Below are 144,179 nucleotides of genomic sequence, written 5' to 3'. Positions count from 1 at the left end.
GAAAGCAGGTAGCTTATTTATCATGGAGGATTATTATAAGTACTGATGGAGGTAGTTATATTCAGGTCTATAGCTGCTAGCAAAAGATTTACTAATTGTGGTAGGGGGTAAACAGATCTGTCTCTATTTTCAGGAGCGTGGTGGATGTTAATGAGCTTAAGTACTGGGTTTTTTGGGTTGGCTCAAACTCTAGTGAAATAGGAAGAGAGTAAAAGCTAACGTCGTATGAAAAGAGGAGGTTCCAAAGCTTTAACGCACATGCTTTCGGCGGGGCTAGATCGAAATGCACCTAGACATATACGTAAGGAGGTCGTTTGTATTGAATTTGGGGATTTAAGATAAGTATTACAGGCGGTCATGTAGAGCATGCATCCATACTCTAATCTAGAGCGAATAAGAGCTGTATAGATTTTCAATAACATATTTTCTTTAGCTCCCCATTGATGATGTGCAAGTGTTTTCAATATATTTAGTTTTCCAGCACAGTTGTCCTTTTAGGAGATTTTATGATTATTTACTGTAAATAGAGCAACATCGTTTAGATATATTTCCGGGTTTTGAACGCTTTGCTTTTTGGTAAATCTTAGTAACCTACATTTTGAGCTGGAAAGATTGATGCCGTGTTGTGTGGACCAAGAATATACGTTGTTTACAGCATTTTGAATCAGATTTGATGTACTGGATATGCTTGCTCCACTACAGTAAATAAGTAGATCATCAGCCTACAGCAGAGCTTTTACCGGTTGGCGAACTTCTTTTGAGATGTCATTAATTGTTAGACAGTTTAAAAGTTAAACAGAATTGGACTTAAACAGAGCCTTGGGGTACACCATTGAGCTGTTCAAGAACATTTGACTTATTACCGTTTATTGCAACTTTAAATTTATGGTGATTTAAGAAGTTATCTATGAACGTGTAAATATTGCCTGTAATATTATTATCGATAAGTTTCTGTAATATTACATTCTTTGGAATAGTATTGAAGGCGTTTTCAATATCGAAGGCTGCCACAACTGTATTATGTTGCTTATTGAAATTCTCGGTTATATGGTTTTGTAGTAATACTAAATTGTTCATTGCGCTTCGATGTGGTCTGAATCCCGATTGAACGAAGCTAATTATATTGTGCTTTTCAGAAAACCAGTTAAGTCTATTATTGATTAGTTTTTCCTTTAATTTGCACATTCAACATGTTAATGAAATCGGTCTATAAGAGGATGGCTCTATTAAAGGTTTGTCGGGTTTTTTTATTGGAAGAATGATGGATTGTCTCCACAGGTTGGGAAACTTTTCGTTGATCCAAAGAAGATTATAAAATGAAAGTAATTTTGTAAGTCCATTGATGGCTAAATTTTTGAGGAATATGGAGGGTATATTGTCAATTCCTGCTGCAGAATTTTTTAAGGTAGATACAGCAAAGGAAAGCTCTTAAAAAGTAAAAGGTACGTTTAAAGCGAGAAATTCATCTGAGAGATCTGTAGTAGAAGGAAGCTCTTTATGTTGCGTCAGAGTATTTGTGTAGTTGTCGTTTTTGCTTTTATTATGAAAATGAGTTGCTATAATTTTAGCAATTTGATCATCTTCAGTTACTACTGAATTATGTTAACTGAGCGCTGAAATTGACAAGTGTGTTGTTTTCCCGTGCATTTGTTTAATTTTCTTCCAAACTTGACTGGAAGGGGTGTCAATAGATATGGAAGATATGTATTTATTCCAACAGTCTTTTTTGCTTTGTTTTATCACTCTCCGCGCTATAGCTTTTGGTTGTTTGAATTTAATCAGGTTTGACTCAGTTCTGATTCTACGATATTTACTTAATGCGGTTTTGCTTTCTCGGATAGCTTTCTTACATTCAGTATTCCACCAGGGTACAGTTTTATGAGAAGGCGATATTGTGCATGTTCCAATGTGCGTTTGAGCCAGGGTGATTAAACTTACTAGGGAGTCTAGTGCTATATCAGGATCCTTTGGTAGTTGTAGCTGGTTGATCTTGTTTTCAATGAAGTCTGAAAAGTTCTTCCAGTTAGCGTGAGATAATTTCCATTTTAAAATTTTTGCTCTGGGTTTGCTGATATAATTAGAAATCAAGATAGGAAAGTGACTACTGTCATAAAGGCAGTCCATTGTAGTCCAAGTAAGAAGTGGTGTTAACCTTGGGTCACATAAGCTAAGATCAATTGAGAAGAAAGTGCTACTAGAAATGTTGAAGTATGTTTTGGATCCGGTATTCAATATACAGATGTTAGAGGAGTTTAAAACATTTTCAACGACCTTTCTTCTATCAAATATTTTTTCCGATCACCAAAGTGAATTATGGGCATTAAAATCGCCTATTAAAATAAAGAGGACTAGAAGTTGATAAATTAAGTTTATTAGCTTAACACATTCCGTGCGGACGGCATACATGTGAGCCAAAAGGTGCCTTTACCAATATGCGGACGTCGCGCCTGTATGCCACTGATTAAATACAGTTTTAATATGTGTTTTTTTTACAGTAATGCGCCGAATGATTTAAATTTACTATTAGGTTGTTGGATAAGGTATTCTTTCACTTATAGTTACCTTGGTTTTAGAATACATAAACAAATAAAATATCTATCAACAAATAAAAGTAATGGTTGTGCTGGGTAATATTTTAAGAAATAAATTTTGAAGTATATAAGATATTGTATATAATTATTATCTCTAACTGATATATATGCCAGACGAGAATCCACTTATGAATAAAAAAGGTTAAAATCACTATGCTCTTTAAATCGAAGTTAGTGTAAAAGGGTCGGTGAAACTAGTCAAGTATCTAAATATTTTTAAAATCAACTTTTGTATGGAAAACGTTGAAATACACGCAGCTCGTGATAAATTGCAATTATTGGAATATATTATAAAAAAAAAATGAGTGACTTGGAGGCAGGTCCGTCCCGGCCTAAAATTCTAAATCAAGTAAAATATCTGACAAAAAATCAAAAAATTTTAGTGAAGAGGAATTATTACACATGTTACTAGAAAGTGATAGTGAGATAGACGAGTTTGAACTTAGTGATATTTCTTACAAACCTAGTGACGAGGAAAGTTCTGATGATGACTTAGGTAAAAATTAAGATTTTTAAACTTTCGAAAATGTATCTCTTATTATTTTTAGATGATAATATCACTAATATTGAGGAGGTAATAGAACCACATATCGCTAATATTGAGGAGGTAACAGGTAACCACCTATCAATGACAAACTAACCGTTACTCCTAAAATAACAAATGAAGTTACAGTCTGGAATGAAACTCAATGTTCCATGAAGTCCATTCCATTTACGAGAGCACAGAACTTTCTTGTGGACATGGGTGAACATAAAAATGTATTTGATTTCTTCTGCCTACTGTTTGATGACGAATTAGTGCCACTTATAGTTAATCAAACTAATATATATGCGGAAAGCGAATTTACATTAAAAAGTAGTTATCAAAAATCTCGCATATCTTTATGGAAACCTGTGACTGCTGAAGAATTGCGTTGTTTTATTGGTTTGCTGTTTCACACTGGAACAATAAAGTGTTCAGGACCACCTTGATACCAAAGGGTGGCGATCCATTGGAGGTAGGTAAGTGGCGTCCGATAACCATTTCTTCGGTTTTGGTCAGGGTGTTGCATCGTTTGCTTGAGAAGAGGCTTGCGGTGCTAGATTTCCACGAGCTCCAGAGAGGCTTTCGGCAGGTAGATGGTGTTCTATTAAACAACCTGACTCTTTAAGCGGTTATCAAAGAACGAAGAAGAGGCCTTCGTCCATACAATATTATCTCCATCGGTCTACGAAAAGCTTTCGACACGGTTTCACAACGATCTATTGAACGGGCCATGACTGGCTTCGGGTTAGACGCTTCATTTAAGCGGTATGTGGCGGACTCGTACCTGAATTGCCGTAAGAGTGTCGCTGTCGGAAGCAAGTTTACGAACTCCATCGAGATGTGTAGAGGCGTCAAACTGGGAGATCGCCCTATCTCTTTAATATGGTGGTCGATGAGCTGATATGCAAGCTCGAAGCAGGCGGGCCTGGCCTTCCTATTGCAGATTATTGGAGAGCTCATAGATTATTTAGTTTGTGTGTTGGACAATATATGAGTAGATATCGTTTTCTAGCCATGTTAAGGTACTTGCATTTCTCTCCCCCAACACAAATTTCTGTAAATAATCCTCTATATAAAATCCGACCCATTGTTGAATATTTTAACGAAAAAATGAATAAAATCTATTACCCTGGAAGAAACTTATCTTTGGATGAGTCCATGGTCCTGTGGCGTGGCAGACTTGTGTTCCGACAATACATAAAAAATAAGCGACACAAATATGGGGTTAAGTTTTATATTTTGGCCGAACCTGATGGCTTTCCTTTAAAAATTGTTATATACACGGGTCAACTGGATAAACTGGGAGGATCAGGTCATACTGAAAAAGGTGTCATGCATCTAATGACGGAAAAATTAAACGTGGGACATTCTTTGTTCATGGATAATTTTTATAACAGTACAAATTTAGCAAAAATTTTGCTTTAAGATAATACGTATTGTACAGGTACTATACGAAAATATAGAAACGATCTACCATAAGATGTAGTTTCGGTATCTCTCAAGAAAGGAGAAACTATAGCAAGATACTCAAACAACGTAATGGTAGAAGCATGGAAAGACAAAAGAGTTGTCTATTATATGTCTACCGAATTTAAAAATGAGTTGAAAGAAATCCAGAACAAAAAAAAATGTTAGTAAAGCCTCGTCCCATTATAGAATATAATACCTATATGAGTGGAATCGATCGTTTCGACCAACTAATGTCCTATTACCCTTGTAGCCATAAAACTATGAGATGGTACAAAAAAATCGGTATTCATATTTGGCAAATGCTTTTGTACAATTCATATTACCTATTTAGAAAATATTCAGGGAACAATAATTTGACTTTTTGTGATTTCCGTATGGAAATAATCGACAAACTTATACCACCATTACATCGGCAACTTCCAAGGGCTTTCAACCCTCAAACAAGTCATCATTTAACGACAACACACACACACACACACGCAGTGATCAACCCTGCCCCTAGGAACATGTGTATACCAATGTAAGAATGGGATCCACATGTCCGAAGATCAAACCGGTCACACCTCGCTAGTCGAAGTGGTACCTATCTGACCCCCAGGCTTTTCCACCACCCCTCCTCATCGTGTGACTTACGTGAGGAGGCTCATGATCTGAAATTTACTTAAGATGCCCTGGGTAATAGGACATCCTCGGTTTTTAGTGAATGTGGTTATGCCACCTAACTGTAGGGGTAGCCACATCTAGGCTTTTCTCCCTATTTACTTTACTGACTCAATTGATTTTACTCTAGCTTTACGTCGGGACTTGAGTCCCTAAAAAAAGAAAAAAGAGCGTGTGTTCCGACCATAGAGCCATCAGCCTGAGCTGATGACTCTATGTCCGGAAAAGAGTGTGTGCTCCGTCACTCAGCCGCCGATTTGGCAAAATAAATTTTGTTCTCCTCGCCGGCTGAGCACCCGAGAGGGGTCCGGCCACCAAGCCCATGCATGCCGCACATGACCTCAGTGCTCGGATTTCGCGAGTAGATCTTTCATTTCGATCTGCCTTAAGGGCCTAGTCCGCGGAGCGGTATATAGAAGGCCTGGCGGGCCCCTTCTATATTTGCTATATAAGGTAAATTTACGTTAAATGGTTTAATGAAAAGTATGAATGTATCAATATGAATTTACGTTATTTAATCAGAAATCACTTTTTGTTTTTTTTTTTTTGTGGACTTCATTGTGGCGTCGGGACTATACAATGCCTGGGCAACAATTCTTTCCTTTTTTCCTTAATCCTATTTGTGTGCGTGTATTGGGGTGTGCATTCCCAAGTGTATAATGCTCTCACACACCCCGGTGTATATTGGACTTATAATTACCTAAAAACCTAAAAAAGAAAAGCGTACCCTCTCGCCAGAGTTTTTTTTGGTGTGTTTTCTGATTGACTGCATTTCTTTGTTCGATCTTCTTGCAACCATCTCATTCTTTATTTATTCGTTCGGGTTCTCCCTATATCGAGCTATCTGTTGTTTTGGTCTTCTGTGTACCGTCCTTGTGTTTTCATTGTAGTTAGTCAGCTCTCTTAACATTCTGCTGGGGTGGTTTCTTAGTCCGTTAAAAATTTCATATGCTCTCTCGTCTAGCGTGCGTAGGATTCTTGTTTGTCCTGAGTTTCTATATACATATCTCAAGGGTACGTACCTTGGTATCTTAAGGGCATCTCTGACTATTTGATTTTGAGTAGTCTGTATCTTTTTCCTGTTTGTTTTACAGGTGTGTCCCCACGCTGCGGATGCATATGTTAGGACTGGCAGGATAATACTATTCGCAACCCTGATTTTGGTTTTAAATCGTAGTTTACTTTTCCTTCCAATAAGTGTTGAGAGCTGACTTTTCAACGCTTTGGCTTTGCGTATTTGCTGATTGATGTGCTCAGTGAACGTTAGCTTCTTATCTAGATGTACCCCTAGGTATTTAGCCTGGTTGGTCCAGTCTACTGGGGTGTTTTCGATTGTAATTTCGCGATTTGGTACACTTCTTCTGTGACTAAACATTACAGCCTGTGTTTTATCTGGATTTAGGGCTATTTTCCATTTTATGCACCATCTTTGGAATCTGTTTAGTGCTCTTTGCAGATGATTAGCTGCATGATCCGGGTTTCTCCTTCTTCTTCTTAAAGTGCCCTCTCCTCAATGGAGGTTGGCTACTACAATTTTAAAATCTTCTCTATCTTCAGCTGTTCTTATTAGCTGTTCAAAATTTAGCCCTGTCCATTGTCGGATGTTTCTGAGCCACGATAGTCTTTTCCTTCCTAGGCCTCTCTTTCCCTCGATTTTTCCTTTCACTATAAGTTGGGCATATTGGTACTTATTATTTCTCAGTATGTGGCCTAGGTATGATGTTTTTCTAACTTTTACTGTGTTAAAAAGTTCTCTTTCCTTGCCTATTCTATGCAGCACTTCTTCGTTTGAGGTATGCGATGTCCATGAAATTTTGAGCATTCTCCGGTAGATCCACATTTCAAAGGCCTCCAATTTATTTACGGTTGATGTTTTTAGGGTCCACGTTTCAACTGCATATAGAAGAGTCGACCAGACGTAGCATTTTGATAAACGTAGTCGAATTTCGAGTTTTATTCGAGAATCACAAAGCAGTTTTTTTATTTTTTCGAAAGATTTTCTGGCCTGTTCTATTCTCGATCTTATTTCTAGATCAGGATTTAGGCTGCTATCGATCCAACATCCCAGGTACTTAAATCTATTGACCTGTTCTAAAATGTGCCCATTTATTGTGCAAGGTTGAGGTACGTTTTGATTTTTTCGGATTGACATCACTTTGGTTTTTTTAATGTTTATTTTCATACCAAATTGCTCACAGGTTGAGTTGGTCTTGTCGATGAGTCGTTGTAGACCTACGTCGGAATCCGCAATTAACACTGTATCATCGGCGTATCTGATACTGTTGATATTTACGCCATTCACCTTGACTCCATCCTTGGAATCCTCCAATGCTTCTTTAAATAGAAACTCGGAGTAAAGATTAAACAGCAGAGGCGACAGAACACATCCTTGTCTAACTCCCCTCCTAATTTCTACTTCTGCGGATGTGGAACCTTCGATCCTAACTCTGGCGTTTTGGTTCCAGTACAAGTTTTTTAAGAATTTGATGTCTTTTCCATCTAAACCGACTTCTTGCAAACGTTCTAATAGTAGGTCGTGTCTTACTCTATTAAATACTTTTTCGAAGTCTATAAAGCATATAAATATATCTTTCTGTTGGTCGTAGCATTTTTGTGCGAGAACTAGTAAACTGAACAGGGCTTCTCTCGTTCCCATGCCGGCTCTGAATCCAAACTGATCGTCTCCGATGATTGTTTCGCACTTTCTATAGATACGATTATGTACGATTTTTAGTAGGACTTTTACTGCATGACTCATAAGGCTTATCAGACGGAACTCATTGCAGTGTTGTGGGTTTGGCTTTTTTGGTAGTGGGATGAATATTGACTCCAGCCAATCTTGGGGTATTTTACCTGTATCATAAATGCGATTAAATAAAAGGACAAATATTTCGATATTTTCTTCGCTGATTAATTTTAACGTTTCTGGGTATATTCCGTCTGGACCTGGGCTTTTATTTGTTTTAAGATGATTAATTGCATTTATGATTTCAGATTTCAGAATTGTTGGCCCTTCGTTTTTATTTTCCAATCTTGGTTCTTCTCGTATGTCGTGAAAAAGAATTTTAATATAGTTTTCCCATTCTTTCAGTTTGTCTTCCGTTGATTCTAGCAGTTTGCCATCCGTGTTCAGCATGGTGTGAAAAGTCGTTCTCTTGGTAGTCGATGTAAACTCTTTTACCTTTTTATGTAAATTAAAAAAATCGTGCCTTTGTTGTAGTTCTTCTATTTCCACGCACTTTGTTTCCAGCCATTTCTCTTTTGCTTCGGTTATTTTTTTTCGAATTATTCTATTTAGTCTTTTGTATTCTCCGTCCTTGTCATTTTTTCCTTTGGATTCTCTTCGTTTGTTCATTAATTGTAAAATCTCTTCTGTCATCCATTCCTGTTTGTTATTTCTAGGTGTTACTTTTAGATGTTTTTCCGTTACATTGTTCATTTGTTCTTTAATAGTTTTCCACAGAACGTTTATGTCATCGTACTCGCTAATTCTATTGTGGTCGATATTTCCTAAGTTTTTGTTTAATTTTTTATTTACTGTCTGATATATGGTGTCGTTTTTCAATAATTGGATGTCTAATAGTTGGTGTTGAGGTTTTTGTTTCTTTATTAGTTTCCATCTTGCGCGAACTTTTGCAACAACAGGATTATGATCGGAATTGATGTCAGTTCCAGGATATGTTTTTGCACTGATGATTGCATTGTGATATCTTTTGTTGACCAATATATAATCTATTTGGTTACGGATTACTCTGTTTTCATTGTGTTGTGGTGAAGTCCAAGTGTACAATCTGCGAGGGTGTAATTTAAACCATGTATTTGTCGCTTTGTCGGGTTTCTCCAGCTAACAGCTATTGCTGTGTCGTCAGCGTAAAGACTCAACAGAGAGCCTGGCTCTTTTGGCGTGTCGGCCGTATAGATGGTGTACAGATACGGCGACAGCACCGCTCCCTGAGGCACACCCGCCTCCAGGGTCCCGACTTCGGATAGGGTTGCCCCTATTCGAACTCTGAACCTTCTGTTGGCAAGATATGACGCAAGGAGGCATGTCATCGCCTCACTGTAACCAAATTCATTCATTTTATAGATGAGTCCATGGTGCCAGACTCTGTCGAAGGCTTTGCTGACGTCCAGAAAAGCTGTAGCTGTGTACATTTTTTCATTAAATCCTTTGGTGATGAATTCTGTAAGTCGTAGTACCTGTAATTCACAGGAGTGTTCGCTTCTGAACCCGAATTGAGCCTCTGGTATGGTTCCTAGCATTTGTGATTCTTCATTGAGTCTTTTTAGTATAACTCTTTCCGCTATCTTGCTTATAGATGATAATAAGCTGATAGGTCTGTAATTTTGCGGAAATGTGCCGTTTTTATCAGGTTTTGCAATCATTATTACGTGTGCCTCTTTCCACCTATCTGGGAAATATCGTAGTTTTAGCATGTTGTTTATTATGTTAGTGATATAAACAATAGCTTTTGTTGGTAGATTTTTCAGCGCCCTATTTGTGATGTTGTCGGGTCCTGGGGCTTTTTTGGCATTTGTCATTTTTATAAGTTCCTTTATTTCTTCGGGAGATGTATGTGTAATACCTATTCTGCCCTTTTTCCTTCTAAGTCTTCTCGCTGTTCTTTCTACCTCTTCTTCAAAGTCTATGTCATCGTCGGGGTCTTCGTTGTTTCTACACGCCCTTTCTAGTTCGTCCTTCATGACTTCGGCTTTGTCGATTTCCGTATGGACAATCCCGTTTACTCCGTGTAGGGGAGGTATGGGTTTCTTGTCCTTTCGAAGGATTTTAGATAACTTCCAGAAGGCGGATTTGTTAGGATTTAGCTCATCGATATAGGAGTCCCAGCTTTCATTTCTATGATTTTGAAGTTGTTTTTTCACTTCCCTGTCTAGCTCATTTGTAATCCTTTTGTCTTCTACCATTCTTGTGCGGTAGGCTCTTCTTCTTTTCCGGTTTTTCTCTTTGATTAGGTTTTGAAGTTCTATACTTATATCCCTGAATCTTCCTTTTTGTCTTGTGATTGTTTCGGTTTTGGAGCTGGCATCGATAGCATTGTTTATTGCTTGTTCTAGTTTTATTACACTGTCTTCTAGTTCTGTAATATTATTAATTGTTGGGATGTTACCGATGTTCTCGCTCACAATTCTTCTAAAGTTTGGCCAACTTGTTTTCTTTCTGTTGTGGGGCTGCAAATAGTTCAATTCTGTTGCGCCCAGGGTCAGGACGATTAGGTTATGTGTCGAATCGCCTTCATTTAGAGAGTGTATCTCGCATTGTTGACCTACGTTGTGTAGGATTGCAATGTCGAGATACGTAGGGAGTTCTCCGTGGAAACATGTCGGTTCTGTTGGTCCGATGACATATGTGTTCGGTCTGTTCTCGAGATGGTTGCAGAGATATCTTCCGTTTCGGTTGGTCGTCCTGTCAAACCAATTGGGAGATCTAGCATTTAGGTCTCCAATAATTATAGTTGGCTCTTCTGAGTTCAGTATTAGGCTCAAATCTTCGTTGAAAATCGGATCATGTGGTCTAATGTAAGCTGACACTATTTTTAGTGTTTCGTTGTTGGCCTTAAGTCGAATAATTGTGGCTTCCATTGTCACCAGTCCGTCTGGTGTTGGGATGTGCTCGTGTTCGAGTCCCCTTTTGACTAATACAGCTGTTCCTCCTGATAATGCTCTATGATCCGTTCTATAGATATCGTAGCCTGGAAATTTTGTTTTTTTCCTTTCCACTAGTTTGGTTTCTTGAAGGGCTACGATATCGAGCTCTAATCTGTTTATTATTTCATCCAGAAGGTTGATCTTTTTGAATATTCCGCCGGAATTCCATGACCCAATGCGTAGATCTTCGTTTTGGTTTGCTAACATTTTCGGACGGCTTCTCCAAATGCAGTCATCATTTTTGTTGCTTTGTCCATCATGGACACCATTTCCATCATTTTGTTATTATACTCTGTATGGAAGTTTGCGATGAGGGTAGCTGCGTCCTGTACCGACACTTCTTGTGGTTGTGCTGGAGATTCTGAGGTGGTTTCAGCGGATTTTTTCGCTGCCTGTGCGTAGCTGACTCCTTTGTTGATTGGAGCGCTGTTTATGGGTCTTCTTACCGGTCTTGTTGGGGCAGGTGTTTTCTTTTTGGGGGCCTTAGAGCATCCTCTATAATTTGCTGTGTGCGCTTCACCACAGTTTGCACATTTGGGGTCGGTTTCCCGGCTTTTCTCACAGTCGTTACTGATGTGGTTTTCTCCGCATTTTACACATCTGGATCCGCAATGGCAAGCCTTTGAGCTGTGATAGAACCCTTGACAGTTATAACACTGTAGGGTGTCTTTTGTGATTTTGAATTCATCCTCCACATAGATGCGCATGTAGCATATATCAGATATTTTTTTAATTTTTGCAACGTCTTCCTCTTTGAGGGTGACGATGAAATGTGGCAGTACTTTTTTATCAGTTTTTTTGGAGATCATATTGATCACCCTTGTTGCTTCTATTCCTTTATTGTATAGTTCGTCTTTAATTGCTACTGTGCTAGTAGTAGCAGATAGACCTTTTATAATGACTCTTTTTAGTTTATCGCTATCTATGGGATATGCGATGAATTCTACTTTTGGACTGTGTTCTTCTAGGATGTGTACCATTCCTAGGTAATCTTTTCTGGTTTTTGTGTTAATAACAATCGATCTGCCTGATCGTGCAAACTTATTGACTGATATTATGCCTTGGTTGGCTGCTCTCTGCAGGATTTTTTGGTGTTCTCCTACAGTTTTTAGGATTATCGCCGGTGGTTTCGGCTCTTTTACTATAGGCTCCTCGCTTGTTTGCGGTGAGTCTTTTGGTACGTCGTTTTCTTTTTCAACTTGGCTATTTTTGCTCAAGTTATTTTGGGCAGTTTTCTTTTTCTGGCTTCTTTCATGAGCCTCTTTCGCAGCCTTGTTAAATTCGATTTCTTTCCGCTGATTTATTATCTGCGTCTGCTTCTCGGCGACGCTTATTTTTGTTTTCACACTACTGTCTGATTTCTCAGTAGTGGTGCCTATCTTTTTTCCTTTTTTGTTTTGGACTTGTGTCCAACCTGCAGGTTCTTTGGTTGTTATGATTCTTTCCGGCTCTTTAGGCTTGCCTTTGCTACTGGATGGCTTTACGGGGGGAGGTGAACCGATTCCTAGTTCCACTAGCTTTACAACGTCATTATCGAGGGAGGCTTTCCACGGGTCGATTTCCATTATTGACTCTTCTTTCTCCTTGGCTGCTGTTAATGCCATTATATGTTGTACAAGTTTTTGTATCTCCTTGTCCTTTTCTTTGTTTTCGTTTCTCAGCTCAGTCATCTGAGCGAGAAGGTCTTGGATTTGTTTATTTGCCTTTTCCTCGCGGATACGGCTTTCTTCTTTAAGGGATTTGATCTGTTCCGTCAGTACATTGACCGACCTTAAAAGCTCATTGGCCTTTTCCCTTTCCGCCATTTCTCTGGCCTTTTTCTTTACTTCTTCGTCTTCCGAAGAGTCTTCTTTGGGCCTTAGCCTTTTCATTTTCTTGCCGATTTCGGGCTCGGCTTCATTTTTGGAGACGTTGTCCACGGCGGGTTGTGTCTCTACTACAGTTGGGGGTGGGGCTTCGCGCGATTCTGCAGCTGGGCTCGGCTCTTCGTCGATGGAGTCCATCGTATTGATATCGTCATCGGTGTCGATTTCGCTTTTTTCTTGCTCCGACTCGGGCAGATAGGAGTCATCGTCAGATATTACGATTTCTATGTCGTCGATCGCGGGATTAGTCGATTTAATAAATTTATTATATAGCTCGATCGAGCTGTCAACAGAGGGGTTTGATGATTCGGCTAAATCATTCTCTTCTTCTTCTTGTGTTGTCACCTGCGTGACAACACTTTCTGGGGGGGGGGGGAATATCACTCATATTGCCGTAAGGCAGTGAACAAATAGTTCATAAGATATAAGAAAATTCTACTTAGACGACTCTGTTTTTTTTCCACCGACTGACCGCTGTCAGTACGGCTTACTGGGTGCCGTCCCAGGTACCTCGCGGTAGTTCACTCCCTGTATTCACAGTGAGGGATCCTCTTCCTGTTTCTCACACCTCAGGAGCAGGGGCCGTTTCTATCCGACCTTGTCAAATATCAAGGCCTTACAGTGTCATCCCTGACGACACACTGAGGTGATCCCGAATTCTTCGCAAACGCGAAGCTATTATAGCCTCCGCGAGGAGCCTATAAAAACAGCTCCTCGACGGTTTAACTAGTAACAACCTCGCATCCGCTTTTCGCTAATATGTAGGACAAGTGCCTATGTCACACTCGGTGTCTTACCCACCGGGAGCTGAAAAGCTCCGTTGACAATAGGTCAGTCGCCCCCACCTAAGCACGCTTCTCTCTCACGTCCGTACTGTTCGGCTGCTCGAGTCGAACTACCCATTTAACGACAATTCAAGAAAGAGATGAAAGAGGATGGACATTACGAAAACGATGCCGATACTGCTCCCGAAATAAAAAAGAGTTCTATCATTATACCATTACCTTATGTGTCAGGAAAAACCAGGCTTATGTGTTGGGACATGTTTTGCAAATTTTCACAAGACCTAAAAATATTTTACTTATATTATATTAGCCCTTTTTGTATGTATACGAGTATAAGAACATATATTTTACATCTTCTTCCTGCGATATACATGTGCGCCATTCGTTCCTGGTGCAAGTACCTTTATCGTATACCTGGTGGCATACATGTAAGCCATGCAAAAATTTTGTATGAATTTTGTAGAATTTATATTCAAAAATAAGTTTCGGGCCAGAGCATAAGTCTTAGGATCAGACATCCGCACGCAACGTGTTAAATTCAGTAAGGTTGTGGGAAGGTGGTATGTAAATGCTACAAATAGTAATTTCATTTGGACACCAAAGAGTAACAGCAATAAACAGTTGGCTGTTCTATTTCTAAAGAGTCAGTTGACTTTGGTCTCTTTTTACCTTTTGAAGTTATATTAATTTTGTGCGTGTCATTAGGTGTTTCCGAATTATTGTCTTGTGGAACTACCGGTAGTGTATTTGGACTTGCAGCTTGTTAAATATCCGAGGGAAGTGGAGATGTTTTGTTCAAATTTTGTGATTGATTGGATTCAGGGGTGGTGCAATTTGATGCTATGTGACCGGGTTTTTTACAGTAGAAACAAGTCCTTTTATCTGGGGATAAAAATATTCTATGATCATTATTGTCGAATGGAATAATCAGGGATGTTTGAATCTCTGAATTATCATGGGATGGCACAAAATATACTTGCCTGCGGAAGGACAAGATATGGTTGTATTTATCTCCTGGGATGCCAGCTCGTAGGAATGATATTGGAGAGACTAGCTGAAGTCCTATGTTTTTCAGGGAGGCCTCTATTATTTCATTGGGTATTAGAGTACATATATTAGACATGATCAATCGTTTTGCTGGAGTGATTAATCTTCTGACTGAAACGATATGGTTTCCGATGGTAATAGTAGGATTTGTGGAAACGAGCTGCTCAACTAGATCTGTTTTGGTTATATAAACACATATTCTGCTGTTTGAGATCCGTAAGGCGAAACATATATTCCTTGGTCCAATAATATCTCCTATGGATTTAACGTAGTCATATAAATTTAAGTATTCTTCTGAATGGATCACTTTGGCTTGCTCCTTCTTTGGAAAGGAGCATTTCATCGCTGACTTAACTGCAGCTATGTAAAAAATGGAAGGCTGTGAGATGTTTGTTGAAGTAGATTGCTGTGACATGTTTAACGTTGTGGGATTATTTTCAGTTGGTGAACTCATATTATTATTTGGGGTGCCCTCGTAGTCAAAAGCAACCCTGGAAATATTTTTAGTTTTGTCTTCAATTGGTGAATATTACGTTTTGCAACCAGTAATTACTCATCGTAATTCTGGCTGCCTATTCGACAGGTAGTTGTTCCAATAATAGGTTTATGTTTATTGTACTGTACCAATAAAGTGTTATGAATGTTTTTATGCCAGTAAATGCAAGTAAAATTAAATTTTACTTACCAAAATATTACTGGCAGGTGCACAACACAATAACTCTATTCCACTGTAATTCTTATCAATTAATATCAACTATCAACTATTTCGCTATTTAGACAACAAAATATTAAAGAGATTGTCCGATTCGAACATACACGTTCTAGCTCAATTAGGCCAGTCAAATTATAGTTTAAAATGTGAAGGGAAAACATATTTTTTATTTAGCATAAGCGCCTCGACAACTAATGCCATTGGCACCGTGCAGTTAATTCATTTTAAGAAGTTACAAAATGGGTGTAAAATTTTATTTAAAAGATTAATGTCTTTGAGGAACTGTATTATTTTGGTGTATTCACTTGGATGGTTTAGATTATCTGCAAGCGATGTCTACAAGTTATTTTTCCGAACTTGGCTGGTGTAGTGCTGACAGTTCGTAAATATATGGTTTACGGTAAGGGCAAAATTGCGCTGTTGAGAATTGGACGTTCATAGGTAAACATTAGCTATGTGTCAATCTTGTATGGCCAGTTTAGTAAATTCTGGGATTGACTTTTAAACTTATCTTAAAGGTATTTGCTTAGTTGGGTCGTTGTTTGGCTAATTGATGAAGAAACCATTTCTTCAGTATAGCGATAAACAGTTTTGTTATCGACAAGTTGATGGAAGTCGTAAAAATGAGATTTGTGTTTCTCGAGCATGAAGAGATTGGTATATGTCATGTATACTATATATATGAACTAGTGGATGATCAGTAAATATTGATTTTAAAGAAAAAATATAAAGAAAAGAAGATCTGCGCAATACATTTTTAAATCAGCTGGAAATCAATGGTTTGGGGATACTAATCAGTTTTCCTGTGCGAATGCTACATGATTAGAACAACCTAGTGGACCTTATACGATTTATTAAAGTAGTAATTGCCCATACTACACTTCAAGAATTCTTGGAAGCACTAGTGTAAAGAACTAAATCGAAAAGTGTTTTGTCTAGTATTTTTAAGATGGCTTCGTTTATAAGAGTAGGGGGTGTGTCATATTTGTTTTTAATGGTGAACGAGGTGTTTGGTCCAGGGAAGGGTGAAGGGAGAAGTGATGAACAGGGTAAAAGATAGACGGAGTAATCAGGTACACAGGTAGTTAGATGGTAAATGGGGTTGGATGGATTACTTAATGTAGTGATAGTATATGATAGAAGCAGATATTGTCTCTTAAGGGATAGAGAAGGTTCGCTACTTACAAAATAAAGAATTTCCTGCGGGCTAGAGCGAAAAATTCCAAAGCATAAATAAAGGGCAGTATTTTGGATAGAATCTAATTTTTTTTTTCAAAAGTAACGGTTTATTGCGCAGTAACACAAACTTGTAAAGTTGGCCCCCTTACTTGCTCAAAGAAGATAATAGGGATACAATTATTGCGAAAGGTAGAAACTTTCAAGAACGCCTCCAACAATGCACCAAAATAAAGGTCATCACATGACTGATGTGATTTTCCACACTTAATTGTATGTTAGTTTATTGTGAACCCGAATGTATCAATAATTTTTTTTTAGTAAAAATTACCGATTTTGTGTAAAAATTACCGTATTTTAAGATTAATGTGATAGTAGATATAAATAATGTATATATATATATATATATATATATATATATATATATATATATATATATATATATATATCTGGCCATTTAATTTAATAAAGCGATAGCGGCTTTCGCTATAAGATTTTATCTTTTATATATATATATATATATATATATATATATATATATATATATATATATATATATATATATATATATATATATATATATATATAAGATAAGTGACCCAAATTCAGACATATTTCTGTTTATTCGGTTAAAAAAGGAAATTTGGTATATCCAGATAAATATTAAGATATCTATTGGTTTAATTTAACATTGATTTTTTCATTTCAAAATTTGTTTCCTATCTTACCGACATTGTATCTGTCAATACATAACCTAAAAGTTGGACGGTTCTTGCAAATTGTGTGTTGCGTCCATCGAGAAAGAATTTCTAATAAGGTAAGCAGATTTCAGCTATGTATTATTTTATTTACTATAAGATATTACCACAGTTTAACCACAAACAGTTAGGACACTCGGAGTCGGCGCCTTTGAAGTATAAAAGTATCCAGACGCCATATTGAAAACAGACCAAATCAGTTACGGACTGGCACAAGTGGTTAGAACAGAGACGTGTTTATATTATTTTAAAGTTAGTAAACAAGTTAATTTGAATTAATTACAATCGACAATATATTGTTTTAATTTTAATCCTCAGCTGGTATCGTTATTTTATAAACACACAACTGGTATCGTGGGGTGCGTAAATACTCCAAAATTAAAGTGACCAGCATTTATCTCTGCATTGAAAAAAAGAAGACATGTCTCATACAATATTTATTATTAACTAAAAAATACAAAAGTTAAATATTATTATTAAAAATGTTTTATTTATTTTATATAAAAATAAAACTTTTATACCATAACCAAATAAGAAACTGAAAAACTTCTATTCCTACTAAAGTAAAAAACAACTCTTACAATTATTTGGGAGGCAATTTTTTTGTGTAAACTAACTTAAATAGACTTACTTTTAACTAACTTTAACAATAATTTAACAAAAGTAAACTTACAAAATATTTTAACAAGTAAAAATGATATCGGAAAAATTAAGAGGGAGTGATGAATACTGATGAGTCTATATATCTTAATTTCTAAAACAATCTTAACAAAAGTTTCGGGTGACACTACGTTCCTTACAACTTGCTCTCTTACAGTCATCACATGATTGCACTTTTCTGTCTTTATGTTTCGGACATCTTGTCTTAGCAGGTTGTCGATTTGGAAGTTCCTCAGTTGGGTTTCTTGAACTCTTGTCTTGACCTGTTCCAAGAATTTTTATAATTGTGGTTTTTAAATCATTAGAGAGCTGTTTCATATCTTTTCTTCTTTTCAGATGTTCATTCAAAAGACTTTTACCGAGTAATATCGTAAAATGTTTTTGAGACAAAGAACATTGACTATTTGCGCTTTTATAAAGAACATGCATTTTTTCTTGTTATATCTGAAATTACATAAAAGACAGCCAGAGGCCATCTTTTTTATTATAAGTTTTTTACCTGCCTTTTTAAATTGCGTTCACTACAGTTTCTAGTAGAATAGTTGTGAATTTAAAATTTTTTTAGTAGCAATGGTACTTATTTGTTTTTAAAGTATTTCGTACAGTTCTAGCAGTGATACCAGTTTCTGTTGAAATTAGGGTGTTGTTACAAGGAAAATTGATTTCAGTTAGACTACTTACGGCAGTTTCACGCTGTTCCTGTTCTTGATTAATTGCACGAGCTGGTTAATTTATCTCTATCACTATCCGTGCATTTTCTACAATTATTGTTTCACAATCAGTTTTTTCAAATTTAAAAATAATGTTGTGAATTGCAGATTTTGATGGTACAGGGCCTTCGAATGAAAACGAAAACGTACCGATTATATCGTTGGCACTACTTCCAGAATAATATCATTTAATAATTTGAATTTTATGTTCAGTTGTAAAGGTTACCATTTTCCTAACTGGAAATATCAATTGCATTATTTTTTTTTGCGAATAAAACCAGAATTATTATTTATTTATTTATTTATTAACGGGATGACCCCATTTTTTACAAAATAATTAACAACGTAAAATATCCTAACCATAACACAAATACTAAAACTAAATATTAAATAATTATTAAATATTGTTAAACAATTATTAAATTACATAAATTAAATTTTCCTGGGAATCGTTTTAAAATGAAATAAATACCCCCAAGTTCTTATAAAAATTATATGAAAACTCCCAAGTTGAAGGTCACTCATCTTCGATCCCTAATATACTCAGTCAAACAGTGCTTGAATCTTACAGATTTTATATCCAGCAGATCCGACACCCTGATAGGGTAAAAGGAAGGGGAGAAAGAAAGAAATATCCAGCAGATCATAAGATTGACTAAAGTCATTTCCCAGTATCTGAATTCTGATATGGGAATTTGGCATAGTTAGTGTGATAGTGTTTTATAGAGAACAAAGACATTTCTTTAAGAATTCTAGTGCTACATCTAAAGTTGATAGGACCTAATAAATCAGAACAGTCAGTTGTATGATTAAGTAGTTTATAGAGAAAGACTAGATCGCATTTTAGTTCTATAGTTTTCTAAGAAACTGATATTTAGCCTTGACCTTAGTTCAACCAAAGACAAGTTCTTTAAGTTTAATCTATAAGCACAAATCCGGAAAAACTTATTTTGAATTTTTTCGAGGGTGTAAATATGGTTAAAATAGTATGGTGACCATTCTCTAGAAGCATAAGACAGGATGCCACAAATAAAAGTAAGATATAAAATTCTATATGTGGGTACCGAAATATCTCGAGAATTTCTTGATTGATAGTGATAAAATCTAGATTGATTGTGATTTCATTACTAATGAAAAAGTAGACGTATATTTGACGTTTCCCTTATCAAAACTGAATGTCACTTTAACAAAACTACAATTCAATCTAATGGGTGTTAAAAACAAGCTCGTATGTCGGTACTAGTTTCATACTATATTCGGCTTCTCTTTGCTAGTAGAACAACCTCATACTGTTCTTTTCGCACTAATTATGCGTGCTATATACAGTTTTCAGATTACCACAACTGTATAGTTTTTTTTACTACTAACATTTATATATTAGCTTATTCTTAATGTAAGCTTAATTTATTCTAAACAAAGAAAATTGAAAAACAAACAATTATAAAAAAACTATTATTTGTAATATTTGGAACATGAACATGTATTTAACCAGACTTGGAACATGGAAATTTGGTTAAAATTATAATTAATTGGACAATTGTTACAAACCATTATGTATTTCTGCATTTCCTGTAACAGAGTTCTCTGAGGGAATATTTACTTCACTATTGTGAACAGTGTCGGCAAAAGAAGTTAAAGGCATTGTAATACTTTTATTAGAAGTAAATCAACAAATCAAAACAACTACATGGCACTATACTAACACTTATTTTGCATTATTTACCTAGGTAAAAAAGTAAATACTGTTTACCTACAGAGGGATAATTTACTTCTTGTAGTAATTAAATAAATAATAGTAATTTTTCATGTTAGTAGTAAAAAAATCTATTTATTGATCCAAACGATTAATTTATTTTTTATAGATTTATTTGAAATATTTTATAACTTGATTCTCAAGTTCATTTATTTTTTGGGACAAACGATAATTTTCATTTCTCAATTCCTTTACTTTTGATCTGAGAACTTCCTTCCTTGGAGTATGGGAAGATAGAAGTAAAGGTGTTTGAGTGCTCAATGTTGGAGAAAATTCTGACAGTGGTGAAGTTGATTTATCTACATTATCTGTAAACAGAAAAAAATGTATTATACATAAGTCAATACTCTTGTAATAATAGAAAAAAGTCCAATTTAGAAATGTTATAATGTATTGTATATTTCTTTTGGAAAAAGAGTGCTAATTCTATCACTTGTTATGAATGAATCCTCTGAATGTTTACTAGTAGTATTAAAATTCATATAACTTTTAACAACTTTTATTTTTAACTGTTTTTTAAAAATAGGATTATACATAGAGTGGATCAAACAGACTAAATAACCATGTATAACCTGTAGAGCATTCTTAACTTTGATATATAATAACATAAGGAACACTATTTAAAATTGAAACATAGGTTTCAATAGTTTAGAAACCTCCTTTTAATGTTAATAACGTTTTGCACTTGATGTCTTATAATGAAACATTATTATCTGATATTAAAAATAAATATCTTTTTGGGATAACCAACATATTTAAAACTTCACTGTCCAATGAATCACATATGATTCAAATAGCATGGTTATATGCTAAATGGATTGAGTTTTATAAACTTTCATAACAAAATAGAAATATCATTTTTATATAATATATATATATATATATATATATATATATATATATATATATATATATATTACACAAATATTATTTTAACAGTTGTAGAGGTACAGCAAAAAGTAGGGGTCTTCAAAAATGAAACTGTCTTAAATCATTTAAACTTGTAACACTTGTAATTTACGTTTATTAGTTACGGATATTGACAAAAGAAATACATACCTTTGAGGATCCTTGGGAAACGTAAAAAACGTACCTCCCGTCTTCGAACGTGAATTTTTGCAAGTGTTCACAGCACAATGGTCTCCAGGCATAATGAAATTACAAATATCTCTTGGAAACCACAAAACTAATATTTACCTACGTATATAATATACGAAGTTGAAATTTGATAATACAATTTAGTTTTAAAACGAATTATTTTTAGACTTAATTAAACGAAAACTAAAGCGACACAGAAATAAACAAACAAATCATGACAGATGACTACACGTCACATTAATACCAGTCGGATGTCACAAGATTTCGGTCTGTTTTCAATATGGCGATATGGCCTGCGCTAAATGATGCGCGTACTTTTTCCCGCCTGTCGAGTGTCCATACTATTTCTTTTTTATACTATGATATTACTAGTTAAGAAAATTAGAATAAACTTTGTTGAAGTTGTATATAAGACTTTAAATTTTGCGGATGGATGACTTCAGAATCTTTTTTCGAATATATAACAAACATTTTTTACCCATGGCTCTTATCTGAAAATATTCAGTACCGGCTGCTACAGTTAATAGTCCAAGGAAGAATCGACAGTAGGAGAGGGCCGGGAAGAAGACGACACTCATGGATACATAACCTGCGACAATGGTTCGGACTAACATCGACCGAACTGTTCAGAGGTGCCGTAAACAAAGTCAAAATACCCTTGTTAATAGCCAACGTCCGAAACGGATAGGGCAAAGGAAGAAGAAGTAATATTATACTTGGATGGACATAAGCCACACGTGACCTTACCTCTGACTGACTACTGTAGAGAAAAAACAAATAATCCTGATAAGTTTGTTACCAAATTCCACACATAGTCTACAACCTCTAGATGTGGGATTATTTAAATGTTTAAAAATGAAATGGAAAACTGAAGTAGAAAATTTTAAAATCCAAAATAATTATAAAGATTTAGAAAAAGACATCTTTGCTTCTGTTCTTCAAAATGCTTTAAGTTCAATATCAAATGTGGAAGATATTTTTAAAAAATCTTTTAAAGTATGGGATCTTTGTCCATTTAATGCTGATAATATCGATTATCATACTCTTCTCGCTGAAGACAATGAGCTTAACACAAGTACAGCCGCACCGGATCCTGAAAGAGTGAGTCATTTGCAATATCCGGAATCGTTCATTCAGCCCAATTTTTTGACTAAATGTTATGGACTGATGGGTGCAGAGTGGACAGGTGAAATTAAAGATAAGAGTTTGTATGAAGTTTGGTACAAACTATATCAGAAATCTGGATTATCCCAAAATATTGAGAAAACCGCCAACATTATAATCGATATTCAAGAAGACCTAATTCTAGAAGATGAATGGGAAAATAAAGTGGAATTTAAAGCTGATGATACGTTACAATGAGTAATTTTGGACATACAAGACATAGCTAAAGATACTGAAACCGAAGCAGAACCTCTTGGCCTTAGCGCATATGCTGAAAAAGAATTAATAATTATTGAAGAAATGAGAAGCATTGACGAAACAGGCACGAAAGAAATATTCGACGAAATAAAAAAAAACTAATGTTATAGGAAAGAAAATTAATGTATTAGAAATTATTTCATTTGCCCCAGAAAAACGAATTGATATCATTGAAAGCTAGCGAATACCAAAGGAATCAGTCAATAATAAAAATAATAGTAAAGAAATATTAGTTAACGTTCAGTTGACTCCAGAAACACAAAATAGTATCATTGAAGACGAGCAAGCAAAAGAGGAATCGGCCAAAAAAGAGAAAAATAATACTGAAAAAATATTAGTAACCTTACAATTTACACCAGAAAAATCAACTGTTATTGAAGTGAAGCAACTAAGAGAGGAATTAGTCAATAAAGATGAAGATATGAAAACTTGCAGAAGTAATAAACATTCTCGTGTTCTGCCAGGAGTGGTTATACCATCCCCGTTTAAAAACTCATTATTCTGGCCTGAACCTACGAAAAAAATAACCTCAAGAAAGTGTCGAATTAAGGTTCCTTCGGTAGGCACCTCCGACGCTTGGAGACAATATTTTTTGAAAAAAGACGAATTCCAGAAAAACGCAATTAGAGAAAAAGAAGAGAGAAAGAGAAAAAGAGAAGAAATTAAAAAATTGCTGATTTTGGAGCAAACTGCACTCCTGATGTCGGAATTAGGTGATTTTTGTATGGTTATAATAAATATAAAAATATAATTAACTTGATGAAGTTTTATGATTAATAATTTGTTAGGTTTTCTTAGAAATAGTTATTAATTCGAAAAAATAAAAACTGATCAATGTTACTCAATAAGTATTAATTCCAATAAATAAAATGGAACGTGAAAACCTAAACATGTTGAATTTGGGCCACTGACCTTATATATATATATATATATATATATATATATATATATATATATATATATATATATATATATATATAGATATATATATATATATATATATATATATATATATATATATATATATATAGATATATATATATATATATATATATAGGTATATATATATATATATATAGATATATATATATATATATATATATATATATATATATATATATATAGATATATATATATATATATATATATATATAGGTATATATATATATGCTGTCACTATTTTTCCGGGTTTGACTCCGCGTTGTAAAATGCTGGTTTTCTTGAAAACCATTGTTTTGGCGACGTTTCGGCAAGGTCTCACTTGCCATTCTCAAGCCTGGTGGATCTACTTCTCGTCGTTACTCGATTAGTACTGGTCCATCGAGTAACGACGAGAAGTAGATCCACCAGGCTTAAGAATGGCAAGTGAGACCTTGCCGAAACGTCGCCAAAACAATGGTTTTCAAGAAAACCAGCATTTTACAACGCGGAGTCAAACCCGGAAAAATAGTGACAGCACATATAGCTCCCACGGAAACCTCAAAACAAACATATATATACATATATATATATATATATATATATATATATATATATATATATATATTCGCATTTGCGAATTCTCCGTCAGCTTAGCGTAGTATTTCGTAGTGTTTAGTGCCCTACACAACACGAAGGCACTCTTACACTCCCTTCTTACTCTAATGCACTTTGTTCAGCCAGTGTGGTTGTTTCCTTTCATATTTTCCATTTGACCTTACACAAGCCAATTCCTGTACCGTATTTAGACCCTTAGTCAACTTACTTACATCCTCTCATCCCAGATCAATCAAGCATAAAGCATCCATAAGAACCTCAAAACTCACTCACTTAAGTAAGCTGAGTGATTCTTGTTCCAAAAAAGTCCAGCTTACAACCCTGTTTAGAATAGACGTTGAAACCAGTGAGATGTCCAGAAAGGATTTACTATTACCTCTCACGACTGTATGTGCCTTACCGTTATTAAGCACGGTAAGCCCCATGGCGTGGATCCATTCTGATTGGTATTTTCCTCTCTCATCTTGCACTTGTCGGTTCCATGGTCGAAGCGGAATGTTTGGTGAAACATAGCAATTGTACACCATAAGATTTCCGACATATATCTTAAAATATCTATTCTTAACAGAGTGTCTGGTGATCATGCCCATCTGCCGAGAGATCAACTTTACATCGGGCTCCTAAAAGAGGATTATGTAAGTGCTTCTAAAAGAGGATCATCACCTTTCCTGCAAGTGTTTCTGCAACGTCATGAGTGGCCCTCGCCCTTCCCACATTTATTTGTAAAAATTTTGTAATCAATTATAGGTGCATCTCTAATTTTTGGACGATACTTTTAACAAGTTTTAATTAAATGTTTTTATACCAATGTACAAATTTTGAATTTTTTACTTTTGTATTAGTTTTTTAACTATGGTATACAGCCAACTACTACTTCTATTTGAGAAGCTAAAAAATAAGTTTGACTAGCGTGCTTCTATTTGAAAAGACAAAGACGAAGTGACTTAAGGGTAGTTTGGTTTGAATGTGAAAAATTGACAGGCGCAGGGGATACGAAACAGCATGAAGAAGGCATGTCGTGCTGATCGTATAGTCTTTAAATTAGTGAGATAGGAAATTGAAATAATTTAATTATTATTGTTTATTTAGTAAACAAATTATTGTAGAAAAGACAATTAATTTTCTACTGTACAATTTTAAAATGTGTATCCTCATTAGTAAAGAATTTATTCCAACCAACTATCAAAAGGCACAAAATTAATTATGAAATTTAATCAACCAATATAAACACACACATCGGGTTACACGCACTCATACATACACAATCGTTGATGTACCACACATTATCATTAACGACCAATGCACGCATTCAATTAGATGAAGTAATTTAATTGAGCAGAACTGTGATAATTTACATTCGGCACTTTGTTATCAGAGATCTACCAAGTTGGTTGCTTCTCTACCATTAAATTTCTCTTGGAATAATATTATACTCTAACAAAATAACATTTACCTGTGAGTATGGTTGAGGTAGTTAGTTCAGCATATTATGTAAGTTTAATTTTAACTTGTATATGCAAAGGGAGTTTTTGTATTTTTCTTTCTAAATAATATTCTGGTAGTTTATATCTTAGGAGTTAAATTTTATTCAAATTTTAAATTCAAAGTTTATCGATTATCGAGAAATATATTGGTAATATGTTTTTATTAAACTTTAAATGTATCTGTTTAAAACCACATCTACTTCTAAGCTATTAAAGTATCTTTTCTTTTGTATCTATGTTGTCTATTATTTATATAAGTAGCTCCAGTTGCTTTATCATCATCATCACCATCACAATTCTACATCCATTCGTGTACCTTGGCTTGCTTCAGGACGCTCTTCGTTTCGTCTATATCAAATGCCTTTCTTTTCCAAATGCCTTTAGTACTGGCTAACCCATCTTATGCTCTTTATGTTTACTACTTTTACTAAATGTGGGTCTTTACACTTTATAGAGTCTGTACAGTTAGTTATCGTTTACAACACATACCATTTTCATTTATAGCACCGTATATTTTGCGCAGCCCTTTACACTTCCTAGCAGTTTCTTACCTTACTTTGTCAGTGTCTAGATTTAGTAGCCATACGTTACCACATGCTTCTTCGATGTAATGGCCGTTAAATTTTGGGTCGAAAAATTTAACCCATTGGTTCAAGACTGAGTCCGTATCGCGTAGGATATTTCCTTCTTTATCCTTACAGCTCCCTATTCTTGGCAAACTCTTTATTCATTTTGTTTACTCCAACACTACTGTAAGAGTACTCCTTACATAAATTGTAGTAAGTAGGTATATTTAAATAATCCAAAATATAAGAGTTATAAAAATATGTCTATGTAAGTTAAAGTTCTCCATAACGGACACCAACGGGAAAAAATAATTTTCCGTTGTGTAGGGTTATCGCCTAATAAAATGAGTTTAGAAAATGTACAATAATGTACAAAAAAATAAAAATAAAAAAGTATAAATATGTACATATTTGTACATATATTTTTTTTAATTATTAATTTTGGTTTGTTTTTTGTTTTGAACATTATTTTTCACCATTTTTGACTCAACATTTAGAATTACATCAGATATTTTTTTACTTACTCTTGCATCACATTTATATATAAAAAATAATTATATGTCGCTTGATTTTAGGTAAGCGTCATTTATATTACTTACAATTGCAGTTAGTTCTAGTTTATTTGGCACTCTCATTGTTGGAAAAATTGGACACCTATTCGTTTGATCACTTATTAAAATTAAATTAAATTAAATCACTAACACTAACTAGCTAAGTTTACTTCAGGATTTTCTGTCAATAGGCCTTCATCTCTAGGCAATTCAAAAAATTTTCAACTCAATGACTTTCACAAAACGTTTTTTTTTAAGCCGTATTCTCTATTTGGATTGCCGAATATAGGCCTCTTCTAATTCTTGCCATTCATCTCTGTTGTTTGTAAGACGTTTCCACATTGCCCTGCAGTTCTTTTAATATCGTCGCTCCAACGCATTTGCGGTCTTCATTGTGGTCTTTTGGCTTCATATGGCTGCCAATTCCCGATTTCTTTATTCTATCGGCCATTCTTAAGACGTTTGTAGTCTCCAGCCCATTTCCATTTCAGTTTAGCTGCCTGTCCGACAGCATCTTTTACTTTTTTTCTATTACGAATGGTCTTTGGTTTTATGGTCTTTGAGTGAGATATCCAGCATCTGTCATTACATAGCTCTCTGAGTTTTTCTGATCATCCCATTTTTACACGTCTGCTTATTTCGGCAGTCTGATTTTCTTTGCTTACCTTGGCAATTTGACCCAGATATGTATATTCATCTACGTATTCTATCTCTATCTATCTCTGTCCCTTCGATGTTCATCATAGGTTTGTCATCTTTGTTTGACATTAGTTTAGTTTTGCTGAAATTCGTTTTCAATCCTTTTTTTAGGGATTCTGTGTGTAGCTCCTCAATCATCGTATTCAGTGCATTCCACGTGTCGACTATTAGTATTACATCATCTGCGTATTTAAGATGGTTCAAGTATCTTCCGTTAATAGGGATTCCCTTATTTTCACAGTCTATTGACTTAAAGATATCTTCTAGGGCAGCTGTAGATAATTTTGGAGATATTGATAAATGTAAATTATACCTGTGTCAATGACTATTAGCTGTCGAGACACATATTTTCGAAATAAAAAAAAAATATTTTAATAAAAAATAAATGACCCAAACACCAAATAATGCACAGCGCTGTGAAATAATTTCTACTGACCGACAACGATAACTTCACTCTTTGACACTTCGAAAAGATGGCCAACATTAATGACGTTTTACGTCAAATGTTCGTAATTCGCGTAAATGATTGGCTTTAGAAAGCGCACATTTGAAAAATCAACGAATCAAACGTAGGTTAGGCATAGACCGCTTCCGTTTTTTCATTTGAAATATGTAATACCAAAATATGTCGTCATTTTCTTCTTCCACTAGTTTTTTAAAGAATAGTTTCGAATCAATTAAATACCCTTTTTCAACATCTGATATACTGAAGTATCGACCGACATTTTGGCCCCTATCCCCTATCCTTCATCATCTCGCTGCCATTGTTAATATTCGATCGTAGACGGAAGTGACTTAATTTTGACGGTTTTAAGTTCTGTCAGCATAAAAGCCAGAATAATTTGTGAATCACTTCATACATATGCAAAGATTCACCAGACGGAATTTCTACGAACGTCCAAGAAAATAAACGTAATATCATACCTAAATTTTACGTTTTAAATGATAGAACTTATCCGTTTCTGATTTTTATTAATCGAGGGAATAATTCTGTGGCTCTACAGTAAACGCTGATATGTCAATTTTTGCTAATTTTGTAGAAGAGCTTTTTGAATAATTTACTAATTTTTTTCTTACATTTGTTTAATAAAATTTATTGTGTGTCATTTTGTTATAATTATCTTTGTATTCATAATTAGTTAAAAAATAAGCAATATAAATTTGTTTTTAGGGAATTTTTGTACAAAAAATTTAACTTATCAACAGTAACCATATATATTTACGGTTATATTTTGGACATCTCAACGTCGTCTATATACCCTAAGAAAGATGGATTTAGCTAGTATGAGATTCAGATTTCTATTGCTCGATGGCTTAATCTCCAAAAAAGCCAACTCCATTTAGGCAAATTTTTCAGTAAGAACATAAAACCGTTCAGTTCATAAATAATTATACTTACGGTTAATTATTAAATCTTAATTCTTTCTTTTAATGCTTGGTGTTAATATTAATTAATCAAAAATAACTTCTTTTGACCTAAAACTTTTTTTGCGCCATAAAAGGAGTTAGCTTTTTTAAATATTCAGTAAGAAATGGAAAAAAGGAGTTAGCCTATTTTTTAAACATCTTTTAACACAAATTAATATAAAGAATTTAAATTCAAAAGTATCAAGAAAAAATAAAATATTACAGTATAAAAAACTTAGATTGTTTAAAAAAAATGTTTATTTATGAGTTAGATTATGGTAGTAGGAATGATAATCAGTAAGGATGAAGGTTTTTAGATCTTGAAGATCCTGGAACTTTCTGATGGTTAATGGCAATCTATCAGAATGCAAGTTCGGCAGCTGAGCAAACTCCTTTGGATTAGTTTGGATTTTTTCACGCCGTTGGGGAAATAACTTCCATTCTTCTTTAAAATTCACTTTATAAAATACGTATATTTCAGGGCTCTGATTTCATTAACCTTGGAAAGAAAAATAATAATGTTTACTACCTTACCTGCCAAAGGTGAAGAAAAAAACTTTACCTCGAGATTCCCCTTCATTTTTACAGGTCGAATGGATTTAAGAAATTTGACATCATTAAACGACTTAAAGTGGATGACCAATTGACAGAGGCAGTCTCCATAGAGAGAGGAGTGAGGCAAGGATGCATTCTGTCCCCGGTGTTATTTAATATATACTCTGAATATATCTTCGAGCAAGCGCTAGGCGAACTACAAGAAGGCGTATTAGTCAACGGAATACGTCTAAACAACATTAGATATGCCGACGACTCAGTAGTTTTTGCAGATGATCTGGACGGTTTGCAAATAATAATGTCGCGTATATCAGATATAAGTAGAGAACACGGACTTGATCTTAATACGATGAAAACAAAGTACAGGGTAGTCAGTAAGCGCGTAATATTAAATACACAGCTATTGGTTAACCAACATCCAATTAACAGAGTAGACAGCTACACATACCTTGGTACCAACATTAACAGCCAATGGGATTACTCCAGTGAAATAAAACAACGCATAGGAAAAGCGAGATCGGCGTTCATAATGATGAAGTCTCTTTTCAGAAGTCACGATTTACCACTGGCTACCAAAATCTCTCTGATTAGATGCTATGTATTTTCTACGTTATTATACGGAGTAGAGGCCTGGACACTTTCCGAAGCTTCTTTAAGAAGCGAATACGTGTTACAGACGTATTTTAAGAATTTGAGATTAGGAAGATTAGACAAGGAATGTGAGATTATTAACACCATCAAAGAGCGCAAACTAGAATATCTTGGCCATGTTATGAGGAATGAACAGAGATACGGCTTGTTGCAACTCATTCTTCAGGGCAAGGTATTTGGAAAGAGAGAACCATTGAGAAGAAGAATACCTTGGCTTCAAAACCTGAGAAAGTGGTTTAATACATCGACAACCGGACTATTCAGAATAGCAGCAAGCAAAGTTAGGATAGCCATGTTGATCGCCAACATCCGGAACAGATAGGCATTGTAAGAAGAAGAAGAAACTACTAAAAGAATGAATGTGCTAAATATTCAACGTAGTATGGTTTTGGATTTTTGCGAGCACTTCGGCAAATACCAACGTATTCAGCAGGTACATTAATAATTTTATTTCGAAGGTTTTTTTTTCGATGGAGGCATGCATATAATCTACCTCCATCTATGTGTGACCTACTTCAAGGTATCTCTGTTCAATAACGATGTTTTTGGTTATCGCCACATTTATCTAAGCATTTGAGGCCGTAACGTTTCGAATTTAAGCTGTGCATTTGTCGCTGTAAATCACTACTTTTTTGTCTGTGGTGTCCAAGATTTGTGGTAGAACTGTATCTATAAGAAAGTATGAAATGACAGAAGCAAATTCTTCAGCGGAAACTCCACCTTCTGTATCATTTCATAAAAAGCAGTATGCTTCCTTAGTTTTTACATCCACTGCACAAAAATTATGCACATTAAGTTTAGATTTGTAATACAGCGATAATGCATTAGATTTTGGTGCTCTAGCAGAGCCTGAACATCAAGTGCAAATATGTAACCCTCTCAGTTTTTATGCTTTTTTTTTCAGCACGAGCCTGCTCTTTTCTTATTGTGTTTTTCTTGTATTCATTTTCAGATACAAAACCCAATTTATATGACATGCATTTTTCGCAGGCGTCTTTTTAAGGATGCAATAATGATATGTTTTCCGTATGTAAAGTGTTATTAAATTTTGCCACCGATACAGGCAATACGTTGTTTTAGAACACCAGTCCGAAACATAATAATCATAAAGCGACTGTTTTGATAACAACTATGTGGGCATGATTCCACGTTTAAACTACTTTCTAACTGTTTTCGCAACACGGAGTTGGCGCTTTTACCGTAGTGGGGGTCTTATGCATGGGGGTAGCTTGTTTTTGGGCAGGCTATTTGAGAGGTTTACAATAAAAATTAGAAGTTAGCGGTTTGTGAACTGATATAAAGCTAGGTAAAGAAAGCAATACACAAATAAAAGGATATGAAAAAAGTGGAGTTAGCTTGTTTGCAGATTAAGCCATTGCTGCACTTCAGAGAGTTTTAAAAGAACTAAAATTTAGATGGGTACATTGTAATATTGTAATATGTAAAAAATGATTTTTGCTCCAATATCTAAAATTTGGAACTTGTTTATTAAAAACTGTGTCAAATATTATAAAGCTAGTTCATATGTGACAATCGACGAACAACTCGTAGGATTTCGTAGAAGGTGTCCATTTCCCATGTATATGCCAAACAAACCTAGTAAATACTGCATAAAAATACTTATGGTTTGCGATGTGGCTACGAAATATGTAATACATGCAACACCGTATCTGGGTAAATCTACTATAACCAACGGCATTCCTTGAGCAGAACATTTTGTCACAAGCCTGACAAGACCTTTACATGGAAGTAGACGCAATGTGACAATGGACAACTGGTTTTCCAGCATCCCTCTTGCGAATAAATTATTATCTTCCTCTTACAATTTGACAATGGTCGGAACACTCAGAAAAAATAAAGGAGAAATACCTCCTGAATTGCTCGATAACAAAACTTGAAAGTGCGGTTTAAGTATGTTTGTGTACGACGAAAACATGACTTTATTATCTTTTAAACCTAAGCAAAATAAGACAGTTCTTCCACTTTTAACTATGTATTTTTCTAGAAACATTAATCATGAAGCAACAAAACCCGAAATAATCCATACATATAATTCATCTAAAGGGGCTGTAGATACGTTTGACCAAATGTCTCAGAACATTTGCTGCAATAGGAAGACTAGAAGGTGGCCGCTATGCATATTTTACAATATGATGAATTTTGCAGAAGTAAACGCTTTTGTAATCTACCATCAAAATGCAACTAAAAACAAACAGGAGCCATTATCAAGATTTAATTTTATGCTGAAACTGTATAAACAATTAAAGAAGCCATGGCAACAAATAAGACTCCAAACAGTACCAACTTTATTAAAAAGTCTCAAAGAGCTTCTTTCCATGCTTTTGAATTTAACGTATGTTGCTGAAGACCGCCGAGGTCTTACGAGGAAAAGGGACTTACTGTAGTTTATACTCTACAGCAAAGAAACGAATGACAACTACCAAATATTACAAGTGTGGGAGTGCCTTGTGTGGAGAGCATCAAATAAAAATGTGTATGGAATGTGTACATCAATAGAAGGTTATCGTTTCTATATGTGTAATGTTTATTATATGCACAGGTTTATCGTGTACATATTATTACAAGATTCTGTTCTGTGTCAAAAGTATCTATTTTATGTTTTTTATGTTTGGATTATTAATATTTCAATGTTTTTCATTGTATCGTTCCTAAATAAACTTCTCTTGAAATTAAACCATTTTATTTTAATTAGATATGAACTAAAAAGAAAATACTAGACCTAAATCAGTCAGTACGTACAATTTACGTATAGTTAGCATTTACGTATGCTAAAGAAACGATAGTATTCTAGGGTTAAACATGAAGATGAAAGTTTAAACAATGACCAATCACTATAGACTTTCGATTGTTAGAGGCTAATTTTCAAAACATATAACATAAAATTCCCATTTTAAGTTTTGGCAACAAATACCAGGCATTTAAATTATGCCTAAGAAACGCCGAATTTAAACTTTTATATTACAAACGATCTAAAATGTTTAAAACTCCTTCTTGTTAATTAAATGTAAAATCAGGTAAGTTCTTTATAACAACTTAACCTACAAAGTTTATACACACACACATACACACGCGAGGCGTTCAACCCAACCCCTAGTGACATGTGTATACCACTGCTAGTCAGTGGGATCCACATGTCCGAAGATCAAACCGGTCTATGAAACCGCTTATGAACTTTACGGCGGGCTATTTGGGTAATGAAAAACCCTCCGTATCGACTTTGTTGTGGTTAGGCCACCTGAAATTAAGGGGTAGCTATAAGCTTTTCTCCCTATTGACTTTACTGAATTTAATTTGGCATGAGCATTACTTTGGACCTGATGTCCCTAAAGTGTGTGCCCCTGCACGGAGAGGCACCAACCTAAGTTGGTGCCCCTCCGTACAGGGAAATGTGTGTGTTCGGACACTCAGCCGCCGATTTGGCAAAAGTTAATTTGTTCTCCTCGCCGGCTGAGTATCCGACCGGTCTGGCCACCGAGCCCATGCTTGTCGCACATGGTCTCGATGCTCAGAGGTCGCGCGCTGGTCTCTCAAAATGGACCTGCCATAAGGGCCTAAGCCAACAAGTTGGCTGTACAAAGAGGGCAGATGGCTCTCTTTATACCATTTACTCGCTTGTATAGTGCGTGTTGTGATAGGGATCAGTATCACTTAATAATCGCGCCCGGGTTATGAATATTTAATTCATTGACACTATAATTCGTTCGCGGGAATTAGAGGGTCTTTTAACGGATTTTATTAAACTAAAACTTAAAACTAAATATTTTTTGGTGGTAATTCCTGGTGCCTGGAACTTTAAAATGCCAGACCCCAGTTGTTACCTTTTTTTTTTTTTTTTTTTTTTTTCTACCTCTAATCCGCGTTGCCTTAGACTAGTCTGTGCCTATCTTTATCTTTAGTGTTTATGCTATTGGGACATATCCTGCTATCTGTTGTTTAGGCCGCCTATGTGTCGTCCTAACGTTTTCATCATAATCTGTTAGCTCACGCAGCTTCCTGTTGGGGTGGTTTCTTATCTCATGGAAGATTTCATGTGCTCTTTCGTTCATAGTGTGTAGAATTCTTTTCTGTTTTGTATCTCTATATAGGTACCTTAGAGGTACATATTTAGGTACATTTAGTGCATCTCTGATTAGCTGATTTTGTGCTACTTGCAGTTTCTTTCTGTTTGTTTTACATGTGTGTCCCCATGCTGCTGATGCGTAAGTTAGCGTTGGAAGTATTACACTATTTGCTACTCTTATCTTCGTCCAGAAGTTTAGTTTGCTTTTCTTGCCTATTAGTGAGGCAAGTTGTATCTTTGTTAGTTTAGCTTTGTGTACTGCTTGATTTACATGTTCCGTGAATGTGAGCTTGTGATCAAGGGTCACTCCTAGGTATTTAGCTTGATTGCTCCATTCTATGTCTTCGTTTGCTAAACTTAGTTGCAAGTTGGGTATTTGTCTACGTTTTCTGAACATGACGGCCTGTGTTTTATCCGGGTTAAGTGCGATTTTCCACTTTATGCACCATGCATATAGCCGATTTAGGGATCGTTGCAGGTTTCTTGTTGCAAAGGTTATGTTCCTGTTGCTGGTTGCTATCGCTGTGTCGTCCGCGTACAAGCTGAGCATTGTTTTGTAATCGCTGGGTGTATCTGCTGTATATATGGTATATAGGTAAGGTGACAACACAGCCCCCTGAGGCACACCAGCCTCCAGAGTTCCGACCTCGGACAGGGTAGACCCTATTCGAACTCGGAATCTCTGGTTTGCTAGGTATGACGCAAGAAGACATGTCATCGCCTCACTGTACCCGCTGTGATTCATTTTGTATAGTAGGCCTTCGTGCCATACTCTATCAAAAGCTTTACTTACATCGAGGAAAGCTGCAGCTGTGTACATTTTCTCGTTGTACCCTTTGGTGATGTATTCCGTTAATCTAAGCACTTGTAGTTCACAGGAGTGTCTAGATCTAAAACCGAACTGTGCTTCCGGAATCATACCGATTGCTTCAGACTCTGTTTGAAGTCTTTTTAAGATTATTCTTTCGGCTATTTTGCTTAAACATGATAGTAAGCTTATAGGTCGGTAATTTTGTGGGAAACTCCCGTCTTTTCCCGGTTTTCCAATCATTATTACTTCCGCCTCTTTCCATCTGTCTGGGAAGTATCTTAGTCGCAATATTCCGTTAATTATATTAGCAATGTACACTATGATCTTGTTTGGTACATTTTTTATAGCCCTGTTTGTGATTTTATCAGGACCTGCTGCTTTTTTAGGATTTAGTATTTTGATTAGATCTTTGATCTCTTCCGGACTTGTATGTTCTAGGCCTATTATGCCTTTTCTTCTTCTTAAGCGTCTTGCGCTTCTTTCTACTTCCTCCGTGAAGTCTAGGTCTTCTGCCGGGTGAAAGTTTTGTGTGTTATTGGTTTCGAGTGTTTCTTTCATTACTTCTGATTTTTCCTGATCAGTAAATACTCTGCCATTTGTTCCGTGTAATGGTGGAATGGGTTTTTTATCCTTTCTTAGTATTTTTGATACTTTCCAGAATGCGGATTGGTTTGGATTTAATTCTTGGATATATTTGTCCCATTGTTCGCTTCTGTGTTCGTTTAACTTTCTTTTGACTTCCCTGTCTAATTCGTTAGCAATTCTTTTATCTTCTTGATTTCTAGTTCTTTGTGCTCGTCTTCTTTTCCTGTTTTTTTCTTTAATGAGATTTTTTAGCTCATTTGAAATATCATCGAATCTGCCTTTTGGCGTGGTTTTGTTTTCAGTTTTTGTACTGGTCTCAATGGCATTTAACATTGTTTGTTCTAGTTTTATGATGCTTTCTTCGAGTTCTTCTATGTTATTAATAGTCGGAATTGCTCCGATATTTTCACTTATTACTCTTCTAAAATTTGGCCAGTTTGTCTTCTTTGTTTGGTGGGGCTGCAGTGGATTTAGTTCCACTGCGCCTAGGGTCATGACGATTACGTTGTGTGTAGAGTCGCCTTCATTTACCGTTTGTATTTCATATTGTTGCCCTATGTTGTGCAGAATTGCTATGTCGATGTGTGAGGGAAGTTCTCCGTGAAAACATGTTGGGTCTGTAGGACCCGCTACTACGGTGTTATTTTTGTTTTCTAGATAGGCACAGAGTCGTCTACCGTTCGCATTTGTTCCACGGTCGTACCAGTTGGGCGACCTAGCGTTCAGATCGCCGATAATTACAGTCGGTTCGTCGGAATCTAGTATTAAATCAAGGTCTTCTCTTAATATCGGCTCATTAGGCCTAACATACGCTGAAACAATTTTCAGCGTCTCGTTAGGCATAATGATTCGTACTATCGTAGCTTCCATTGTGGCCAGGCCAAGTGGTGTGGGCACTAGATGGTGGTCTATTTGCCCTTTTACCATAATGGCCGTGCCACCTGAGCGCGCTCTGTGATCGTCTCTATAGATGACATAGCCCGGAATTTTGGTTTTAATTCTTTCGACTAATTTAGTCTCTTGAAGAGCCATGACATCTATAGCGAGTCTGTTGGTAAACTCGTCAAGGATGTTAAGTTTCGAACGAATCCCGCCCGAATTCCACGATCCGATCTTTAGCTCGTCCAACTGTACTGGCATTATTTCGGTCCGCATTTACTCATCGCCTCGAATGCCTTGGTGAAATTTTCAAACATGCCGGAGAAGTGATCCGATATTTGTTTGAATTTGTTGTTCATTATTTCTAATATATCGTCGTTTGTTATTGTTTTTGCTACAGGGGCAGCTGTTGATGGTGTTGCTGCCTTTGTCGCCGCGGCATAACTTGTGTTAGGCCGGGTGGTAGGTGCACTCGGTGCATCTCTGAATTTCGGTGAAGCCGTTGTTTTTGGCTTCTTTTTGGGTGCTTTGGTGCACCCCCTGTAGCTTGCTGTATGCGCTCCGTCGCAGTTTGCGCATTTTGCAGGGGTTTCTCTGTCCTTGGGACAGTCCGACGATCGGTGATATTCTCCGCATTTCACGCAACGCGAAGCACAGTGGCAGGCACTCGAACCATGATAGAAATCCTGGCAATTGTAGCATTGAACAATATTTCGCTGCTGTTTAATCTCGTCCTCTACTCTTATTCTTAAGTAGCAGAGGTTTGTCAGGTTTTTAGCTTTTTCTGCATCTTCTTCCGGTACAGTTATTTTGTATAGGGGGAGTGTTACTCTTACTCCCTCTCTCATGGCTGTGACGGTCTCTATTTTTATCGCATGTACACCTTTGTTATCGATTTCATTTATAATCGATTCCATGTTCATGTTTTTGTGTAATCCACGGATTACTAGTCTTTTTGTTTTTGGTGTATCTATAGGATACGCTATAAAGTTCACCGCCGGTTTGTGGTTCTCTAATATGTTTACCATCGCTAGGTATCCTTCCCTTGTTTTAGTCTGTCTATAAGTTTATCTAATGCCGTCATAGACATATAATACAACCCGTTTCCCTAGTGCGACAGAGAAAACTGACGCAAAGCAGTCCCTGCATCTGTTTCTAATTTGTCAGGTTTATCGACCAGGTAACCTAAATGACCAATTAGAAAGTTAAATGGTAAATAAACCCCACCCATTACACAGAGATGCAGGGACTGCTTTGCGTCAGTTTTCTTTGTCGTACTGGGGAACGCGACTGTGTTGTAGCAGTCAGTCTATTTTGTAATATATGTCTATGAATTTCGCCTTTGTGGAGGCATTTTTCGTGACGTAAGATCATTTGTAATGTAAAAGTTAAAATTCAGCATTTACAGGCATAATTTAAATGCCATATGTTGCCAAAATTCAAAATTAAAATTTCATGTTATATGTAGCTGATAAAGATTAGGCTCGACCGTTCAATGGAAGTAATAAATTTTATTGATCTTATGAGAATCGTAAAAAATGGCAAAAGTGTTATTTTATTTAACAACTTTTCAAAAACTAACTTCATTTGCATAAAATGCACATTGCTTACGAAAGCTAAACTCTTAACCTTTAAAACCAATTTTAATTTTTTCCATAAGAGACTCTAATCAAAATTTTTTACCATTGAGTGCATACAAATTTTACTTCAAAAATTGATTTCGCGCATAACTGACCTTTAAAATCGCTGGTCGCTTCAATCGTTGTTTCTGAGAGAACGGTTTATTATACACAAAAAGTTCAAATTATCATTCTTGTTCAAACTTATCTCAGCTACTTTTCTAGTTTGAAATATTTTTTCTATGGCGTAAAGATTCTTAATCAATTGATGTTTTTCGTCCGTCACTCTATGAAGGGGCCTATTAGATCAAAGCCTAGAGGTGGGAATGGCACTTTTTGTATATTTTTTGTGGTTCCAAAATTGACATTATTAGCATCGTTCGTATAATTTTTAAAGGTTAAGTAATTTTTAAATTCTGTCACTAGAATATACACTTTTCCTCTGCAGAGACCATAGACACATTGAAACATATTTATCATCTTTATCATCGTCTGGTCATGCATTGCAATTTTAGAAGGCTCCAGATTAAAGCAGAAATCTGAATTTTTTTCGAAACTATCTTACCGATTTTTCTATCAGATGTCGCTATTGCGTCCATAACGAAGCCATGTTATTGTTGCTTCTAATAAGACAAAGAAGATTATTTTTCCCGTTAAGAACGGCTATGAATAACTATTCTGATGAGACTAATTAAGTCGAAATACGTATCAATAGATACATAGACGCTTTGAACGTGAAATCAAATCTTTTCTGTCTTTTTCATTTTATTCGGATCTACTCTGTATGAGTACGAAAAACAAATTCGTTAGGATTTCTGCCTAGATGAATAGACATGTCGTGGAATGCAAATTTTAGATTCCCCATGTCTCTTTTAACATCTTTATCATCGTCTGGTCATGCCTTGTAATTTTTAGAAGGCTCCAGATTAAAGCAGAAATCTGAATTTGTTTCGAAACTATCTTACCGATTTTTCTATCAGATGTCGCTATTGCGTCCATAACGAAGCCATGTTATTGTTGCTTCTAATAAGACAAAGAAGATTATTTTTCACGTTAAGAACGGCTATGAATAACTATTCTGATGAGACTAATTAAGTCGAAATACGTATCAATAGATACATAGACGCTTTGAACGTGAAATCAAATCTTTTCTGTCTTTTTCATTTTATTCGGATCTACTCTGTATGAGTACGAAAAACAAATTCGTTAGGATTTCTGCCTAGATGAATAGACATGTCGTGGAATGCAAATTTTAGATTCCCCATGTCTCTTTTAACATCTTTATCATCGTCTGGTCATGCCTTGTAATTTTTAGAAGGCTCCAGATTAAAGCAGAAATCTGAATTTGTTTCGAAACTATCTTACCGATTTTTCTATCAGATGTCGCTATTGCGTCCATAACGAAGCCATGTTATTGTTGCTTCTAATAAGACAAAGAAGATTATTTTTCACGTTAAGAACGGCTATGAAAAACTATTCTGATGTGACTTATTAAGTCGAAATACGTATCAATAGATACATAGACGCTTTGAACGTGAAATCAAATCTTTTCTGTCTTTTTCATTTTATTCGGATCTACTCTGTATGAGTACGAAAAACAAATTCGTTAGGATTTCTGCCTAGATGAATAGACATGTCGTGGAATGCAAATTTTAGATTCCCCATGTCTCTTTTAACATCTTTATCATCGTCTGGTCATGCCTTGTAATTTTTAGAAGGCTCCAGATTAAAGCAGAAATCTGAATTTGTTTCGAAACTATCTTACCGATTTTTCTATCAGATGTCGCTATTGCGTCCATAACGAAGCCATGTTATTGTTGCTTCTAATAAGACAAAGAAGATTATTTTTCACGTTAAGAACGGCTATGAAAAACTATTCTGATGTGACTTATTAAGTCGAAATACGTATCAATAGATACATAGACGCTTTGAACGTGAAATCAAATCTTTTCTGTCTTTTTCATGAAACATATTTCTATATAATCGAAGAAGTTTTATATCAATCCATGTCTGGTCATTAACTTGTTAAGACATAAGTAATATCAAGGTGTTGCTTAACATAAGCATATGGCTCTCGTAGAAATTTGAGCCAAAAGCGGATATTACTTTACTGGATCAGTACAATAAATTAATAATATTCCAGTAAGTCTTTTCAGTTTTTGTCATACAATGTACTACATATTTATAGACACATGGTACCAAGAGGCCAATTTCGGAAAATATTAACTAAATTATGAAAAAGAAGAAAAGGTATTGTCAAAATGACACTTTAAAAATTATTAGTAAAAATGACTCTACTTTCAGGCCAAATTCTCAAAATTCTCAGTAATGTACGGAAAACAATTTATTGCAGATACAGTTCTCGGGCAACCAAAAAATCTAAGAAAGCAACTAATAAATTTTCCCAATACCTAATTTTAAAAGCATGTATAAATGACTATCCCAAAATACTAGAAAGTATGCACCAGTATTACTATAATTTTGAACCTACGTGTTACTCTATAGGTAAGTAAAATCCAATTTCCAAACACTTAACATATTAAAACGGTAAGTGCCACAATTAAAAAAAAAAGTGTAGGTGATCGCGAAAAAATTTTTGAACATTTTCTTTTAAGTAAGAGAATTTTGGTAAAAAATTTTTTTTATAAGTATTCATATTTTATTATCATTAAGTTTTCTATTTTACAAGCCACCACTGTGGTTTCAGAATAGGAAACGGTACAAAATATAATTGTTGTAACTTATGAGTACGTTGCACATTTTAATATGACTACTCGTATTTAGTCGTATATTTATTTGTATTTATTTGCTCCTAATTCATAAAAGTACCAGAAAATAGGAAATTTAAAAACAAATCGGTTAGAGCAATTGCTGCATAGATCAAGAACATGTATCAAATAACCGAGAAATAAACGAATTGAACTATGAGATATAGAATCTTAAGCAGGTCAATTACCAAACAAGAATTCATTTGACTAAAGAATCATCTTGACAAATTAAAACTAAGAAGTGATGAAAAGTGACAAAATTAGAATTTTAACATATTTAAATTCAACAAAACAAATGCTAGTACAAAACCATGGCCAATATTATGACATAATACCATGTCGCTTGTATACCATTTTGTAGAAGAAGACATTCTATAATTTATTCTTTTGTTTTTTATGGAGCAAAAGAAATATATTATTATAGTCAGTATTGTAAAAAGAAAAGTATTTCGAACAGACAAACATATACAAAGTGGTCCAAATGTCTAGAAATGCCTAATTGTTTCTTAAATGGATGGTCCGAATTGTACAAAATCCGGATACGTCTATTCTGCAATATGGAAATTTCCAATTAGATGCTTCCACTTTTATTATATTTTCAATTTTTCTTATGTTATTCGTCACTTTAATTTTTTTTATACAACACTCTATATATTGTATTATTTAAAATTTAGTTTATTTATTAATCATGCTACATTTCCAGTACACTTCTATTTCTCTATATGCTCATAAGTCCTTATAATAACGCCTTCGCTTTCTGTCGTAGCTTTTGTTAACGCTTTTCCGGCTGTGGACTCGTTGAGCATTATTTCTTTTTATCATCCAGCAGTAGCCTGCTTACGTTCTATATTCATTGGTATCTTCTTTCCATTCCTTTGATGTCTTATTAAAATCTTGCACCCTGCTCTTCATTGACATCACCAAGGTTTGCCGGGAAGTAGTCAAGACGTAAGTGAAGAAAGTGAAGTTTAATGCTCATGTTATAACCAAGATTTTTAAAGTTGTCGATCATACCTGCGACAATTGTCTTTTAGTTTGGATCTCTTTTGTTAGGAAACCGGCAACAACTAATTTAAAAAATGTCCTTGCTGCCTTTTGTTTTTAATTTGTCCACAAAGTTAGGACCTGCAATTAGTTTTCTAATATCCGGTCCGACAAAGATTCCTTCCTTTAGCTTTGCCGTGGATAAATCAGGAAACTGTCCACAAAGATATCTAAAACACTTTTGTTCTTTAGTCAATGCTTTGACAAACCATTTCAATCAGCTCCAACTTAATGTGAAGTGGTGGAAGTAATAACTTTTTTGGACCCACAAAGCTTATTCTCTTAACATTTTTAACCCCTACTTTTAAGCTTTCTCTCGAGGGCCAAGTTTTTTATTAAGTGTTGCTTTATGTCTCTACTGTTTCATTTACAGAGAAAGCAAGGGAACTGTAAATAGCTACTTTGTTGACCAAACAGCAATAAAATCCATTTTAAATCACCACATGGGGTCCATTTGTGATCTGAATAGCAGTGTTTGCTTAAATCCTATTCAGGGTTTTCGTAACGATTTTTCAAGTGAACCGAGTGTCCAACTGGAATAAAAGCCCACTTATTGCCATTAAGGCTTCTTTTTCAAAAATAAATAGAAGATCTCTACGCATTAGGAGCATATTCTAGTTGGAAATGTACCACAAGTCCAGGAACAACATATGTTCATTTTTTAATACAGATCCTAAAACTTCTGCTTATTCCTTAGACAGGCTTAGGTCTCTTACGAAATCGTTCAGTTCAAATTGTGAGAATGGAATGGGATCGGTTGTGCCAGGATTGTAGCAATCACTATCTTTTTCACTATCGCCTTGCTAATCCAATGGCTTGTGATCATCATCCAAAGAATCTGAGGGACAGGGCGAACTGCTGATTGAATGTTAGGGTAAAAAATATCCTTTTTTTTTTTAAATTGTTACCTCGTACGTTGCAATAACTAAAATAACGGTCATCAATATGATTTTTGAGCTCTCTCTAAACCATTGGTATTTCAAAAATGTAAGGACTCCTTTTAATCTTGAAACCATTGCCTCAGTTGCCTCAGCTCTTCAATGCACACTAAACAAACTTTATTTGTGGTCCAAGGCTTATCTCGATTACCTAACTCTATACCAAAGTAAGCAAAATATACTTTTTTAACGTTTGACGTTAACGTTTTTTATGTTTAACGGTATAGTTACCGCAAATGTAACAGAAGCAATCTGACAAACTTATACATCCTCTGGTAGTCATTGTCTGTACAACACAATAACTTCACATTACCAGAAAACAGTCACTACTGCACTAGTAACAACAACACGTGAACTGCACCGAGTGAAGTGCTGCTGTGAACTGTTGAAAATACTGTTGGTTTCTTCTAATAACTTTTTATTATATCATTTTATAAAATAACTGTGAGTGATAAAATTTTTTTACCATTTTTCTCGAAATTAACGTTGAGAACAGTATAGAAATCACTTGAATTAAATTTTAAACAATTTTTTTTGTCGGAGACTTGTGGTACTGACACCGACAGTTGTTTTATGTGTTTTTAAAAGCTTCACAAAAAAACTGTTGTTCATAAAAAAGAGCAAATCACTGTTTTAATGATGGTAGGCTACGGAGATAAAAAAAGATCATCGAGTTAGAATCTATGGAGAGGGCATCACGTGACCAAAAACGACCTCACTTCGGCCATATTGTTTTGACACTTTTGACAGATCGTATATGTTTATTTACGTTTGTTGTTTTCCAATATTTGTAGTTTTATAATACTTTTATAGAAACTGTAATAATATATTGTGATATTGCATAATAATGGTTTCTTGTTCTCAACGTAGTTGCAGTGGCAGAAGCAATGTTAATAAAAAATCTTCAGGAATAACGTTCTACAGGTTAGTATACAAATATGTAAACAAAGTAATGGCCCGTACTTCAGAGAATAAATTAATAGTATTTGACTGTATTAATTTATCTTTATGTATAATATATCGTGTTTTTAGTGTTTACTGCTAATAATCATAGTTTATTAAAAATATATTGCACTTTGTAGATTATGATTAAATCTTCTGAATAACTAGTCATATTTTTATAGTAGTTTTAATATTATTGAGACCGACCATGATCTTACCGCCATATTGGTATCACCGTTAGCCACGCCTACCTACGCCGTTTATAATACACACGTTAATATGCTCATAGCTTCTCCATAGATTCTAACTCGATGAAAAAGATCCTATAGTGAAGTAGCCAACTTGTTAAAGCTACACGAATACGTGATGAAAGTCATTCTTCAGTTATGCGTGTATTACATAAGAATTCATTCAAGCCCTACAAAATTCAGTTGTTTCAATAATTGAATGAAGATGACGATGACCGGTGATTACAGTTCAGTAAGGTAATGATCAATAAAATTGTAACTGATGAGAACTTCGTTAAAAAGATATGTTTTTCCGATGAAGCCATATTTTTACACTGTGTGGGATATGTAAATCGTCAAAGTCTAGGTAAGGTAAATCCACACTGTTTACGTGAATATTCTTCATAAAGGCCACAACAACTAAATGTATGGCCACTAAAGGCCACTAATATAGTGGATAGTCAGTTAATTGAACAGTTATTAATTAATTATAAATTATATATTTTAGTTAAAAATAAATTTGTTTTTTCAAACACTCAAAGGGATCAAGCCATTTTATCATTTTCCCTTATTTTTATTACAAAGTATTTTCCTAGAATTTATTTTAAACCCATTTTTTATCCTTTTTAAAAACATCTTTCCATTGGAACAACAGGTCAAATTTTCCCTAAAACTACTTATTTAATGCAAATTTATAGTACAGTCGTCAGTGATTTGACTTCTAAAAATCATACAAACAATCTGAATATTGCTAAGGTCAATTTTAGTACTCCAAAAATACATAAAATGAATTACCACTCATACTCCCAGGTATCCCTCCAAAATGCCCTTTGTAGGAGGGCAATCAATTTACCAAGACTCTCTACGTAGTAAAAAAATGTTTTAAATAAAAAATATGGCTAAGATAATTTTGAACAAATATGTTTATTAGCAGTTTTTGTGTAAAATGAGTCGTTATCTCAGAGACAACGCTTGAAGCGACCGGCGATGTTAAATTTCAGTTAAGACTGCGAAATAAATTTTAAATACAATTTCTATCAACTAGACGTTAAAAATTTGATACCTTATGATCAGAGTGTGTTATCGACAAAAATCAAAATGCATTTTAAAGGTGAACATTGCAGCTTCCGTGCGCAATTTTTGTATTTTGCCGCAAGTAAGGTAAGTTTTTCACCTTCAAAACGCATTTTGATTTTTGTGCGCGTAACTGAGATTCAAACTGCCGCTCGCTTCAACCGTTGTCTCTAAGAGAACAGTCCATTTTAACAAAAAGTGCTAATAATAATTTTTGTTCAAAATTATGTTAGCTACATTTTTTATTTGAAACATTTTTCTACGGCACGCGGCGTGCAGATTCTTTGTAATTTTTTTTTCGTTTTCCCAACTATCAGGAGGGGTTGTAGGAGAAAGCCCGTAAGTAGGGGTAGTAAATATTTTTGTACCTATTTTTGAGTCCAAGAATTGCCATTCTCAGCAAAATTCAGCATGTTCGTTTTGAATTTTGGAGGTTCAGCTAAATTTTAGTTCTGACGACTGGAGTATCAAATTATGTTTAAAAATAACTAAATATCTGGTTCAATCGGATGTTAAACTTTAGTTATTAAGTATATATATTTATACCACTTTAGTCAGTGCACTTCACTACTAAAGTCCAAACGCTATATAAGAGTTTTTTTCTGTAAAAACAATGTTTTTGTTTTATATCAAACTTTACAAATTTTTGATAGTTTTGTACTTATTTTGAAAAAAAGACCGTATTTGTAAAAGTTTCAATACTATTTTCTCCACTTTAACCATATATATTTTTAACTATTCATTTTAAATTGTCCAAACTTTTGGATCTTATTTCTGATGCTTAAATAAAGTTAATTCAAAATGGGTAACATTTATTTGCAATAAGGCTAGAAATAGCAATGGTAGTATTGTTTTTTTCTCGCAAAAAAATCGACCTTTGGCGTGTTCTCCCTTTCATATAGCTTTAGAAAAGACTACAAGACCTGCCGAGTTACAAAATAATAAGTAATCTTCAATTATGGTTTACGCGTAGGATTTGAGACTTACTAAAGAGATATAGATGAAATATATGGTAGTTACATAAAACAAGATTGGGCTAAGATAGCCTGGGCATGTATCAAAAGCAAATGAAAATTACCCACTTCGACGAACTCTAATAGCGGTATTAGTTGGAAATAAGAGTAAAGGTAGACCAAGACTGCAAATTGGCAATGGTTAGCAATGAACGACTGGCAAAATAGACTGGGAAAGGTCGACGCCCAACATGGACCAATGTATATATGTACATAACCTGGACCAATGAATCCAACTTGATAAAAATCAATTTTAACAGCACAACAGGTGAAAATAAAGAATCTGGGCAAATTAAATCTAGGGAGGATAGTGGGAACAAACAAAGTGGTAAGAAAATCGGTGCTCCCAAGTGAAAAACTCAAGCAATGAACAGAGTAAAATAGCATAAGAAGCTTAAGAATATTTATACCCTAATAAATGTAGCACCGTCATAATGTGGATTATAATATATTTATTGTGTTTACTAATATTTATGTATTAATTACCTATTTAGTAGTTACTTTTTTTATCATTTCGCTTTTTAAATATTAAGTCATCGAATATTACTCGTATAATATATACTCTTTGGTGTCTCGAATAGTAATTCGTTTTATTGTCTCGGAGGTAATATGACTTTTGTGTGTAGGTTTACATCAAAATTCAATAATGGATCAAATCGCAATGCAGAAAATGGCCGAAGGGATGACACTTGTTGCCAGGTGTAAATATGATGGTCACATAGTAGGAGCAGCTATAAACGAATCGTCGAATCCTTGGGATCCCGATTTAAAAGAAAAACTGGCATGTCATATCAACTGCCCACAAATGAAACATTGGCTTCTTTTTCAAGTAAATACGTTTAAATTTAACATTTCCTTAATTTATTAATTAAATAAATTATACATGTAATTACCTACTACTGCCAAAATATAATTCCCGCTCTGATTATTTTATGTATAAAAAACTGTTTCATTTGTTGTTTTCACTATACAAATCATTTTTTTTGGAAATTATATTGAAGATTATGTACAATATGTGCATTAATATAAAATGCTTTTTGCGAATCAGTATTTTTTTTTTCTTTGGAAAGAACGGCTGGGGAGAACTTTGAAATATTAAATAGGAACCCCCATTTTTTATTGCAGGTTTGGATACCTTATGAAAAATAAGACTTTTATTGAAGATATTCTGTATCTGATATCTGATAATTCTGTATAATTTTCTCTTTTAACTTTAAAGTTTAGTCTTTACTATCATCAGTTTTGCAATTTGTTATAATATCTTCAGATATATACAGTATGGTGCAAATGAAAGGAAAAATTTGTTATTTCGTAAATAGGCAACTTTAAGGCAAAATCCTGAAAAATTCCTAAAAATAAAAATCAGTCGATTTTTGTTTTTAAACAGGCTGTTCTTAAGGATCACTTTTTATTTTTAACGTCATCTATGTGACCGTGATGACGTCATTGCTAAAATTTTTAAATAAAAATGTGAGCGTTGTACAATATGTACAGTAATTGATTTGTGTATTGCCACAAATAATATTAGTGATAAAATTTTAACAGATTTCCTAATAAAATGTAATAAATATGGGTATTATGTATTTATTGACAACCAAAAATAAATTTTGTAAAGGCAGTCACTGGTTATGAAGTATTTTATCTACTCACTTTTTACCTTTTTTAAAAATCTAGTTACCTTGCCAATATTAACATTGATACTTGGATATTTAAACTTAATTAACTTTCTGTCAAGTCTATAATATTAATATTGTAGTAGACGTTTTCAAAAAGTCTTTGTATTTATCAACAAGATGCTGACTGAAACACAAACAATTGAAACTCTCATAAGGATTGATTGTGGATATAAACAAGTACACAGAAAAAAGTATGTACGTTATTTAATAATAAATATTCCAACCGAGAACAAGTTTACAATCCACTGGAAGCAAAATTGGGAAGAAATTCAAAAAAATTAGTCATGTCAAAGATTTTCCTAAATGTTGTTAAAAACCAAAATCTGAAAACAAAAAAGAGGTTTTGTTGGGCTTTTAGGATAATACCCATACCAGTTCATGGTGGGTAGCATTAGATTTTGACATGGACAATTCAACAGTTCTTAGAACGCTGAATCTTAGAAAGCTAAGAAACAGACTAAAGAAGGAAAAGCGACATCACTACAAAGTGAAAGTATATTGGTAGAAAAAAATAAAGATCTAATGTTTTTAAAAAAGGTTTTTTTCTCTGATGAAGCTACATTTCTACACTAAACGGTCATGTCAATCGTCAAACTTATCGGTACTGGGCTACGGAAAATCCACACTGTATACAAGAGTAGAGTACTCAATACCCAGAGGAAGTTAATGTTTGGACGGGAATAAATGATAATAGAATCATTGGACCATACTTCTTCAAAGAAACCTTAACATATCCTCGATATTAACCCACATACTACTACTGTCCTTTTAAAAGGCTATCGATCTATTTCCCTTAAATTGATAGCTTAAACTTATCGTTGATAGATGGCGCCTGTAGGGTTTACTGTCAAACATATCAATCAAGATACATTATGACACACACACACACGCAGTGATCAACCCTGCCCCTAGGAACATGTGTATACCAATGTAAGAATGGGATCCACATGTCCGAAGATCAAACCGGTCACACCTCGCTAGTCGAAGTGGTACCTATCTGACCCCCAGGCTTTTCCACCACCCCTCCTCATCGTGTGACTTACGTGAGGAGGCTTATGATCTGAAATTTACTTAAGATGCCCTGGGTAATAGGACATCCTCGGTTTTTAGTGAATGTGGTTATGCCACCTAACTGTAGGGGTAGCCACATCTAGGCTTTTCTCCCTATTTACTTTACTGACTCAATTGATTTTACTCTAGCTTTACGTCGGAACTTGAGTCCATAAAAAAAGAAAAAAGAGCGTGTGTTCCGACCATAGAGCCATCAGCCTGAGCTGATGACTCTATGTCCGGAAAAGAGTGTGTGCTCGGTCACTCAGCCGCCGATTTGGCAAAATAAATTTTGTTCTCCTCGCCGGCTGAGCACCCGAGAGGGGTCCGGCCACCAAGCCCATGCATGCCGCACATGACCTCAGTGCTCGGATTTCGCGAGTAGATCTTTCATTTCGATCTGCCTTAAGGGCCTAGTCCGCGGAGCGGTATATAGAATTCTATATTTGCTATATAAGGTAAATTTACGTTAAACGGTTTAATGAGAAGTATGAATGTATCAATATGAATTTACGTTATTTAATCAGAAAACACATTTTTTTTTTTTTTTTTTTTGTGGACTTCCTTGTGGCGTCGGGACTATAAAATGCCTGGGCAACAATTCTTTCCTTTTTTCCTTAATCCTATTTGTGTGCGTGTATTGGGGTGTGCATTCCCAAGTGTATAATGCTCTCACACACCCCGGTGTATATTGGACTTATAATTACCTAAAAACCTAAAAAAGAAAAGCGTACCCTCTCGCCAGAGTTTTTTTTGGTGTGTTTTCTGATTGACTGCATTTCTTTGTTCGTTCTTCTTGCAACCATCTCATTCTTTATTTATTCGTTCGGGTTCTCCCTATATCGAGCTATCTGTTGTTTTGGTCTTCTGTGTACCGTCCTTGTGTTTTCATTGTAGTTAGTCAGCTCTCTTAACATTCTGCTGGGGTGGTTTCTTAGTCCGTTAAAAATTTCATATGCTCTCTCGTCTAGCGTGCGTAGGATTCTTGTTTGTCCTGAGTCTCTATATACATATCTCAAGGGTACGTACCTTGGTATCTTAAGGGCATCTCTGACTATTTGATTTTGAGTAGTCTGTATCTTTTTCCTGTTTGTTTTACAGGTGTGTCCCCACGCAGCGGATGCATATGTTAGGACTGGCAGGATAATACTATTCGCAACCCTGATTTTGGTTTTAAATCGTAGTTTACTTTTCCTTCCAATAAGTGTTGAGAGCTGACTTTTCAACGCTTTGGCTTTGCGTATTTGCTGATTGATGTGCTCAGTGAACGTTAGCTTCTTATCTAGATGTACCCCTAGATATTTAGCCTGGTTGGTCCAGTCTACTGGGGTGTTTTCGATTGTAATTTCGCGATTTGGTACACTTCTTCTGTGACTAAACATTACAGCCTGTGTTTTATCTGGATTTAGGGCTATTTTCCATTTTATGCACCATCTTTGGAATCTGTTTAGTGCTCTTTGCAGATGATTAGCTGCATGATCCGGGTTTCTCCAGCTAACAGCTATTGCTGTGTCGTCAGCGTAAAGACTCAACAGAGAGCCTGGCTCTTTTGGCGTGTCGGCCGTATAGATGGTGTACAGGTACGGCGACAGCACCGCTCCCTGAGGCACACCCGCCTCCAGGGTCCCGACTTCGGATAGGGTTGCCCCTATTCGAACTCTGAACCTTCTGTTGGCAAGATATGTTGCAAGGAGGCATGTCATCGCCTCACTGTAACCAAATTCATTCATTTTATAGATGAGTCCATGGTGCCAGACTCTGTCGAAGGCTTTGCTGACGTCCAGAAAAGCTGTAGCTGTGTACATTTTTTCATTAAATCCTTTGGTGATGAATTCTGTAAGTCGTAGTACCTGTAATTCACAGGAGTGTTCGCTTCTGAACCCGAATTGAGCCTCTGGTATGGTTCCTAGCATTTGTGATTCTTCATTGAGTCTTTTTAGTATAACTCTTTCCGCTATCTTGCTTATAGATGATAATAAGCTGATAGGTCTGTAATTTTGCGGAAATGTGCCGTTTTTACCAAGGTTTTGCAATCATTATTACGTGTGCCTCTTTCCACCTATCTGGGAAATATCGTAGTTTTAGCATGTTGTTTATTATGTTAGTGATATAAACAATAGCTTTTGTTGGTAGATTTTTCAGCGCCCTATTTGTGATGTTGTCGGGTCCTGGGGCTTTTTTGGCATTTGTCATTTTTATAAGTTCCTTTATTTCTTCGGGAGATGTATGTGTAATACCTATTCTGCCCTTTTTCCTTCTAAGTCTTCTCGCTGTTCTTTCTACCTCTTCTTCAAAGTCTATGTCATCGTCGGGGTCTTCGTTGTTTCTACACGCCCTTTCTAGTTCGTCCTTCATGACTTCGGCTTTGTCGATTTCCGTATGGACAATCCCGTTTACTCCGTGTAGGGGAGGTATGGGTTTCTTGTCCTTTCGAAGGATTTTAGATAACTTCCAGAAGGCGGATTTGTTAGGATTTAGCTCATCGATATAGGAGTCCCAGCTTTCATTTCTATGATTTTGAAGTTGTTTTTTCACTTCCCTGTCTAGCTCATTTGCAATCCTTTTGTCTTCTACCATTCTTGTGCGGTAGGCTCTTCTTCTTTTCCGGTTTTTCTCTTTGATTAGGTTTTGAAGTTCTATACTTATATCCCTGAATCTTCCTTTTTGTCTTGTGATTGTTTCGGTTTTGGAGCTGGCATCGATAGCATTGTTTATTGCTTGTTCTAGTTTTATTACACTGTCTTCTAGTTCTGTAATATTATTAATTGTTGGGATGTTACCGATGTTCTCGCTCACAATTCTTCTAAAGTTTGGCCAACTTGTTTTCTTTCTGTTGTGGGGCTGCAAATAGTTCAATTCTGTTGCGCACAGGGTCAGGACGATTAGGTTATGTGTCGAATCGCCTTCATTTAGAGAGTGTATCTCGTATTGTTGACCCACGTTGTGTAGGATTGCAATGTCGAGATACGTAGGGAGTTCTCCGTGGAAACATGTCGGTTCTGTTGGTCCGATGACATATGTGTTCGGTCTGTTCTCGAGATGGTTGCAGAGATATCTTCCGTTTCGGTTGGTCGTCCTGTCAAACCAATTGGGAGATCTAGCATTTAGGTCTCCAATAATTATAGTTGGCTCTTCTGAGTTCAGTATTAGGCTCAAATCTTCGTTGAAAATCGGATCATGTGGTCTAACGTAAGCTGACACTATTTTTAGTGTTTCGTTGTTGGCCTTAAGTCGAATAATTGTGGCTTCCATTGTCACCAGTCCGTCTGGTGTTGGGATGTGCTCGTGTTCGAGTCCCCTTTTGACTAATATAGCTGTTCCTCCTGATAATGCTCTATGATCCGTTCTATAGATATCGTAGCCTGGAAATTTTGTTTTTTTCCTTTCCACTAGTTTAGTTTCTTGAAGGGCTACGATATCGAGCTCTAATCTGTTTATTATTTCATCCAGAAGGTTGATCTTTTTGAATATTCCGCCGGAATTCCATGGCCCAATGCGTAGATCTTCGTTTTGGTTTGCTAACATTTTCGGACGGCTTCTCCAAATGCAGTCATCATTTTTGTTGCTTTGTCCATCATGGACATCATTTCCATCATTTTGTTATTATACTCTGTATGGAAGTTTGCGATAAGGGTAGCTGCATCCTGTACCGACACTTCTTGTGTTGTGCTGGAGATTCTGAGGTGGTTTCAGCGGATTTTTTCGCTGCCTGTGCGTAGCTGACTCCTTTGTTGATTGGAGCGCTGTTTATGGGTCTTCCTACCGGTTTTGTTGGGGCAGGTGTTTTCTTTTTGGGGGCCTTAGAGCATCCTCTATAATTTGCTGTGTGCGCTTCACCACAGTTTGCACATTTGGGGTCGGTTTCCCGGCTTTTCTCACAGTCGTTACTGATGTGGTTTTCTCCGCATTTTACACATCTGGATCCGCAATGGCATGCCTTTGAGCTGTGATAGAACCCTTGACAGTTATAACACTGTAGGGTGTCTTTTGTGATTTTGAATTCATCCTCCACATAGATGCGCATGTAGCATATATCAGATATTTTTTTAATTTTTGCAACGTCTTCCTCTTTGAGGGTGACGATGAAATGTGGCAGTACTTTTTTATCAGCTTTTTTGGAGATCATATTGATCACCCTTGTTGCTTCTATTCCTTTATTGTATAGTTCGTCTTTAATTGCTACTGTGCTAGTAGTAGCAGATAGCCCTTTTATAATGACTCTTTTTAGTTTATCGCTATCTATGGGATATGCGATGAATTCTACTTTTGGACTGTGTTCTTCTAGGATGTGTACCATTCCTAGGTAATCTTTTCTGGTTTTTGTGTTAATAACTATCGATCTGCCTGATCGTGCAAACTTGTTGACTGATATTATGCCTTGGTTGGCTGCTCTCTGCAGGATTTTTTGGTGTTCTCCTACAGTTTTTAGGATTATCGCCGGTGGTTTCGGCTCTTTTACTATAGGCTCCTCGCTTGTTTGCGGTGAGTCTTTTGGTAAGTCGTTTTCTTTTTCAACTTGGCTATTTTTGCTCAAGTTATTTTGGGCAGTTTTCTTTTTATGGCTTCTTTCATGAGCCTCGTTCGCAGCCTTGTTAAATTCGATTTCTTTCCGCTGATTTATTATCTGCGTCTGCTTTTCGGCGACGCTTATTTTTGTTTTCACACTACTGTCTGATTTCTCAGTAGTGGTGCCTGTCTTTTTTCCTTTTTTGTTTTGGACTTGTGTCCAACCTGCAGGTTCTTTGGTTGTTATGATTCTTTCCGGCTCTTTAGGCTTGCCTTTGCTACCGGATGGCTTTACGGGGGGAGGTGAACCGATTCCTAGTTCCACTAGCTTTACAACGTCATTATCGAGGGAGGCTTTCCACGGGTCGATTTCCATTATTGACTCTTCTTTCTCCTTGGCTGCTGTTAATGCCATTATATGTTGTACAAGTTTTTGTATCTCCTTGTCCTTTTCTTTGTTTTCGTTTCTCAGCTCAGTCATCTGAGCGAGAAGGTCTTGGATTTGTTGATTTGCCTTTTCCTCGCGGATACGGCTTTCTTCTTTAAGGGATTTGATCTGTTCCGTCAGTACATTGACCGACCTTAAAAGCTCATTGGCCTTTTCCCTTTCCGCCATTTCTCTGGCCTTTTTCTTTACTTCTTCGTCTTCCGAAGAGTCTTCTTTGGGCCTTAGCCTTTTCATTTTCTTGCCGATTTCGGGCTCGGCTTCATTTTTGGAGACGTTGTCCACGGCGGGTTGTGTCTCTACTACAGTTGGGGGTGGGGCTTCGCGCGATTCCGCAGCTGGGCTCGGCTCTTCGTCGATGGCGTCCATCGTATTGATATCGTCATCGGTGTCGATTTCGCTTTTTTCTTCCTCCGACTCGGGCAGATAGGAGTCATCGTCAGATATTACGATTTCTATGTCGTCGATCGCGGGATTAGTCGATTTAATAAATTTATTATATAGCTCGATCGAGCTGTCAACAGAGGGGTTTGATGATTCGGCTAAATCATTCTCTTCTTCTTCTTGTGTTGTCACCTGCGTGACAACACTTTCTGGGGGGGGAATATCACTCATATTGCCGTAAAGCAGTGAACAAATAGTTCATAAGATATAAGAAAATTCTACTTAGACGACTCTGTTTTTTTTCCACCGACTGACCGCTGTCAGTACGGCTTACTGGGTGCCGTCCCAGGTACCTCGCGGTAGTTCACTCCCTGTATTCACAGTGAGGGATCCTCTTCCTGTTTCTCACACCTCAGGAGCAGGGGCCGTTTCTGTCCGACCTTGTCAAATGTCAAGGCCTTACAGTGTCATCCCTGACGACACACTGAGGTGATCCCGAATTCTTCGCAAACGCGAAGCTATTATAGCCTCCGCGAGGAGCCTATAAAAACAGCTCCTCGACGGTTTAACTAGTAACAACCTCGCATCCGCTTTTCGCTAATATGTAGGACAAGTGCCTATGCCACACTCGGTGTCTTACCCACCGGGAGCTGAAAAGCTCCGTTGACAATAGGTCAGTCGCCCCCACCTAAGCACGCTTCTCTCTCACGTCCGTACTGTTCGGCTGCTCGAGTCGAACTTGATTTTATAATAGATACATTATGAGTTGCTCGCTTTAAAAGTTTGTTTACGTACCGGCATAGCATTGTTTTGTTTTTTAATAAAATATGGATGTTGCTAATTGAAAGTAACTTTTTTTTTAATTACAAATCAAATGTGGGCGCTTTACATGATATGCTAATCATTGCTTTACTTGCGTGTAATTATAGTAGAAATATTGCTTTGAGTTTTTTGTTACTTTTTTATGTACGGCCATTTTTGTTATGTTCTCTTAAAAGGACAGTAGTAATAAGCACTACAAAATGGTTATTTCTTTAGGAAACCATTAAAATAGGATGCGATAATTGCAGAACTTGGGACAGATAAGATTCCAACGCCTCCTAATGATATAATTATTTTTGCTCCAGACAATCAAGATCAGAGTGCAGAAGAGTCAAATTCCGACGACGATGACGTACCTCTTGCCACACTGCGCAAAGAAGAAACTAAACTTCGATTATTCTCGAAAAACTAGAATCTGTACAATGGCTTATAGGTGATTTGCACCAGCATCCTAAAAATATTTACTGGAGACCAGAAATCGGACCTAAACAAAATCGCACGCCATTACAGCTCAGGCTATTTTTTGACAACTTATTCAATATAATAAAAACATATACAAATACATACGCGGTACAAAAAACTTGACTAGTGATGTTACAAATTATGATATTAGGTGTTTTATGGGTGTGCTTATTTTGAGTGGCTACGTGGTATTACCAAAAAGATATATGCATTGAAAAAATCATGATGATAGAATGAAAAAGTTGCTGGAGCTCGATCAAAAGATAGATTTTCCCATATAATAATAATTCTTCATGTGTGTGATAATAATAGAATAAACAAAACAGACAAAATACGGCCATTATATGATGCAAAAAATCTTTTAAATCACGCTCCTTTACAACAAGTAGCCTAGATGAAGCTATGGTACCATATTTTGGAAGGCACCCTACGAAAAAATTTAAATGAAACAAATCCATTCGTTGGGCTTATAAGCTTTGGATGGGTACTCACCGTCTAGGTTATATTGTATGGTTTACACCGTATCAAGAAAACTTAGTGTAAATACCAGTCTCATACAAAAACTTGGGCCTTGGTTCGTCGATTGTTTTGTCTTATGCAGATGTGCTTCAATCATGCTGGCCAAAAATGAGATTCCACCTTTTTTTTGATAACTTCTTCTCATCCATGCTTCTACTAAATGAGGTAAAAACTAGAGGTATTTTCGGTATAGGTACAATAAGAGACAATAGAATACTATTCGCTTCAATTACAGATTAAAAACACAGGAATTGTGGTTTGTCGCTGGCACGACAATAGTGTCGTTACAATTGCATCTAACTTTTGTTCAGTAAAACCACATCACCTAGTCAAACGGTTTTCCCATAAAGAGAAGAGACACATTTTTGTTTATCAACTAAATATGATAAAGCAATACAATTCTTTTATGGGTGGCGTACATCGCTGTGACTAAAACATTAGTCTTTATCTATAAGAGGGAAAATGGTACTTTCCGCCAATAGTACATGGAATTGACATGGCTATTTAAAACGCGTGGCAATTGCACCAAAACGAAGGGGGAAGCCTTGATCAGCTTAAATTTAGAAGGCAAATAGCTTGCAACCATCTGAAAACCTACCAAAAAGATACCAAATGCGGCCCAACAAGACGGAATCCGTACACGGTCTTACATTCAAGATATGATGGTGTGAATCATTTATTTGTTTATTAAGAAAAACAATCTCGTCGCGGACTTTTCAAGAAAAAGGTTAAATTTTTGTGTGAAAAATGTAAAATATCATTACACTCCAAACAATGTTTTAAGGATTTCCATACTTTGTAAGTATTTTTGTCCTAATGAAGTATTATTTTCTAATATATACTGCTTCTTACCGCTGTCATTTGAAAAGAACATGACATATTTTGACAGCTAATGCAAAAATTATTATTTTAAAAACTAGTTTCAGTAATATGTGGGTTAAGAATTCCTTCAAAACTTTTTTCTCCCCGTGTTGAATCGGTTGTTTTTAAACAGAAATGATTTATATCTGCAGCAAGATGGTGCGCGTCCACAATAGGCTGTCTTGGTGCGCAACTACTTAAACAACGGCTTTTCAAATGGATAAGTCGAAGAGGAACAATAAAATGGCCGCCTAGGTCACCTGATTTGACCCCTCTTTATTTACTTTTATGGAGATACTTGAAAAGTTAAGTGTACCCAAATAGACCCCAAAATACCAATTACCTTAAAGAAAGAATACTTACTGAGGTTGCACAATTGCCTCAGGAAGTTATTGAAAAGGTTCAAGAAGAGTTCACAGCACGTCTTTCTCATTGTATTTTAGCTAAAGGTAAATAATTTAAACACTTAATTTAGGTTGTAGACTATATTTATTGACCAATGCATAGGTAATAAATATTTTCTTGTAATAATAAAAGTTAATTAATTTTTTAAACAAATACAAATATCAATTACTCAGACATATTAATGTGGCCAAATAGGTATTTAAGACACCCTTTCAAATAATGTATTAAAACACCCACATTTCCATTCAAAAATTTTAGCAATGACGTCATCATGCTCACATAGATGACGTCAAAATAAAAAGGGTTCCTTAGGAATAGTATGGTTAAAAATAAAAATCGACGGGTTTCAGGATTTTTCCTTAAAAATCTTGAAACCGTCGCCGGTTTACGAAATAACGAATTTATTTCTTTCATTTGCACCACACCGTATATTCGAGATGTTCAGGTAAATCTAACTCAGCTTCGTCACTTGCGTCCAATTTAATTATAGAATTTGTTTAATTTACTAAGATATTTACGTTTAAATCAAAACAATTAAGTTTATTTTAAAGTTTTTCAATTTCCTTCTATTCTGTATTTAACAAATATTTCAGATTTGGTTTTCTATTTTGTGTCTCAACGCTTTCCCAAAAATTGTTCGTAAGGATCTCTTTACCCACATTTTAAGTAATAATTTTCATACTGCTGTATATATTATGCTCTCGTGTTTAGCACATAATATGTGAGTATTAATCTTACACAGGATTTATGTATGTATACTTACTTTATAACACAATCTTATATTATCGAAGATCTAATCCTACAATGGTCTGTATACCTGGTACCTCCTCTGTATATATTACCGTTATTTAAGTAGTTCATTTGGTATGTCATCAGGTCTTAGAGCTTGACTATTTCTTTATGTACTTATTGTACAATTTTAAAACTAAAAATATTAAAAACAAGAAAACAAATATAAACAAAGAAGTTTCTTAGGTTTAAATAAACTGCTTACATTTTGTTGAGTAAATTGTCAAATAGTTTTTCAAAAAAACATTTATTACTTTTTTTTATATTTTTATAAACTTTTAGTTTTTTAGGCACATCTACAAAGATTTCCGAAGCTATGGGATTGTATGCATGTACAAAAGATATTTGAGATGACCTACATTTTCGTTAAGAGAGAGATCGAACATCCTGAATTTTTAATGAGAATGATGGAGGAATCTCGATCCTTGGCTGCAGATTGTGGTTTTAAAGCTGTAAGAGTAAACGCGACTACGTTTAAAATCTCGGAGATTTGTAAAAAAATGAAAATGATACGTCAAGCAGAGCTTGCTTATTGTTCTTATTTAAGTAAAAAGTTAGAACCAATATTTAAACCGCCATATCCGAATGAATCTGTTAAAGTGTATATTGATAATAGTCCCCAGAAGAATGCAAGTGTATTTAAAAGTACTTAATGAATGTATACTGTTGTAACCAAATTTAAAAATAAAATAGTAATACTAAATTCCTTATTTTTGTTATATACTCGTGTTGACGAAATAGTCGACGTTATTAACTTTAGAAGACAATTGATTTTAAAATAAACTTTATTTCTGATTATTATTATTATCTGATATTAACATAAAAAAACTAATTTAAACTAAAATTATCGAAATTATAAATCGTCTATTGTTGTTGATTGTCTCTCTTCCCCTTCGCCGGTCGCAGTTACATCGCTTCAAAAAGTTGGTACCGAGTTTGGCGCACAATGTTGCCACTTTGTTTTATTGTTTGTGAATTTTAAACACTCACAGCTTATATTATGCAGTAGCTGCTTAATAAAACTATCTTGTGTCAGTGGCTCAATTTATTTATTAGAATTTATTAGAAAACATACTTACATACTGAAATTTAATTATTCAAGTCTTTTAAAATTGTGTAAGCTATTCTTTGGTTTCAAATATAACACACTTAAATAACAATAATGTTTTAATTATTTTATGTATGGTTTTAATGTCACAGCGAAAATGATGCAAACTTGAAAACAAGAAAATTAATAAAGAAAACTAACTCTACGCAATGAAAAATAATTGCTTATATTTTGTAGGTGCTCCTTCATTATCAATAACAGCCTGCAGTCGTCTAGACATTGATTCGATCAACTTTCTTTGTTTCATTGTTTCTTCGAAGAAATATGATCATATTATTATGATCATTTATAATTTTAAAAATATAATGTATTTTTCTGGGATCCACTTTAGAAGTTACTGCATTAAGGTAAACTTCGATATTAGAGTTTGGCAGTGAGTGAAGTAGAATTGCTTCTTTTTTGTTTGGAAATTTATTTGTAGGTTGATTAAGAGCTGTAGAATATAATTTTGATGGTTGGTTTACAAGTAGATTGCCAGAACTTTCCATGGTGGAATTTCCCGCTGCTGAATCCATTTCCATGCTTGGGCTAAATAACCTGGCCCTGGTGCTAATAATGGATCATTACCGAAAGGTCTGGTAATTAACCTCACGTCAAATCGGCAAAATAGTTTGATTTGTTATAGATGAAAGAGGAAAATCAAACTTACAGTTTTTAGTTCAGAACAAGTAACACTTTTACACTGCACCTTTGTTTAAATTTTAGATACAAACAAAATTCTACATTTAATTTAAAAAAAAAAATTGTCCAAACTAACAAGCTAATATTAAATATCAATTATCGCTAATGGCTGATATGTTTACTGTTCGGAGATTCGATCGAGAATCAGTTTCTAAAGTTGTTATTATATATTGTAGTAGATTTATATATGATCTATGCTAGGTCAAATGACCCCTTAAAAATGTCCCATGGCCTGTAGTCTATAAAGTCGTCCCAAAAAGGCACCTCAAAAATATTAAAATATCATTTAAAAGTATTTCACTTCAAAACCTACGGAAAAATAAAACAAAAACATTACATAAACGTATATAGAAATAAAATTGAAGGCTATTCTTAGTAAATAAATAAGTAAATAGTATAGAAATTGCACAAGAAAATAGATTCAAAACCATATTTTTTTATATTATATACAAAGAGTATCTAGCAATTTAACATTTTAAGGAAAGAGATTAGTATTTTAAGTGCCACTTACAAAAGAAAAATACGGTAGTTATTCGAAGACACAGACAATGGCTGATAATGGCCAAGTAGAAAAGGCAAAGGACATAAATTAACATTTATTAACGCCGATTTCCCGACACATTGATGTAGCTACTTTGAAACAGACTGAAAATTTGCCATAAAATGTTTTATACTATTCATAAAGCATCTTTTAGTGAACTGGTTACATTTTATAAAACAGATATTCGTTTTATTCAATATTATTTAATTTAATATTAAATTTATGAAGATAACCTTCTTTTTAATTTTCTATGTAGACTATAAAACACGACACTTAAAATGAAGCAATTAGTAATGCGCTCAATTGATCATTCCAAGAAAAAAATGGACATCTGTAAAATAAAATTTTTTAACTAGCTTAAAACTAATGAGTCATTTCCATTTTTTTTTTCAAATTTAACTGCGGTTTTTAAGAATTACGTACCATTATATAATTCTTTGTTTATTGAACTGTAAATTTTATTCTATTTTTTTAATGGGTTTTATGTTGCGCCATAAAACTGAATATATGTTAACTTAAAAATGAAAACTAAATGATAAATAATACTTTTAATTTTTAGCCTTTAAGCGCTAGAAGAAATTTTTAAAACTCGATTATAGTACACAAGATAATTTTAAAATGTATTTCCACATAAACCTATATTTTACAGTAGGAATAAGAAAAATGAGTCTAAAAAGATTGTCTCATTTAATTAAGTACACAGTTTACTATCTAGAGCATTTTAAAGTGGAATCTCTGGATTTTACCACTACAGACTAGTTATATTCTTGCAGACGCATTTTATAAAATAATGTTACATGAAGCTTTCCAGTAAGGTTTATGGATCCGACAACAAAAACATACTGCACTGACAGAAATATGAGGCGAAACTAGATCTTTCCAGTGGAAATGTTTGTTACTGTTTTAACTTGTTCGTAATGTTACACATTACATTGCCCATTTCTGCGGTTAAACAATTTTTGTTTGTTTTGTAAAAGGGTACTGGATTTAAAGTTGCCACATCTGTGATATAAATAACGGTCCATATTCTAACGGGTGATATTTTAGCAAAATTTTATATGAGCTATTCCGTATGTTACAGAAAAATATTGTATATTTTTCAGTTATATTTTGGGGATAATAGCTTAATTTATATTTATATAAATTATTAGAAACACGTGCTACAGTGTAATTCAAATAATTAGACGTGCACATCATAGATTTAATGTCATTATAATCCACTAGTAAAAACTGGATGGCAAACATATTCAACAAATTTTTACTCATATATTAGTTTTTTCGCTACAAGATTCTCAGGAAAGCGCTGTTGCCAAATAAAAAAAAATAAATGTACTTACCACATCAGCTACCGGCTACACGGTTTTTTTTGTCTTTAAGAAAATGAAACAAAGATATCTATCTGTACTATACGTGTCAAACTATGTCCTATAGAAGGTTATGTAAGATTTGTGTTTATATTAAGCCTCATGAGTCATCTCCTAAAATTGTTTTTAAAAATAATTCATAAGAGAATCTACGAGCTGTGTGAAAGTCAAATTTTCCACAACCAGTTATGGTTCACAAATGCTGTTGGTACTAGGGAGGCTTTGTTCTCAGTACAAGTGTTATTCCAGAGATACAAAGACGTCAACTGCAACGTATACGCATGTCTGGTTGATTACGAGAAAGTGTTTGATCAAGTACAGCACGCCAAGATGACGCAAATACTAAAAGAAACAGGAATTAACAACCAAGATCTGAAAATGATTAGAAATCTTTACTGAAATCAGATAGCAAATCTCAGAGTTAAAGGTGAACACACTGACTATGTGAAAATCATGCGTGGAGTGAGGCAAGGCTGTATTTTGTCTTCTCTAATCTTCAATCTGTACTCTAAAAGAATATTTATTAAAGTATTCTACTAAATGGCTACCGGCTAAACAACATCAGATATGCAGATGACACCATAGTATTTGCGGACAACTTAGAATACCTACAAGTTTTTATGAACAAAATCACGTATTACAGTCAACAATATGGACTCAATATAAACGTTAAGAAGACAAAGCTTATGATAATTAGCAAGAAAAGAAAAACATAAGGTCAACTCTATGTCAACCAATCCCCTGTAGAAAGAGTGACGCATTACAACTAACTCAGCACCATAACAAATGAAGAATGGACCAACAACCAGGAGATTAGAGCACGCATCAGAAAAGCTAGATCCACCTTCAATCGGATGGGGGCCACCTTCTTCAAGAGTTACAACCTCACTCTTGATACAAAAGTAAGAATCCTGCGATGCTACGTCTTCTCTGTCTTTTTTTATGGTGTTGTGAAGATATGTGCAAAAAACTGGAAGTATTTGAGATGTGGCTATATCGGAGAATGCTTAAGATCCCGTGGACTGACCGAGTAACAAATGAGGAGGTCTTCAAAAGAATGAATAAGAACCGAGTGGTACTGACCACCATCAAATCCCGAAAGTTACAGTTCTTCGGACATATTATGTTAAATGAATCCAGATATGCTCTTCTTCAAACCGTCCTGCAAGGAAAAATATTTGGCAAACGAGGTCCAGGAAGAAGAAGAACATCTTGGTTAAATAACCTCAGAATCTGGTTTAATACAACATCTGTGCAGCAAGATTGCCATGATGATCGCCAACATTCGTAACGGATAGACACATCGAAAAGAAGAATGGTAAAGAAGAATCTGAGAAGGTTACTTAGGGATTTTTCAGGAAAATATTTTGCTCAGATTTCAATATTGGATTCTCTTACATGGATCAATGTATGTAGTACTTGCCTAAAATTACAAATCCATATCCAAGTATAAAAAATGAAGGAGAAAACAAGGGCTAAAAATTAAAATGGAGTTACACAAGAAACAGGCCCAAGCCTTCTTCCAACACCTGCGAGAAAAACCACGAGGATGTTTTATTTTGAGTTTTAGTTGTCAGAAGAACTTTGTTTTACCAAAAGTAACTGATCAAAGTGCGTATTATTCACGACAGTTTTACTTTTATAATCTTTAAGTAGTTAAAGGATTGTGAAATGAATCCCTAAATTCCAGTACTGTCTCAATTTATACATGGACGGAAAACGAAGCAAAAAAATCATCCAATGAGCTTGCTTCCATTGTATTCAATGAGTTGGATATGACTTCTTTCTTTTGTGGCTGATGGTTGCACTAGACAAAATAAGAATATAAATATTTTAACTATGTGCTGCACGTTTCTGGATAGCTTTACTCCAACAAGCATACGAAGAATTGAAACAGTCTTTCCTGTAACAGAGCACTCATTCCTTCCTGTCGACAGAGTATTTGGGGTAATAGAAAAAACATTAAAAAAATCGACACAATTTATTGTGACAAAAGAAGAATATCATACAATTTTTAAGCAATATGGTACAATTAAGTTGATTGGAGGGGATTGGGTACCGTTGGACTGGAAACAAGAAGCGAAAAGTTTTATGAAAACAGCTGCTCAACTTCATTTAAAAATTTTTCACCTGTCGACGAATAGTTCTTTGAAAAACTAAATTGTGAAACATCGCTGTAAAGGGAGAAATGACTTACAACCTTGACACTGACGCAGGGAGAAAAATTTGTTAGACCAACTGCACTATTGGACAGATGAACCCAAGAGAAATTTGTATTGGTATGACCCTTAAAGCAGAAAAGGTTAAGGACATAGCAAAATTGCTTGAAAAACATTTTGGAGTAAATTGCAGGGAAAATGCTACTTTGCAGTGGTACAAAAACATAATGCAAACAGAACCTGAAATATCTGCTGAATGTGACGATTCATGTGAGTGTAAAAATAATAACGCTGATTTTGATGGTAATCTTGTGCTAATTGCAATTTGAATATTACTAAAGTTTAAATATTTTATAAGTTCAAATATTTAGCTTTATATATTTTTAGTTAAATTGCTTTGTATGTAGATACTAATTAATGCAACTTGAATAAAAGAAATAGGTATTTCCATTTAAAATACCTGATTCCTTAATTGAATGTTATTAGCATTAAATGTTAAGTTAGGTCCAAACCGAGGGTTCACTCTTTCAAATACAATTTTTTTTAGCATCAAAAACGGACACTTACCGTCACATTTTGATCCAACATGGACATTTACCCATTTTTGTTCCAAAAGCGGACATCTGTATTTTCAAATAATAATTTCATAATAATTTCATATATTTCTGATATCAGAATGTCCACAAGATTACTTTTGAAGCCTTCACTAAAATTATAGGAATTGAGATTTTTATAATAAGAATAATAGCAGCTGTGTATAAAAAACAAATTTATTTCAATTTTTCTTGCATGACACATGTCCGTCTTTGATATAAAGCCACTCAATTCTGTCCTCAACAACAAAAATTTTATTATATACTGCACCGTAATGTAAGTCACTAAATACTAATATACAAGTCAGTATCATTTAAATCAATAATATAATGAGCATATAATATTATCTGATCTCTTTTTAAATCTAACTATCACTTTTCTTGAAAATGTTGTCATTGAAGACAATTTTTATTTCCTTCTATCAACAGCTGGTTATTGCCACTCGGGACGTAAGGTCCCTTTTTGACCTAGTGTCTTAATAATTTTAATGTTTTTCTACTCCAATTATGTAATTTAAGGGTCATCTGACCTCATTATGTGGCTAGTTCCAATTACTTTATAAACGTAAGTATTAACCACATTTTTAATTATACAGTCAAAATTTTACCCTTTTGTTTTTATTTTTAATTGGTTGTACATATCTGTAGGTTTTCATCAACGATGATCTGACAGGATCGAGAACGTTCTTTTTAAATTTTACAATTTTAGTAAACATTTTATATTATTATACAAAGAAAATTTTTACTTCAATAGTTTTTTTATATATTTATTATGTCAGTTAACCTTGATTTCATAAATAAAAAATTAGTCAAGAGCATTAGTTCCTACAATATTATAGCAATATCACTACAATTTTTTTTAATTTAATGTTTGCCGTTACATGTATACATTTTTCGCCCTTTATTATACTTTTCATAAAAATTTTTTTTTATGGTTGTCGCTTGTGAGTATCTTGGGTAGAGTCTATTTTAAGCCTCAACTACAGACATTCGATTATTACCACGTAACAACAGAGCTCCGGTATTTTTTACCGGTAAGTATAAAATGGAGTCAAATATAGAGTTAAATATAAAGTTAATAAAAAAAAGGCATTATGTATTTTTCTGTAGTGTCTAGATATGGAAGAACTGGTGAAATGAGTGATTTTAATAATAAAATACAGGATTTTTAAAGAATAATCTATTAAAGAATAATTTTGGTAACATTTTTGGTCTACTAAAACAAATAGCCATAAATTCTATGAACAAAAATTTATATATTTTTTAAACAAATAAAAGTAATATAGAATCATAAAAGAAACATAAAATAGCATTTACGAAAATCTGTACATTATTATTTATGTGATATGTTTTGTATTATTTATTAAATGTTATATATAGTAGTTAGTATCCCCGCCTGTCACGCAGGAGACCGGGGTTCGATTCCCAGTCGGGGAGGACTTTTTTATTAATATTATTACATTATTCTCATTTTTAAATACTTATGAATATTGCAGTTTAATTTGTATTGTATTATTAAATTAATAACAAAATAAACAATTAATTTTACTGCAGAGTATGTGTAAAAAAATTTTTGCATTCAACTCCTTTCATACATATATGAAAATAAAAATATACTAAAATAATAAATAAAAATATTTTGATTTTCATCAAAATATTGATTCAATCCTTCATTGTTAGTAAGTTTTTATTAATTATGTTTCTCTTTCTGCTATGTCTTACCTATAGAATTACATATGTAATGATTGTGCAGATTGACTCCCAAATAAATTTGTAACGGCGAATGCGTGTATAGAAGTGTAACTTCCACCGGCAGTCCCACCGGACTGCCACACCCGTTTTTTTTTAAATACTCTGTATCAAAATCAAACAAATACCTAAATAAACAACGAGGGGAAAACGACGGACATCTAATTCACATTATCCGTACCAACCGGTTACGACTCGTTAGGTAACTCGGCATCAGTAAAATATTGTTTTCGAATATACTGAACGGAAACGTTAGGTGTCTGAAAAGCAACGTTCCTGACAGTGTGAATTGTTCATATTTAAAACAATTTAAATTATATTTTTCGGAAACTAAACACTACGTACTGGAAAGGCAACGTGTATGATAATATGCCACGACCTTTATACAAACTGCCCTAGAGGTACTGAGACACATGAAATTGTAACTGGTGCGGATACCACGAAATCCGCGTTTTGGAACCGCTCACCGGTAAGAAATAACGGATCTCTGTAGTTAAGGGTTAATAAACTTTATAACACTAACTAAAGGTTAAATTTTAAAATTATGGTTATTCATTTTTTGAAAGCAGATTTTATTTGATATGTATAAATTATTAAAACAAAAAATATAAAAAATAAACATTATACAATTAACCACAGTCTTCTACTTTAACATAACTTAAGGAAAATAATTTTTAATACTGTTATTGGTATTGGTATACTACATTGGCTGGTTGTCTATGTTCTTCTACAGGACGTCGCTGTTGAGGATGAGGTTGATGTTGTTGCTCCTGTAATGTAAATCATACAATAAGTATGCAATGATATTATCTATAGTTCAACTGAGTAATTTTAAAGAATTTCGAATATAATATTGAAGTCACCCTAAATTTCTTGACAAGAAAAATATAATTTAAATATTCTTATTTAGAAGATCGGCTAGACAAGCAGACGGAAACACAAAGAAGCCGGTCTAACGTTAAATTTTTACCTTAAACATTAAATTTTCACTCTATGTGTTAAAATTGTTCTCTGCTCAGCCTATGTTTAAAAAATTGAAATCTAATGAGCATTTTTGTATTGGTAAACGCGAATGTCTTAAATTTACTAAATAGTTTCTATACTAATTCTGATTATAAACAAAATCAACTTCTACTATCTAGCTGTTCATGGAGTGTAGCAATATTTTTAAATAATGCATTGAATAAATAGAATGATTAAAAGAAAACAAGCATTATAAAAAAGCTTTTTTCATATACCCTATTATAAATTAAAATAGTTAACATCTTATATATTAATAGCTTAATTATTACATAACCCCTCAGGCGCCTCCCTAACCCGAGATATTATAAACACCGTAATTTACAGGTCCTACAGGAAAGTATTAAACTATTTGAGATCCCCCGCGTGTCAAGAGCGAATGAGTTCTGTAAACTTTAATTTCTTTTCATAGATTTTACAGTTATATTTTATTTATACTTTCAATTCTTTAAAATTAATTAAAATGATCACAAGGAGTTCAGGCATCCAGTTAATTGAAATAAGTTAAATGAACCAAATATTACCGAATGTATTGAATATATTTTGGATATCACTAATACCGTTCTTACGTTATAATTACCAGTATCATAAACTGCTGATTAACTACGAAAATGTTAAAATAACATTCAGTACTGATGTAAAATTATATTATAACAAAATTAAATATTAAGTTATAAAAATTATTTTTGTCTACAGCCTTCCCGAAAACTAAACTTTCGGTATGGTTTATTAAATTGAAAGTTCTACGTTACACAAATTGTACCGAAAGCAACTATTTTCAGGTCGTTTTTTCTCACTTTTGGAACGATTTTTTTACTTTTGGAATAATTTTGAGTATGTACGTAGGGAAACTTGACAAAAATGTCAACTTCTATTTTTATTTTTACACCCCTTGTCATGTAAGATTCGAAAGTGCTTTCGCTTTTTCATTATTTCAAAAAATGGATATCAGTAGTGAAAGTGAAGCCGAATTGATTCCACATTAGATTGGTGACTGTTAAACGGCTAATTATGAATTATTGCCGCTAGAGTTAAGAGAGAGGTATAAATTGGTCTACAATTTATTTAAAAAATAGAGAAATGATAAAAAAGTGCAAAATATAAATTAAAAAGTCATTCTTGCATATTTATTGAAAAAATCTAAAATATTAAACCCCCCGAGTCTCCAGAGCAATTACTCAATGCTAAGTCCACAATTATTATTTACAATTATTAACATTAAACATAATATAGATATAAGCCTGTATCCCAAAGTTATTGCTTTTCTTAAAGAAAAATTCGTTAGCTGCAAACCAAGAAAATCTAGAGCTTAGTAAAAAGAATAAATAGATAACTTCTTCTTAGCAGCTGGAGATAATATCTACTTAGTAACAAAGGTAATATAAATTAATGTAATTTCTCTTTTTTTTTAAGCATGTTTATAATTATTGTCTTATTAAGTCTCTACAGAAAATTAGCTTAATAATTCCCTACAGAAAAGTCACTATGCTGCCATTGACTTTCCGCCAACATTGGCGAGATAACCAAATATTCCATATCCCGTTGGCACCCCTAAAAACAGCGGGCGACCTATTTTGTTTCGTTACTAGATTCCCTGTAGTAATGTACTGCCTTTGATGTGCGTTTCCTATTGCATTATCTTCCATTTAGCTACACTCTAGCAACAGATATTTTTGTCTTTTTGTGAAGGTACAGTATACTTTCGAAGAACTAAAGAAACTCTGTGCGATCTCCACAGTAATTTTCCTAACTGAGAGAAAGTAGGCTAGTTTTAAAATAAGACCATTGTGGCATTAGACTTTAAGCTTCTTTTCGCTTAACATACGCTGCAGCGCATCCCTACCTCCAAAATATAGTCCAACTCTAGCTTGGTTTTCTCCTAATACCATACATGAGAAACTATTGTTCTACCCTGAGTTCATATCCAAACCTAACATTTCTCTCCCAGAACGAATCGTCAGTCCCTGGATGGATTTACCGATAACAACTCTAAATTGAATATGAAAAAGTTCTCAAAGGAAGCCGGGCAAAATCTTCTCTTTGTTTTATAGTGGAAGGTGTGGAGGTTGTGTGGAAGTATCTGGGAGACGAAAGACAGGAAATCCCTATAATAACATTATCTGAATTGACGGAAACCTTAAAAGAGGTTAAAAACGGAAAAGCCGCAGGGCCTGGAGACATTCCCATAGAGCTGGTTAAATATGGGCCGACTGCACTTTTAGAATTAATAGTAGACCTTTTCAATAAATGTATGTGTGGAGACCAGGAAATTCCTAAAGATTGGAATAAATCTTATATAAGCTCCATATATAAGAGAGGGAATAAAAGAGACTGTTCCAATTATAGAGGTATTAGTGTGACGAGCTCTGTGGGCCGGTTGTACGGCAGAATATTAAAGAAGAGAGTTGAAAGACAGATACAAGATATTGAAGAACAAAGCGGCTTTCGTACCGGGAGATCCTGCCTTGATAATATATTTATCCTACGACAAATAATTGAAAAGCGTGTCGGAAAAAGTAGAGAGACCCATTTGGTATTTATAGACCTTGAGAAAGCATATGATAGTGTCCCGTTAAAGAAAATGTTTGAGGTCCTCAAAATTCGACATATATTCGAGCGATATATAAATTGTACGAAAATGCAGTTAGTTGTGTAAAAATTGGAACCAGAACCTCAAATGAATTTAAAGTCACTAAAGGCCTAAAGCAAGGATGCTGTTTGTCACCGACACTCTTTAAAATATACGTCCAAGAAGCATTGAAGAATTGGAGAAATAAATGTAGATTTATGGGCATCGAAGTGGGACAAGAAACTCTGTATACATTGTTGTTTGCAGATGATCAGGTGGTGGTTGCAACCGATGAGGAAGATATAAACTATATGAATCGAAAATTATTTGAGGAATATGCCAAATGGGGGCTTACTGTAAACATAAGCAAAACAGAATATTTAAAAATTGGAGGAAATACCACAGATCTGAGGCTTGAAAACGCAGTCATAAAAGGTTGCAACCAGTATAAATATCTAGGAAGCATCATATCAGCAGATGGCAGAGTTAAGATAGATGTACAAAACCGAATAACCCAAGGGAAAAAATTCATCCGAATACTGAATTTATTACTGTGGTCTAATAAAATAAAGATGCATACCAAACTTCGCGTATACAGAGCAATTGTAGAACCAATTACCACATATGGTGCCGAATGTTGAACGATGACAAAGAATGAACGAGATCAGGTAGACGTTGTGGAAATGGATTATCTTAGAAGGTCATGTCGAGTATCGAGAATGGAAAGAATCAGGAATGAGGAAATACGAAACCGTACAGGAATTAGAGATACTCTTTCAGATAGAATACAAAGAAGGCAATTACAATGGCATGGTCACGTGATGAGAATGGAGGAGGAGCGGTGGCCAAAGAAAGTCTTAATGTATGTTCTGCCAGAAAGAAGGAAAAGGGAAGACCACCAAATTCTTGGAGAAGAGAAATTAAAAAAACAATGCAATCTAGAGGCTTAGAAGAGGGAGATTGGAGAGATAGGAAAAGATGGAGGCTGAAATGCGGGAAGCGGCAATCGCCGTAGGACCCCCGTTATATGATGATGATGATGATCTGGGAGTCTGGTTGTCGGAAGGACTAAGGTTCGGAGTACACATTTAAAAGACAGTAGAGAAGGCGAACCGAAATTGAAGGCGTCGATACGGCTGATGCCAAATATTGGAGGCTCAGGTAGCACCAAAAGAAAGGTGTTAAATGGAGTTTTCCAGTCGATGGTAACCTATGCGGCCCCCGTGTGGTGTAGCGTACTAAACACTGCGAAATACGCTAAGCTGATAAACACTTCGCAAAGGCGAATGCGCTTAGGGTATCTAGTGCATATAGGACAGTTTTAAATAAGGCTCTATATGTCATTGGAGCGGTGATGCCGATCGTTTTATCGATGGACGAAGTAACTTATTCCCGATCAGTGGCCTGGTGGGAATGTAAGTTTAGGCAACTTACTATTTTTTTTTGTAGACTGTTTACTTACTAGACTACTTTCTGATGCAGTTTCTGACCGGACATGGTAGTTTTGGCACCTTCACAAATAGAATAGGCAAATCTGCTTCGGCAGACTATACTGTTTGTGGGGTACCGGACGCTCCCGCACACATTTTAAACTGCCAGGGACAGGCAAATTAGAGGGGAGATTTCGAAAGGCGAATGGGTTTCGGGCTAGATGAAAAAAAACGTTGTAGATATAATGTTGAGAGGAGAGAAAAAATGGAGACAAGTACACTGTCTGATTTCTGGGGCGATGAAGAAAAAGGAGCAGGAAGACAGAGGAGGAAATTGAGCCGGGGATCTGAAATTTATGGTTACTATTATTTATTAGTTTATGGCCTAACGTCTGAAACATTTTCTGATTTACCGTAATAGGTATGGTTATTTATAAATTTTGTTTTTTTATTTTAGTTGTTCATTGAGTGGCAAGACCACGTCTCTGGAAAGGTGGTTAAGGTTTTAGGCGGAACAAGGTTATTCCGGCATTACCCTGGGGTCTTCTGGCCTAGTATCCTACTCGGCCGGAAGATGCCAGGGTGTCTTATCCGTGACGTAGATGTCCAAAAAAGATTTCCCCCATCGTTGCCTGTCAGAATTCAATGGATACCTTTTTAGGCTCTTACTGAAATCTGACAATACTTTAATTAAAAAAAAAAGATTGAATATGGAGATGATTCGGATCAAGGAGCAGGAGCAATGGTACTCCGAAGATCAGGGGCTTGAGGCACTGGGTCTGTTACCCGACACTCGAAAGAAATCATTATGCAAAAAACAATCCAATACAGCCTCGGGATTTGGACACAAACAAGGATACAGGATTTAGGCGAATAAAAAAGACTATAAGAATATAACGTAGAATACACAAGGAATTGCAACGAAATAAAATGAAATACTCCCAGAAATCGAAAGACTACACACAGATGTAATAGTGTTGAGTGAAACTATAAAAAGGGTCAAGAAGAGGCATTTATAAGGAAATATACAGACATATGGAGTAAAGTCTGCAAACATGAAAGCGCAGCAAAAGGAGTATCTATATTAATAAAAAATATAATAAATAAATAAAAAATAAATGGGAAAAACACATACGAAATTGTCAGCAAATAAACGAATAAATAATGGAAATTAGGATAAACATATTTAGATAACCAACAATAATTGTTGGAGTATATGCGTTAAATGACAATGCGACCATTAGACAAAAGGAAAACTACAATAGAAGTCGGCTAATTAAAATATGTTAAAAGTATATAGGAGAAACCTAGTAGAAACCAAAGATCAGTTATTGATTTAGTAGTAGTTAGAGCAGCCAGCAAAAAAACAATATGAGATGCAAGAAAATACAGACAAGCAAATGTACAAGTAACCACCAATTAAATTCATATATACGGGAAAATGACAAAAACACAATATCCAGCGAGATGAGGTGATGCAAAAAATCTAAAATACAATGCAAAAAGTAGAACTTCTACAACAATTTAGTACTCGAACACTATATCAGAATAGGCTATAGCAGGAGAAACACAGTGACGACTGACTGCAGTAGTGCAGAATTATTTAGAGGCGCAATCAACAAAGTCTGCATAGCCTTGATGATTTCCAACCTTCGATAAAAGATAAATCTTAAAGAAAAAGAAGAAACGACCTAGAAGAGATTAAAAGACAAAAAAAGTACCTCGAACTTTCTGCTTGAGAGTACGCATTCGACGAGCCCTGGCCCACGCTTGTCCACATAAGGGAAATATGGATGAACAATGAGCTAAGAACGACAGCTTCCTGGGAGGATGCACAATGAATCAATATAGGTCTACGTACTATGAGACTTAACTCACCTTTTATACTCTACAGATACAGATAATGCTGGATGTTGCTACCATGGTGCCATTCCATTGCCTCGGGAGCCGGTTCGTGGATTTAGTTTATCTATCTTTGAATCGTGTGGCTGTAATTCTTAGGTGATGTGGTGAACTGTTTGCTTACAGGATTGGTTTAGTGATTTATTGCATGTGTCATGATCTAGTCTAATTCGGTTCAGATTACACCATTTTCGGCGCGAGAAAGAGTAACCGTTGGCTTTGACTATCTTATCATGTAATATAATGTAAACCCCATACATTATAAACTAGTGTTTACTTTTTAGTGTATTGGGTAATTTCATATTTGTATATAGCCCTTAATCTTTTTGTGTAAACTCGTATTGAAGCTGTGGTTTTTTTGTTGTAGCGCGACACTTTGTTTTATAAAAGTTTTTTTTAGGCATATTTTTGTATGTCTATTTTTTTCGCATTTACATTTAAACTTCTTTTTTATCTATGACAGGAAGGAGGATCCCTATAGAAGCTTATACATACAATGTGGGTAGCGGGTAGGAACTCCCTTGGACAGTTCTACCAGGGAAAGTGAATCAGTCCCTGCCCTCCGCAGATTCCAGGAAATTCCTGACCCGGGAAACTAGTACCTGCTTAGGGTCCCTTGTCCAGGGACACGGATGAAGACCACAATGGTATCCACAGCGAAGAAGAACATCTTCGGTATGGTAAGTATGGCGGAAGTGGCACCTCCGATTTTAGGTTAGTATAAAATTAAATGTGGCGTCTGATCCAGAGTGGACGGCTACAAACAGCGTCTGACCCAGAATGGGCGGCTGATAACTAACTCACCAAGCGAATCCCACACCTCAAAGGTCTGCCTCACGGTATCTGGAGTAGGAAATAATTCGCTTTTGATAGATAAAAACAAAAACCTACTAAGACGAGCACAACATAAATCAAAAAAATCCGTCAACCTGTCAATAGGGACATACAATATTAGATCAATGTCCACGGATGCATGGATTAAAGTACATGAACTGGAAGAAGAATTAACAAACATAAAATGAGATATCATAGGCCTATCAGAAACTCGACGAATAGCAGAAAACCGAATACAGGTAAAATCCGGTAATCTACTGTATTATAAAGGAAATCAAAAAAATAGTTTAAGAGTAGGATTCATAATAAATAAAGCTATAAGTAAGCATGTCCAAATTATCAAAGTTATATCAGATCGTGTCGCCTATGTCATACTTAAAATAAGAAGAACATCAATTAAAATTATTCAGGTATACACAGCTTATGATGACGAAGATATCGAACTATTTTATAAAAATATAACAAAGGCTATGGAAGAACATAAAAATCGTCTTACACTAGTAATCGGAGATTTCAATGCCAAACTGAATAGAAAACTAAACAAAGAAGAAACTAAAATAGGAGATTTCGGGTATGGTCAGAGAAATGATAAAGGTGTTACTTTTATAAACTAACTAGAAGGAAAGCATCTATGCATCTGAACTCCTCTTACAAAAAGAAGCCCCAACGAAAATGAACATGGGTAAGCTCTAATGGATCCAGAAAAAATGAGATCGACTACATACTGTCCACGGAACGATAATGTCAACTCAGAGCTAGAGCCAGAAATAAGCAAATCAGAAATAAAGAAGGCATTGAAAGAAATGAAAAACAACAAATCGCCTGGAAAAGATGGAATAACTGCAGAGATACTGAAATATGGTGGAAAAGTGGTAATTAATACTCTACACTCCCTTTTTACCAAGGTATTAAAAGAAAAAAGAATCCCAAACAACTGGAAGGAATCTGTAACCATTATCCTACACAAGTAAGAGGATAAATCAGACACTCCTCAATCTAATGTATAAACTCCTAACAAAAATTTTAACCAATAGATTGACGCCAAAATTCGACGGATACCAGTCGAAAGAACAAGCTGGTTTTGAAAAGGGATTCGTCACAAGTGACCATTTACTAAGTATGAAAATACTTATAGAATTAGCAAATGCATACCACATTCTTCTATATATAACGTTCATATGTATGTATAAGCTACACTTATTTCAAAGAATTGTTATTAAGGTTTTCTTTTAAGTCCCGACGTATATCTTGTTTTTGTAAATAAACAACAGCAATTTTAGTTATTTTTTAAAATTGATTTTAATTTGATATTTGTGAACTATTATTAAGTAACGGCTTAGAGTTACACCGGTATATAATTTAATAACTATCCGTACTAATTCGTGTCTTGTTCAAAATTTAAATTTTAACTAAATTTATTTTAAACACAAAATTACATTAACTTTGTGTTTTGTCTACTCCACGAGATATTTTTAAGTTTTCGTAATCCATTCCTCCTTTACACGGTTCACTCACAGTACATAAGACAATTTCAGTTATTTTGTCAGGGAACATTGAATTAATTAGAGAAGGATTTAGTTAACCAATAGCTTATTATGTAATTACTTTAAAGACTATCCTGATTGTAAAGTAGGATCCAACTGAGGGATCTTTGCAACTCATCAACGGCGTTACTCTAGTTTCATAGAGTTAGTACTAATACTAAGGGAGCAGAAAGGATATTGTATGTATCAGAAAACCAGTCTCAGCAACTTTTTGCATTATCTGCATTATTTTTCGTACTTAATTTCGTAAGTCTTAAATAAATGTCTGAAAGATGCACTTTAAATAATCTGAAATCAAAAATTATATGTTTAATGATTTTTGAGTTAGAGGTCGTGCATATAGAATAATTATTATTCCTTTTATACCCTTGTTTCATCTTGACACTTTTTCATTTACTTCTAATCCGATACACATTAACATTAGAGTTCATCTGATCGGTTACTCACATCCAGATTTAATATGTAGCATTGTTGTCAGGTCTTGAAATTACTGTTTTATTCTTGACACATAATACCTATTAACTGTAGTCAACGTTAATATTCCATGTACGTAAAACTCAACAGGGACAATGGAATTATCTTTCCATTATAGAATGCTAATTGATTTATTTTTTATAAGCTGTAGTAATATATTTTTCTCTTGACGCTTTTCATTTCTGCTTCATATTTCAAAGGAAAACTAATTTTAAACACAGTGAGGATAAATAATAATTAAAGATGAAGATGCATTTATAAGTTCGGAGATAGTCCAGTCGACAAAGATTTGACTTTAAAAATCATACGAACAAGGTGAATTAGGCTGAGATGATTAATTTTGGACCAAAAAAAAAAGTTACAAAAAAGTACACCATTTTTAGAGTATGTTTCAACTGTAGTGGCGGAAATTTCTAGGAACCGTAAGGCCTCACCAAACAAAGCAGTGGCGTTCCAAAAACTTCTTATTGTTTAATTGTTTAAATCGTTTAAATTGTTTAAATCATAAGTTCCGACTTATGATTTAAATCAAATTGTTAAAGATAGGTACATACAATTTATTAAACAATGATATTAGGTTATATTTTTGGCAATATTGTACTACATTTTAATACAAATTATTATATCACATGCATATATTGTCTGTATGTGAAACCATATACTTATACGTATTACAGATTACAGTATTAATAAATATTACTTACAAAGATTGTTTTAACTTGAAAACCTTTATTATTTATATTACTACTCACAATATACGAAATGATTGTAATAAAGTAAAAAAATAATACATATATACAGGACAGTTTGGAAAACTTATATTCACATAGGTTAAATAGGTACATCGTAATGTTAATATATATTATTCACTTTCATAACAAGATACACTGTCGTCGTCATTAAAATCATTTAAATCAATCCTTAATTCTTCAGTAATTACGTCTATGCGACGTTCACTTTTCATATACTTATCTTCAACCTTGACAACATGTTCACACACTTTCTTCCAGTTATCTATGGCGGGAGTTTTAAATAAACAACATGTCTACATTCTTGCGACACTTTGTTAAATTTATATTGAATATGATTGTTTGTGTCGTTTGATGATTTCATACAATTGCGGTTTTAACATTGACGTTACAAATGGTAAATTTTTTTTTGTCAACCAATATATCATATCCATTTTTTTTAAATTACTGGTGGGTGCTTTATTAATTTGTAACTGATTAACTGTTCTTTCGGCCATTTTTCATAATTTTCTGAATTAATATCATCATCATAATCTCCTGTCTTAGCTCCTGACTTAAAAATCAAAAGGGAATTCTGTATGAAACCCAACTCCCCACCACCATGTTTTTGAACAATACCTTGCCACTGTAATCTGTCCAGCTATTTGGCGTAGTGTGTCCTGCATGAACATAGGTTTCATCAATATATACAATTGACTTACCTTCGCCTGTGTAATATTTAATTTTGTCAAAATATTTAATGCGTAGAGCACGAATATCATTCCGTTCAATTAATAAACGTCGATTATCTTTCGTTTTCTTCCATTTAAATCCCCAATCTTTCATAATTCTGTGGAGAGAACTCACACTTCCAATCCACTCGTACACGTCTTTAAGCCTTTTCTGCAAAAGTTTCAATGATACACGACAACGTCCAGTCTCATGAAAACGATGAATGGTATTTCTAATGAACTGTTTGTCATACTCCCTCAAGTCTGTCAGGGTTGCTTTCCTTTTAGCAAGTGTTGTAGCTAGAAATTTTAGTGTATTATTTGACTCTGCGTTTGTTACCATACTTGCTTGTTGAATGATTCTTTCTACTGTACGTAAATATACTCCAGTAACTTTACTCATACGTTGTTTAATACTGGTTCGATTATCTTCAGGAAATGGAATTTGCATATATTTAAATACATTGTAAACTATTCCTTTGGATTCTGGTGTTAATCTGATCTGTTTACTCGTACTACACTTAACCATCTCCATTCCACAAAATAGTTCTAATACGCGTGGTAGCACCTTTCTTGTTTAGACTTGACAACATAATGAGACTAAATTACGAACTCATTTGAAATCCAGTGACTAGACATTCTCGGAAATAATTCTTTTCAGTTCTGTGTATGTCCTTAACGAGTCGTTAAGGAGTCATTAATAATGACTTTATAATTACGGTTTTAAGGTTACTGATACTAAATTAGAAATTAACTTTTACCAAACTTTATAGAGTATCAATTATTAAAGATGGTATTATTGCAAACAAAAAGTTTGGTATCCATAAAACAATCTGTGTACAATCAAACTCCATTTATTATTTAAGTGAGTAATAATTTTGTAATTAGAGCGATTTCAAATGATTTAATTTGTTTAATATTGCAACGCCACTGCATGGGTCTGACCATAGATATTCTATTGTCCGTGCAATTAACTATTTCGTGAAAGGGCTCGCCACTCGATATGAAATAAGCTGTACCCCAAGACTTCTTCCTAAAACTCCCCTCCGTAGGAAGGAAAAAATCGATTTACCAACCACCGTAGAAACTTTACACCGAATCTTACCAACCGAATCTTTACACCGTAGAAAAAATGTTTTAAATAGACAATGCAGCTAAGATAATTTTAAACAAAAATATTTATTAGCGCTTGTTGTATAGAATGAATCGAAGAAACGACGCTTGAAACAACCAATTATTTTCAATGTCAGTTACACGCGCGAAATCAATTTTAAATAAAATTTTGTATCAACTAGACAGTAAAAATTTAATATCTTTTGATAAGATTTTCCTATCGAAAAAACTCAAAATGCATATTTAAGGTAAAAAGTGCAGCTTTCTTAAAAAAATTTATATATTGCTGCAAATAAAGTTAGTGTGTATCAAAGTATTAAATAAATAAAAGTTTTTTTTATCATTTTCTCTTTCAGTCTTTATAACATATAGCCTGAAATTTCGGTTTTAAGATTTTGAAAAAATGTGAGGAAATTGAAATATGGCCAGAAGTTGAATTTAAATAATCACATCACAAACGATCGCATGTCACAAAAAATGCTTCCACAACAACGGTATTAGGTGGAATTTATAGCTAAAGTTGTATCGTTTCAAAAAAAGTACTTGTGTATTCCAAGAGATGCAGTCTTATATACTCTTTAGCGTGTTTTGGGCATATTTCCAATGCCTTATATTTGTTGCCAAAACTCAAAACCGAAATTTCAGACTATATGTTTTAAAGATTGGCATCTAGTTAAGAAAATTCTATCGAAACCAGTCAACGGAAATGATAAATATTATTGATCTCATGAGAATAATAAAAAATGCTATATATCGCTTAACGTTTATTTATTTAACATCTTTATAGAAACTGACTTTATTTGCAGTAATATTAAACTTTCTTGCATCTTTTTGGGGTCCCAAATTGACATTCTCAGCAAACTTATTCGTATGATTTTTAGAGGTTCAGTGGCAGATTCTATCAAGCTATAGTAATGAAGTTTAAGTAGAGTATACTGCCTAGAGTATTACATCGTCAGTAAATGTTTATCCACCAAACCAAAGAAGTTAAGACACGCATTGAAATAGCACTTACATCATTCATTAAACTTAAAAAGTTTCTTTGTTGTCGGGATATAAGGTTAGAACTACACCTGAGAATGCTTCTATGTTACGTGTTCTCTACTCTTCTTTATGGCTTGGAAGCGTGGACACTAAAACAGGTCCATCTGAATAAGTTGGCCGCCTTTGAATTTTGATTTTACAGAAGAATCCTACGAATATCATGGATTCAAAGAATGTCAAACGTGGAAGTAACTAGAAGAATAGGAAATGAGGCGGAAATAATATTAACTATCAAACGACGAAAACTTGAGTACTTAAGACATGTGATGAGGGCAAAAATAAGCATTATTACATTTTATCATGCAAGGCAAAATCCGAGGGAAGCGAAATGTGGGAAGACGAAGAATATCCTGGCTTAAGAACTTAAGGGAATGGTTTGAATGCAGTAGTGCAGAACTTTTTAGAGCGGCAGTCAACAGAGTCCGCATAGCCATGATGATTTCCAATCTTCGATAGAAGATGGAACTTAAAGAAGAAGAAGTAAATGTTTGCGATAATTAGGAAAAAAAGGTATATTTAAAAGTTTTAAGTGTAAGTTCTGTGTAAAAAAAATAAACTCTTCACTAACCGATAGCGCAACACGGACCTAGCGCAATCTTGAGAAGGTTTTAGACAGTTGCATTTATAAATGTTAATAAATCACCTTGATAGTATTAAAACAAAAAACAAAATTTGGGAATTTGAGAAAGAACTGTATAGCAAAGGTTAAGAAAAGACACATCGATAGGAGAAGAACAGTTTAGGTTTATTTTAGGAAGGAGGCCAACTGATGTCTTATTTACTTTGAGACAGTAGATAGAGAAATAGGGCGAAAAAAAGAGCTACATTCGGTGATTATAGATCTTAAGAAGGCGTTTAACACAATATCTAGAAAAGAACTATGGAGATGTATGACAGTAAAAATTAATTGCTGAGAAGTACGTAAGGCTTTTAAAGGATAGGCATGGAGGAGCGTAAACCAAATAAGGACTTTTGTCGGATTGGCCGAAAGTTTTTCAGTGATGGTTGGTTTGCATTTAAGTTCCTCACTACCTGTTTATTCTTGTTATTAATATACTAACAGAGAAAGTAAAGGAGGCAGCTCCTTGATCAAAGCGTTTTTCGAAAGTTATTAGTAGAGGAGAGCAAAGAAATGTTAGAGAGGTTGGAGGGTTAGAAAAGGCTTATTGAAAAATAATAACTCAAGGGTAGCAGATCGGAAACAAAGTATATGTGGTTAAAAGGAATAGAAATGGTTGATGATGTCGAGTAATATCCGAAAATAAAATATTAGATCGAGAAAATGCCAACAGACGCAGGTTGGTCTAACTGGAAGCGATTGGGCGGGGAACTCTGATCTCGTTAATGTGCGGCGGTGAAGCGTGGGCTTTAAAGAAGATGGGGGATGTAGATCAAATATCCAATTACAGAATTGCTATTAGAGAAAAAAAATGGTATACTTAATATTGCATTGAATAATTGACTTATGTGTTACTAATGCTAATCAACTAGCCCGCTCTTATGGATATTATCATGACAAATTAAATTTTAGGAAAGAAATTGCATAGCATTTTAAAAAAAAATATTGAGTTAGGTCGAAAATGCCTGGATCAAAAAAAGCTTCTGGGTAGCAACACCATCTCAGAAAGCTCCTACTTAATAGTTTTCCAACAGACAAGAAGATGTTCCCAGTATAAAATTAAAACTACCAAACATGTGGAAGTTTTCAAAGTCCACTTATACCGATAAATCCACCGATAAACATTTTAATGAATTTTAATAAAATAAAGACAAACATAATCTTAGTTTTTCTTTCAGTGAATGCCCAAGGGGTCGTTAACGACCCACTCTCAAAATCATAAACTAAATATCAAAAAAAAAAATTAAACATTTTTTTATGTCCCTTTTAACAATTTTGTAACAGAAAACATTGATTTGACTGGTTTTAATAATAATTTATAGTTGTGGGCATTAATGGATTAAAAAGAAAATTACTGTACAATGATTATTTATTATTTTTTCTTTTTATTTATTAGATATAAATTATAACTTACCTCAACATATTGTATTCGCTGTTTTGGTACTGGCTGAAATTGTGGTAAGGGTTTTGGAATTTTCACAACTATATCCGTTGGCTGTCTAGAAACCTAAAAAAAACTTGGGTATTACTTTAGGTTTTACGTACAGACAATATTATGCTTAAATAAGAAGAAATATTTACAAAATACTACATTTTTAATGAAAAAAGTAAAGTACAAATTAATTTACAACCATAGTCTCAGTTTTCTTCTTCTTAGTTTGAGAGGAGGCGTTAATATCTGGCTCTTGGTCATAAGACCTAGGTACCATACCCCATTTATTTTTTAATTAAACTCCAATTAAGTCCAGTGGTCTTATTAAAGGCCAAAAGTTTCTTCATTGATTGTTTTAGGATCTCTTCTGGTTTAATCCTCAGTTCGCCAGAGAATTTCAGAATGGACACATCATATTATAGTCGTAATTGTATTGAACAGAAGAATGGAAAAAGACAGAATACTTTTAATGACGTATATACCTATGATCTTAATAAAAAAAGATAGCAAACTAAGGGCACATACCTAGAAATAATAAGTAAGTTATTACAATTCATTATGAAGGGTAACATAGAAGAGGAAACAAGAAATTTGCGACTGGACCAGGTTAACCACACATAAACTTTAAATAAAAGGAAAAATACATCAATTGTTGGTTATAACCAACCTTCATTGTTAAAGTTGGTACTAGAAAAAGAAAAATATCAATTACAAATTTCTTTCGAGGGCGGAAAGTGAACTAGAAGAACTTTGAAAGTTCCACACAGATGTCATAACTGATACTTATCAACTCAAGATTAAAGATTCAATTATTCTGATGGGTGACCTTATTACTAAGGAAAAGGCAGATAAAAAAACATTATTGTAGATTTTGGTCTTGGCGATATAGATAAATGGCGAGACTATTTCGCAGATTTTTGCAATTTTTTTTTTCAAACTATCTCAATGGAAATCTGCAGCAGATACCCCTCGTAAAATTGTAAAAAGTCAAATTGACTACATAACCCTAAGTAATCATTACATAAGACTCTAAGCTCATGTACATTTAAACAGTTTAATAAATAATAAAAAAGTTATTAACAGTATTTAGAAAGAGCAATTTTGTTGAAAATAAGTACTAAGTTGAAAGTAATACTTTTAGTATTACGTTTGTAAGTTTATTCTTTTGCAAGAAATACAAGGCATAAAAATATTCCTATATTTTAGATACTTAAAATAAATTACAGTAGATAATATACCGGTATTATCAGATTAAGAAAGGTTTTTATTTATTAACCCTTAATGTGTGTTATACTTGATTTTATTAGTATTTCACAAGAGCAGACACTAAGTGGCAGTAATGCCTACAATATATATAATTCAATATTAGTTGTTTTACTCAGAAACATATCAAGTGCTGACCTAATTCGGTAAGGACGACGTCTAGATGTATTTTTCTTTTTGTGTTTTTCTGTTCAAGAGTCTCTTCAAGTTTGTGGTGAAATTTATTGGCAAAAAGATATCGAAAAAGTTTTACTCTTACTACACTAATAATGAGTGTTTCTTGTACGGTCTTAAATACGATAGAATTCCGCAGCATCCGAATGATTAACGAAGAGGGTACATTTTCCAAATTTTAAAATATGACAAAAGTTTAAATTATTTTATGCAAATGGAGCAAAATATTTTTTATTGTGCAGTGCGTCAGAAAATAATATAATTACTTTTGTTTTCATGTCTTCTGTCGAATATTTCTCTTTGTTTTATATTCACAAAAGGTGTAGATTTTCTGGTTTTATTAATTCTTGCAATTTTTTTTTGTCCTCGATATGTTATTGCATCTGTTACTATTGATTTTCTTATTGTACAGTTTTCTATATATTTTTTTTGTGTTAAATAGATCTTCTGGGATTTTCACAATTCAAGCCTCCCTTTCACCTTTATCGTGAGCCTACTTAATTCAGCTCCAGACCATTCCTTTGTGCTAGTTTTTCCTTTACCAGTAATTATTTTATTTTCTTGGCACCCTGTAATCCTGTTAATTTACGATTAAGTAATTTCCTCTTCAAACCGACTCTACATTATATTCGTCACTATAATAAATCTTTTGCGGAAAGAAGTCACATGGCTAGTGACAAACTCAAATAAACTGTTTAAAATAAAATATATTTATTTCGTTGAAATCATATAATAAAAGTATAACTTCTTACCTGCGTACAAAGTACACACATATTCTTTTTTTTATATAATAATAGACTCGCACTACACTTTGACAACGAATAGTAAACAAATTCGTCCTTACGCCTTGACTTTGCCATCACAGCATACTTAGATACTTGCTTGTGTTACGAAAAATTAAATATTGGCATGCGTATCATTAATACATTTATTTCGGAAACGGTGTACTTTTTGATTTAAAACAAGAATATATTTTTTGTGTAGAAATGAATGTTATTTCATGTTTTTTTCCCACAATCTTTATACAGGGCGGACAAAAAAAATTATGGCCACATTAATGAACCAATGTCATAGTAGGTGGCGCCACCTACTGTCAATGGTAAAATTAATATCATTTTCACATTAAGCATACTAAATTATAGCAAGATACCAAATTTCACTTAAATCGGTTAAATAGTTTTCAATATATCCCTAAACATAATATAACAAAATATTAATGAATCACCCGTTAGAACGAAAACTAGCAACATTTTGCCTAAGCAATTTGAGCTCAAACCCTTTATTTTATTGTCAGCTATCACCCATTAGCTACTTGTACATCTAATTATGGGACACCCTGTATATCGGCAACTAATTACATGATATTTATGAAAATTTCTTTTATGAGGATTAAAATTACAAAAATCTTAAAGAAAATATTTTGATAGACATGTCACTTCCGATTATATTGAAAGTGAACAGCAACTTTGTTATTTTAAATGTAACAGCCTGTATATTATTTAATTTTTAAATTTTTATTATTTATTTTTTAAAGATTCTAGACAAAATTTGTATAGGGTACCACAGGTCAAAACTTGGGACAAGGTTGTTATTATTCCGAAAAGAATGGAATGAAATGGAGTAAAGAACCCAATAAGCGAAATGTTCGAACAAGAGCAGAAAACTGAATTACACATTTACCGGAAGTTAAAAATTATGCAAAGCATGCCAAGATAGCAATTGAGTGCTGCTGGCTATTTATTGATGGACAAATGATTGCTGACTTGGTTAAGCATACTAACCAACGAATTGCAAAAAAATCTGAAAGTTGGAAGAACTTTCCACATTATGGGAATACATCTGTGATAGAAATCAAGGCTGTGTTGGGGTTCCTTTACCTGTCTGGTTCATTAAAAAATAACCATCGTCATTTATATAAATTTTAGAACACTGACAGAACAAGAATGGACGATTTTCGTTGCACAATGAGCCAACGTCGATTATAATTTTTAATTTTATGTCTAAGATTCGATAACAAACAAAACCGTTAAGAAAAAGTTAAGTTAGAGAAACTAGCTCATATCAGAGCTTTCTTCGACAAGTTTGTGGAAAATTGTAAATCTGCATATTCTCCCTCTGAATTTTTGACAATTGACGAAAAGCTTGAATCGTTTAGAAAAAGATGTGCAGAAATGTGCAGAGATTGTGCAATATGTCAAATAAGCCATCGAATTATGGAATCAAGGTACATGCATTAGTTGACGCACGTACGAACTACCTACTCAATATGGAGGTATATGTGAGACAGCAGCCGGAAGGTCCATTACAAATTAGCAATGCCCCGAAAGACATTGTAGAAAGATTTGTTGCTCCCGTGTCTGATCGTGATCTCTGGTGTTTCGTATGTACGAAAAAAAAAAAAAAGTTGTTTTACTTATATCTTCTCTCCACCATGATACAACAGTAACAGATACTCATAATAAGCTGCCTGAAATTATTTTCTTTCATAATTTGACCAAAGGCGGAGTTGACGTAGTAGACGAGCTTTCTGCAACGTATAATGTAGCAAGCAACAGTCGTCGCTGGCCTTCGACAATTTTTTTCCCTCTAATGAACACTGTAGGAATCAATAGCCAGATCATTAACAGAAAAAACAACGATAGTCCTAACATTTCTAGAAGGCTTTTCCTGAAGAAACTGAGTTTCCAGTTGATCGAAAAACATTAAATAGAAAGAATGAATAACCCTAGATTAGCTAGAGTTTATCAGTGAAGAACAAGTAAAATATTTGAGTAAATTTGCATGATACTGAAGCCTGATCTCAGCAGAAATGTGTGAATGCTTATTATGATTAAGTAAGGAGAGGTGACTGGTATATTTTTATGGGTGCCAAGGTGATTTGATTGATATAATACGGTAGTCTTTTAACTCGTTCGTAAAATGGTACTGTCTTGGTGGTGTAATTTGTGTATTGTTCTAGTGATTCTTCCGATAGTAAACTTGAGACAAAGGTATGATCCTTTGCGCTTAGAATTTTTGAAGCCGAGCATAGTGATATATATCATCTTCTGAGGTATAGTGGCATTTCCCCTGATAGCACTTAAAGGCTTCTTATTGGAATGGTTCTAAAGGCTCCAATGATTAGTCGTAGAGATGTGGTTTGAATAACATCCAGTTTATTAGTTGATTTTTATTTGCTGTTTCATAACAGATGCATCCGTAGGCGAGTTTGCTTCTTATGAATGTCTGATATAAATTTAGAAGAATTTTAGTAGCTGAACCCCATCTATGATTGGATAAAACTCTTAGTAAGTTTATTTTTTGTTGAGAGGATTTGATCAAATTGTTGATATATAAAGTCCATGTGAGTTGTGAGTCAAATATTACACCCAAAAATTTGATTTCGCGGACTTGTTTCAGAGAATTACCATTTAGTCTTCTCAGTTAAAAAAGTTAAGCCAGTCTCTAAAGACCACATTTCTAAGCTGTTTAATGTTCTCTGTAAAATTTGCGTAGCTAATTCTATTATTTTACTTTTAACATATATTACTAGATCATCAGCAAAAAGATTAGCATTTACTGGAAGCTTTATGTGGTTTGTTATATTATTTATTGCGATTAAGAATAATATTGGACTTAAGGCCTATCCTTGAGGAATTCCATTATGGAGTGATTTCGATGTTGACATAAATCCATTCGTTTTTACTTGTATTGACCTGTTTTGAAAAAAGTTTTTGGTGAAAGCGAGAAAGTTATCATCTATTTTCCAGTTTTTCATAATTTTGAGGATATCATGCGTCCATGTTGTGTCGAAAGCTTTTTGATGTCGAAAAATATTGCGATTACTTTTTGTTGATTTGTAAATGCTTTATGAAATTCGGATTCTAGTGCAACAATGTTATCAGCTGTCAATATGTCTGAACGGTATCGGCTTTGTATTGGAATAAAAAGTTTTTTCTTTTCCAAGTGCCATTTCTGTCTTTTACTTAATATTCTCTCCATTGGTTTGCAAACGTTACTGGTGACAGATATTGTACGATAGGATAGTAAGTTTTTTGGTTTAATTATTTTTAAAAAAGGAATTATACTTGCTTGACGTCATATTGAAGGAAACACTTTATTTGTGTAAATATTGTCAACTAAAATTTTCTTTACTGTTTCAGGTAGTTTCTCAGTAGATATTGTTGGAATATCATCAGGTCCTGAAGAAGTTTTTTTTAGCATTGCCTAGGTTTTCGTTTAACTCGTCTAGTGTAATCGTTATATTGAGACGGCATAAAACATCTTCTATTTTGATTTGTGACAATTCGGTTTTTTCTTTGTATTTTAAGAATGTAGAGTTGTATTGATCATTGCTCGAATATAGTTGATAGTGATCCGCTAAGATTTCTACAATTTCTAGTTTATCTGAAGTAATTAAGTTATCTGTAGCAATGGTGTCGATATGATTAATTTTGGTTAAGCCTTTTATTTTTCTTATTTTCTGCCAAATATCACTTATTGGTGTAGATTAATTTATTGATGAGACATAATTGGCCCAGCTTTCTTTTTTAGATTTTTTAATTAGAAATCTGGATCTGGCTCTTAATGCTCTAAATTTTACTAAGTTAGTTACGGAATTCTGTTTTTTCAATATATTAAAAAGTGTTTTGTTTGTTTCAAAGAAGTTTCTATTTCGATATTATACCAGGGTAGAGGTGTTTTTGTGGTAGCTTTAGTTTTTCCAATCGCTTCTTTGGCTGAATCTATTAGGATAGCATTTAAATTTGTTATTGCAATGATTATATCTTCTAATATTTTGAAGTCTTTTATTCGTTCAGTTATTAAACTAGTGTACTTTTCGCAGTCCGCTGATTTTAATTTCCATGTTTCATATGGTTTTGTATTAATGTTTGTGTCTTTAATACGAGTAATCAAAATTGGTAGATGGTCGTTGTCAAATAGGTGTGAAAGTGTATTCCACTCAAGTAGTGGTACTAAAGTTGAATTGCTGAGGGATAAATCGATGGTTGAAAACGTGCCATTGTATGAGTTAAAACGGGTAGGCATTCCTGTGTTTTATAGCACCAGTGTGAGGTTGTTAATTATTTCTAATAGAGTTTTGCCATTTTTGTCAGTTTTCGAAGATCCTCAAGATTCGTTATGACAATTTGTGTCAGCAAGAATTAATTTATGAGATGGAATTTGTCACTTCTTTAAATCACTTTTGTAGTTCTAGGAGTATGGATTCTTTCTGATGTAGTAAATATACACTGCAAATGTTAATTTTAAAATGATGAACTATTGAGACTGCAACAGCTTTCAGATTTGTATCTAACGGAATTTCTTTGGACTCGACCGTAGATTTCACAAAGATGCCAACACCACCGCTAGTTATTTACTGCATCGGTCTATTTTTAATGTATGGTGTATAGTTTTTCAATTTTACATTATTATTAGAAGGTCGTATTTTTTGTAAACATATTACTTAAGGTGAGAATTCATTGATTAATATTTTTAAGTTTTCGATAAGGCTGTAAAAGCCATTCAATTTCCATTGAACTATGAATTTGGTTATTGGATAGAGTTGCCGTCGCTTTCGTCCTCGGTCACAGAAGAGTTGTCTGTTTCATGTATCTTTTTTAAGATCCTTGAAAAATTGTTGTTAAGACGTCGGTCGTTTGTGTTTATGTATACCATTTACAATTCAGCACTTTGGGTCTTTCTAGGTCACTTGTATAATCCTTTGTTACGTTTTCAGAAAACTTGTTGGTATTATTAGATAGTGATTCGGGTAGGTTTTGTGAGTTGGAGGAGGTATTTGGTAGTGGTCTGGTTGAAGAAGTAGCAGGAGTACTGGATTAATGAGCAGTTGGAGTTTCTGATGCAAGGAATGTTTTATTTATTGAATAATTTTCTGTTTCAGAAATACTAACATTTACAGATTGAGATAGCTGGTCAATATTTTGTATATTAATTGGTTCGATAGTGCAGTTTTGATCTTTGTGTCTTGTGGTATTACATTTTAAGAGAAATTTAGGCCATCCAAGGAAAGATAAATTCTGTAGGGGGTATTGTCATGAGATATTAGAAGTGAATTTGGGATATGATTATTAGTTGTTGGAGCAACAAATACTTGACGCCTAAAGCTTAATATTTGATTGTATTCAGATTCAGACATGCCAACTTTTAAAAATGTTATTTTAGACACCGCAATAAGCTCCAATTTTTTGAGCTCTTCTTCGATAATAGAGTTTGTAATACTGGGGCAGACATTTGATATCACTAGTCGGCTCGCAGGAGTAATTAATCTTCTAATTTATATGTCGTTTCCTTGTATTTAAACGGATTTGTGATTATTTAGTAATTTTTGTAAGATTGTAGTGTTACTGAGATAAATGCATACTCTGTTATTTGAGATTCTGGACGCAAAGATGATATTTTTTTGTTATACTAAAGTTCCTATTGCTGTTATGTATTCGTGTATTTTTATATCCGGTACTGATGACAAAACAATTGCTTGTTCTTTGGATGGACAGTTAACGCTGCTTATGGCATTAGAGTACGTTAATGTTGAAGAAGAGGTTGGTGCTGAAGATGTTAATAATGGTTTGGTGATTACTGTGTCAGTTTTGAAATTGTCATCCATTTTTAATTTTTATTTTCTTCATTTAATAGTAGTAATACTAGAGCCGCTACTGACTTAAGGTAATTAAGCCGGCTTATTGGCATTTTTATTGGAAATAAAAATAGATCTGCTGTTGTTTAGTTTTCAATTAAATCCTTTAAATGGTTTTATGTGGATCAAATAAAAATTATACTTACAATTGTTCTCTTCTGTAATTAGAAAACACTTTAATTTCACTCTTAGTACAAACTTGTATTTAAATTTTTGGTATAAACCAACTAAAAACACGTTTTTTTTTATTAGGAGCTGAAATTTATCGCCACTTTACTACTAAGTACCTTTTTTCAAGTCTCAGAATATGACTTTATTTTACCTTTAGTTTATAACTTAGGGATATAACATGTATGTAGTCATAGGTTCTTATTTAAAGCTTACAGATTAACTGTAGCAATCAGTAATATGTCCTTATTGTAATTATTGTACACAATATTATTTGTGTCAAATGCCATTGCAGCCTAGACACATTAATTTAGCTGTCTTTTTCCTCTTCTCAGATTAGATAGCTCCTTATTCTATTAAGTATTTTACGCTGCTTGTGAAAATATTGTTTCTATATAAACACCTAACATAGAATTCCCTTGATACACAAGAAATTTCTAGTATACCAAAGTTCGTGTGCAATTTGTTTTTAAATTAAGCTGGTCTAGGTTTTAGTAAGTAGTAAAGTGGCTTTTTACTTCCAATATTTACTAGGTAGATCAAGTATAAAGTTTACGTCACTTACCTAAGAGACTATTTAACAATAATACAAATACTAGCTTATCATAAAATCTTTAAAATAATAATAAAAACTCTATTATAATATTGATGTACCTATCGGTATCTATACATATTCAAAGGAATTTAATTCAGAACACTTTTATTTCTTATAGTAAGTCTTGGTGGTAGCTTGTGTTCATAGTGATGTTTTCTTAGTGTATACCTATTAAGAAAATGAAACATAAACGGACTAGTAAGTTGAAAATAGGTTAATAGGCGTACGATATTTAACATTTCATTTGCATGTTAAGAAAATTCTCATCGTAGCTTACAGTAACCAAACTAATCTAAAAAGTATTACCTCAGCTTTGAATCCTTCTTTGGGATCAGCCGTGTATGAAACAGTTCGAATGAATCCATCGGAGTCGACTACTGAATAACTTCCTGTAATTTTGTTTCCTTCTCTTTGTTCCTTTCTATTCTGATAGTTGGTGTGCAACTCATCCTTCACATCGAACCCGAATTGGTAGGAGGGATTGGGCTGAAACACAAAAGTTAAAAGGGGGTTAGAGCGGAATACTGACAAAAGACTGTAATTTGCGGCATATGATTTTCTCTTTTCTTTGTATTGTTATTTTATACACTTCGAAAACAACGGTTTTTGTTCTTTGAAGAAAATAATCATGACGAAAGGCTTATTACAATTACCATTGTCTCTTAGGATTCGTCGTTCAAGCATTTCAATCATTATAAATGTTTTAAAAACACGATGCAGAAAAAGAATTTTAATGGATTCTGTTTCGTGCAAACTTTAATCCACAGAAAACTCTTTAATAAAATTGTTGCATTATCTACATTTCATTTGATACGTTTTTACATTAGTATTATTCTTTATTTATTTAATTTAAAATTTACGTTATGTTTTTATTATGCTGTAACGCTACACGTGCTAATGTTATGCTATATGCTGTTTAACTACATAATAATATTTACTTATTGTTGCATTAGCATTGCTATTAGATAAGCCTTTGGAATTTCATTAGAGAATATTTTTAAAAGGAAGAGTATTTGTTTTATAAAATAAAAGTAACTCAAGGACTAAAACAAGGATGCAGTATGTCACCCTTACTGTTTAATTTATATATTAAGGCAGCCATCCAAAATTGGAAAAACCACTGCCAGGGAATGGGAATCCCCATAGGAAACTACGTACTGTTCTCCCTGAACTGTGCGCATGACCAAGTCGTCCTAGCTCAAGATTCTTATGATCAAGAATAATTTATGATAAAGCGTCTATACAGAGAATATGTAAAATGGGTCAGCATGAAGAAAAAGGAATATTTAGTTATCAATTCAGATGCAAGGTTTGAAGTGTTGATAAACAAGGACGTGGAAATCAAATAATTGGAAAAATTTTAATATTTAGGTGCACTCATTGATAAGAATGGCTTGGGAAAAACCGAAATTAAACACCGAATTAATCATGACGAAAAATTGTAGGATGTCTGAACTCCTTATGGTGGGATCGCAACATTTCCAAAAGGAACCATGGTTGAATCAGTTTTTTGTTATGGCTCTGAGGTATGGACAATTAATGCAGACCTAAAAGAAGATTGTTGGCAGTTGAAATTGATTATTTGAAAAGAAGTGCTAGAACATCCAGTCTGGAAAGAAAGACCAACGAATCTATAAGAAATAACATGAATGCTACAGAAACATTCATTAGAAGAGGTTTAAAATGGATTGGACATCTATTGAGAACGGCTGACGAACGGTAGCCACAAAAACTTCAGAGATGGAAGCCCCCTGGAAGAAGAAAAAGAAAAAGAGGTAGACCTCGACGCTCATAGAATGAAGGAATTAGAAGAGCGATTCGATCGAAATATTTGGGGGAGGAGCATGCCTTACAACGGGAGTATTAACGGAGGAGAACGGGAATACGGCTCGGATACGGATAGCCGTCTCCAAAATGTGCAAGTTGGATCCTGCAATATACATATATATTCCACAGGATGTGGAAACCACTAATAGAATAAAATTGTTGGTGTCCTTATTATAGAAAATAATAAAAAACTCTGGAACACGTTAACTTTTAAATTTAAAAGCGCGCTTTTTAGACATAAAGTTGAATGTACAGGGTGATCCACGCAAGTCTGTCATAGTCCATAATCTGTATTTTAGATGAAACACCCTGTATATTTTTATGTTTTTAAAAGATTCTTAACAACCTAATTTCAACGAACTATATCATGTAGGGTCTATAATGAATCATACAAGGTGAAATTTTGAAATTAATAATTTATCACGTGTTATGGTATTATTTTAAATTAGCTAAATACAGACAATACACTTCTACTCTAAGTGTCAGTATATTGCGGGATTGCAGTATATAATGATGGATAAAATTAACCCAAATGAAATAGCTCTTGGCACAATTTCTTTTTTGATGAATCAACATTTACATTGAATGGAGAGGTGAACCGACAAAACTGTAGATATTGGTCAGCGGAGCATCCTTATTGGATGAGTACTACACACACTCAGTATCCTCAAAAGTTGAATATTTGGGCAGGTATTATAGGAGATCATATTATTGATCCTATATTTGTAGATGGTAATTTGACAGTGGAAAAATATTTAAGCATGCTAAGAGACGATGTTCTTCTACTACTACTACTACTTGTCGGTTTATAACGTTCTCCGCCGTTTTCCGACTTCCAATCGCCACTTAGACCGGTTGTTCCATAGATCTTCTTCTATGGCCCTCTCTCTCAGTTCTTTATTTATTCCTTCGCTCCAACTTTTTCTCGGTCTACCTCGTTTTCTCTTTCCTTCTGGTTGCCACTTTAGTATTTCTTTTGGCATTCGTTGTTCGTCCATTCTTTGTAAGTGTCCGAACCAGATAAGTTGTTTTGTTGTTAGGTCATCTGTGATTGTTCGTTTGATTCCCATTATTTCTCTAATGCGTTCGTTGGTAATCCTTTCTCTTCTAGATCTTCCTGCGGCTCTTCTCCAAAAATCCATTTCCGTCGCTTTCAGCGTTGACAGTGTTCTTTCTTTCAGTGGCCATACCTCACAGCTGTATAAAGTGATACTTTTTACTATAGTCTCATATATCCTCTTTTTATTTTCTTTGCTGATGGATTGGTCCCATAAAATGGTGTTTAACATTGTGATGGCTTTTCTCCCTGACGTATTTCTCTCTCTTATGGCTTTTTCTAATGTTCCATCTTGTGAAATAGTGATACCTAGGTATTTGTAGTCACAGCAGTGCTTTATCTTAGTGTTATCGTCTAATATGAGATCTTTTTGTTCTGCTTCAATGCACAGCATGTTCTTCTTCAGTTGCTAACTTATATCCCAATCCAATAGATCCGACCCTAGCGCATGAAACTGTCTGGTTCCAGCAGGACGGTGCAACATCCCATTAAGCTTTAATGGTGAGAAATTACTTAAATGAAATCTTTAATAAATGGATTGGACGAAAGGGTACTATTGAGTGGCCAGATCTTACGCCTTTGGATTTTTTTCTGTGGGGTTATCTCAAGAACAAAGTATATGCAACACAACCAACTAGAATTGAAGACTTCAAAGAAAGGATTACTACAGAAATACAGAATATTTCACCTCAAACTTTAAACAAAGTTCGGGACGAGTTTTATACGAGACTGTGTTATTGCCAACAAGAAGGTGGAGAACATTTTGAGCATTTATTTTAATGTAATTTAATCAATTATTATATTATTAGGTATTCTATGAATTAATTGTCTTAAAGAAAATTATAATTAATTTCAAAATTTCACCTTGTATTATTCATAATAGACCCTACATGATATAGGTCTCAGTACAGCTCAACCTGAACATGAGATCAGGTTGTTAAGAATCTTTTAAAAACATAAAAATATACAGGGTGTTTCATTTAAAATACAGATTATGGACTATGCCAGAATTGCGTGGATCACCCTGTACATTCAAATTTATGTTTAAAAAGCGCACATTTTAATTTAAAAGTTAAGGTATCTCAATGTTTTTTATTATTTTCTAAAATAAGGACAGAAACAATTGTATTCCATAAGTGGTTTCCACACTGTATATAAATTAATATATATATAGTATTTTAGAAAATTTAAGAATACTTTGTCAAATTTGAATCTACGGTTAAAAAATTGGAAGCCCCAGGTTCCAAAATCAATAAAATGGATAAACTATGTCATTTACTGTTAACATACTTAAATGTTTTTATAACTGTTAAAACGATTTTTTTATATGACTAACTTCTTCTTCTTCACCCTCTTTATAAGCAATTCTGCTTGTTCATTGGCGAATTAATACCTCTATAGAAGGTTGTCACTCCATCTTTTGCGCGGTCGTTCGATACTTATTCTGCCGATTGGTAATTTATATCTTGCTTTTTAGACGACACGGGTCTCTCCCATTCTGTTTATGTGGTTATTCTTGTTTTGTTTCTATTTTGTGTCAATTCATTTATACACTGAATGTTACATTTTCTTCTGCCTATACTTCTCTTTCGATCTCTCAGCGTATTTCCTGTAATTCTTCTCAGTACTCTCATCTCTGTCGTTTTCATTAGCCTTTATGTTGTGGCTGTGTCAGGTCTTGTTTCTGAGGCATATGTCATTATTGGTGTTACACTGACTTTATAAATTCCTGACTTCATCTTAGTATTAATGTGTCTATTTTACCATGTAGTGTTATTAAGGCATCATGCCAGTCTATTTGCGTTTTGCAATTGATCTCTCACTTCTTTGTCTAGGTATCCATAGCTGGACAGTGTGATTTCAAAATAATTTATTTCCATTACTTGTTTAATACTAATGCCATCAATTTATATTTTATAGCTGGTTTGTTCTTTTCTGATTATTATTGTTTTAGTTTTCTGAAATGAGATTGTCATATTAAATTTTTTTGCTGTTATGTTCAATCTGTGGACCAGTCTTTACAGACTACCTTCACCTTGGCCTATCAATATTGCCCCGTCTGCCTAACAGAGTATTTTGATTTATTTGCTTCCCATTCTACGTCTTCTTTCTTTGTTAATGCTTTTGGATGATTTTTTTTGTGATTAAATTTAAAAAGGTAGTGCTCAATGGATCCCCTTGTGTTATGCCGCTGCCTATTTCTATAGGTTCTGTAAGTTGTCAATCTATTCTGACTTCCATTTTGTTGTTTTTGTTAGATATTTTCGATAGTTTTTATAATATTTAGGGGAACTTTCCTCTAGTGTACAAAAGATGGATTACATCTTTTTGAGTCTCACTCTGTCAAACGCTTACTTTAAGTAAATCAGACACAGAAATGCTGGTTTACTATACTCTGGTGATTTCTCAGTAATTTTCTTTATAACGAATATTGCATATGTACACAATCTTCTGCTACGAAAACTCTGTTACGAAAAACATCTGCTAAACTTATCCTCTGACTTAATAGTATTTGTAAAATTTTAGTTGTAAGTTTTAGGCTAGTATTTAACATGTTTAAAACTTTGTAGTTTTCTGGCTGTTTTTTAATTCGTTTGGTATTTCGTCTTTAACTTTTGCTTTTCTGTTCTTCAGCTTTTTAAGTATTTTATGAACTTCGTGTACATTTATATTAAGTTTTTCATATGTCATAATTTCTGTAGTTCGTATTTTCGTAGTTTTTTCGAGCTACTCTATCCACCCAACAAAACTGCAGGCGGAGTTTTAAAACTTTCAAACAGATTCATCATCAGGAAGATTTCTGCGAAGAAGACAACTAAATTTTAATAACAAAAGAAGTAATTCATGCTATTAATTGAACGAAAATCAATATAACATAAAATAAACCTAGAACTACATAGGAATAACTAACGGCTCTCATGAGTGGGTGTGGTTTTTTTTAAAGACAAATCACACACTATGACTTTTTTGACGAGTATTCTCCAGTCGTCCCAGAAACGATCCACAAAAACAGTGACAATATTATGTTGAAGTCATCTACTTTAAGGTGTATAAATTATTCGAATGTGGCCCCATTCTAACTCATCGGAATTCTATAATGTATGATGTTCTGCTAAAATTCTTTTGTTTTGTCACACCAAACATATTGTATACAGATTTATTCTGATATTCTGAATTCATATGAAAAATGCAAAATAAAACGTTTTAAGACGCACAAGACGGTACACTACAAATAAGCTATAGTATCGTGTTTGCCACTTAGTAACATTGTAGTACATTAAGTAGACCTCATTGTTACTCCACGAATAGTAAAAACTAAAAACAAGTCACCTGCTAAAGAAATAGTAGTAGTTTTTGTGGCGTAGTAGGTGACGCTGGGGTTTTCGTTATGGACAGATAGACAGACAAATATACAGAATAAGCAAATTATATATATATATATATATATATATATATATATATATATATATATATATATATATATATATATATATATATATATATATATATTTATATTGATTCCATCAGGTGTTTTTTTTTGTACTCAGCCAGAGGCATTATTTAAGAAAATAAATCAAAATTTGTCTTAAACCAAATCTATTTTTATCCATAGTTCTCTAGCATATCTCGTATGCCGCTATACGTTCAATAATAACAAAGATACAGTGCAGTACCCTTTGGTAGTCGCCTTGTTTGTTTTTTCTATCTAAATATATTCGTTATCTCCTCCCTTTTCATTTGATATGTTAGGATTCGATCAGTTGTTTATTTTGTATAAACCCAGAGGCCTTTTTAAATCAATAAATCAAAATTTGTCTTATAGTAAATCTATTTACTATAAGACAAAGTATCTATAGGGCCCTATGATATCTTGTATATCACTATTCGTTCATTAATAACAAAGACGCTGTGTAGTGCACTTTTGGTAGTCGCCTTGTTTTTTTTTTCTTAATATATTTGTTATATCCTTTCCTTTCATTTGCTGTGTCGCGTGTTAAGATTCGATCAGTTGTTTATTTTGTACTTAGTCAGAGGCCATCTTTAGGTCAATAAAGTAAATTAACCTTATAATTATACAAAAAAAAGTTATACAGAAACTTCTTCTAGTATCCAGCATATCCATTGTTCATCTTATTGGGACAAAAACGAAAATAGATCTCTCACGTCTTTTTTCTTCGCCGGCTTTATTCCAACCACTGGGACAGTTTGAAGAGCAATGTTTGTGTTTATGTTTCTTCCTTTCCAAATTGTGAATGGTATGTAATTTTCCATGTATGTGTAAGAACAAGCCAATGTTCCGTCTTTTTTATATTTCATTTGTACATACTGTTGAATGCTGAAAATAAGTCCTTTTGTTTTTGGCTTATTTAGAAAGAGTCCTTTCAAACTTTCAGTTCAATTTTTGATTAGCGTTCTGTCCATGACGACATTAAAAGGAGATGGATTTTTCCGACAATGCACTATTGCTTTCAAATATGGCTTTTCCGTCCCTATGTATTTCTTCTTTTTTAAATATGACTTTACCAGCACAAAACTGCGATCGCACTGGTTAAAGGAATGGCCACGAACCGGAAATATATGTCGAATATTCACGTATAGGTGACGTATATTTCACCTGATCGCCTTTTATCTTTTCTTTTTTTTTTCGCTTTACATTAATTTTCTTATATCTTGTCAGTTTTGTCTAACTACCTCTTCGTCAGAATCCATTTTTAAAGCACAATAAACACACTTACGTTAACGACAAGCAAACGAAAAACGGACGTGAACACAACTTTGTTAAAGTGGTAGTTAAATGTTTTGTTTATCGAATGACACAGGTTTGAGACATTGTTGCTAAACTTGGCAGAAATGAACTTTACATCATGGCGGATCGATTTAAACGATCTGCGGAAAAACGGCTCATAGGCTTATGGGCCCTTTTTCCGGAGATGGCCTCAATTTGTCTATTAACATCCATATTATCATGCAATATCTCGTATGTCGCTATACGTTTATAAATATTGATGATAAAGTTTAGTGGCCTTGTTGGTTTTTTCTAGCTTAATATATTGGTTACATCATCCCTTTCGTTTGGTATATTATATTTAAGGATTTGATCAAATGTTTATTTTTTACTTAGTCGGGGGTCTTCTTTAAGTCAATAAATCAAAATTTATCTTATCTTTCATCCATAGTACTTAAATAGCACTCGTGTGTTACTGTACGTTCATTAATAATGAAAATACCTTTTTGGTAGTCTTTGTTTTTTTTTCTATTTTATTTTAGTCGTTATACCGTCCCCTTCCATAACGTATCATACGCTTCAATCAGACCAATAACAACGGAGCTATGATGTAATGCCGGTGATGGAGTTTTCGGTACGGACAAATAAACAGACACGACAGAATAAGCGAACTATATAATTATATTGATGATGTCTGAAATTTTTAATATGAATAAGGCAAGGATGTAAAATTATTAAATTAGAAGAATTTTTTGTATAACCAAGTTGGTTTGTCTCCGTTTATTTTAATTAATTTTATTAGTTAGTTTTTATATCTGTACTTTTTGACATTACTTTGGTAAATTTATTTTCCCTAAAATATCTTTAAAGGAATATAATATTAGTTTTAATACATTTCTGTAGAATTTCGAGAATTGTAATTGTTATTATTAAATATTTATCTTCAAATTACTATAAATATTACTTTAAGAGAAAGTAATAACTCGGCTATTGTTTCTGAATAGTTTTCGTTATAAACACTTTTCTTACTTGATTTTGGAGAAGCGCATTCATGAAATAGTTGTGCGCCCTTGGAAATTATCCAAATTGAAAAGGTATTATTTTAGATGCAAGGACTGATTTTTACTACCCCTTCTATAGATATTTTGTTATCAAATTTTGTAACGTAGAACCTCTTTGTATCATTACCCATTCAAACGTGGGCATGTAAACATCGCTATAGCAAACAATATACATTCTATCAAGCTATCGTTGTATATTAGTTTAAATTAATAAAGTAATAGTATTTGCAATTATATTTCACGGCAAACTAGCCGTGGTTCAAAACACAATTAACAAAATAATTCCCGAAGTGAAAATCGAAACATCAAAAATAAAAATACTTTCAAATACTTTTCAGACTTTTCTGTAGCAGCAAATATCTACAATTTAATGTTAATTTTGGGACTACAAAAGAGTATTACTTTTTATCGAAAAAAAAACTAAAAGATAAGTTAAAAATGTTTTGTTCGAGTGACGTCAAACAAGAAATAAATATTGTACCTCCTTGTAAATTATAATATTTTTGAAGTCATTTAAAAAAATCAGATGCTTTTTGTCCCTATTAAATTTTAATGTTTTTGTTTATTTTACTGTGACAAGACATCTTGTAGAGAGACAGTTCGTAACTAATTTGTAAGGATATAATCGGTTATGTCAAAATTAAATTATTTTGTTTATCTTTGTTAATTCGTTATAATCCGTAACGTCAAAATTGAATTATTCGTTTATTTTTGTTAATGTGGAAACTAAATTTTATTACAATTGCAATTAAAATTACGTTAACAAATTTAACTAACCAGCATCAGTATAAACATTTTTATCACATTTAATATCTCGTAGAGAAATACATCTTAAAAATTGTGTCTTAAAATAAATACAGTGTTTCCGTAAAGTATGAAATAAATTCGATATTTCCGAAATGAAAAGCCTTTTTAAAAAAATCTAAAACACATCGATTTTTAAATTTATTGTTCTACATTTTACAATAAAATTTCATTATACAAGCTGATACACATTACAGTGATGACGTCATCGGCTCTTTTTTTAAATATAACACCCTGTAGTTTAGGACATTTTTAGATTGATAACAATGAGCTGATTTCAAAAAAGTATAATACTCGGGTCTAATAGATACAATTTAAAAGATTTGCGCTTAGAAAATAAATTATTTATTATCAATTGCAAAAAAGTAGCCTACTACTAGTTTTTGGTAAACTGTAATTATTTTTATTAACGTTCAATACCAATTAAGTAATACAATAATTGTATTATTTCGTGAATGTTCAGTATTATTGCTTAAATGAATTTGAGTGTAAAGCAAAGAATGGAAATACTCATGATAATTGGGTATGGAGACAAATCGCGAACTCAGATAGAAGTGTGTAATTTATTTAATGATAAATATCCAGAAATACCTATCACGCAGTCAACAGTAAGTAAAACTGAAAAGAAATTGGTACGGTTGAAAATGCACGCAAATCAGGTCGTTCCTCTGTAAATTATGTTACAACATTACATGTTCTACTTGCTTTTGAAGAAGATGCGCACACTTCTGTTCGTAAAGTTAGTAGTGATCTCGATGTTTGCAAAACAACGGTACACAAAGTACATAAAAGTAAGTAAAGTCAGTAAAATGCACAGTTGTACAGGAATTAAACGAGGATGATCCAGATAAAATAATACAATTTTGCGAAATAATGAAGTATAACAGCCACCGAAACCCTCTCTTGGTTCAAAATAATATTTTTTCTTATGAGGCTACATTCAAATTAAATAGCGAGGTCTACCGTCAGAATTGTAGATACTGGGCAAAAGAAAACTCCAACTGGATGCGGGAAAACATCATACACAATACCCGCAAAAGGTAAACGTAAGACCCTACTATTTCGAAGGTAATTTAAACAGGCCAGCATACCTTCAGTTTTTAAGTAGGTATCTCTTACCTACTTTAGTTAATTTATTCCCCAGTACAATTAATCTTGGAGGTTTTGATAAAAGTTTATGGTTTCAACAAGATGGTGCGCCCCCGCATTATGCTTTAGATGTTCGAAGGTACCTAAACGAAATTTTTCCAAACAGGTGGATTGGAAGACGTGGACATATTGAATGGCCAGCGAGGTCACCAGAACTCAATCCTTTGGATTATTTTATGTGGGGTCATTTAAAGAATGTTGATTATAAAACGAAACTTGCAAATATTGGAGACTTAAAAACAAGAATTCGTAAAGAAATAAACAATATTTCTCGAGAAAGCATAAACAAGGTTCTACAAGAATTTGTACAACGTTTGGGTTACTGTCAAATACAACAAGGGCTACAATTCGAACATTTAAGAATAAGTCATGTATTAATTACTGGATTACTTTCAAGTTATTTATTATAATTTATTTATAATTCAATAATATTATAAATCAATAAAAATTAATTTTCTAAGCGCATATTTTTCAAATTATAGCCGCTAGACCCCTAGTATTATACTTGGGATCAGCTCATTTTAATCGATCTAAAAATGTCCTGAAATACAGGGAGTTACATTTAAAAAAAGAGCCGATCACATCATCACTATAATGTGTATCACCTCGTATAATGAAATTTTATTGCAAAATGTAGAACATTAAATTTAAAAATCGACGTGTTTTAGATTTTTTTGAAAAGACTTTTCATTAAGGAAATATCGAATTTAATCCATACTTTACGGACACACTGTATAATCTACCTGTAACAGGAAATACAATTAATACAATACAATTTAAGTTTGTCCCTTTTAATGTTGAAACATAATAAGTATACTATATTACACTTACATCATAATCCTCTTCTTCTCTCTGTTTTAGTTGTTGTGGTCTCTGTTTTACAGGAACTTGTTTTGTTACGTATCGGACTTGCGGTTTCTCCACTACGTATTGCTGAGGCTGTGTCTGATATTGTTCGGTTTGATACTGTTGTGGTTCACTAACATACTTTTTTTGTTGGGCTACTTGAAAAGCCTGCCTAGCTTGTGCAGCTAGAATAGGTTGGTAGTCGTACTGCAACTGGTCAGGACTCTGAACCTTTAAAGAAGAGTACGATAATGGGAGTTAGTAACTATATATTAAGATAGTGACATTATCTTAACTAATTCACTAGAATATTTTTAACCGATAAAACGTCATAGCAACGCCACGTTTCCTACTAACAAAACTCCTTCCTATCCGTGATTTCTCAGCGACAAAATTATGACCGTCACGGAGGTGTCTGGTAATTCGATTGTTGTCAGTTTGACAAACGTCATTGAGAGGTAATTAATTTTGGACAAATATAATGAATCCAGACGAAAAATCAAAATTTGTATGCCAGTCAGGTAAAGAAATCAAAAAATAGGTTTCGGAAAATGACCCATTGAACACGCAGAGGTGCAAAACTGTGATTTGGACCCAATTTTCTGAGTTACTACGGGTGAGAAATTTTACGCCTGAAAGATGTACTACCATAACGGAACTAGCAAAAATTCTCAAGGTTTATGCCTTTAACATAAAAAATGTCAATGGCGAAGACTATATGGAGTCGTCTGTAAAATCAATGTGGAATACCACAGCAAAAATTATACAAGAACAATACTTTAAAGCGTACGGCATAAAAATCGACCCTTTCACAGATATATCTTTCAAATGTACCAGATTGGCTAGAGATATCAAGCGGAGGTAGCTTAAAAGTGTCCAAGAAAAAAGAAAACTAAGTTCAAAAGCATTATAAACACAAAAAAAGTTTTTTCATCTTTGCTCATTTGAACTTGCTTGGAGAGGCATGAGGCCGTAAACTGCAAGATTCACTTTTTTAGAAGGAATTTGATGTTATCGGATAATTTACGTGCCGAATTAAATACACCATTTTTCCAAAATACATCAAGGCAGTTTGAAAAGTTTGGCAAGCAGCAAATGACTGGTAAGAAATTCATCAAACGAAAATTTATGCCCAGTTAGATTATTTTTGAAAATAATGGCAAAAAGGGGATCAAAGATTTTATCAGACTCTTTCTTACCGTTTACCCCAACTGGAAGGATTGATCTTGGTTTAAAAACTGTCCACTTGGAATGAACACCGTATCTAAGTGGACAAAAATATCAGCTGAAAAAATTGGAATAGACACACAAAAACATAAAATAACAAACCATTCTCATTGATCTTCAGCTGCGTCAGCCTTGTTCAAGGAAGGTGTTTTTGAACAGGAATTAAATTAATGGGTCACTACTCTCTAGTTGATCGAAAACCTCAGAACAACAAATGAAGCTGGACTTCGAGTCCCCAAATACTACAGGTCAATAATACACAAAATCATGCTTTGGTAAAAAAGAATAGGTAAACTACTATAGCTTGTAATAATTGTACATTTAATATTGTTAACAAATAATTAAAGATTATGTTTTGTTGATATGGTACATTAATTGTCTCGTGAAATAGTCTTGTCTAATATCATTCGAGAGAAAATTATTTACCGGCAAAATTTTTTTCTTACGAAATTTTGATAAAATTACTCGACTGACGTCTCGTGATTTAACGGTCAAAATTTAATTCGCAGAAATTGCCAGGCAACAAACTATCATACCACTCGATCATATTGCCGGCAAAATTTTCTTTCTTATGATATACAGATAACGACATTGTTTTGTTGACCATAGGATTTAAGATTTATTGCAATCCCATCTCTAGAGCATATTTATTATAATGCTCTAAAACTAATTTTTTGGTTATTTTTTAGCCTTAATGGCAATAAAAATAAATAAGTAAGTAAATAAGTAATATGTTTTATTGTCACTGAAAATTGTACAAATTTTATGGACAAAGCTTATGACATAACAATAAGACAAGAAAGAAAAAAAATCAGAATAAGAATCGTTTGTACTTTTAAATAAACGTTTGATTGAGAAAGTCAATAGTTGCTCTAGAGTTGTGAGCCGAATACCCATCCTGTTGGAAATAAACCTCCAGAAAATTAACGGGAAGGCGTCAAACTGCCGGAATCATCTCATTATGTAAAAGTTGTAAATATTTGGGCCCGTTTAGGTTTCCATCGATAAAAAATGGACCGACAGTTTGGTCGCCTAACATCCCAGTCCAAACATTTAACTTTTGCGGGTGCTGCGTTCGCACTGCTACACTGAGGTGCTTATTTTTCCGAAAATAATACCTTACAACGGATGGAATGTGTTTTTTATGTAATGAAGAATCGTCAAAAAATAAAATATTTTTTATAAAGTGTACATTTTCATTCTGTTTATCTAACATAAACCTAACGTTATCTTCCGGAAACACTTCTTGTGTTGGTTGTATCTTAAAACAGTGATACCCATGCCTTTTTAGAACTCGCTGAACAGTTCGAGCATTCACGTAAACTTTCTAAATTTCCACAAAAGCACAAATATCAATATCCCTGTTTTGTGACTGTGTACAACGTAATAGACATTTTATTAATTAATTTGTTTATTCTTTCAGAACTTCGTTTGAAGTTTTTAATGTCAATGTGACAATTACGACAATTCGTACACATTGTGAAATGAATATAGAGGTGGAAACATGTAACATGTCACAGCTATTGCCATTATGTTGTATGGTCAATAAAACAATGTCGTGATCTATATACAAAAATAATTTACTTTTTACAAAAATCCTGAAATAGGTCGATTTTTAATTTCAAATGCCGATTTTTTAAATAATATGCGAACATGATGACGTCAGTGGTTTCGACATAGGGACGTTATTCTTAATTTTTAAAAATGAAAATGTGAGTCTTGTAATACCTCAATTATTATTAGACTTCTACGGAGTAAAAAATTTATTTTATTTTTCAATTTGAAAATTTGTTACTACTGTTAAAAATTATTAACAATAAGTTGTAGTAGGTCGTATATCTGTACTTCTAGCTCTGTTCCATAGTGTCTTACCATCAATTTTTCTAAGAGTTTTCATCTTTGCTGTTTCTAAAATCCTTTTTGTCCTCTCTGTGTCAGGTCTTGTTTCTGCCGCGTATGTCATTATTGGTGTGATGACTGTTTTGTAAATTCTGCCTTTCGTTTTTTTCCCGATATTTTTATTTCTCCATATTGTTTTATTTAGGCAGCCTGCGGCTCTATTTGCTCTATTCACTGGATCTTCTATTTCAGTTTCGAGCTTTCCGTAGATATATAATGTGATCTAGATATTTTTAAACTCCATCACTTGTTCTATTATCTGACCTTTCTACTCCAATTTGCGTCTTAGTAGATTTGCTGTTGAAACCATGCATTTTTTCTTTCTTGGATAATTAATTAAAATTATTAATGTTAAATTTTCTGGCGGTTATATTAAATTGGCATAGCATACGTTGTAAATCATCTTCACTTTAAAAGAGTAGTATTGCGTCGTCTGCATAGCAGATTATTTTAAGTTGTTTTTTCCCATTTGGTATCCTTTTTTATTTCTTACTTTTTTTATTATTTCATCCATAAATGGGTTGAAAAATAGAGAGCTCAGAGAATCTCCCTATCTTATCCCATTGCCAGCTTCAATAGGGACGGTTAGTTATTAGTTAGGTATTTCTCTTGCGTACAATAAGTGGATAACGTCTTTTAATTTGACCAGATCAAATGTCTGCTTAAGTTCCACGAAACATATATATGCCGGTTTGTTGTATTCTAATGATTTCTCTTGCACTTGCCTCATTAGAAATATAGCGTCGGTGCATGGTTTTTGCGACCTACAACTTTGTTGTTCTTCTGCTAGTGTTATAATTTCATTCAGTTTAATTGTTATCACTTTGGTTGTTAATTTTAGTATTGTGTTTAATAAATTAGACAAGATGATGAGATAAGACCAGCACGGAAATTAATAAAAAATGTTGGATCAGAAATAATGCCAAAAGTAACAATTTCAGAGGTAACTACAGCATTGGAAAACATGAAGAGAAATAAAGCTGCAGGAGAAGATATTATTACCACAGATATGATATTAGAAGGAGGTAAGGAACTAATTGCAATTGTAACTAAGCTTGTGGACAGTTGTTTACATCAGGGCAAAGTCCCTAAGAGCTGGAACAACTCTAAAGTAATCTTATTACACAAGAAAGGTAATAGCCGAAAATTGGAAAACTACAGACCCATCAGCCTACTGTCATTAAACAGGGGAGTCAAACAGGGAGATACTTTATCACCCAAACTGTTCACCTTAGTTTTGGAGGACGTTTTTAAAAACCTAAATTGGAAATATATGGGAATAAACATCAATGGCCGCTACCTCAGTAATCTACGATTTGCAGATGACCTAATCCTGATAGCTACTGACCTACAAGAAATGCAAACCATGCTTTTAGAACTACATACCGAATCTTCTAAACTAAGACTGAAAATGAATTTAAACAAAACAAAAGTCATGCACTCCGAAGACACCGTGACAATAATAAACGATAAAGTTATAGAAAAAGTTGAAGAATATATACACTTAGGACAATAAATAATACTAAATAAAGAAATTCAAACTGAAGAAATAAAAAGAAGAAAAAAGTTAGCTTGATCAGCATTCGGTAAACTGAACTATATACTCAGAAATCAACAAATTCAATTACATCTTAGATCTAAAGTTTTTGATGCATGCATTATTCCGATATTAACTTATGCGGCACAAACATGGACAATCACAAAAAAGAATATGAATATACTTAGAGTCACTCAACACGCAATGGAAAGAGCAATGCTAGGTATATCACTTAAGGACAAGAAAATAAACACATGGATAAGACAGAAAACCAAAGTCACCGATTTGGTGCAAAAATCATTAAAGTTGAAATGGAAATACGCTGGACATGTAGCTAGGAGCGATCTAAACAAATGGCACAGATCAATTTTAACCTGGAAACCATACCAACACAAAAGACCCAGAGGCAGACCTCCTATGAGATGGACAGATGATCTGAAAAGGACTGCCGGGAAAAATTGGCTACAAGTAGCGTACAATAAAAAACAATGGAAAGGAAGACTTGAAGAGGCTTATGTTCAGATGTGGACGTGAATGGCTAGACGAAGAAGAAGAAGAAAAAGAAGAAGAAGTTTAATAAAATAATTCCTCTGTAATTTTCCGGGTTCGACTTGTCTCCCTTTGTGAAGAAAGATATTAGGATGCTTGATCTCCATTCTTGAGTAATTCTGTTTTGTTCTATTATTTTTTGGATAAGTCTTAATAGTTGCTTGGTCAGATCTGGTAATCCGTACTTTAGGAGTTCGTTCGGTATTCTGTCCTCTCCTCATGATTTTCTATTTTTTTGTATTTTTCTCGGCGATTTCGTCTGATATTCTTTTCCTGTATAAGTATTCCGTGGATTCCATATTTAGTCCTTCGACTTTGATTTTTGTTTGTGTTGGCATCGCTCTCTTGGGTGGGAAGTATTTCAGGATGATTCTTATTTTATATAATACTAGGCTATGGTCGCTACCTACATCTGCTGAGTTGAGGCATCTTACGTCGATTATTTTCGATGGATGTATGTCTCTGTTGGTTATAACATAATCTATCATAGATTTTTGTCCACGGGTGTTATTAAATATATATTTTTGTTGGTCTTTGTGATAAAAAAAATGTGTTGTTTATTCTTAGTTCGTTATTCGTGCAGAAGTTGATTATCCGTTTTTCATTTTTGTTTTTATAATTCTTGTTATGTTTTTGTTTAATGCCGGGTATTACTTGATTGCCTATTTGAGCGTTAAAATTCCCCAACATTATTATCTTCTCTCTTACTTGATCTACTACTTGTCGTAATTGGTCATAAAACGCTTCCATTGTTGTTTGATTCTTGTTATTTTGCTTGTTATATGCATTCTTATCTTTGCTGTTACTATTCTTTCTGATATGTGTTGACACTCTTTGATGTGATTTTCGTACCGTTGGTGTATTAGTAAGGCTACACCTTCTGTGGCCCTATTTTCTTTTGCTACTCCACTGTAGATAAGTATGTATTCACCTAATTTTGATTGACCTTTTTCTTTCTTTTTAGTTTCCTGTAGAGCACAAATGTCTATTTCTTTCCCTATCAGCACTTGGGTTATTTCTTGGTCCCTTGAGTTGAGCAATCTGATATTCCAAGTAGTGATTCTCATCTGGGTTTTGGATGTTATTCGCTTGTCCTTATTTCTTGCCGTAGTATACATAGTATCAATCCGGTTCCGAGGCTATACAATGTTTCTTTGAGCAGTATTTGTTTTTTACGATTGGTAGGTTGCCAATTTGGTAGGTAATCTTACCAATCACTTTTTCCAAAAAAAAAATTTTTTTTGATGAGAAAAAATAAAGAAAAGAAGCTGTTAGAAAAAACAAAATAGAATAAAAATATCCCATCACAAAAGTTCGTTTAAAACAACATAATCTTATTAACAAGTTACCAGGCGTAATAGGTGCTGCAATGATGGCACAAACTCCTTTGGAATGCTGGAGTTGCATTATGGATAACGAAATATTGCGTATATTTGTACAACAGACCAATCAATATATTAAAAGTGTTAAATCGCTCTTCAAACGCGATAGAGATGCCAAGCCTATAGACATTTTTGATATAAAAGCATTTATAAGTCTTATACTTTGCTGGTGTTTACAGAAATAACAAAGTGTGGAAGACCAATAGGGATCCGACAGGAATGGTATTAAAAAATGCCGACTGGTCACGAACATCAAAATATTTAAGTTCAATATGCGTTGTATGCGATTTGATAATCGCACTATCAGAAATGAAAGAAAAAAAACCGACAAAATTAAAGCAATTCGTGACATTTTGACAGTTTTAGTGAATAATTTACAGACATCCTATACTTTAGGACACAAAGTTACGAGTGCTGAGCAATTGAAAGGGTTTCGTGGACGATGCGGTTTTGTGCGATACATATCGAATATACCTGATAAATATGGTGTGAATATCTACGCACTTGGTGATTCTATTTAATTCTATCTAAATTTCTTTCAAATAAGACGAGAGCTAATAAAAGTAGCTTTTTTGAATTCAAGAATGGGTGCACTTTGGTTTTTTATTTTCCTAGAAAAGGAAAATATGTAATTATGGCTAAAAGTCTATAAGAAGATTCCTCTATTTATCCTAAAACAGGAGATAAAGAGAACCCATTTATTATTACCTTTTACAATTGCACCAAAGGCGGAGTTTGCACAACAGATAATTTGTGTCTATCATACAACGTAGCTAGAAATATTCGTCGTTGGATGATGGTGGTATTTTTCGCTATGCTTAATATTAATGGAATCAATGCTTAGATAACATATTTTAGCATTGACCAAAATGTTATTCGAAGAAAAAAATTTAGGAAAGATTTGTTACATGCATTAGTTTTACCTCATATGGTTCAGCGAAGTTCAGAAACATCAGCACCTTATATCGGCCAGAAATAACGTCTAAAAGAATTTGTCCCATTAAAACAAAAAAAACAAAAAACAGAAGATGAATATCTCGGAAAATGTAAGAGATGTTATACATGCATTGGAAAATGACGTTTGACTACGTGTAACTGCAAAAAATATAAGAAACACATTTGTCTGATTCACATAGACAGCTTTTGCAATATTTGCAGTCAGATATTTATAGAAATACCACAAGATGACATAAATGAGATAAGGGTAAAATGTTGTTATTTTCAATAAGAGGCCCATTTCTTTTGGGTTGAAGACCGCGCCCTACGGAAGTTTAATAAAATTTGTCTTTGAGTATAAAAAAGACAAAGCTAAAGAAATACACAAAAACACAACAGCAATAAATCGTCAAAAATAAAATTGCTATTAATCGTTAAAATCAAGTTGAGTGCCTAATGTGATTTATAAAATCAGTTGACGTTGTATTAGATACACCAAATATTAAGTAAAAAAGTTTTATGTATGTGTGTGCGTGTGGGTGTGTAAGAGAGAGAATATGGCTTTAGACAAACACAAACGGTTAAAAAGAAATTATTCTTCAAGCACCAGCAGAAAGCGTTACTACCTGACTTGACAATGGCAAGTGCGACCTTACCGAAACGTCGTCACAATAATGTTTTTTGTCAAAACCAAAATTATTCAACGAGAAGTCAAACCCGGAAAACCACAGAAAGCACATATAGCTTCCGCGGAAATTTCAGGTGTAAATATAATGATTTAGAATAAAGAAGTGGTTTCGCAGAAGAGTGGACTTTTATAGTGATTTAGCTTCTAAGAACAATTTATGTAGAAAAGATTTCGGGTTATTTAGAAAGTTACTAAATACTGTTAAAAATCTTAAAATTAATTATACACAGGTTTTACACACATTTTAAAAATGTTGGATTAATAAACAAAACGTTTTTGTTTTGTATCAGATAAGAATTTCAAATTAATTTTTTATAGACAATGCCATTTGTAATATTTTTCTCAAAGATAATGGTACGAACCAGACGATGTTTTTACAAATACGTATTTGCCTGTAAACACAAAAGAAATGTTATTCAGATTATCTTCTAAAAATTTTAAGGAAAACCAAGTGTATACAATAGGCTTGATTTCTTAAAAATAAAGTAGGGATTTTCGGAAAATAGATACGAGAAATGAATGTGTATGATTGGCTATGGGAAACGAGGGAAGAAGAATAGATAGTCAATGTTAAAATTGAACAAGAATATTTCGAGCATTATGTTTTTACCAGCCAGAACGAGCAATCCAGTTTGAAAACAGTGTGTTAAAAGATAAGTACAAGTTGTGTTGTTTTGTGAGTAGGTTGGTGATTGCAGAATAGTGGAAGGCGAACAGAGACCAAATCGAGAATTACAAACTCCTCGTGTCCGAAGAGATTCCAAATTCTGTAAGTAAAGAAAAGAAAAAGTTTTTGTCGAGGCGAAAAATCTTTTAGGGAAAGAGTGCCATTGTTGTTTTGAAACGAGTCAAAGATTTGATTTGTGAGATAATCTGAACGAGTGCTGTTTTTTGTAACAGTTTTGAAAGGAGGAATCAAAGAAACAGGTGTTGGAGAATTTGGAGAACTTTGTGGGAACACAATAAGGGGAATCAATAGGTGTCCTTCGGAAAACGTCGCGGAGATTACATTAAAGGTCAGTCAAATTATTTGTGACATAAGAGTTATGTTTGCATCATATGTTTTGAAAACCATATTAAGTAGCAGTCATTGGAACACAAAGTCTTTATCCATAAATTCGTAGAGATATAAATTAATTGATTTAAAAATAGGGTTTTAGAGGTAAAAATTAAATAAGTTGAAAGTAAAATTAAAATCACATAATTGACACAGAATTAAAATTTGTTTTCTTTTAAGAAATAGTATTTAGAACAATTTTCATATTAAACTAAATAGATGATTTGGTTAAAAAGGAGATTACTAAATTAAGGTGTCTTTTGTTTGAAGATTAGATAAGAAATTGTGCATGGTCCTTTATATGTTTTTTATGGTATAATAAATAAATGGTATTTGAAATTTTATACAATTTGTGTTCGTTATACTTATTCTCCTTGTCTATCTTTAAGAAAGCAAACAACAAAGAAATACTATAAACCACAATATTAATATATATATATATATATATATATATATATATATATATATATATATACATATACATATACATATATAATACATTGTTGCTGATTACCGTGTTAAATAAAGTTTATTGAAACCGAACAAACTAAATTGTTTTTTTTTTACATCTTGGCTGCAAGCATTATTGAAATTTATTTAATATAAATTCTAAATAAATAAAGGTAGTTATTATTATAGAGTTGATATAATAGAGTTATTGTATAATATATAGAGTATAATAGAGTTATTGTAAACATAAATATAGGAAAATATTGTTTTGCTTTTTGCTACCACATTATTTGCACACGATCGTTGATAAAATATTCTCTTCATATAACAATCAAACTAAAACTAAACCAAATTATTAATTAATTAAATAAATAAATACTATCGTGCATTTACACTGTGCATTGTGCAAATCTAAAGGCATCATCCTAAACTATTGTCCATTTTGTTCCATAAACATAATTGTCCCATAAGGCCTGTTGTAATTTTAGGTAACACTTTAGTTTCTATATTATCAGGGTTTATTTACAACACAATTCAGTCTATCACTAATTTTAAACCTAAGTTCTCCATTTTAAGTTCTTTAGATCTAATAGAACGTTTAAACACATAATAATAGAATAGATTTTTTATTTAGTTTGTTTTGATGTTTCCAATTTGTTTACTTCTGTACGAAGAAATGAAACGTTACCTTTTGTACACAACCTTTTAAACAATTGCAACATATCAGAAAAAGACAAAGATGCCATGTTAACTATGATTAAATTTTGTCTTGATTAGGACTTCTCCCAATTTAATCAAGAAATATATAAACAACCAACAGGTTTAGCGATAGGTTCTACATTATAACCTTTTTTAGCTGATATTTTTTTAGACAGCTTAGAAAAAAACTTTGTTAACAACAACAAAATAGTTTTTTGGTCAAGATATGTTGATTATTGTACAGCTCTCATATAGAGAACTCAAGATGATGCCTTACAGATTCTGGATGTTATCAACCTCCATCCTAACGTCTCTTTTACACTGGAACCAGAATCTGACAGTACGTTGAACTTCGGGAATATGACTGTATCTCGTAAAATATTCTCTAGTTTACAATATTTACAGAAAACCCACTCAAATAGATCTTGTTATAAAGGAGACATCTAATCATTTAACTTAAAATAAAATGACTGCTTTATACAGTTACATTTATAGGCTTCTCCAATTTCCACTTTCTAATGAAAACTTCAATTTAGAACCTAATTCCCTCAAGCAAATTGCTTTCAACAATGATTATGATCCCAACATCATCCCTAAACTTTTAAATAGAGCAAAACTTAAAATTTCAGAAAAGCGTGCTTTTCAATCACAATGCTTGCTTCAACTCAATGCCACAAATAACATCAGATATTTCTCCTTTACTTATATCAGCAACATTTCCAAAAAATATCAAAACTTTTTACTTCTCCAATTGAAGACACCATAATTTCCTTCAAGTCACACAACACTTTAGGATCCTTTTTAATCAACACCAAAGATAGGATGAACACTCTTGACAAAAGTGGTATTTATAAATTAAAATGTGATGATTGTGATGCCTCTTATGTAGGTAGAACCATTCGAAAGTTATCTACTAGAATCACAGAACATTTGAAAAGATCAAACTCTTTAAGTTTTGGTCACCGTTTATTGTCCAGTAAACATAATTTTAATATCAATACTGGATCATCTATTTTACATGACATTAGTAGAATAGAAAACTACTTGGAGTTGGATTTATTGGCAGATTTTTAAATTAGAAGGGAAACAAATGAAATCCTTTTTTCAAAATAACTGAACAACTAAAAGAAATACAGAAAATTTTCTTATTTTCTTTATTTCTATAGACTACAAATTAAACGAGATATGGTTGTTTAAGGGTTGTATTCGCAAGCGTTTAGCACCTTTCAGCGCAACCCTTTTTAAAAGGAAAATCTTCTGAGAAGTTGAAACTGTTTTAGTGGCATAATATCCGCAATTTGGGATATTCTAGAGAATGTCGCCCAATAGTCTTCTACTGCAGGTAAATTTATTACTCCCATTAATAATAAAATGGATAAGAAATCTGGTATTTCACGGGGCGAAGAGTTGATGGATTTTCCTCTTACCTGTGTACTGTACAAATTAGACTGGTACACGATATCTTCAATAACATCAAGAGAAAACAACTTGGTAAAGTACTTCAAAGGCGTAGCTACCTCTCCACTGAAAAATCGATCTGGATCCAAAGTGAAAGTAGTTGTAATATCATCTTCTGTCCAATTGAAATGACTAGTATCTCTTTTTGCTTTTTTTCTTGGTACAACTTCCTCTTCTTCGTTTGTTCCTTCCTCATCAGCTTTTCCATCTTCATCTATTTCTTGTATAACCATATTGTTTGGACCTGTTTCATCAGAGCTTGCGAAAATATTTTCTTCTTGCAAATAATTTTCTTCCGAATCAGATAAATCGGAAATATCTGAAATATTTGGATCTATCGGAGTTATTGCAAGCGTTTTCTTTTTCCCATAAAAACAGGTAGCCCTAATTGGCTTAAAATCCATAACAAAAAATAATTTTCTGTGTAAAAATCTGCAACAAAAAAAACTTGCTATAATCTGCTTTGCTTGCTGTTGCTGTTTACCTACATAGTTTTTTGAATGCAGATTTTACTGTTATAGGTCTTTTATTACTGTAAATATTTAAAAACCTAAAGTAATGATCCTTTATATTCAACGTAAAGCCAAAATATTGTACAAAGGTTTTTACTTACATTTATGATGCAATATTTATTCACGTCCAAGCAGCATGTACGCGCACAGCAGCTGTTCACTTTCTACCATATTGAAATAAAATTTCTAAAACCTTGTAATAGATGGTGCTGCCAGCCTTAACACTAATAAAAGACGTTGTAGTTTAAAGGCTACATTTCTAGATAGGGTATGTAAAGCACTATGCTATTGAAATTATTGTTCAAAGTTGATGTAGCCAAAAAGCTACAGAACCAGATACAGGGTTAAACTACTAAATCATACTTCGTTTAATTTTGTCTATAGAAAGAAAAAAAAATCTTCAACCTGAAAAAGCCGGTTTTTTGCTTATTAGCATTTTTCTGTATCTTGTTTATTTGTTGAGCAATTTTGGAAAAACTGAGATTATTTGAGAAAATCCGAAAAAAGTGTCTTCACTTTAAATTCGGATTTTTTTAAAAGTAAACCCTCTCAACCAAATAAACTTTCAGAATGTAATAATTTTATATAACCTGTATATATAACTTGGTAAGTTGTAAATGGACAATGAATGGTTTCAACCAGATTGGTTTTGGCGGGGATGAGTGTGTTACTTTCTGCGTCACAAAAAATATAAGCGGACTTTATTTAAGTTACAACTTAGCTTAAGGTTAATGCAAATAACTTTTACCAGTGGTTATTTTAAACGTATTTTTTTGGATCTTTCAAAAATATTCCATAAATTTTCTATAAAACACTTACCGTTTTCCGGTTATTCAAAATCGTACGTTTGGATTTTTGTATTCGATGAATAATAGTTAACTTTCAAACAGCTGCAACTTTGTTTACATAATATTAATTTTACGATAATAATAAAAAACAAATATCATTGTTTTATTAGCTTCATAATATATGTACAGAGTTCTCCCGATTAAATTTAAATTATTGGAGTTATTCGCGAAAAACCAAAAAAAAGTCATAATGATTGAAAACCAGGAAAGCCGCCAAATGAGGTTTCATCCTACAGGCCGATTTCATTATTACCCAGTACTTTCAAAATTATAAGAAAAGATTCTAATGAAAAGACTAAAGATCATTATGAAAGGAGATTTATCCCACCGCATCAGTTTGGCTTTAGAGAGAGTTATTCAACGGTAGATCAGGTACATAGAATCAACAAAAATATTGAAAAAGCGCTAGAGGGAAAACAAATCAATTCAGCTGTCTTCCTGGATGTGACCCAAGCTTTCGATAAGGTATGGCATGCAGGCCTATCCATAAATTAAATAGAGCACTATTGAGGCAGTTTTCACAATTATTAACAGGTTCATTGCGTAAGGCGCGGATCCGCGTCCAGGCTGTACATTCCTCGGTGCTAACGGCGCGGATCCGCGCTTTAAACATGACTTATATTTATAGTATGATATTTTATTAGCACGAGAGTTGTGCGTTTACTTGCTACATCAGCATCTAAGAGTAGCATCAGGCAACGAAAGTCACGTCACAGTTGTCACTTTTGTTGTTTCTTTTTATTCTGACACGTGTTTGACTATTGCAATGATGGAGAACGCAGAGCCAGGTTGTTCTCAGCCAAAACGTAAAAAAAATATCCGTAAAAAACCCTAAAAAGTTAACAGAAGAAGAACTTGAGAATACTTTTTAACACAATTAGATAGTGAAGATGAATATATTTCATCGGAAGACGAATATATTTCATCTACAGACGATGAAGATGGGGATGAGTAGGGTAAGTTGGAAACAAGTGAGTTTAGAAAAGTGTTTGTATTTTTGTAGGTGACGACGATATTTCGGGTATTGTGCAAGCCATGCAAAACGAGGAGAAACCGAATGAAAATTTAAATCCAAATGCAGGTTATGGGGAAGAACCCAATGAAAATTTAAATCAAAATGCAGAAAATCCAAATACACATGAATGGCAAAATGACCATGATGGAATGAAACAATTTGAGTTTATTAGGTTACAACTTGTTGGTAAAGCCACCACAAAGTAAGACACCTTTTGATTACTCTCGTCTTCTGGCGGAAACTCTTGATCTAATAGTGACAGAAACAAATCTGTATGCTGAACAGTTGTTTCTATCGGGTGTTGCAGAAAAATCTAAAGTAACAAATTGGTAACCACTCATTACCGAAGATTTACATAAATTTTTTGGGGGTACTCTTACACATGGGGACATGTAAAACCAACAGAACGCAAGATTATTGGAAAATTGATAGTCTTTTTAATATAAAGTGTTACCCAAAAATATGACTAGAGACCGTTTTTTGTTAATTCTTCCGTGTCTGCACTGCCAAAAATCCAGAGGTAGGAGAAGTTTAAGGGACAAGCTGTACAAAATTCGTCCATTGTTAAATTATTTTAATCAAAAAATGAATGACATATATCAGCCTGACAAAAATCTCTCCCTTGATGAATCAGTAGTTTATGGCGTGGTCGTCTCTGTTTTAGAATGTAAATTAAAAATAAGAGCCATAAATTTGGTATAAAAATGTATGTTGTACTTACTGAACCTAACGGATTAGTTCAAAATATGAAAGTTTCTGCTAGTAAATTTGATACTACCGCCAGAACAGACCATTAAAAAAAAGTTGTCATGGAATTGATGCACAAACATCTAAATGCAGGTCACTCGTTGTTTATGGACAATTTTTACATGAGTATGGACCTTGCCGAAACACTTATGAAGAACAAAACATATTGTACAGTAGCTCTTCTGGGAAAATGATAAGGAAATCCAGTGGAAGTGACTAAAGCCAAGTTAAAAAAAGGCAAGTCGGTAGCAAAATATAAAAACGACGTTTTTGTTGACAAATGGGTCAATAAACGGGAAGTAATGTATATATCCACTGAGTTCAGCAATGTTATGGTAGAATGTGAGAACAAACGAAAACAAAAAAAACTAAAACCTCTTCCAATCGCCGAATATAATAAAAATATGAGTGGTGTTGGTCGCAAAGATCAAATGTTATTATACTATCCTTAAAAATCCTTCACTGGTACAAAAAGTGATTTTAGTAAACTCTTATTTTTTATTTAAAAAATATTCTGAAACAAAACTGTCTCTTTATGACTTTCGACTAGAAGTCTTTCGATACTTTTGTTTTGTATAAATATAACTAAAGGCATTTGTGCAACGCAAAATTACGAATGTGTCACCTTTATGAAATTTCACAAGCGGAAAAAAGGCCTTTGCAAAGTTTGGTTCACTTATAATGGTACTCCAGATGGAGAAAAGGTTTTATACCTCGAAGCCCATTACAAACACCTCGAAAGAAAAGACGCAGCGAGAAAAAAAAGGGATAAAGATAAACACTCGGATTTGGAGAATAGGAAAATATTAGCATTTAATTTCGATCTGCAATCTGTTTTGTCAATGCCTAAGGGAGCTGGGAATCTTTTTTTATGCAAGAAAACTTGCTATTTATAATTTAGGAGACGGGAGCGTCCCGTATGGGATGAAACCGAGGGAAAACGCGGTAGTACTGAAATTACTACATGTATATTTAAATGCATTATGTCTTACCCTGATATTGAACATGTCATAATGATGTCCGACAACTGCGGTGGACAACAGAAAAACTTTGATTTTTCAGCCATGTTTCAATATGTTGTTAATTGTCACCAAAATTTAAAAACAAATGACCATGTGTTTTTTATACCGGGTCACTCAGAAATGAAATTCGATTCTGTCCATTCAAAACTGGAATCTAAGTCAAAAAATTCTCTTTGAAGGATGGGCACAAATCATAAGACTTGCACGCACTAAGTCATGCCCGTTTGAAGTGACATACCCACTTCATGACGACTTCTTAGATTTTAACACCAAAGAAGAGTGACATTTACACTAGAAAATAAAATAAAATCAAAGAACAAGCAAAAACAATATGAAAAAGGAAAGGAAGTAAAAGTAGAAGCCCAAACAAGTAATGGAAATATTAATTTTAAATATAGTGATTGTATATGGTTCCAGTATCGGAAAAATTAAAATACCAAACTTTTCATGAAGACTAGAATTGACGGAAAATTTTTGTCTCTTGAAACCAAACAAAAAACACACAAACAAAATAGTATAAACCCCGTTAAAGCATACGAAGAATGGCTTCCAATCACGGATGCGAACAAAAAAAACCTCTTGTCACTATGTGAACAAAACTTAATACCTAGGCCATACCATATTACCAATCTTTACCAACATCTAGTACTGCCAGAGATTGTCTTCCAGAACCTGAAGTAACTGAAGAACAACAGAACAACATAAAAAATATTGAATGTTTCGAGAGGTAGTGCTACCGTCGAATGCTGAAGATAAGTTGGGTTGAAAGAGTCACAAACTTTGCACTAATGCGAAGGATAGGAAAAGACCCAGAAATTTTGTCAATGATCAAATGAAGAAAACTCGACTATTTGGGTCACCTGATGAGAGGACATAAATACGCATTACTTCAAAATATAATGCAAGGAAAACTAGAAGGAAAACGGAATCCAGGTCGTAGAAGAATGTCATGGTTGCATAATTTGAGAGAGTGGTTTGGCTGTACCACTAATAAACTCTTTAGGTCAGCTGTAAACAAGGTCAGGATAGCCTTGATGATTTCCAATCTCTGATAGGAGTGGCACAAGAAGAAGAAAAAAAAGAAGATTATTTTTTAACTTTTATGGGTTTTACGTTTCTAATTACATTAATTTTCTAGTAATACATACTTTCATAACAATACTTTTAATAATTTTTTTAAACCTAATTATCCCATTTTATCCTAAAACTTTGACCTAAAAACCTAAAAAATTTTGAATTAAATTATTTGTAATAAACTTTGTAAGAACATTAAAATTATTTTAATTTTCCTCCTTTTCAATTAAGAATATGAATTTGTTAAAATTAGATCAATACGAACTGTCGAAAATGCCACAATCGCAATTTTGAAACATTGGACCAAAACAAATCGTTGAATAACACAAAAAGAAAAGTAACGAATGTGATTTTCTGGAAAGACAAAAACGGTAAGCAGTTCAATGTTGTTATCAAACTAACAAGGATTAAACATTAAATATAAAAGACATAAAACTTTTTTCATTTGTCAAGGCGCTGATTTAGGATTCTCTAAAAAAGTTATCTTCCTCTCCTGAAAAGTACCGCTTTTCACATTCGATAGTTGGAAATGGTAGGGACGAAAATGGGAAACTTTATATAAAAGTATTACTAATATTCATACCAGTCACTATTATTCAATTCATCTAACGCTGTCCAATAGCATTAGAATCATACCAAACACATGAGATCATCCAAAGAGTTATTGTCCAAATTGTTGCAAACTACACATTGCGGGCCCAGTTAATATATATCATGTTTAACTGCGACAAAAATAAACGAACGAACGAATATCTCTCCAAGAGGAACAGCAAGGATTTCGGACAGGAAGATCATGCACGGATGCAGTTTTTGTAATAAGACAAATAATAGAAAAGTCGCTGAAATACAGAATTCGGAACGCGATACATTTATTATATGACAAGGGATTTAGTAAAAACCATTGAGAATATATATAAAGATAACATAGCTATGGTAAGATGTACAGGAAAACTATCGCAACCTATCAAATATGAAACTGGCATTAGACAAAGAGATTCGCTGAGCCCATTAATATTTAATTTGATAATGGATGAAATCATAAAGAAAGTTAAAAAAAAGAAGAGGACATAGAATGGGAGAAAAGGAAATAAGGATAATATGCTACCCCAACGATGCCATAATAACAGCCGAAAATGAAGATGACCTACAAAGATTAATTAAAGAATTCGAAAATACGGCACTCGTATACAACATGGAGATCTCAACAGAGAAAACTAAAACGATAGTGATATCAGCGGAACCGAGACGATGTAAACTAGTCGTAAATAACAAAATAATAGAACAAGTGATGAAAACTGAATACTTGGGAATAAAACTGTCAAGCTACGAAAAAGTGGAAGAAGAAGTACAAAAACAAATGAACATGGCAAACAGAGCAGCAGGATGTCTCAACAACACAATCTGGAGAAACAAATACCTCATAACGGAAACGAAAACCAGGATATATAAATCAACAATAAGACCGACAATGACGTACACAGCGGAAGCAGAAGCAGATACGGCGAAAACACAAAGACTACTGGAAACAACAGAAATGAAAATCTTACGAAAAATAACAAATCAAACTCTAAGAGACAGAGTAAGAAGTGAGGAAATACGAGCAAGATGTGGTATAGAGGAAATAAACGCGTGCACCAAAAGAAGAAAAGTGGAATGGAATCAACACATCGAAAGAATGACAGAAAATAGAATAGTAGGAAAAGCAAGAGACAAATGGCCAAATGGAAGAAGATCATTGGGACGACCGAGGAAAAGATGGTCAGACAACATCAATTGAGGGTAAAAACCGAAGTAAAATAGGCAATAAGCCTATTTATAAAGTGGGAAGAAGAAGAAGATGTTTAACTGCCTCGTTTAACAAATCAGTGTATGATCCCTTAATTGATTATCTTGGGAAAGGAAAAATAAATATTTACCATAAATAGCTTAAAGATTTTTGAGATAGTCACTAAAATACAATTGATAGGCAAAAGTACATATTATTTAAAAAATAGGTATATTACAATACATTTAATTTTAAGTAATATTTCAGTAATAAGAGTTGTGGCTAATGAGCATAGTTCGAAGCCAAACTTCTCCACACATACACATACAAACAACGTATTAAATCGTCTGTATTAAACAGTATTCAAAATAGTGTGTACTACCAATAATAAGACTAAATAAATTTTAGACCGAGTAATTCCTATAGTTCCTTAATACTAAAGACTGGAGCAAGTTTTTTGCCTGGTTTTTTTAGGATTATAATTATTAATTTTATTCTTCAGGAATAGAATTATTCATAAGTGAATTTGACTGCCATTATTAGATGTAAGTTAAAACTGATTTGCTAATATGTAATATAAAATACACTCTTTTCCAATGAAGTCCTCCAAAAACGCACGTCAACATTGCGGACAATACTATTTGAAATGTTTTTACTTTAAAATGTAGATCATATATCTCAATTTTCATGATTTGAAAAAATATACAATTAAATTAACAAATAATTTCAGTTCTATATAAAAAAAGCAATAATTTGTTTTAATTTTTTAAACCTTGGTCTTCTGGAAATAATTTTCGAGTTGTAATTTGAAACGATATAATTTATTTCTAGATATGATTGTTTGATTTCCCAACAATATAATAATTAAAAAATATATTATTTTTTCCCGAAGTTAAAACATTTAAATTAAACCATTTACTAACATTCATTTAAAACAACTAAAACATTTTCGGAAACAGTTACAGAAATGCCGCAACAATTTTCTTATTAATTGTTATAATCTTTAAAAATATGGACATATGAAAACACTGGTTCTGACATAATATGTGGTTTTATTTAAATTCCCATAGATACGCACACACAGTTTCGAATCTTTTTACACAAAAATAAAACTAGTAACTTACTTGTCTATCGACACTGGTACCAAAAATTACTTGAGTAGTTTGATCTTGCGTCGCATAATTCTGCAACCCTTCCCTCTTGGGTTCATGCACTGGGCGGGTGGTCTGCTGGCGCACATATTGGGGCTGAACCTGCACGTACCCCGGTGCCTCCGGTTGCTTGTACTGCACTTGGGGTAACACTTGAGCACTAAGATACTGATTAGTCTGGTACGCTGGCTGTGATACCGGTTCGGGTAAACAATACACACTCGGCACCCAGATAAATAGAAAGTATTTGAAGCAGTTTTTCATTTTTTTGTTGCGCTGTTGTGTATAGTAAAAGTACGGAAAGCGAGGTATTGTCTATATATAGTTCTCCTCCTATTTTACTTTCGATTTACCGATGAATATACACCAATTATAGGGTCAGTGTATTGGCGATGTCGTGAAATTTTCTACCTACGAGGTATTGGTAAATAGTTGCATGAACTTGGCTATTTTACAGCTATTAATTTGATGATCATTGCAATTATTGGTCAAGGATGAGTTGTATTTAAAAAAGAAATTAATATACGAAGAAAGTTTTTTTTTAATAGATGAGATTTTACGTTAACAATATGTTTTTGTCACTTTCATAAAACTATTTTATGAGAGTATTAAAATGTTGTTCATATACAAATACAATATCTTAACAAATATAATATGTATAAATAATTGGTTTTAGATAATAGGATATAAATATTATATTTAATTATACAGTCATTTCTAAAGTTGTGCCAAAAACATAAAGCACATAATATAATATAATATACAGTTATTTGGTACAATGAGAAGTTTGTAATTATATAATTTTATATTTTACTAAAAAAATGGTTATTTTTCAAAATGCATAATCCTCTGTAGTATTCTTACGTAATTTGATGATCCAATAAGCTGAGCTAGACAGTTAATTCAGCACAGTGCTCTGCCCTAAAACTGTCACTGTAGGGTAACGCGGGGTTATATGAACCACTTTTTTTATCAAGATATATTTTACGATGTATAACCATTTTATTAATGAAAAACATCAATATACTTAGTGACCTTTTCGCTAACATATATCCATATATAATATCTCAAACATTAAAATAAATTATATAAGGACTTTTTTTTCCAAAATTGTTTCTCTGGACCAGTTAACCTAACCGGTTGGTTTAGGTGGACCATCGGTGGGCCAGTTAACCTAACCAGTGGTCTACCTAACCTGATTAATCAGATTGATTCTTTTTTAATCTTCCTAATCAGATAAAATACTGCAGGTTGATAAAAATAAATTGTAATTATTCTTTTATTCTGTATTTAGAAACAAATATTAAAATATTAACAAATATTATATTCAGTCACATCAATATTAAAATAATAGTATATTACTTTATGAGGCGGAGAAGCATGACTTTTCTTGACGCGCCCGATATTACGAGCCGAACGAAGTGAGGCGCGTAATAGAGGGCAAGTCAAGAAAAGTTGCTTCTTTGCCGAATAAAGTATACTATTTTTTCTTCAAACGTAGCAATTTTCAACCATAAATAGTAGAATTCATACGCTATTTTTACTCGAAATTAACTGTGACAACTATCAAAGTCGTCTAGATGTTAGAAATTAAAATAATTAAGTCGTCGGTGGGATTTGCGTCTCCCTGGTTACAGTTGTTTGACAGTTGTTTGCAATTATTAAAGACAGCTTATTGTTGTTGCAACCGCAAGCGCAAATTTAGTGTGAAAATGGAAAACCTAAACGAAATTGAGTCCGCGGCTAATGATGCAGTAGCACGTTAGAATGATTGCTGAAAGTTGTTCTCGACCATCAGTATCATCAACCATTACCAATGCGTATCAAGAGTCGGGAACATTTTTGCACGGTTTCAATTTTGAAAATGCCTCATTAACTAATTGTACTTTTAATATTACTATAAATAAAAATGATGTTTAATTGTTGTTAATGACATTTGTATTGTTGCTTTGTGACATGTTTCATATTGTTGCCATGACAACATTTTTCCCTCCACCATAAAGAAATGGGAAACAAAACTGCTGCCAGCGGAGACATCAAACTTTGACAGGATCAAGTTAGATAAGTAATGTCATCATTATTTGTCGTTTGAAGAAAAAACATATTCTCATATCGGCCTTTTAAATATTTAACTGGATTTGGTAAACTACACATAATATCCTCATAAGAAATGAAACTGGGATCCTCGTCTGTATATTTAAAACGATTTGAAGGATTCTGCTTCTTTAAAAAAATAATTTCATAACCGTTATACAGTTTTTTTATGACTTCTGTAGCATAATCTCGGGAGGTTTTCTTTCCGTGCACTTTTACAATAAGATAATTTCCTACGTCATATTCATTGGGCGGTTTATAAGTCGTAGCTTCTTCAGACTCAATTTCATCAGAGCAATCAGAAGAATCTTCATATTGCGGTTCTTCCTCTGATTTAGATGAACAGGATTGGAGAACTTTACGGGTAACCTTGTTTTGTGCGAACGTTTTTTTTTCTAATTTTATTTTGTCGTGCTTCGAACCTCTCTTCAAGTTCAGATTTTACAGGAGTACTAGTTAATATCATAGATTTAACCTTTCTTCTGTTATTATTAGATTTTCTAGGAGCTGCTTTTACAAATGGCAGTTTCTGGAAGAATAATTTGTTTTTCTTCGCCAGTTTTATTACTGGGGCAAACCTGCTGTATTTTGGTCACTCTAAGATATTTTGAACATCCCAGCTGGCTATTGTCAAATTTATTTAAATCGTTATCTTGATCCATTTGAACGTCTGAACCTTCATTCGAATTAGATTGGCCTATCTCTTTGGACATATTGGCATTTGAATCAGATCGTTCGATCTCTTTAGACATATTGGAAAAGTTGCCGATACATAAGTCATTCGTTAAAATAGATTTAACAATGGTTCTAAGCATCGGTTTGTAACGAATGATGACGGTAGAAAATCAGCGTCTGTGAATATATCATCATAAAAAGGGCATATCCTCGCCTTTACGAAACCACTGTTAATATTTTGCAATGTAAATGACTTTGGATAGGCATCACCTACAAGCTCGGCAACGTCCTATATAGTGTAGCGAGATTGAATAAAACGAGCGGTTCGAATTTATATAAATATATTTATTTATAGTTTACAGTTCGGTACTCTCTTATCAACTAACTCTACTTCTAATATTCTTACCTATATATACCAAAAGTATTAGGTTCGAGAATATTCTGGCGTAGTCCCACCTCTAATTCGCCTACGTGACCGGTTATTCTCTCTCGCACTCGATACACCGCGAAGCTTCTGGAAGAGTATTAGAGATGTAATGCAACCGTTACCTAGGCCATGCCGAGAGCATGTTCGTAACAATAGTAATTACATTGCCGGGGTGATTTGTCATCCACCTATTACTAGCATCATAATATTTTTTAATAGCATTAGCACTAGCATTAGATAAATCTAATGGCTGTAGCTTGTGACTACAGTGGGGTGGGAATGTTAAGAGGATAATTCCACTTTTCTTAGCACAATCCAGAGTCATTAAATTTAAATGGCCCTCGTGGTTATCGAGCAAAATTAATTTGGACCTTTCTGGGATTGGTCCCTCACAAGTGACAAAATGCTTTAAAACATCTAAAAATAGTTCTCCCTGCATCCATCCCGACGATGTGGCATTTCCTTTAGTTCCAATAGGTGCGATTTTTAACATATGATCCTTGAAATGTTTTCTTGGAAAAATTAGATAAGGGGGAATAACTCTTTCTGTACAGCCTACTATAGCACATGTGACTAAAGTTCCTCTTTCTGCTGAGGTAACTTGTCCAATTTCTCGTATACCTTTGGCTGCGGTTATTTTTGGGGGCTTATAAACAGTTAAACACCCTAGAACAAAATAAATTAAAATTAAAATCAATACATTTATATTTTTAAGTAAAAAAACTTGACAAATAGAAAGATTATATACAAACCTGTCTCGTCTAAATTATAAATATCTTGCGGTTTAAGATTATTGGTTTCTAGAACTGTTTTCAAATTTTAATAAAATATGGCAACATTATGACGGTTGAAGCTCGTGACCCGGCTTAAAATAGTTTGCTCTGGCGTTCTAAGGGACAGATTATAGCTCTTCAGAAAAGCCAGTATCCACTCTTTTCCGACCATTATCTCTTTGGTACAATTTTCTAAACCTTTTCTAATATTGTTTTGGTTTGTTGTAGTATAATCAAAGGCTAGTTTACGTGCTTCCTTCAGAGTTAAGCCGTAGTTCATCATGGATGCTTGTTTAATATATTTGGCAAGGGCCTCTTCTTCGGCATTAGAGAAAACCTTCAGGTGTTCATTCTTAGGGCTAAAACTCACATTTTCAAATCCTATAGCATCAGCTTTAGCTTTAAATTTTATCAACTTTGTTTTCGGTATGTGAAACTCTCTTGAAGCTTTTCGAACTCCCAACCTATTTTCTACTACCTCTCCAACAGCTTTCTTCAAATTTTCTGGATCAAATGAACGATTTTCCGTTGTTCTTTTACGAATACGTGGAATTAAAAGAATTTATTATAACACTTGCGAAAATGTTTGTGGGGTTAACTGGGCCAGGACACCTATAAGTGGTCCAGTCAACCCCACTATAAAAAAAATATTTAAATATTTTTTGTGTTTATTATTTCGTAATAACTTATAATTTGCATAAACACGTATTCTACAATATTTATTTTACTTACCTGTTCAGCTGCTAATAAAATACAACTACAACTGAATCCCAAAAATGTCGTCGCAATTAAAAGTAACTTTCCACCCTAAAAAACCAAAATCGACTGCAGACGAAACAACAATTAAAGGTAGAGCGTACCTATATGCGTATATATATATATATATATATATATATATATATATATATATATATATATATATATATATATATATATATATATATATATACTACTATACTTAAAATGTATTTCACCTATTGTTTCCAAGAATCTAGTATAAGCCGATTACAAAACTTTTCCCTAACATTTAAATTTTGTGGTATAAACTGTAAATAACTGTAAATATGTTTAAATATCTTCTATAATTATATTAAATATTTCTACTTGTTACTACGCCGTCTGTCTTCGAAGGTTAGTGATCCAATTGGCTATACCTACGCGCGAAACAGCGGCTCCAAAGATCTCGGTCAATCTTTGCCGAGACAACGTCAGAGATCCTTGAGATGAGAATTCTATCTTCTTTCTATTGACCTTCTTTTCTGATTTTTTTCTTTCAACTAAAGTTTTCGTATCTGTTGAGCCTCATGACATGTCCAACGTACGTTAGTTGACGCTGTTTGATCATTTTCGTTAGTGCCTTATTCTTCTACATTCTTTTGGGACACCTGTTCAACGAATCCGTCATGTTTAACCCTAAGTTTCGTTTTGGTAATGGTCATATATAAGCTATAAGATTCTACGTACATAAGACATTCTACAATGTCGGCTAAAAGTTCTGTAGTTTCCTCAGATTACTAGCATAACAACTGTATTATCGGCATATCTTAATAAATTTCTTCTTTTTTAAATAACCTTGAGTAATTTTGTATTAAATATTCACGAATATCAAATTTTCTTCCATAAAAATCAGACAAAAGATGTGGCTAGGAGACCGGAGTTGATTCCGTACCACATAGTGTGTTTAATTTTAGCTGCGATATATGTATTATCAATTTTATACCAGTATTTTTCACCAAGTAACAAAAAACCAAATTTGTTTAATTTATTATTGTTTGTATTTTGAGAACGATTTCCAAAGTGGAAATTGAAACGTCAATAAACTTACTTTAACCTTTAATTGTGGCTTATTTCCATTAATATAGTAATTATTTTCACCATAGTTAATTAAAAAAGTTAAATACCTGTTTAATAAAGTAAGTGTTATAAGAAAACATAAAACGTGAATTAAAGGACATTAATTACATTAAAAAAATATATTTATGTTGGAAATCAATCTAAATAAAATCATTATATCAACACAGTGCCGGACTGGTTTTTTATCAATCCCACATGATATTTAAATTTAATCTTATCTTAGACTTGAAAAACTGATCTCACTAATAATAATAATATGTTGGAGTAACAAATTCTGAGTATAGCCACATACTTAGTTTTAGAAGTGAAGTTACATAGAGTCCCTAAATAATACAACCAGTCCTGAATTTATCGTAGTTAAACATGATAATATTAGCTACACAGTATTTTCATTGTTTTCATTCTTTGTTTCAAATGCAAATAAAATTTCCATCTTGCCTTACAAGCTTCATCAGAAATCTCTCACCTAATCAATTCTGATATACTTAATACTATTTCAACTTCTCCTTTTTCAATAAATTTGATGTCAAATCAAATCTCACGCCTATAACAACAAAAAAAATATCAACAAAATCAACCAAAAGACATATATCACAAACCCCATCCCCCCACAGAAGAACTTGTAACCAACCTATTTCATAAAGGTATTTAATAAAAGTAATTCTACATGTAAAAAATAACCAATACTGCACCTGATAAAAACAAATTACCATTCATTTAAGACCCACTCTAAGAATAACAGACACACTTAAGTCCGAAATTATAAAATCAAATTGAAACACAAACTAAAGTAACAACAGAAAGCGAAGAAGCTGCTAAAAGATTTATCAATAAATATTCAAAACATATGTCTTAAACTACGATCAATTTCGGGATTTACTTAATAAGACATACGGATCTAAAGATGTCTATAATATTGTTAAGGGTTATACACCTGATATAACCGATGCACCTTAACTGGCTCCCGAACTCTATAAAACCTCTTTAATCCTACAGGAATTGGCTCTCAAACCCATACATGAACTGGTTCCCGCGCATTACGAAATTCCCAGAAATCGAATCTCTTCTTCTGAAACTTAGATTAAAAAAAAAACAGGTATAATATATAGCAGAAATTAGAAATATAGGGCCATTGATAAAAATATGTTCAGTTTAAGCTTCAAATGAGATTCCAGTCCAAACCATGACACCACCACCACTAAACTTTCTTCTCTGAGACATACAAGCTTTTGCACATATTTCATTTCTCTGTCTCCAAACCCTCTCTCGGCCATCGTCAGACGTCAAACAGAACCGCGAATTATCAGTAAAGAAAATTCGGCTCCAATCCTGTATATCTCAATGTTGATGTTGTCGAGCAAAAATTACTCGATTCCTACGGTCAGTGTCTGGGTTCTAATTTGGGAACAAAAGCCGACTTTCTTGCCATTAGTATTCTTTCATTAAGACGTCTTCTAACCGTTCTCTTTCTTACATTCATATTTCGAACCTCCTGCTATGGTTTCTTGAAGCAATTGCAATGGAATGACGATCCCTTAAAAGTTCCATTACAATAAAACGATCATCTCTTTGCGAAGTAACTCTTCTACAAAACGAAAAAGGTCGAAGTAAGTATGTACAAGTCTCTATAAAGCGTTAGAAAGCTGTCCATACTGTAGTTCTTAAAATACCTAAAGTTTCAGATACATAAACTTAACTTCTTCCATCTTGTAGCAATGTAAGAATTCGAGCAACATCTAGTGTAGATGACACCATATCTTAATTATTTACTTAGTCAAAATACACGTTGGAAAAGCTAAATTACTGTTGAATTAAATGTTTTTAACTTAGAAGATAAACAGCGACTAGAAAAAACAATAACATAAACGTCAAAACTGTCAAAAGAAGCATACATGATCGCAATAAATATTTAAATTGAGACGCAATATAAAACAGTGCATAAAACTTCCAATGAATTTTTATTTTCGGAAATTTATAGGAAGGCCACTTTTTTACCGAACTACTACCGTAATATATATATTTGTATATTTTGTAATATACAGGGTGAGTCATGAGGAACTTTACATACTTCTACCATTTGTAGAGTCCCTCAGGGAGCATATCATGTGGCCACTAAAAAATGTCAACTCCTCTTCTTTATTAATTAACAGGGTGATTTGTGTAATTGACCATTTATTTTATTTTACTGTAGTGTTTATACGGCTGATTTGATTTTTTTAATTTTTGCATGATACAGTACACTACTATCAAGCATTCGACTGGTATTAGCTAAACTAAAAAATTCCAGGACTGGCTTTGGAAAAATTAATTTAGGGATTCGTATTAAATATTACACCCTGTATATATATTTTTTAAAATGCAATAAGTGATTTTCAAACTACATAAATAGCCAATGAAAACGACATATGCGACAATGTTGTCGCACTTTTATTAAATTTTTAGTGAACGATCAAATCTTACCAAAAATAGAACAACCATAATGAAGTATCAAATTATAAGGTAATTAATTTAAACAAATGTTATAAATTTCAAACATTTTAATTGAAATGATAAACTGAGTCACTGCACAACAAAAAACAGTAACTACTAACAATAACGAAGAACAATTAAAAAAAAACTAAAAATATGTACATAGTTATGATAAACCCATAAATTAGAACTGGAAAAGATACAATAATGGTAAAAAAATAAAAATAATTCAAAATAGATTTTCGAAATGGAACCCTGCAGCCTGTACACATTTTTGTTGCCGAATTGTTAATTGACGTATTGAATTACGGATACTCTGGGGATCGTTTCTAATAGTATTACAACAATGTATAATTCTATCAACTAATTGTTGTCGGTTATTAATATTCACTGCGTAAACTAGTTGTTTCAATCGTCCCCAAATATGGTAATCAACGGGATTGAAATCAGGGGATCTTCAAGGCCACGAAATAGGACCTGCACGTCCTATCCACCTGTTGCCATAAACATTATTGAGATGTTGTCTCACTGCCAGTAAAAAGTGTGGGGGTGCCCCATCATGCTAAAAATACATCCCTCGGATAGCAACGTTCGCGTTGGCAAGCAAATTCGCCAAATATTTTGTAGAAAGTTCAAATAGACCTGCCCTGTTAAAGGACCATCAAAAAAGTGAGGACCTACTAATTGGTTATTTATGACACCAATCCACACGTTAACCGAAAACCTTAACTGAGAACGACGTTCTCAAATAGCATGGGGATTTTCTTCTGCCCACACATGTGAATTTCGTGAATTATTTATCCCGTCTCTGGTAAATTGGGCTTCATCTGTAAATAGTGTCCTGTATAGCGTTGGTCTATTATTGTTAATCCATCTACAAAATTCCAACCTATCGATCTCATCTCCAGCATGTAGTCGCTGAACCATTTGAATGTGATATGGGTATAGATTATTTTTTTTGTAAGACTCTACTTACTTTTGATTGAGTAACATTGAGTTCTCGACTTACTTGTCTAGTGCTTATTGTAGGGTTCATAGTTACGGCGTCCATAATGTCATCTTCCTGTGCTTCATCTACATGTCGCTCTGTTGTTCCACTAGGAAAAGTGCCATTTTCTCGCAAATAATTAAAAACTGACCCAAATGTTGGATGACTGGGAGTTCGACGATTAGGAAATCTGCGATATTTTCTACTAGCAGCCCTACCATTCCCATTGCGGAATCCATAAACAAATATTATGTCTGCATATTCTGTGGTCGAAAACTGATGTGGCATTTTGAACGAAAGTAACAAAAGCTCTACCAAAACTAACACAATGTACTTAACGTAGATATGACAGAAGAAATATGTATTCTTGTACACATAAATAACAATTGATAATGACAATAATGACAATGGGTATAAAATATCAAGAAACGTCAAACGGTCAACGCCAACCTTCATTTTAAACTTTTTTAGATTTATTTTTATTTAGTAGAGTTGATGCAATGTATTATTATTTGACATAAAATTTTAATCATTTACAATCAACAAAAACTAACACATACAAGAGGTTTGACTTTTTAATCAATTTAATTTATTATTTATCGAAAATAATGCCCCAATACGATCTATGAGTAAAAATTTAAAATTGAAAAACAATTGATTCTATCGTAGAGATAATACAAAGTGATAGTAAAGATGTTAATTTTCTACGTATTAGATTATGTTGTAGGAACTCATTTTAATTAAAATGTTTGAAATTTATAACATTTGTTTAAATTAATACCTTATAATTTGATACTTCATTATGGTTGTTCTATTTTTGGTAAGATTTGATCGTTCACTAAAAATTTAATAAAAGTGCGACAACATTGTCGCATATGTCGTTTTCATTGGCTATTTATGTAGTTTAAAAATCACTTATTGCATTTAAAAAAAAATTATACAGGGTGTAATGTTTAATACGAATCTCTAAATTAATTTTTCCAAAGCCAGTCCTGGAATTTTTTAGTTTAGCTAATACCAGTCGAATGCTTGATAGTAGTGTACTGTATCAGGCAAAAATTAAAAAAATCAGATGAGCCGTATAAACACTACAGTAAAATGAAATAAATGGTCAATTACACAAATCACCCTGTTAATTAATAAAGAAGAGGAGTTGACATTTTTTAGTGGCCACATGATATGCTCCCTGTGGGACTCTACATATGGTAGAAGTCTGTAAAGTTCCTCATGACTCACCCTGTATAAAGCGAAATTTATATATTACATTTGGGTGTTCCACAGGAAAGCTGTTGAATTATAAATAGTTCAACGTTAAGATAGTAATAAGTCTAGATTGCAAAGAATGTAAAATTATATTTGAACACTTATTAATTAGGGAAATGAAACTACAAGATTATTTTGTTGTTACATTTTTTAGTAATACACTCCAATAAAGATGAACAATAGAATATTTGTTGTACTCTTACATTCCAATATTGTTCTATCCTGCTTGAAACAATGGATACTATTTTCTTCTTAATTGTTTCCGACTTTAGTAATTAAGCCAATTCGAGAGTATTGTTTAAAATTGTTGCAGCTGTTTTATTGGTTCATTTTTTATTTTGTAACCATAAAACATATTCTGCTGATAAGTAATTACTAATTTACACGTTACTTTATTGTATATCTTAGTAATATATTATATTATATTATCTGATAGTATGACAAGTAACTTTCTTCACCGATTAGAGTGCTGCGATCTCAAAGAAATCATTAGTTTTAGAAAGTCATAACATTTTTATGTATACATGTCAAATATTAGCGCGATGTAGCCATTAGTATAATTTTGGCTTAAAATTATAAATGCATAAAGTTAACATGTTTGGCAAAATGACACATGGAGAAAAACGATTTTCGATCTCTCATTAAACATTATTATTTCAGAAATAGGTGGTCAAAGGAAACAAAAGAAACGCTGAATAAATATTATCGGACTGGTGCTCTGTCAAGCTACACAGTCAAATTTTGATTGCGTGAATTTCGTACACGCCGTAATATCAACATTGTATAAACCATGTACTGGACGGCCCTCCGATGCAGTTACACCGATAAATGTGAAGAAAATACATGAAATGTTTTTTTTGATTTTTTTGTTGCTTTAGCACTTTAGCTATTTAACCAGATACGTATTGAGAAATAACTAAATGAAAAATTACTAATATCAATATTCTAATATAATTAATTAATAAAATAAAAAAGTGTATATCTATACTAACAATTGCTAGTGCAAACAGGCAAAATAATAGCAAGATAAAACAATAATCAAGAAAAACAGGGATACTCGCTTCCCGTCCAAGAATCCATCATGATATTTGTTTAAGACGTTTCCAGAAATAGGTCATGGAAAAGAAGGTAAATAACAATTGGGTTAAAAACAAAGGCTAGCGAGATTAGATAAGATTGACTACAGACACACGTTTTTTGTATTATGTATAAATTTAATCCGACAATTATGCACGCTTTTTTCAATAATAGCCAAGAGGTAATTTATTTCTTCTTCTTTAAGTACCGTCTCCCGATCGGAGGTTGGATATCATCATCACTCTCTTTACTCTATCTACTGCTGCTTTAAAGATTTCTATAGAACTAAATTTAAACCAGTACCTTAAATTATTCAACCATGACACTCTCGTTCTTCCTATACTCCTTCCTCCTCTTTCCCTGTATTATCAGCCTTAGCAGTTCATACCGCTGTCCCCTCATTACGTGTCCCAGATATTGTAACTTTCTTATTTTTATTGTGTTTATTATTTCGCATTCTTTGCCCATTTCTCGCAATACTTCCGTGTTAGTTTTCTTCTGTGTCCATGCTATTCTAAGCATCCTCTTATAACACCACATTTCAAAGGACTGTAACTTATTTATGTGTTCTTGCTTTAATGTCCAGCTTTCAAGTCCATATTACAATATCGAAAACACGTAGCATCTCAGTGCTCTTACTCTCAGTTCTAATCTAAGGTCTTTGTTGCAGAGAATTGTTTTCATTTTTACAAACGCATTTCTTGCTATTTTTATCCTGGCTCTTATCTCGGTTATTTGATCATTTTTGTCTGAAATCCAGGTTCCTAGGTATTTGTATTTATCAACTCTTTCTATCGGTACATTTCCCAAATGTATGTTTGTTGGTATATTTGTTTTCTTTGTTATTATCATGTATTTGGTCTTTTTTATGTTCATTTTTAGTCCATATTTTTCATAGAAACTGTTTGTTTTGTTTAGCAGTAATTGGAGCTGTTTAGCAGAGCTTGCCATAATCACGGTGTCATCTGCATATCTTATGTTGTTAATAGATCTTCCGTTAATTATCATTCTTTTACTTTGAGATAGTAATGCTTTTTCAAAAATGGCTTCACTATATAAATTAAATAGTAATGGGGACATAATACATCCCTGCCTAACTCCTTTCCTGATTTCAATGGGTTCGTTATCTATTACGATTTGTGCTCCTTGATTCCAGTAGAGGTTTGTTATTATTCGTAAGTCCCTATGGTCTATGTTTTTTGTCTTTAGAATTTGGACTAATTTTTTATATCTTACTTTGTCAAATGCTTTTTCAAAATCAACCTAACAAACATGCACATCAACATTCATATCCATGTATCTTTGAGCTAACACATTAAAAGCAAATAACGCCTCTCTGGTTCCTAGTTCGTTTCTGAACCCAAACTGACTATTATCTATTCCTTCTTCCAGTTTTTTATTTATACGACCATGTATTATTTTCAGGAATAATTTGAGAATGTGACTTATTAGTGATATTGTTCTGTATTCACTGCAATATTTAGCGTATGTATTTTTAGGGATATTTCGTTTTAGGGATATCGCTGTGCATTTGTCTGAGAGAAATAATCTGTACTTATCTGTCTATACTTTTTTAAGGAATATATTATAACCTTTCGAGACTGGCTGAATGACGAAAGTCAATGCCACAAACAAAAAAAAAATATTTTTAGGGATAGCACAAAGGGTGGAGAGTAACCATTGCTTCGGTATGTGCCTGTTTTGTATACTGAGTTAAATAAGTCTACTATAATGTCTAAGGTTTCATCATTTATGCATTTTAAGGTTTCTATAGGGATTTTGTCTGGACCTAGTGCTTTACCACTTTTGCTGTTGTCTAATGCCATTTTAATTTCCTCTTTTAATATCTTTAAGACAATATCCTCTTTTACTTCTATCTCCATCTGTTATGTTCTATTGTCTTTAAACAGTTCATTGATGTATTCTGTCCATCTCTTTAATTTGTCGTTAGTATTCAACACAAGTTTCCCATTTGCATCTTTCAGTATTTCCGATTTTCTTGTTCTATTGTTGTGAGTTAATTCTTTAATTTTTTTATGTATGTTAAAACTATCATGTCTTTTCTGGTATTCTCGCATTGTTCTTTTAACCATTGTTCTTTCGCTTTCTTAATTCTGTATTTTATTTGTTTATTCACTTTTTTGTACATCTGGTTATTTATTTGGTACGGAGGAAATATTTGAAGAGATTGCAAGTTGTTTAAAAGAGTTCCTGAATGCTTTTAAGTGTATCAAAATATTTTGAACACTTATATGGTTAGGATCTTCTTGTTTTTGAAATGTCTCACATAAATCTGAATTATGGAATTAATTTTGATTTTTGCAAGATCAGCAGAATAACAAGCGTAATTAAATGTCAATCTTCTTACCCCTATTACAGTCAAGAGCGTAAAAATTAGTTATCTGTTGAAGTTGATATATTTTTTAAGTAAATATAGGTCAAAGTACCTTATTTTTAAATTCTCTGCTAAAAATCTTGTCTAGAATGAGTACTAGGTGAGAAATAGTAAAGACTGTCTTCAGACGGTCTTGCTGGGTTATGAGTAAAAAATAACTTTGGCAGATGTTTATTATATAACAAGTTTTATTGAGAGAAATGAGTATAGAATATGTTATTTATGATGGTAGTAATCCGAAAAACAATCTTTATCGACTGTAGTGGATAAGTGGAGGTCACATTTAAAACAGACCACCTGCGTATCAGATTGTTTACACAGCTTACACCATTTCTTGCCTTTTCTATTTGACCAAACTGAAAATTGATTTTCACTATCAAAACTAACATCATTAATTTAATGAACTCTTTTTTTTTCAACACCAAATGAACTAGTTTTACTAGAAGAATACGTTCACCATTTCGAGCTGATGATGGTCGACCTACATTTCGTTTTTCCTTGAAAGAAACAAGGCCAGATGTTATCTTTTTACGGAATTCTGGAAGAGCTAGAAGCCTCTCCTCTTCGCAACAGTCACTGAAATTATTTGTCTTTTTAGCACATACACGTTTATATAGTATGAATGCGTTTGTGGCAGCTATGTTAGTATATCCGAATCATAATATTTCTGCTTTTAGCTCGAATATGATATCATTCCATAAGGCCATCCATCAATTCGACCCCATCCATGTAAGCATTATATTCACGTATGATTTTTGGACAAATAACTTAGATGTGTTTTCATTGCTTTCTGTCATACTTAGGTACTTTTGCTTTTAGTTGATTTAAAGTGGTTCTTATAAAAAGTTCAATGCCAACATATGTCGATGCCAGATGCACACATTTGTTATCCTTCCATAATACAGTGCTTACGTCGATTCTATAACTTGAGATCATGTATTCTATGGAAAACCCTCTACTTTATTTACTTCACTATCAGTCAGCAGTTTACACGGTTGTATACGATTATTAACAAATAAAAAATTAAAATATGTATCATTTTAAATAATAGAAACTACGGAAAATGTAATAACCTTTTACTGTGCCTAAACTATAAATTCCTCTTGCTCGTAAATATACTAAAAGAGGAAGCGAGGTATAGAAGATGTGATGCACGAAATTAGGAGTCGTTTGTAATAAACGAGCCACAACATTTTTGATGTTGCTTCTAGGTCTAGTATACCAGGCAAGACTACTTATCTCAGGCACCATTGTAAATTTTAAAACGATATGCAAAACCATGTGAATCGCATAGAACAAATAATTTTACACCCTATTTGTGCAGCTTATTTAGCATATACTGACGCAAATGATGTTTCGTTTTTGTAAAGCACATCCGTTCATCAATACAAAGTCTAGTCGTTTTGAGGATGGAATCAAACCTGTCATTCAGTTTGTTAGCAAGCGTACGAATCAGAAATAATGAATCATATCCTGGTTCACCTTTCTTATTTTGTTGTGATTTTTCACATCCGGTCCCTTCCGATTTTTTGGATGCATCTGTATAGATTACAGTTGCCTTGGGCCATTTTTCTATAAAGGAATTTAAGATGCAGGAGTCTAATAATAAGGTATTATAATATGTTGGTATTTGTATGTCAGCTTCATAAAAAATACGAAATAGTCGTTAATATCAAGCTTGCTAATAATGTTGGTATACTTATTGTTACACATGGCTCTAAAGGCCGTGCAAAGATTTGGTGGATCTTTATGAATCCAGTAACTGTTTGTTAAACCATCTGCGTTTAGTAAGCTTATGCCAGAATATAAGGAATTAGTAATACATAAAATTTTCCTTACAAATTTTTCACTTTAGGATCTCATCTAAAATTCAAGGGAGTTTCCAAAGCTTTAACATGCAATGGAGCTCTTGGAGGAGACTTCATTGCTTCCATACATATACTTAGAATGGTATATTAAAATACATTAATTTAATTTAAAATATATTTACTTGCTGATTCAAGAAGGTTATATCCATAGTCCAAAATAGATCTGATGTAAGATTTGTAAAAAAGCAAAGCTGTTTCTGCGCCGGCTTCCGACCAAGTTTTAGAAATTAAAAAGAAATTAAAAGTTTGGTCATTTAATAAAATTGTATTTATGTTAGAAATATCATGTCGTGAAAAAGTACACACACTAGATTTATTAGTGGTTTAATTAAAACCATTTTCACAAAACCAGTTTGAGTAGTGTTCATGTCATTTTCTTAAGATTGTAAGAAAAACTTCATATTTTGTCTTATTAAATAGTTTAAACTAATCGTAAAATCAAAGTGTGTGACTTGACAGATTCCATGCCCATTTATTAACCATTTGCTACCCATTGGCTAAAAACGTGAGAGTGCAACTACTTCTTAGCAGTGTTTGGACTTTATAAAGCGCAATCCGCCTGAACTTTGGCATCGAGTGGTAACTGCTGATGATAAGTGGATTTATTACTACAAACATACCATAGAACAAAATGGATGGAAGTCAAAAGTGACTCAATGGGCCGGAAAAGTTATGGCAATGTATTTTGGGATAACAAACGCATAATTTTAATTGAGTGTATTGAACATGTAAAACTGTCAAGAGCCGATATTATTGTGCATTATTGGACATATTGAAGTGGAAACTCAGTGAGAAATGGTCCCATATGCGCCATAAAAAAGTGTTTTTTCTTCATGATAATGCACCGGCTCACAAGAGCATTACGCCAATGAAAAACTTCAGAAGTTGGGCTTCAAATTGCTTTCTTATTCAACTTATTCTACTTATTTGACCCCTCCGATTATAACGTGTTCCTAAATCTAAAGAGATGGCCTGTATATAAAAAATTCAGCTTAAACAAAAAGAAGATTTACGAAATAAACGCCTATTTTGCAAAGCTTTCAGAATTATGTAACTTGAACGGCTTAAAGAATTCATTTTCTAATTTTATTTTATTAAAGAATGATGAATAATTTTTAATTAACCTGTCTAATAAATATCTTGGAAATTATTTGGCGTAACTTTTAAATTTTGAATCGTCAAAGAGGTCAAAAATTTGCAAATCTTCAAAATTCGAAACACGGGTATATATTTGCTAATAATAGTATACAAAATTTTAAAATTTATTCGTTTCTCGAGATCTGTTTCTGTGTCATGCCTGTCTGACAAATTGTTGGCATTTTTTTTTTTCGAAACAAACTGTTCTAAAACATTATCCGTTTAGTCGAGCTTGAGAAAAATGAAGCAAATTTGCTTAAATTGGCAAAAAAAGACGACATTCTTTAATTTTTTTTAATGTATCCTGCAAAACTAAATTTACTCTATGCACATGACAGTGAGTAAATAAAGCTTGCAATGCAATAGCTTTAACTTTCGCCTGGAGACCATTCAATTCACCAGACATCATGGCAGCGCCGTCATAAGTTTGCCCTACCAATTTATTTTTGATATCAAAAAATTTTAATCGGTCCTTTAAAACACCAAAAAAATATTGTGCTTATGGCTTTTACTCACGTCTGTGAAACCTAAAAACCTTTCATAAATATTAACACGTAACGCGTATCGAACAACAATTGATAATTGTGAATGACATGATTTATCGGTATTTTCATCTACTTCTAGAGAATAGCAAATGGTTTCCTGAATATCAGATTCAATAACGTTACTCAAAATATAACTAATTGATTTTATTAATTCATTCTGAATTGTTTTAGATACACCGCTAAATGTCTTCGAATCAGAAAGTAAATTAAAAAATTCCAAAACGTATTTCTTAAACATTTTTATTAGTTCTCTATAATTATCTTGATTTACCGAATGCTCCTATTCATCATGTCACCTAAATGATAATTCCTGATAACTTAAAAAAATTAAAATATCAATTAAACGATGTAAAGCAGCGTGATTATTTTTACAATTTCGTTATAGCATTTTAGTTTAATGAAACATACATATTTTGTTTTCCAAATAAATCTGATTTAATCTCACTGTATGTATAATCTTTCGAAATATCATGTTTCTGTAAAGCCCTAAATAATTCCTTTAAATTATAGTAACCAGATTCACACCACGGATTTTGATGTTTGTCCCTATTTGTCGATAATAAAATGCAAGGTCAACAGAAAAGTTTGTTTTTTATTTCACTCCCGGTAAGCCATGAGTACTTACTGTACCAATTATCTGAAAATGATCTATTGCTTCCCTTACCCGCCGCAATAATATTTATAAGCTTAGACATTTTAGGCAAAGGACTCCCCTTATTTTTAATAAAAATTTGTTCTTCGTATGGAATAGATGAAAACTCATTTTGCAAAATATAATTTACAATATCAGATTTATCAATACTTATAATTTCTCCCATAGCTTGCATTTTTTAGGTTAATTTACCTGAATTTGTTTACACTTTAATTAAAAAAAAACTTCTAATATATCAAAAATCCGTTTAACTTCTACCTGTTTACGGCAGTGGTAACGTACCACAGTATTACTTTAGAAAATAAAAATAAATCCCAGAAAGAAAAGCCAGTCCGTGCACTAAATATCACTTCACTACTTAAGTTCCTAACTACTTATCCAGCCCGAAATAACATTTCATCCCGCGCTCGCAAGGTACAGTTTGCGACCAATCCGAATGAGGCATTGGCAAATTTAAATTTGCCGTACTTGGCAATTAAATACGTAAGGAGAGAAACGTCCTGAGATTGGACGAATTCTTTTAAAAACCATGGATAAAATTTAGTCTGGTCGAATTCTTTAAAAAACCATAAATAAAATTTAGTCTTTATTATCTCACAGATATTTTTTTTATTTCACAGAAACAAATAACATCAACTTATTACCTGCCACAATTAATTATCAAAGAAGAAGGAATACAGGCAATTAAAAAACTTAAAAATAATAAGACACCAGGTAGCGATGGTATATCCGCAGAGTGTTTAAAACATGGAGAAGAAGCGTTGTACAGTTCTATATACAAGCTAATTCAAGACATTTGGCGAGATGAAACAATGCCAGATGAATGGAAAGAAGGGGTTATTGTACCAATACACAAAAAAGAAAACAAAATGTAATGTACTAACTACCGGGGAATAACACTCCTAAACACCACCTACAAAATCCTTGCAAACATCCTGCTAGAAAGAAACAAAACATACACAGAAGGAATCGTTGCAGATTATCAATGCGGATTTAGACCGGGCCGCTCTACCATTGAACAAATATTCACAATAAAACAAGTAATGGAAAAATGCTGGAAGTTTGATCGTGAGCTTCATCAGATGTGCATAGATTTTGAACAAGCATTTGATAGAGTATGCAGGGCGAGACTGTAGACAGCGATGCAGGAACTTGGCTTTCCAAAAAAAAAACTACTCAGGTTGATACGGATGTGTATGGAACGGTTACGATGTAAGGTGAGAGTTGGACAACAATACTTGGAGACATTTGAAATAAACAATGGACTAAAATAGGGAGATGCACTTTTACCACAACTCTTCAACTTAGCTCTAGATCACATAATCAGAAGTGCAAGAATCGAAAAACCGAATACAGTATTTTATAGAGAAGGACCAAATTTACTACTGGCATTTGCAGACGATATGAGACCACGCGGACGCCCTCGTCTCCGGTGACGAGATAATATAGCAGGAGACCTAGGCACTATGGGCGTGGAGAATTGGATGGAGGTTGCTCAAGACAGAAAACACTGGGGGCATGTTGTCGAGTCGGCTAAAACCCACGAAGGGTTGTAACGCCACGGAGTAAGTAAGTAAGTACAATAAATTATCGAAATACTGATTAAATTAAATATAAAAAAAAATCTATAATATCTATAAAGGTGTGGGTCGGCACTGCCGACCCTGCCGACACTGACCGGCCGCCACTGTTAACCACATATATCTTCTTTGATTAAGTGGCAATTCTTTTATATCATCGAAAAGTATAGTTTGTAGAAATTCTAAATACGAGTTACCATCCAAATTTGCTGCTAATTCATAAGGATTCATGCATTAACATTAAATAATATAGATAACAGTTTTTTAATTTGCTTTAGGTAATATTTATCCTATCTTTATGATATTTATTTTGGACTTGCTAGATCTCAAACTTTTTATGCAAATAACTGTCAAATTTGTTTTACAAAATCTATTTTGCATATAATTTCCTGAACACTACGCTACTCTTCTATCTTCTATTTCTTTGTTATTTTGTTCTTACATTGTTAGTCTTCAAAAATGTACATCACATCTGGTCCTGTTATTGGTATCTATTTATTGTAGACGTTTTTTTCTACTTGACTTACATACTTTGTAATAACGGTTGTTTGAAAAATCTGCCACTGATATTTTATATTTTTATTTTTAATCGAAATATATTTTAATTATAGCAAAATTTGTGTTTTGTGAACTAGCTAAATTGCCAACCAGTGCTATGTAATTATGTATTCTAGAACCTAGTCTGTTTACAAGTTTTGTCCTGTACTATTGTCGTAATGGAAAGTGATATTTTACATAAACAAATAATCATTTAACAAGATTATTTATGTATGTAAAGTAGATTATTTATGTATGTAAAGTATACTTCTCGTTTAAAATTAAACACTTCTCGTTTTGTTGCCACGTATCTTCAAGTCATTGCTTAAGTGGATCATTGCTTATGGACACTACTTATAGAAACTGAAAAACATATACAAAGATCCTAAAATGTTTCTTGTTTGTTTTGAGTTATATCTTTGTATATCTACTGCTATTATGGACATATAAAATAATATGAGGAGGTTAAATAGAGTAGTAAGTAATAAGATACAAGATAGTATTAAAAAGATTAAGAAAATCTAGTTTAAAACTCAGAAAACTTGTGCGAAGTTTTATTCTAGTAGCTTATTACAAAAGATCAAAACTGAGATTAATAGGAAATTTTGGTTATTGGCAACATTTACATTAGAGACTTACTGGTTGTAATGATCATCTTTTTTTATACACTTTATACAAACGAACACACATTATACTCATCTAGCGTATTATTGACGATAAAAAATAGTTAATGTTCTGGATAGACTATGTACATGTAGTGACTACAGCTCTAGATTATTATTATTAGCCCTAAAGCTATTTTAATTAATAATAACGCAAGGCTATATATAGCTCACGTTAACAGGTAATTCAAATAGGAATATTAAATTGCATTGGAATTCATATATCCAATAAGCAACGCTGATCCCCAACATTGAGTACTTATGGAATATGTTTAATCGACATATTCATATTTGCCCAACTTCAATAAACATAATTTTTAGAAATTGACGCTTTTTGAGAGAATTCTAAAAGATAAATTGCAAAGAACACCGCGAGGGTATCACCACGCAGCAATTATTGTAAAAGATGGAAAACAGGTTATTAAATTACAAATAATCTTTTGTAATTTTTTTGGTGAAGGTCGTAGTCTATCTGCAACAGAATACTAAATTCTGCGTTATATAACAACGTACCCCAAAGGACTTATCCCAAAGAAACGTATTTTGTTAAATATAAATACAGTCTATAATAGCTTATAACAAAGGCCGTATGATACCTCCTACGTGCTGACGATCTGGCTTAAATAATACAATCAAACGATATTCATACTATCGAAAGAGAGCTTGAAGTTGCCCCTGACAATATGTTGAAATACTTTTTGTAAAACTACCTCTAGCCAGATCACTTAAAACGTAAGTAAGCGCTTTCCAAATAAATACATTCAATGTAAGGAGTAAATTACGAATCACCTGGGAGTAAAAAAGTGCAGCAATATACAGACAATCCTAAAAAACTCGGAAAATTTCGATAGAGGTCTTTAGTATATAAGCATCATATTTTTATAAAAGACAAAAAGTTGTCACCATAAACACTTTTATAAAAAAATTGGTTGGAAACACCGCTGCTCATGCTGCAACACTCTAAGAACAAATTCAT

At 33.4% G+C, this 144,179-nt stretch overlaps 2 protein-coding genes across 2 annotated transcripts; one reads left to right on the top strand and one right to left on the bottom strand.

Annotated features, from left to right (window-relative positions):
- The first annotated feature begins 40,570 nt into the window (after positions 1-40,570).
- Positions 40,571-58,946, top strand: LOC140433325 (uncharacterized). Its single transcript, XM_072521356.1, has 3 exons — positions 40,571-40,829; positions 46,957-47,159; positions 58,540-58,946. Exons 1-3 carry the CDS (start codon positions 40,613-40,615, stop codon positions 58,900-58,902), a joined length of 783 nt encoding a protein of 260 aa, XP_072377457.1. The 5' UTR covers positions 40,571-40,612; the 3' UTR covers positions 58,903-58,946.
- A 7,572-nt stretch (positions 58,947-66,518) lies between these two features.
- LOC140433324 (uncharacterized) lies at positions 66,519-122,491 on the bottom strand. Its single transcript, XM_072521355.1, has 5 exons — positions 122,181-122,491; positions 102,177-102,422; positions 91,028-91,207; positions 81,867-81,959; positions 66,519-67,214 (listed from the first exon to the last, which is right to left on the bottom strand). Exons 1-5 carry the CDS (start codon positions 122,469-122,471, stop codon positions 67,128-67,130), a joined length of 897 nt encoding a protein of 298 aa, XP_072377456.1. The 5' UTR covers positions 122,472-122,491; the 3' UTR covers positions 66,519-67,127.
- Positions 122,492-144,179: the final 21,688 nt, after the last annotated feature.

The sequence above is a fragment of the Diabrotica undecimpunctata genome, chromosome 2, assembly GCF_040954645.1.
Source record: "Diabrotica undecimpunctata isolate CICGRU chromosome 2, icDiaUnde3, whole genome shotgun sequence".
NCBI lineage: Eukaryota > Metazoa > Arthropoda > Insecta > Coleoptera > Chrysomelidae > Diabrotica > Diabrotica undecimpunctata.
The sequence above is the reverse complement of the archived record's forward strand: the minus strand, read 5'-3'. Positions and strand labels throughout refer to the sequence as shown.

Coding starts and splice junctions, on each gene's coding strand:
- LOC140433324 (XM_072521355.1), bottom strand. CDS start 122,471: ATGAAAAACTGCTTCAAATACTTTCTATTTATCTGGGTGCCGAGTGTG. Junction 91,208..102,176: donor GAGAAGAAGAGGATTATGAT/GTAAGTGTAATA, acceptor TTTGTGTTTCAG/CCCAATCCCTCCTACCAATT. Junction 81,960..91,027: donor AAGAAGGATTCAAAGCTGAG/GTAATACTTTTT, acceptor AGTTTTTTTTAG/GTTTCTAGACAGCCAACGGA.
- LOC140433325 (XM_072521356.1), top strand. CDS start 40,613: ATGACTCTACTTTCAGGCCAAATTCTCAAAATTCTCAGTAATGTACGG. Junction 40,830..46,956: donor ACCTACGTGTTACTCTATAG/GTAAGTAAAATC, acceptor TTTTGTGTGTAG/GTTTACATCAAAATTCAATA. Junction 47,160..58,539: donor AACATTGGCTTCTTTTTCAA/GTAAATACGTTT, acceptor TTAGTTTTTTAG/GCACATCTACAAAGATTTCC.